Source organism: Sciurus carolinensis, unplaced genomic scaffold (genome assembly GCF_902686445.1).
Source record: "Sciurus carolinensis unplaced genomic scaffold, mSciCar1.2, whole genome shotgun sequence".
Classification (NCBI taxonomy): Eukaryota; Metazoa; Chordata; class Mammalia; order Rodentia; family Sciuridae; genus Sciurus; species Sciurus carolinensis.
This window is the reverse complement of record NW_025920150.1, coordinates 370382-514560: the sequence shown is the minus strand read 5'-3', so window position 1 is coordinate 514560 and position 144179 is coordinate 370382. Positions and strand designations below refer to the sequence as shown.

Here is a 144179-nt window from a genome sequence, read left to right as displayed (position 1 = left end):
TGACTTTGGGTGCTAATTTCAGAAAAAGTAGTATCAGTACCAGTTGCAAATTTGGGAGAAAAAAACAAACAAGAACAAACTGAAATCAAACCTTTTCAGTTGTGCAAAGGGATCTGTCAGTAGTAGATAGTATTCAAGTTAAGGGAAATATTGTTAGAGGAGTGCTGGAATTTTGAGCCATACCCCTGATGTGCAGTCCTGCTCCTGTTTCCAAACATGTGAATGGTTAAGTAAGGGTTAAATCTAAAGAATGCACATGAAAGCAGTCACTGGTATGGCCATGAGTAAATGTCAGCCACATAGAGCTAGAGACTTGGGGTACCAGCTGTGGATGGCAGCAGAGTTCCTGGGAGTGTCGGAGGGAGCTCTACCAGTGAGGTGGCCAGCAGGACAGACCAGGTCAGGAAGCATCCTGCAAGAGGGAGGTGCCTCTTTCAGCTTCTTGGCCCAGTGCTCCTTGAAGGCTCCCATCATCTGCTTGTGAAAGCCTTCTTTAGGCCAAGTCTAACCCTAACCACCCCAACCTGATTTTTTCCTCCAGACTCACTAGGACAGGATAAGCCTCTGGCCTACCCAGACCTCACTAGTTTTACCCACACTGCTCACAATGCATCCTATTCTTTTTCTCTGATCACTCTCTTAACCTCCCTCACTTACAAGGATAAAAGGCAGAAGCCCTGTTCACCAGCTTGTTCCCTTAACAGGTGCTGGAAAATTTCTGAACCATGCAGATTCATATGGCAGTAGGGTGATTGTTGATGTCCTTGATACCTGATGGAGTCAAACTCTTCACCAGACAAGCTCATGGGTTCTTTCTTCCTTGGAATATGCTCATCTTTTCTTTCTCCTCCCTGATTCTGGCCCAACTGGGTCTCCCTCTGCTTTAGAGGCATAAAAGGAGACTGAAATTTGTCTCCAGTTTCTGGGGAGTTGAAAGTAGCATCCATGGCTCAGGTGTCAGCCAGTTCTGGCTTCTGAAAGTTGAAACTACCATAGCCCACCAACAGTGGCTCCAGTTTCTGGAGAAGTGAAAGAAATTTCTATAGTTGGGTCACCAACAACTGCTTCATGTGTGAGAGCTCTCATCTCATCAGCAGCTATCCAGGGATGCCTGACCCTGGTTCTGGCTTCTGGGGAGTTGAGAGAAACTCCCATAGCCCACTAGCAGCAATTTCCAGTAGCTCTACTGCTGTGATTCCAGCATCTGGGAAATTGAGAGAATTCCTATAGCCGAACCACTGGATCAGGAGTACTTATGCTGTAACTGGTGTTTTTCATCTTTTCCTTGCACTTGGCATGTGCCATCCAGGCTCTTTATTCCAATATGCTCATCCATTTCATCTTATATACTCTCCTGGCCCTGCATATGTAAGTTGATATTTTCTTGTTTGGCATATTTAATTCAGCATTTCTCATAAACAGTTTCTGAATAACTCTTAGGTATAATCATAGGGTTAATTGTGGAGGCTGTTAGCAGCTCTTCACTTCTTTCCCCCTGCCCCCTGCTACTTTTAATACAGTAATGCAGGGTCACTTAATAGATCCATTATCTCAAACCATCCTAGGTAGTTGTAATACTTACAAGTTAACTCATAGATTGATTTGAAACAAAATATAATTTATAAAGTTGCCTCTAAAAATAAGCCACTGTAAAACCACTGTTTTAATGTCCAGAGGGGAAACTCGGTTGATTTCTTTCAAATCTGACACCCTGAATAGATCCCTCTGAGCCCAGCCTCTGGTATGGCAGGCTGCTCTTGTCCATAATCAGAGTCCATAGAATGAATGTTACCACTCTCTTTATATGGACACTTGTTCCAGGGATTGACACCCCTCCTCAGCACCACTCATTATGGGACACCAAATTTACAGTGGTCTTAGATACAGGGAACCCTGACAGCAAATCAAAAGAGTCCCTCTTGGGGTATGTATTGTATATTTGGAAAAAATTCAAACTAGATGATCTAAAGAAAGATTTTTTTTTCCTGCAACACTGCTTGGCCTCTATATGTGCTTGATGGTCAAGAAGGGATGATTTCCTTGTTTCAACACCATTCACAATTAGATCTGTACTGCAAAAACAAAGAAAATGGACAAAAGGCCCTTATGTGGAGGTCTTCATGGCCCTTAGTCAGGATACATAGAAGATTACAAAAATATGCCAGACTCCTATGACCACACTGGCAATGGAAGACTGATTGTTCCTACTTGAGAAGACCTAGGTCCCTCTTGTACTACCTGGAATATAATTCCTCCATGAAGTGACAGGGTACAGATGTCCACAGGAGTCCAGGAACCCAGATTGTTTTCACACTGGAGGAGTCATACATCATATGTGGCATGGCGGGTGACTGACATGCCTACTTTAAAGCATTTCTTATAAAGAATTTTAAAATAATCCTCCACTTGCAATTACAGAGAGCAACTACATGTTTTGGTGATTTTCTCTCTTCTGAATCTCCACTTGTACTAAAAATAAAGGTGTTTTCAAAATTGTTAGCGCACATTTTTGCCTGGGTGACTGGCCAACCAAGGCTGTATTTTTCTTTGCTGGGTGTTTGAGGGATGCAATGTCTATTGTTTTCTGTATTTCAGGTATGCTGACTATTACTGTATTCTCTGACAATGAAGCAACTGAAAATGACTGATATCTTGATTTCCATGGGTAATCTACAATCAACTACATTAAATGTAAGTAATCAACTTACATTAAATGTAAGTAAGATAAATATTTGTGAAAGTACTTATCATATAGTTCAAAATCTGAAAACTATATGAGAGGTAAAACAACTGAGTCATTTGTAAGTTAAAATATGTTTTCAAAATTCCTTGAATATATTCAACTAGAATGATAAGGCATTTTCCTACATACAACATTATGTTTTTCCTACTATTCCAAAGGAATTGAAAAAAAGATTTTACATGGAAGAGCTCAGGTCAAAGTAGCAGTGAACACATGGTACCTAACGAACACAAGTTTAAGGTCCCTGTGTGGGTGCCAAGGCTGAATCTCCCAGGGACAACAACACCACTCCCAGATCAGCCTGCAGTTCTTTCCTGCCTGGGCTCAGTCAGAGGTTCCAGTCCACTTTATAGAAGAGCTCCACAAGTTGCAGCCCAGGTGGTGGTGAAGCCAGTGGACAGCACGGAAGTGGTCACAGTCAAAGTGTCCCCACACCACCTTTTCCAGGACTGGTCTGGCCCCTTAAGTCTGGTTCCAGGTAGTGCATCCTCTGGCAGTGTCTCAGTGCTCAGGCTGCAGCAGGCCATCACATGGGGAAGAGCTTGGGTGGGCTCTCTCTCTAGCAGTACTTGGCTATGAGGTCCCATTAGGTGTTCTCATGCTGCACACTCTGGGAAGAGTTCCTGCACCTAGCCAAGCACAATTGGAAGTGATCTTCCACAGTCATGAAGAGGTTCTGGAATGCCACAACTGCCCTGTTGAGGAGTGCTTCAGGAAGAGTTCTTGTTGGGCTGCTGGCCCAGGACATGCAGTACTCATAGGTGCTGCAGCAGCCATTGGCCAGGCAGCCATTGCAGCAGTACTGCTTTGGGCTGGGGATGCTTGCCATCACAGCAGCCATTGGTAAGTAGATTCTTCCTTTCAAAGATAAACCCTAGATAATCCAGATGAGGTTCTTCCCTTGAAAAGAGTTCTGGCACTGAATGCTTGGTTGGCTGCTATTGCCCAAGTTAAATTGTACTTTCCATGGAATGGATTGATTGTGGTCCTGAGACTGGAGGAGATTTCTATCTCTCACTGTTCTCTCCTCCTGCTTCAAGGTGCTGCTGAGGATGTAGACCAGCCAGAGCCTGAAGACCAGGACCAGCATGGACCTCTTCTCCAGGAGTCAGCACCTCACCATGGCAGCCAGGTTTACCATCCTAGTTGAGATGGGGTTGCTACAGCCAGAGAGTGGAGCAAAACCAGAGCCTGAGACCCAGTAGCATGGCCCCTTCATTCCCAGCAGCCCCACCACTTGCTGCAACACTGGCCATGCAGTCCTCAGCCTAGCTTGTAAGTTAAAATATTGGAACATTCATTACTCATTATAAATTCAAGTATTCTTGGCTTCTTACTGTCTATAAAAGACAATATATTTGGGCCTCTTAAATTTTTTTTATAAATTGTTGTATGTAAAAAGCAGTAAAAAATTTATATGTGAAAAAGTAAAAAAGATAGTCTCCTTCCTGGGTGTTCATGCAAATATAAGATTACTAAGAATTAAAATCTAATTCACTTGTAATTGAAAACCCTAAAAAGTAACCCCTGAGGAGCCTTGACTGACCTTCATGGTAGAAACGCACCATCTGCTGAGTTTTGAATGTCCAAAAGGAAAGTATAAATGTGCCATTATATGGTTAAATGAAAAGTCATATGCAAAAGACTGGGCTTAATTTTAGGGGTCTAAACGCAAAAGTGGGAGTCATCTCAAGACTAGTAACTCATTTCTCCAAACAGCAAGATACTGAGTCAGGGATTACCAAACTATTTAAAAACAATGGCCATGACTCCTTTGGTAGATAATAAGACCTCCCAATTAACCTTGGGACAGCATGTGGAGGTCCAGGTCCTCTCACCAAGTCCACACAGTTTTAGAAGTCAAGAATCATCATTGGTTCATAATCATCACTGCTGGACACTCCTGGCATCAAACATTTGCAGGGATGTCAAACTTTAAATCTAGATACTTTATTCCTGTACTGAGCCCCTCTAAAATACAATGTGTGGACATTATTGAGCAAACTATAGCCAGCTAATACTAAAGGATGTGCCTATAGATAGCCCTGTTGCTAAATGATTCACAGGTGGAAGCAGTTTTATAAAAATAATTCCATAAAAGCAGGGAATACAATAGTTACTGTGATAATATCATAAAAGCAAATGTTCTTCCCACTCACACTTGTGTCCCATAGCAAACTCATCATTTGTATTCAGACCTTACAGTTAAAACAAGAAAAAACATCCATACAGATTCCTCATATGGATTTTTATACTTCCTGCTGCTATTCAGAAGGAAAGAAAGATATTAAAAGCTAAACATACCCTCTTGGTCTTCTATCACCAAATTGCTCTATGCTTCCCAGCATTTTGCAGGGCTTTAGCTTCTTTCCAAGGAACAAATGTGTGTGGTTCGTCCCAGATACATAGACAGGGCTTTAGATGGTGTATTAAATTGGGAGTGTATTTATAACCAAAACACTTTGGAGGGGACTTTTTTCTCTTTTGGCATGTTGTCCCTGCACAAATAACAGTCTATTAGAAAAACAATAACCTCAGGACACACTGGCATAAGCATGCTAGAGAATGAATTCCCATAGGAGTAATAGGGGCAGTCACAACTCTTGTTCCATGCATTAGTGTTTTAGTAAAATTATCCATCACTATGACAAAAAGAACTGAAAAGAACAATTTTAGAGTAGGATCATCAAGTATACATGATGCTGATGGTTTTAGAGGTCTCAGTTCATAGACAGCCTCCTAAATTACCTCAGGGTCTAAGGAGAGGCAGAACATCAGGGTGGAAAGATGTGATGGAGGAAGGCAGCTCAGACCATGACAACCAGGAAGCAGAAAGAGCTCCACTTGTCAAGGCACACCCCCAATGAACCACCACCTCAAGCCATAACCTACCTGCCTATAGTTAGCCAAGTTCATCCCCAGCAAGGGAATAAATCCTTGATTATCTTATAACCAAATCATGTCTCCTGTAAATTTTCTTGCATTGTCTCACATATGAACTTTTGGGGAATACCTAATATCTAAACCATCATAACAAACAGCTTTACTTACCTTGAGGTAACACTAATACTGTAAAATAGAAGGGCATTCAATTTCTTATGATCTGAGCAGGGAGGAGTTTGTGCAGACTTAAACTCCACCAGTTGCACTGGGGTAAACTCCTCAAGATAAGTAGTGGTTAATATTAGCCCAGTATGTCAGTTGTCCTATGTATTAGTTTTTAGAGGTGTCTTATACATTAAATTGAGCAACTAATTGACCACTTATGATTACTTTTGAAATAAATATTATATTTGTAGAGTTATTCTTTTGAGAAAGGTAATTGGTGATGAGATCATTTGAAATATTGAAAAATTTATTGTGAAAATGACAAACTACTGCAAAAGTCACTTTTACTAAATGTTCAGTGGAACACCAGTATGTACATAAGAGGGATGTAATATAAGAAATGCATTCATGAAAGTATTTTCTTTAAAAAGTAATTTGTCATTTTATATCTAGGAATGTGTTATGTTTTAAATTATTGATGTTTGAATATAAGTGTCCTCTAAACAGGACACTGGGACTATGTATATTGCTTAGAAATTTGAAGTGTGTCACACTGCTGCCTGGCAATATCTAACTTGTTGCCCTGTTGTGTTGGATTGTGGCAAAAGCACCCAAGAAATTTCAAACAATAATCTTTAGCATGGTAAGGTAGTACTCCAAATGCTTTAAGTGGTAGAGAATCCACTGTTCACTGGTTATGACTTGTTTACATACCTTCCAGATAGTACTTTTGGGGAGGATTTTGTACATAAGCAACAAAAGAGGCCACACAGGTATTATCTGAAATGAGAATAATGATAATACAAAGGCATATGATTAGATTTGATGCAAATAATGAAATTGTCTTTGTAAAATGGTAAGATTATAAACACTTTCTTGGTGCATAAAACTATGAAAGAGTGGAACAACCTGGCAACATCTCAGCATGAAAAGGAGTGGAACAAACATGCTTCAACCAGAAGTAATGAGTACTAGGAATAATCTCAATGGTGCTATGGATAAACATGATTGGTGGGTTTCCAAAGGGTATTAACCTTTGTTCACTCATATAACTGGCATGGGTATTGTAAATGCAGAGATTGTTCACGAACTTGGGAACAAAAACGAATATCTCATAAATTGGTAGAATTTCAAAAGAGACATCTACTTAACCTACCTAGAACAATGCAATGAGAAACAAGTGGGAGGAGGAAAGTGTAATACTCCTGAACCTACTACTGTGTCAGATGATATCAGATTTTATATGAGAAATTCTACTGTTGTCAAACAGCAAGAAAGATTAAGGTGTCACAATGAGCCATTTCATGTAAAACAGGCAACATGTGGCTTCCTTGTATGTCTCCTTAACCCATTAAGTCTCAGGTTTTCCCCTTACTATTGATAAGGATAAAATCTCTCAGGGGGAATGAGAGTGTAAGAGACAAGAATGGGGAACAAAATGGCAGATAAACTCTAAAGCCTTAATTTATAATGTTACTATGAATCTTTTCCTACTCTTCCACCTTAACAATGCATGGAATATGTCATTTTATACCCTTCCATTCTTTATCAGATCAACCATAAATAGGTGTTGATCAACTGGTCTTACGATGGCCCAGGAGATATCACAGAGACTTCCACATGAAGGAAACTCCTTTAAAGAATTGAAATGAAAATGCCAGCCCTTCCAACCAGCCACTCACTGGAAGCCTGGCTCATTCTGTTTCTCTCAATCAGGGCTGTTCCCTTTCTCCTCAATGTAAATCCCCCCCCCCCTGGTCCATTAAAGCCTTGCTTCTGTGTTCATGGTCTTCTGAGTTAGCACATTTAGCCTGAATGAGGTAAAATTTCTGGTGAATCAGAAATTCTCATCTTCACTATCACCACAACAAAGGCCCCTAAGCCAACCAGGTCCTTCCTGCTTACCCTGAGGTCATAGTTGAAAAATACCCCTTGTTGTTAGCTGATGTGTCTCTGTTTTTATTACCAACAAGAACATACAGATCAGTAAAACAGAGCTTCCCTGTGTATCCAAGGCCAAGTACTAAGCAGAAAAATACCCATGAGTCAAGCAGGGAAGTGGGAACAGTAAAGAACAGAGCTGAGGATGCCCTGGAGGGCCTCTCACACAGATCAGGGGGCCAGGGACAGCTTCTCAGTCTAGGTGACATCGAAGTAAAGCTTCCTGCTTGGGGATCATCACATGCTGAATTATTACTTCCAAATCACTGCAAAAAACAATATTTCCCCCTTTTTGGGCACCCACAATGTACCAGGCCTCAAGCTAAGTGTCTCATCCTTCCAAATATTGCCATGCACTACCTAGTAGTGATAGCAGCAGTTCCACTGATGGAACATGAGTGGCATAGAATAGTTAGAGTCTGCCATAATCCTGCAGCTACAGTGGCTGGACTGGAGTTGAAGGCAACACCAATGGTTCCGGGTAGAAGAGTCTCAATGGCAGAGCTCAGACTCTTAGCTTTATTAGGAGAGGCATAAGCTCTGACTACTTGTTTGCACCATGAAGGAGAAATTAGCTCATCTTAATGATAAACAATAAAAGGATAATTGAGAAAGTGTTAATGGTTAATGGTTGAAAATTTTCCTTTGACTGATGTGAAAGTGTCCAAGGCAGTGGACACTGGAGCACACACAGGAAGTGGGTCATAAAAGGGATCTATCATATTCTCTTTGTCCTCTGTCTTCAAACCCTCAGCCAACCTCTTGTCAATAATGACTTTTCTAACAGTCTCTACCCAACTGATCATCTGGAATTTTCTATATAGAGCCAGCTGGACTCTCCTAGAGATCAGATGGACTTGCCCTTGTTTTTGCATAAAAGGGCAAAGTTCTCTTGGTGGCATGGACTGTGACACACCTGAGTCTCTCTTACCCTGAGATGAGTCAGCCAGGTGAGGAGGAGTACTGTGCGTGGAGGTCTGACAAGAAGGCAAAGATAGCAGCAGTGACACCTTGAAAAGGGACAGACACACAGGCTCTGCAGAAGAAGGGCAAGGAACAAGAGGGTCACACAGCACGAAAGAGCTATCCCTGAGGACACATTTCTGGATAAACCTTGAAGACACCCTCCTGAGGGATCCAGAATCTAGCTGAACATCCACAAACCTCTGAAGATAATTGGCCTGGAAGCCTTTTCCAAAGTCTGGTGATTTCCAGTTGCTTACTAAAGTGTGGGACAGCTCTGGGACCCTGTCAGCAGTTATTTCCTTCACAGACCCACTCCAACCCACCTGTGGCCCAGCAGGGACTCCTCAGCAAGGCTGGCAGTTCAGCAGTTCATCAGAACACAGGTGCTTAGCCTGAGCTCTAACTCTGTTCTTCAGCAGCTTTCTTTTGAAAGCCAAAGTCAGCATATTTTCAACCCAGTGAAGGTAACATCATGTGCTCACTTCTATCAATGTATATGCACACATATTATTACATCAAACATTAAGGATATCTATTGAGAATGAAACACCTTGGACATCTGAGAGACTGAATACTGTCCCCCAGTTGACATTGTCTAAAACTGACAAAGGACCCATATCTGGAATCTTTCAGTATGCCCTATGTATCTTCAGGAGAAAAACAGGACTTGCAGGAGGCTTGGCAAAGTATATTAACTTGCAATTTTAGGACTTAGGTAGCTCTTTGTCCCTAGAGACTGCCAAACCCTGGAGAGTGGGAAATGCTTAATGTGGGTTACAGGAGAACAGGTAGGCCTCACTGTAAACATAGGTGGAAACAGGAGACAGTCTTCCTACCAGCAACCAGATGGCAGTTACTTCAGTAAGCCCACATGAACCCTATGACTATGTAACTATTTTGCTGCTGACTTCTATCCCTACAGAAATATTATCTTGTGTTCCAGGGAAGGCAGGGGACTATGACCTGGGTAAAGCACATTTCAGTTTGAGGCCCAGCACTACAGTGGTACAAGGAAGCTCAGAACTGGGTGGACACATTGCAAGGTGTACAGAATCAGGATGGCATGGGATGTGACATCATGTAGATTAAATAGGGATGCCAATTACAAGGACAGGTGCCAATAAAATATAAAATATTAGAAGAGAGAAGGGTAGTATTTATGAATGGGAAAAACAGAATGGGGATGAGGGACTTGCCTCTGCCAAGTTCTCTCTTCCAGAATTTGGAGGCCAGCCGATTGTCTCTCTTTCGGGGAATGTTGTACCCATTCATACCAGACCACCAAGAGTATTCCCCTTCAAGTGGATTGGTAGGCAGGCAGAACTTCTCCACACCCCACATGAGCTCCTCCTCACACTCCATTTTGGGGACCACTTCGGTCCGTCCAAAACAAGCTCCCATAGTCAAAGCTTCCTTTGAAGCTAAATCAAACCCTCCACACCGTAGTCCTCACTTAGACTAAAAGACTTTTGGCAACAGGTGCCACACAGTGTGTCATCATAAGCCGCATCATAATAGAGTATTGCTGAGTTTTGCCAGGCAGGCTATGTACAGCTTTACCTGTATCATATTATGACAATATCTACCCCATATCATATTATGACAATCCCAGCCAGTGCATAACATGAGTGCATCTATTGTGCAAAAGAGGAAACAGGTTTGAAAATATACAGTCACCAATGACTCTTCAGCCAGAAAGAGGCAGAACCCTCCTGTTGTGGCCCCATCAGACCAATATCAGAGACAATGTAAAGCTAAATCACAGTGCCTAGTCTCATTTCTCATTCTGCTGTATGCTGACCAGGTCCATCCCAGGAACCCTAGTCCTGTACGCTTCTGGGACCACTTGTCATGATGCCCTTCAGAATGGATGGGTCCTGACCCTTGACCCTGAAAACAAAGGTGACCTTCTATACCCTCCTGAGAAAAGTTTAATGTGAGCCAGTCATGACACACCAGCCAGCAGAAGGAATGGTTCCTGACAGTGTCCTTTCTAACAAGCCCATGCACTTATTCTAAGGTTTTATCCAAAGCTAACAAAGGATGCCAAGAAGCTCCAACACCTTCCCCATCAACTTGGAAAATAAGATGAAGGATAACTCTTTTGAGATTTCTTAATTACAGTCCTGCAGATGCATTGAAATGGGCTAAATGACATTCTGATATTTCATTAAGTCCATGGGGCATCCCAGACCTCTTTAATGAGGATGGACACCACAACTCCCACAAGAGGAGTTGCACAGAAATGACTCTGAACCAAATATGTGGGAACTCATACAAGTCTCTTGTCTGGACATTTCAGTCCCTTCAGCTGTAATGTGGGGACCAAAGTCGAGCGTTTAAAAGCCACATACACTGAGTATGGTGGACTTGCACTGCAGGCCAGGTGCCTTCCCCATCAGCAATCTCTTGGCCATCACTTGACAAGATCCTACATCTTTCTGGCTATTTCTTCATCTTTTCTGTGCAAGGAGGGAAGGAGAGAGGCTTATATGAATCTTCAAAGGTCCTTCACAGTTCCAGGATCTGAAACTGAGATGCCTCTGTTAGCACTGCCAACTGGCCTGTACCCCACTGAAACTTCCCTAACTCTCAACCTCTGAGGGTCCAGAAACACCTTCCAACCACTTATGAATACTCAATAAACACCTGCTGTGTACCACGGGTATGTGAGGCAGAGGGAGGTAATGCTGAACAAACTGATACTCCCCTCCTGGGACTTATGGCCAGGTCAGTAACACACTTATCTGGAGCTGAGAAGCCTGAGCTCCATACAATGCCTTCCCTCTGTGGAGCCTTCCCCTGCAGTCCATTTTACCCTGGTCACGTTGAGTGGACTCTGTTGTCACACAATAAAATTTTCCATTATAATAATAGATTTTGGGACTGAGAACTGTACCTTTATTCTTTGCCATTCTCCATCCTAGAACACACAGGGACTTCATAGCATCCACCCAGATCCCAAATGTGCTGGGAGCTGGGATTCCTATTCCACATGAAGAGGAGGGGACTGAGGAGTTGCTGAGAGTCCAGTGGCACAGACAACACAGACCACAGACTTGTGGTCTTTATTTTCCAAGATCTTTATCCAGTGAGTCACACGAACTCTTCCCACAAATAGTTCCAAAGAACCAACTCTCAGTATATCCTCACATAGTGACTTCATGGCAGGCAGATGATCAACTTCATCCCCTTCTATCACATGGCTGGTGCATAGACTAAGCACAGACCAGTGGAACCTCTTTGTCCCCTATCTCCCCTATCTGCAGCCTACAAAATTTCTGAAACTCAGGCCTGAGTTAGTTTATCCCCAAGTCTACCCATGTCCCAGACAGGCCAAGAAGACACAGGACTGAGTCTCTTCTCCCCAGAATGTGCCCTGCAGCACAACTACCTCTCACAATGGTATCCTCTGTACCCTTGGAGAGTGTCCCCTGCTGTAAGCACAGGGTCCCAATCTCAGGCAACTTTCTCACCACCCACCCCCACCCCTATTCTAAATATTCCTTTCCAAACGGGTGATCACTTATCTTGGGTTGTGAAGTCTGCCATGTGTGTGTAATGAAAGAAAAGCATAATGGGCCCCTGGAGGGTCAGAGGCTGGCATTCCTCACCTGCTGCTACTGCCATTGTTTTACCTACAGCCTCAGTTTGCAGCCCACTGGAGTTCATCTGCAAGCTCTGGGCTAGCCTAACCCAGCACGACATCTGCCATTTCTCAGGGTCTCACTCAGCTTCCAGTTCCATTTGTTCAGTTCCGGCAACACTGACTATCCCCATTCTGTCCTGGATCTGATGTTAACCAAGTAGGAAGGGGGAAGAAAATGAGACTGTCTACCCTGCAAAGGCATCCCTTGTTCTTTGATAGTGTAATAACATAAATCTCAGTTTCAACAGCTTCAAAGATAATTCAGTTATCCCTCTTCAATCAAAATGTTCAAAGTGTCAAGCAAAAATGGATGAAAGGGAAACTCAGTTTTATAGTTTGGATGTGAGGTGTCCTCCAAAACTTTATGTGTGAGAGAACGCAAGGAGGTTCAGAAGAAAAATCGTGGGTTTGTGAGGGTCTTAAACCAAGCAGTGAATTAATCCCCTGATAGGAATAACTGAGTGGTAACTGAAGTGGTAGGGTGTGGCAGGAGGAGGTGGGAACTGGGATATATACTTCTATCTGGCAAGTGGAGACCTCTCTCTCTGCTTCCTGATCATCACATGAGCGGCTTCCTTCTGCCATACTCTTCTGTCATGATATTTAACCTCCCTTTGAGCCCCAAGCAATGTAGCCAGCCTTCTATGGCCAATGACCAATGACCTCTGAAACTGAGCCCTCAAATAACTTTTTCTCCTTTGTAATTTTTCTGGTTGGGTTCTTAAGTCACAGCAGCAAAAAAAAAAAAAAAAAAAAAAAAAAAAAAAAAAGGTTCTAAATCACCCAGAAACTTCAATTATTGAATTCTAGTCAAAAGAAAACACATGAAATAAAATAAATGGCATTCAGAAGAAGGATGTGTTTAAAAAGTTATTTTGATCTGAACTCTCCTTGAGGCTATAGGCCAGGTTTGTTGTGGCCAAGGCCCTCAGTGAATGTTTGTGTGCTATAAGCTGAGAAAGGCCCAGCAATGCCCCACATGGATACTCAAAGGCCAGGTCAGCATGGCACTGTCCCCAAGATCCCTCTAGGAGCTTCAGGTCAGAAGTGCACACCTCGCACATTCTTCAGGCAACTGCCCAGCACCTGGCAGGAGCTTGGCACAGAGCTGCTGCAGGCCCTGCCCTGCCCTCACTGTGTTGCTGTACTGCAGGGAGGCACCTGATGAACACCAGGCTCCTTGCTGAAAGTGGGTTGGTGAGATCCTCTTCCCAAGGTTCATAAATGCTCACTGAAGATCAGCAGCTCTCAGTAACAGCCCATAGGCTCTCCCCTGACTAACAGAAAAACGAGGCAGGGAAATGTCAAGGGATATCCTAAATCACTACAACCCCTCAGGTACCAAACCAAAATGACCTGGTGGGGAATCACCTGCTAGGAGTAGGGGGAGTTGCAGTTCCTCCAGGAACTCCAGTCCCTGAACCTTCCCAGGAATTTCCCCCTGACCTTGGTCCACCTCCACCCTGTCCCGGATCGCTGCATTAGAATTCCTGTTTGCTTCCTGACTTCCATTGCCATTTCCCAGCCCTGCTGAACCATACACAGCCCCTCAGTCCACCCCCACCTTTTGGTCCAAGCCAACATAGTATTATGGAGCCAGGTTGCTAGTCTCCTTATATTCTTTACTGAGCAGAAAGGAAATTGTGTCTCCAAAAGCATAAAAATTTACTTCCACATCACTGAAATCCAAAAGGAAAAAAACATTCATCTTCAGAGGATAGGTTTCTTCACAACCCAAACCCTGAAGGGATAAATTCTTTCCAGGCAACAGCTGAGCTCTCTGTATCTGGCATTTAGAACCATGACCTCCAGACATTGAAGAGACATGCTTGAACTGAGAGGGTCTACTTCCTCCACCTTTTCTGTCCCCATGTGTGTGAGGCTCACACATGCTCCTGAGGAACTGGATAAGCGAAGAGTTGACTCTACAGAGATCACTTGGGCTTGGGACTCAACTTGGGTCCTGGCCCTGCCCTGCATTGTCCCATGACCTTGGGGACACATGTCAGTGCACTCACTCATCAGTGTCGCTGACCTAACACCAGTATGTGTGATGCCTGGGCAGCGTGCCTGACTTGTAATGATGCACGCTAAATTCTGCTTTTCCTTCCCCCCTAAAGAACATGACTTGACTGTTCCCAGCATCAGCAAAGAGTGAGGGCACAGATTTTGGCTTACTGAGGCAGTGACCCACTTGGGGAACAGCTTCAGCCTAACCCTAACCATCGTCATCTGTCAGGACTTCCAGTTTCTTTCCCTAATAGTTCCTTCTGGCTTCAGAGGTCAAGATCCTCTGTCCTCTGCAAGATCACATTCACTCCAGCCTTCAGATTTTGCTCCAGCCTGGAATGCCCTCCCTTCTCCCTGCTCCCTGTTCAAGGCCAAGGCCCACCTCCTCCCACTCACAGGCCTTCTCTGCTAACTGGCCAGCAGTCCGTCTTCCCCTAAAGGACCATTCACCAAGAGGCAGAGCTGTGGTTTGGCTCCCCTACTCACTAATCCATGTGGGCCACTGTCCTTCCTCCTCCAAGGTTCACCAAGGCACCTTCATAGCAGGAATCACAACCCTCCTTGTCCCATTTCTCTTGCCTTTTCTAAACTCCTTAATACAGGATTGAGCAATATAGGAAGACCCCTCTGAACACCCATGAAGTGCTTCCACTCAGTACACTCCCTGTGTCAGTGTTTGTTCATTCATCTGGCAAATACCTGCCCCTCATCCTCATCCTGCCCCTTATCCCAGGATAAGGAAGGCCACTTTGCCCATGAGCTGAGGTATTCCTTCAGCACCCTTGCACATACATCTCCCCAGAGTCTGTCTTTTCCATCTAAGTGGCACAGCCAATGGCTTCTGGAGGACAGGGTCACATCCTTCCTATGCAGGCAAACAACCAGCAAGCAGAAGACTGTTTAGAGACAACCTTCTCCATTTAGTATGTTTTTTGGGAAAGAATAAAGTTAAGCACAGAAATTTTCCCACCTGAAAAGCACCAGTATCTTTTTGGGTAGAGTAGCCTCTTGTGGGGAACTGGAACCTACTGGGGACCTGAAGAGAAGCACAGCTGGCAGTCTCTACTTAAGTCAGTCAGAATCTAGTAGGCCTGGTTCCTGACTGGTCACTCCTTTATCAAAGAACACCTGTATTGAGGGAGGACAAAGACACTGCTGGTGTCATACATGCTCAAGTTGGACAGTGTCACTGCTGAGCCGAGCCCATCTCAGCATTCCCTCTTCAGGGAAAGTAGGTGCTCCCATCCACTGACATGATCACAGCTAAGAATTTAACATGGAGCCCAGGTGTTTCAATCAATGACTGGACTTGGTAGATGCACTTCATTTGCTGTGTGCCAAAAAATATATTCTGACAATGTTCATCTAAAATTTTTTCACCTAATTTTTTTAATAGCAAGCTCCCCAATGCTTGTATGATAGCATTCTCTTTGACTACTAAAATTTCCCAGTGGTTTTTGCAACCAAGGGATAGCCAAAGCAACAGTACCAGATGCACTGCAGGAGTGTTGTAACTGTGGTGTGCTGGTCCCTCTGGTTCTCATGTCTCAAGGATGAAGCACCTGTCCAGGCCTGTGCTGACCCCCATACCACTCCAATCTTTCAACCCTCACAGCAACCCCAGATGTGGGTACATTATTATCTCCATTTTTCAGACTGGGAATTGAAACAAAGATAAATTGGGAGCTTGCTCAAAGCCAAATCCAGGCAAAGAGTGACAAGTCCAGGCCCCTGGGCTGCAAAGCAATGTCTGCAGCTGTCATCCATTCCTCCCACCTCTATCACTCACAAAGCCCTCTGAAGTGGGCTCACCCTTTGATCCTGGCTGTGCTGGAGGTGCATACTGACTGCTACTACTGGCAACCTAAGTAACAGACTACACAGAGTTTCCCTGTGGCTCTGGAAGTTCCTTCCTCTAGTTTTGGTCAGTGTCAAGAAGAGCAAGCATTGCATTTCTAAAGGTCGGTACACAGGAAGGCTCTGACCAACCATCTCTGCCCTTGGACTAGTGCTGTGGTGCTGGCAAGGCCATGCTTCCCCAAGGCCAGCATGCCTGCCTGTGCACCTGAGCCAGCAGGTGGGGCTGAGGAGAGATCCTGAATCCTAGCCTTGTCCCAGTGCAATGCCAGAAGACGTTTTTGACTGCTGCTTCTAATGCATCTTTGGCAAGTTTTGCATCAAGTCTTCTACCACACTGGACAGAAGATAGAAAATCAGGTTCTATCTTATACATATTATGAATACAATATTACAAAAATATCAAGAGAACAAAAGTCCTTTTCTCCATAGGGCACAGGGAAAGCTGGACAGGGGCTTATCATGGGATCTGTTGGAGTGCACAGGAAGAAGAGATTTTGTCTATATAGTCAAATTGGTTAAGGGAGACCAGAAAAATCTCATCTGCCCCTGGAAATGCATGAGTATGATTTCAGGTAAATTACCAAATTATCAACTTACACATGCTTTTCTTTTGTTCTTATTTCTTTTTCTTTTTAATTTTCTTTTGATACTGAGAATTGAACCCAGCAGCTCTTTACCACTGAGCAATATCCCCAATCCTTTTTATTTTTTATTTTAAGATGGTCTTGCTAAGTTTCCTAGGACCTCTTTAACTTGTTGAGGATAGCCTCAAACTTTTGATCATCCTGCCTGAGCCTCCTGAGTTGCTGCGATTACCAGCATGCACCACCACATCTGGCATTTTTTTCTTTCTTAATAGACTTAGTGGCTAAACAAGAGTAACCAGTATTTCCAATGGAGAACTCAGAGAAGTGTGGCACAGAAAGGAGGGAAGGGACAAAGGATTATCCATAGCTCCATCACCCCAAATGGTCTTCCCTCACAGTTTGGTTCCCCACATCACTGTACTCCATCCTTAGTGAGCAGAGTGTAGATGTGGATAAACACATGGTGCCTCTTTGCAGACAGATAGCTCTAAGGTAAGAGGAGGACACAGTACATAGCTCATGCTCCAAGAGAAAAATGAGATTCTGGACAAAAACTCTCCTCATGACCAGACACTGGCCTCTGTTCTAGTGTATACACTCTCATGATGCCTGTCCATCATGCTCTTCCCCTTAACTCATAGGGCTTCCCAAACATCTAAGTGCTCAACTTCTTTACTAGCCTAACAAGTATTTAAACAAGAAGGAAAAGCACAAGTCTGAGATGAATTTATGACATTGGCATTTCCTTAGTCCAACTCCATAGATCCAAAAGGAAAGAATATTCCTAAATATTAATAATTTTCCTTCCAAGAATCAAACTGCTGAGCTTTTGAAAACAAAGTTTCCTTGGGCTTTATGATCCTAAGGAATTCTGTGTTTACTGAGACATGTTTCCAGGATGCTAGGGCTTTGGGTAAGTGACAGTTGACAAGAGTAAGCCCTGGCCCCTCTCATCCTTCCTTCCGCCAAGGCCTTGATGGCCCCAGTTGCCTGCTCCCCTGTGGGCTGCCTATGAGCCTGCCATGCCTGGCCAGCAGCATGTGTGCCACACTGACTCCAGTCAGCTATATCCTCAAGGGCACAGGATTGCATCAGGTTTCAAGAGGTTGCTGGATCTACCTAACAGCTCTGCCAAATTTGGTAACATTTCTCTACTCAAATAGATAAGCTGTTTGGATTTTTACTGGTCAGCAATCTACTTGCCCAGTATGACTCCTACCAGTACCTGAAGGATGCCCATCCTGTGATCATCAGTTGTGGGGGTGGGAACTGCCCAACACCTGCAGGGAGGGGAGGAATCACAGGATTCCATGCTACTGAAGGCTAGTGCTCCTGTCCTCACCACACCTTAAGCCCCACTATGTCCTGTGTAAGAACAAATATGAGAAAGACAAGGCAGCAAAGGAGACCCAATAACAGTGTCACCACAGGATCAACTGCCATGCAATATCTAACCAGTGCACCAATGCAATGTCTTTTTCAAATTCATTTTTATAATAAACAAATGGTATACATCTTGTTTCTCTGTTTGTACATGAAATAGAGGCATACAATTTGTGTAATCATACATTTACATAGGGTAATGACATTTTATTTATTCTGTTATTTTTTCTTTCTCCACCCCTCCCACCCCTCTTATCCCACTATGCAGTCCCTCCTTCCTACATTCTTGCACCATGCCCCCCCATTATGTGTCATCATCTGCTTATCAGCGAGATCATTAATACTTTAGATTTGGAGATTGCATTATCTCTTTAGTATGATATTCTGCAATTTCATCCATTTGCCTGCAAATGCCATAATTTTATTTTTTTAATGGATGAGTAATATTCCATGGTATGTATATATATATATATATATATATATATATATATATATATATATATATATACCACAGTTTCTTTATCCATTCATCCATTGAAGGGCATCTAGGTTGTTTCTACAATCTGGCTATTGTGAATTGAGCAGCTATGAACATTGATGTGGCTGTATCTCTGTAGTATGCTGATTTAAAGTCCTTTAGGTATAGGCCAAGGAGTGGGATAGCTGGGTCAAATGGTGGTTCCATTCCAAGATTTCTAAGGAATCTTCACACTGCTTTCCAGAGGAGCTGTATTAATTTGCAACCCCACCAGCAATGTACCAGCAGTGTACCTTTTTCCCCACATCCTTGCCAACACATATTGTTGCTAGTATTCTTGATAATCGCCATTCTAATTGAGGGTGAGATGAAATCTTAGGGTAGTTTTGATTTTCATTTCTCTTATTACTAGAGATGTTGAACATTTTTTCATGTATCTGTTGATTGCTTGTAGATCTGTGAAGTGTCTGTTCATTTCCTTAGTCCATTTGTTGATTGGGTTATTTGTATTCTTGGTGTAGAGTTTTTTGAGTTCTTTATACATTCTGGAAATTAATGCTCTATCTGAAGTATGAGTGGCAAAGATTTTCTCCCACTCTGTAGGCTCTCTCTTCACTTCACATTGCTGATAGTTTGCTTTGCTGAGAGAAAGCTATTTAGTTTGAATCTATCCCAGTTGTTGATTCTTGCTTTTATTTCTTGTGCTATGGGAGTCCTCTTAAGGAAGTCTGATCCTAAGCCAACAAGTTGAAGATGTGGACCTACTTTTTCTTCAATAAGATGAAGGATCTCTGGTCTGATTTCAAGTTCCTTGATCCATTGTGAGTTGGGTTTTGTGCAGTTTGAGAGATAGGGGTTTAGTTTCATTCTGTTGCATATGGATTTCCAGTTTTCCCAGCACCATTTGTTGAAGAGACAATCTTTTCTCCATTGCATATATTTGGCACCTTTGTCTAGTATGAGAAAATTGTATTTATTTGGGTTTGTGTCTGTGTCCTCTATTCTATACCATTGATCTACCTGTCTATTTTGGTGCCAATACCATGCCGATTTTGTTACTATTGCTGTGTCGTATAGGTGAAGGTCTGGTATTGCAATACTCCCTGATTCGCTCTTCCTTCTAAAGATTGCTTTAGCTATTCTGGGTTTCTTATTCTTCCAGATGAATTTCATGATTTCTTGTTCCATTTCAAGGTACGTCATTGGGATTTTAATTGGAATTGCATTGAATCTGTATAGCACTTTTAGTAGTATGGCCATTTTGACAATACTAATTATGCCTATCCAAGATCATTGGAGATTTTTCCATCTTCTAAGGTTTTCTTTAATTTCTTTCTTTAGTGTTCTGTAGTTCTTATTGTAGAGTTCTTTCACCTCTTTTGTTAGATTGATTCCAAAGTATTTTATTTTATTTTTTGAGGCTGTTGTGAATGAGGTAGTTTTCCTAACTTCTCTTTATGAAGATTCATCACTTATGTATAGTATGCATTGGATTTATGAGCATTGATATTATATCCTGCCACTTTACTGAATTCACTTGTAAGTTCTAAAAGTTTTCTGGTGGAATTTTCTGGTTCCTCTAAATATATAATCATGTCATCAGCAAATAGGGATAGTTTGAGTTCTTCTTTTCCTATTCATATCCTTTTAATTTCTTTGGTCTGTCTAATTGCTCTGGCTAGAGTTTCAAGGTCAATGTTGAATAGAAGTGGTGAAAGAGGACATCCCTGCCTTATTCAGGTTTTTAGGGGGAATGCTTTCAGTTTTTCACCCTTTAGAATGATATTGGCCATGGGCTTAGCATATATGGCCTTTACAATGTTAAGGAATGTTCCCACGATCCCTATTTCTTCTAGTGTTTTGAGCATGAATGGGTGCTGTATTTTATTAAATGCTTCTTCTGGGTCTGTTTAAATAGTCATGTGATTCTTGACTTTAAGTCTGTTGCTATGGTGAATTACATTTACTGATTTCTTTATGTTGAACCAACCTTGCATCCCTGGGATAAAACCCACTTGATCATGGTGCACTATCTTTTTAATATATTTTTGTATGCAATTTGCTAAGATTTTGTTGAGAATTTTTGCATCGATGTCCATTAAGGATATTGGTCTGAAATTTTCTTTCCTCGATGTGTCTCTGTCTGGTTTAGGTATTCGGGTGATATTGGCTTCATAGAATGAGTTTGGGAGGGTTTTCTCCTCTTCTATTTCATAAAACACTTTGAGAACTATTGGAATGAGCTCATCTTTCAAAGTTTTGTAGAACTCGACTGAGAACCCATCTGGTCCCAGACTTTTCTTTTTTGGTAAGCTTTTGATGACTTCTTCTATTCCATTACTTGAAATTGATCTATTTAAATTGTAAATGTCCTCCAGTTCAGTTTAGTTAATTCATGTCTGTATACACCTTCAAGACTTTCTATTTTGTTGGAGTATAAATTTTCAAAATAGCTTCTAATCATGTTTTGTATTTCACTCACGTCTGTTGTGATATTTTCTTCTTCATTCCAAATTTTAGTAATTTGAGTTTTTTCTCTTCTTCTCTTTGTTGGTGTGGTTAAGGGTTTATCAATTTTGTTTATTTTTTCAAAGAACCAACTATTTATTTTGTCAATTTTTCTATTGTTTCCTTTGTTTCAATTTCATTGATTTCATCTCTGATTTTAACTATTTCCTGTCTTCTACTACTTTTTGTGTTGCTCTGTTCTTCTTTTTCTAGGACTTTGAGCTGTAGTGTTAGGTCATTTATTTGTTGATTTTTTTCTTCTTTTTTTGAATACACTCCGTGAAATAAATTTTCCTCTAAGTACTGTTTTCATAGTGTCCCAGAGATTTTGATATGATGTTTCTTTGTTCTCATTTACCTCTAAGAATTTTTAAATTTCCTTCCTGATGTCTTCTGTTATCCATTTGTCATATTATAGCATATCACTTAATCTCCAGGTGTTGGAGTAGTTTCTGCTATTTTCTCTGTCATATATTTCTAATTTCAATCCATTATGTTGTGATAGAATGCAAGGTAGTATCTCTGTCTTCTTCTACTTGCTAACTTTAGCTTTGTGGCATAAAATATGGTCTGTTTTAGATAAGGATTCTTGTGTTGCTGAGAAGAAAGTGTATTCACTCTTTGTTGGATGGTATATTGTATAAATGTCCGTTAAGTCTAAATTATTGATTGTGTTATTAAGATCTATGGTTTCTTTGTTCAATTTTTGTTTGAAGGATCTGTCTAGTGGTTAGAGAGTTGTGTTATAATCACTTAGTATTATTGTGTTGTGGTCTATTTGATTTCTGGAATTGAGATGGATTTTTTTTACGTATATGGATGAGCCACCATTAGGGGCATAGATATTTATGATTGTTATGTCTTGCTGATTGATGCTTCCCTTAAGAAGTATGAAATGTCCTCCTTTATCCATTCTGACAAACTTTGGCTTGAAGTCCACGTTATCTGATATGAGGATGGATACTCTGGCTTTTTTTCTGTGTCCATGTGCATGGTATGTTTTTTCCCATCCTTTCACCTTTAGTTTGTGGGTATCACTTTCTATGAGATGAGTCTCTTGCAGGCAGAATATTGTTGGATCTTTCTTTTTAATCCAATCTGCCAGTCTATGTCTTTTGATTGATGAGTAAGGCCGTTAACATTCAGAATTATTATTGAGATATGATTTGTATTCCTGGTCATTTGGCTTTTTTATTTTTTTTGACATGACTTGTCTTCTTCATTTTGCTGTTCCTTTAGGGTAGTTCCTCCCTTTGCTGATTTACATCATTGTTTTTCATCTCTTCCTCATGGAATATTTTGCTGAGAATGTTCTGTAATGCTGGCTTTCTTTTGCTAATTCTTTCAGCTTTTGTTTATCATGGAAGTATTTTATTTTATTGTCAATCCTGAAGGTAACTTTTGGTGGGTATAAGATACTTGGTTGGCATCCATTTTCTTTCAGAACTAGAAAAATGTTATTCCAGTCCCTTCTAGCTTTTAGGGTCTGGTCAAAAAATCTGTTGATATCTGTATTGGTTTCCCCCTGAATGTAATTTGATTTTTTTTCTCTTGCAGCTTTAAAATTCTGTCTTTATTTTGTATGTTGGGTATCTTCATTATAATGTGCCTTGGTGTGTGTATGTTGTAATTTTGTGTATTTGGAGTAGTATAAGCCTCTTGTACTTGATTTTTCATTACATTCTTCAGATGAGGGAAAATTTCTGATATTTTTTCATTGAATAGATTATTCATTCCTTTGGTTTGTTTCTCTAAGCCTTCCTCAATCCCAATAATTCTTAACATTGTCCTTTTCATGATATCCCATAATCTGTTCATGATTTCTTACCATCTTCTCTGTTTGGTCACCTTTGCTTTCAAGATTAAATATTTTGACTTCAATATCTGAGGTTCTGTCTTCCAGGTGTTCTATCCTATTGGTTATGCTTTCTATGGAGTTTTTAATTTACTTTATTGTTTCCTTCATTTCAAGGATTTCTGTTTGGTTTTTTTTTTAATGTCTCTAATTCTTCATTTAAATAATCTTTTTTTTGTATTGTAAACAAATGGGATACATGTTGTTTCTCTGTCTGTACATGGCGTAAAGGCATACCATTTGTGTAATCATAAATTTACATAGGGTAATGTTGTTTGATTCATTCTGCCATTTTTTCCCTTCCCCCCTCCCCTCCCACCCTTCCCCTCCATCTATACAGTCCTTCCTTCCTCCATTCCTGACCCCTCCCTAAACCCAACTCCAACCCCAACACTAACCCTTCCCACCCCCCATTATGTGTCATCATCCACTTATTAGCGATATCATTCTTCCTTTGGTTTTTTGAGATTGGCTTATCTCACTTAGCATGATATTCTCCAGTTTCATCCATTTGCCTGCAAATGCCATAATTTTATCGTTCTTTATGGCTGAGTAATATTCCATTGTATATATATACCACATTTTCTTTATCCATTCATCAATTGAAGGACATCTAGGTTGGTTCCACAATCTGGCTATTGTGAACTGAGCAGCTATGAACATTGATGTGGTTGTATCTCTGTAATATGCTGATTTTAAGTCCTTTGGGTATAGGCCAAGGAGTGGGATAGCTGGGTCAAATGGTGGTTCCATTCCAAGTTTTCTAAGGAGTCTCCACACTGCTTTCCAGAGTGGCTGCACTAATTTGCAGCCCCACCAGCAATGTATGAGTGTACCTTTCTCCCCACATCCTCGCCAACACCTGTTGTTGCTTGTATTCTTGATAATTGCCATTCTAATTGGGGTGAGATGGAATCTTAGGGTAGTTTTGATTTGCATTTCTCTTATTACTAGAGATGTTGAACATTTTTCCATATGTTTGTTGATTGCTTGTATATCTTCTTCTGTGAAGTGTCTATTCATTTCCTTAGCCCATTTGTCAGTTGGATTATTTACATTCTTGGTGTAGAGTTTTTTGAGTTCTTTATAGATTCTGGAGATTAGCGCTCTATCTGAAGTATGATTGGCAAAGATTTTCTCCCACTCTGTAGGCTCTTTCTTTGCATTTGCTGATAGTTTCCTTTGCTGAGAGAAAGCTTTTTAGTTTGAATCTATCCCAGTTATTAATTCTTGCTTTTATTTCTTGTGCTATGGGAGTCCTGTTGAGGAAGTCTGGTCCTAAGCCGACATGTTGAAGCTCTGGACCTACTTTTTCTTCTATAAGATGCAATCTTTTGCTTCCCCCATTTGCTATTTTAACTGTTGATTGGTGCGATCATTCAATGCCTGCATTTGCCTTTCATCGCATCCTTCAATGCCTGCATTTGCTTTTTCATCTCCTTGTTTGCTTCCATGATCATTTTAATTATGTACGTTCTGAGCTCCCTTTCTGACCTTTCTTCTGCCATGCTGTCATTGGATTTTATTGCTGTACCATCTAGGTTTGTTTGGGGCATTTTTTCCCCTTGTTTTCCCATATTGCTCACGTATCTACCCCTGTAGTAGTGAAATTCTTTAAGATATTGCAAATTTCCTCTATTGACTAATATTTTCTCTGTAAATTTCCAATAACTCACCTCTTAGCCTTCAGTAGCCTGAAATCTTAGAGGAATATGATAATTCGGTGCTCCACAAGGAAGCTGCCCCTTTAGGGTTGGTGGCCTTCAGATGGGGTATATTTCTTGTCAGTGGACAGAGGTGCCTCCACTTGTTGACTGATGGTCAGTGAATGGGGGACTGGACTTCATACTGGGGCATGTCTGATCTGGGTCTGTGTCTCTGGTTCTACTGTCCTGGTGGGAAAGCCTCACCTAGTAGGAAAGACTTACCCAGTGGGGAAGTTTCACTGGTCACCTCTCCTCCAAGAAGTTCCCTTCAGTGCAGAACTTACCACCTGGAATGGGAAGCCCTCCTCTGTGATGTTCCCAGGGGTTCTGACCTACCACCTGGGCTCAGGAGCCTGGCCCTGTGAGGGATTCCCTCACTGAGCAGCCCTCCTCAGCTATGTTTCCTGGGGACTTGAGCTTCCACCTGAGCCCTCAGATCCTTACTCTGTGTCAAAGCCTCTTGCTGTGTGGCCCTCCTCTGCAATGCTCCTGATTGACTGGTTACCTGGCTCCAGCAGGGGAGTCTCACTGGGCTACTCTACTCCACGATGTACCCTGTGTTTCTGGACTACTTGCCCCATCCAGGGACCCTGACCAGTGGGAAAGACTCACGCGGTGGCTCTGATTTGGTCCCAAGTCTCAAAATACCTCCTCTTCTTGACTCCTGGGTCTTGTTAAAGGTCCTCTAGCCTCCTGTAGGTGTCTCAGGAAGGGAGCTGCCCTTCCAATGATGATGGGCATGCTCTCAGGAGTCATTCAAAATGCCTGCACAGCCTATAAAGAAGCCTCTGGCTAGTTCTGCATTGCAGGTGGGCTGGCTTATCTGCCGGCTTGCTTTGCAATGGCAACAGACATCGGCCTGGTGGTCGTGCAGGGTCACTCAGTGATAGCATCTGTCTTTGGCCTGGTGTTTGGATGGGTTTGCAATGTTTTTATACTGAGTCCACAGAGTAGAGCAAAGAGCAAAGCCATCCCAGTATTTCACAGTAGCCCACCCACACCAACCGTAACATTTTAGAAGGGTGTAGTAGAAAACACTTTACAAAATGTACAGTGGAAAGGAAAGAAAAGAGGCTTCTGATACACTGGAAAGGCCCTGTTGTGCTGCCCTTCCAGTAACTAATTGATATGCCTGTTGATATTGATTAACCTTCTTAAATGTTAAAAAGTTATTTTGAAGCTGAAGGCTAACAAGATTAATATTGAGGCTAATACATAATGAAAAATTCACTTCCTGGTCATGTAGAAAAAGTACAGATACATTATAAGACATAGATTCCCAACAGATGGCAAGAAAACAAAACAAAATCCACCTCCATTTTAAATCTCTGCTCACTAAGCAAGATGACCACATGCTATATTCTCTTCTTTTTTATTTATTTATATATTTGTATTTTTTAGATGTAAATAAACCTCTATTTTATTCATTTATTTTTATGTAGTGCTGAGAATCAAACCCAGTGCCTCATACATGCCAGGCAAGTGCCTTACTGATGAGCCACAACCACAGCTTCTCTGTTTTCTTCTTAGTAAGCAATTAGTTTTTCTGAAACCCTCTCTGCAAAATCTTTCTTAGGCACCACCTTTTCAGGAATACCTCTGCTTATGTGCCATCTTCACCTTCTCTGAGACAGGGTAGCAGCTGAGCATGCAGGCTCTGGAGATTAAGACAGTGATTGAGGGAGTGCAAACCTCAGCTCTGCCACTACTAGTTCTGTGACCTTGGAGAAGAGATTTTACCTCTCAGTGCCTTCCTTTCCTCATATGTGAAGTATGGATAATTATAGTATTGCTTATTTTTCTGTTACAGAAACTCCATAAGCTAATATCTGAAAAGTGCATTGAACGTTGCCTAGTTCATGTAAACATAAGCAGGTGGTCTCATCCACACCATCATCATGTAATCCTGACATGCAGGGTTGTACTAAAATTGCTCACACAACTAAGCAGCAATCTCCAGGGAGCAGGGGTGCCTCATATTTCCCCTCAGCTCCTTAACACACATAATAGTTATCTAAATATGAGCTGTCTTCAAATATGTCCTAAATTTAAATCCTAAGTACTCAGACTTGCTCATCTGCCTTACAACTTTTAGTTCTGAACTACCTTTACAAATATTCAAAGATTTCTCTAAGCATGTCTTAGGAATGAAGGTAAAAACCAAGGATAAATTGTTTTTTTTTTTTGTTTGTTTGTTTTTTGTTTTTTTGCGGTGCTGGGGATCGAACCCAGGGCCTTGTGCTTGCAAGGCAAGCACTCTACCAACTGAGCTATCTCCCCAGCCCAAGGATAAATTGTTTTTGAACTGAGCTGAGGGAATTCCTTGGATGGGAACCTTGGAATTGCATATCAAAGGCTATCATGAGGAGAACTCTGAACACAGTCACAGGAGCCTTGAGAGTAAATGTGAGCTAATCAGCAACTGCTCATTCCCAAGTGAGGTGATGACACCCTGTACGATCTTATCTTTAACTTAGATTAAGAGAGATGTAAAAGATGAGAGTGATAAGAGAAAAGGAGAGCAGAGAAGGTAGGAAAAACTGTTGAATTAGCATCACTTTAGGAAACAGCTTCCATGAACCAAAAAGTAAACTGAGGTGACAGGTTTCTCACAACCTGAGCAATTCTTCTATAAGTCAAAACATAACTTCTCTAAAAATTGCATGCGTTAGCTCCAATAATGGTTGCCTAAATCAGAGATTTTTTTGTAGGTAGAGGATATTTCTAAATAGATTTCAGAAATTAAGAAATCATAATGAGTCTTCTAAAGTCAACAAAGTTTTCATGTAACCAAAATTTAAAATGAAGTAAGCCCTTAGCACAATTACTATAGACTTCTAATCATAGACAAACTCAGGAACAACTTCTGGACTGCTTCATACAAGGTCTCAGAGAGTGTCTACACTAAAATCATAAGAAGGGTCACCTCTCATTTCCACTAAGTAGACACCCAGTCAACTCTTACCTAGTCATCACCAATGTGTTCTAGGGAACTGCCTGATGTTGGGCTTTACATGAACCCAGAAGTGAGGAGGAGCCCAGGGCTAGTGAGGGATGGCCCTCCAGCAGCCAGTTCCAGCAGCCTTACCATTAACCTTTCTGGAGGCTGCCTCCTGTTCTGCCCAGGTCACCAGCCTGCCCACATGCATCACCCAAGAGGGCCTCAGGAGCTCAGTATAAGGTCCCAGCCTGGCAGTTAATGAAACCCTCCACAACTTCACCCAGAAATTCCTCCTTTGACCCTTATTTCTCCTCATTTCCCTCAGCATATAAAAAGTAGCTTGAAAGTATCTCACTTTTCCTATCTCCCCATCTTTACTGAAAGTCTCAGTTCTGACCACCATGTTCCCTGCCTTGTCTCCATCTCCCAATCTCTCCAAACCTTTGAAGTCCATTGCAAATGTCACCTCCTTTTTTAAATGTTGACTTTCCAACCACAAATGGGTACAATGCTTAGTTTCCATCTCTTTTGCAGAATCTTACAATCTATCTTCTTATGTATGGCATATTTAAGCCTGACCCTAGCTCCAGCACAAGATGATCAGTGTGGAGATGTCTTTCACTTGACAAAGCTCATAAAATACTTAAAAGTGAACCTGAGCAGAAACAGCTAGAAGGTGAGTCTCAACTTCAGCATCCTTTAGCATTTTCTCTTGGCAAGGGCTCCCATAATTGGAATCCCAGGAAAGGTCAGCTTGGCTGTGAAGTGCACCTGGGCAAGTGGTCCACCTTCTTTTATCCCTAACACAGTACTGCCCTTTGCCCTGATTGGAGGACATTGGGGTTACAATCTATGCCATTTGCTAATTTTTAAATTGGTGAGCAAAGGGAAGGAATGTAATTAAAATGGGTACAATTGGATCCAATGAAAGGCAAATGCTATATTCTGGAAAATGGTCCACCTAACTTTCTATTTCTCACATATGCTCAGTCTCTTTTTAGTACTACACCCCTGAGTTCAGATCTTCCTAGTGTCTGCAAGTCCAGATTTCCTCTCGTTCCATTTGTCTGCAAGGTTTCCACTGAGGTTGGAGAGAGGGGGTTCACCAGAGGGGTGCAGGTGTGTGAGGCTGGGCTCATTTCCTGCAGAGTTTCAAACAGTCCTGCTGTTTCCCATTTGCACCTGTTTCCCAAGGTCCTGGTACTAACAATGTCTGAGAACTCCCTGCTGCTTCTGCACACCCCTGATGATAGCAGAGTTCTCTGTTTCCTCTGGCCTGCTATGTCTGTTACCCCATTTCCATCTATTTTATAGCTTCTAAAATTTTTTTGTCATCTTCACTTCTGATTTCTTTTTCCTTGTAGATTTCTGGTGAGGAATACTCTGTTGTTTGATTGTTAGTTGTTCTCTTATCCACCCATACACTGGAGAGTCAGTCTTATACTTTGTCATGCCAAGAAGTCAGAGTTTTAATGGTGGCAAGAGGAGAGGAGACACTGATATTAGTTCTTTTCCACAGAAGTTGTGGGGAGGATATCATGGGTCCCTGATATCCAAGAAGCATCCTGAACACTCCAGTTTTACTGAGGATAAGGACTGTCAAGAGGGAAGAAACAGGTAGAGGAGGAAGGTGAGAGAGTGTAAAGAGAAACTGTTACTTCAACAGACTGTGTTAGACCAACCAGGGCCTCAGTAATGCAAGCCATTAATTCACAGATGCTGTAGCCACCAGAAATTGCTCTGGTTTTGAAGTGCACCAAAATACAGTCAGAGTCTTGTCTAGAGTCACAAAATTACAGAGTGACAGAGCTTGAGAGGACACTGGTGGCCATCCATACCATCCTTTCATTCCTTTGTACAGGGCTTCAGGGTTATCTGTGTTCTCAGAACTAATGAACAACCCAGTGCTGGCTGTGACCTAGATAAGCATAACACCTCATAATACCACAGTATTTATGTCATTTGCAGAGGGACATCACCTCCTGACCATCACTCTGGCACAAGATAGCTGGTGACTTACTTGGAAGTAACTGCATCCCATCAGCTCCTTGTTGTCCATTCTCCACCACGCTAGGGTCACTTTGTTCTGCAACTCACCATCACTTATGCTATTCTGAGTCTTAAAGGTGGTTAGGTCTGGTAGGACTTGCTGAGGAATTTACTAATGAAACTGATAAATCAAGTCTGATTTCCTACTTTCTGGCTTAAAAATAGCAGGGAAACCATGGTGCCATTTAATGTCAAAGGACAAGCTGGGGAAGAGCAAACTAGCTGGGGAGAAATTGAAGAGATTTTTTTTGGGATATGTTAATTTTGCAGTGTTTCTGACAAATGTAACCAACCAGTGGTGGTCTGAAAATGCCAAGCACACTTATCCCTGAACCATTATAGGTCTCAGATTCCTCCTCTGTGAAATGAAAAGAATTGGGCAAAAAATCTCAGTGACACCTGTCATTGACCACATCAGCCTTCCTTCCAACAGTTATGGTTTGAATGTGAGGTATTCCCCAAAAGCTCATGTGTGAAGAAGGCTCAGAGGAGAAATGACTGGGCTCATAAGAGCCAGTGAATTAATTCCTTGATGAGATTAATTGATTAGTTGAGTGGCTGGTAGGGTGTGGTAAAGGAGATGGGTCATTGGGGGCATGACTTTGGGGTACATATTTGGTATCTGGTGATTAGGGTCTCTCTCTTTGCTTCCCTCCAGCACACTCTTCTGCCATTATGTTCTGCCTCACCTTGAGCCCTGAGGAATAGAGTTGGCTGTCTATGTTATCAACCTCTGAAACAGTGAATCCCCAAATAAACTTCTCCTCCTTTAAAATTATTCTTGTTAGTTTTTTTAATCATAGCAGAAAAATACTGACAAAACACCAACACACTGGTCTAGGATGATGTATCTATAGAAGTTGGACCTGTTGATTTATTTCTCAGTGGAAAGATCTCAGTGAAGACATGCATTTGGGAGACAGCAGCATAAAGATAATCCTGTAGGGGAACTTAGGCAATCATCTGGGAAGAAGATATGAGAAGGAAAGAGAAGATGGTTTGAGACTGCCTGATCCTTGAAGAGTCCCAACATAAAGCATTTGGGGAGAGAAGAAAGACCTTGATCCTTCTGTCTTTTTAGTACTTCCCAGGGATGATGGGAAAAGCAACAGAAAACCTGTTAAGGGTTAAATGACTCAAGTTTTCCCTCTAGTTGTGAAGCATATCTGCTAGGAGAAAAAGACAACAAATATTAGCTAAAATCCACTGTAATGAAGTTGATCTAGGAGCTGGAGTTTTGCCAAATGAATGCTCACTTCATGAAGTTATTTCAGCCTCTGGAAATGGCCCACAAAAGTAATCTGTGGAACAAAGTATACAGAGAGTGGTATCCTGTCTATTTCATCCAGAGAACAGACTGAGAAACACTCTTGCTACTCAAGATGACTACTTGAAGGATTAAAGCGTGAATCACTTTAGTAGGTGGTCGGGGCCTAAATCTCTTTCATCTTATCTGTTAACTTTCTAGTCTCAGGGGAAGTTGCTGGTTTTGAATATTCAGAAGAGAATGAAAGTTGTTCACTACTATGGAAATTTAATTCTATATTTTGATATTACACTCAGACTTTCTATATAAGTTACATTAGATTATTTAGCTTTTCTCTACATTGAAACTGTTCTTTATGTTTATTTAGAAATAGGTTTCTTGTTCAATATATAGTTAAAAGTAAAAGATAAGTAAGTAAGTATAAAAAACAATTTTCAAATAATTGAAAACTAGTTGGAATAACTCAAGATTTATCTGTAGGGTTTTTTTTTGAAATTTGCATTTTAAGAGCTTAGAAGCAAATACTAATATTCAAACAACAGCTAATATTAAAACATACTTATTTTGAAAGGTCAGAATTTTGATAGTTTGAATACAAGCATTTCATTTCCCCAACAAGTACCTTAGAACAGTACCATATTTACATTATTGTGCTTTGCATTTATTATTTGCCTAAAAATTTACCAAAAAATAGCATTTTTAAAATCTCATTTTGCATCAGTGAAACTCATTGTGAAGTTAGTTTTATGCAAGTTTTCTTATCTAAGCCCCATCAAACAGAGTCTAAACAAGAAGTCCAATCAAAAAATAAATAAATAAAGACAAGTTAAAAATTACCGAAGACTCGTGTATGGAAGTGTCTGTCTCTGAATTCTTGTAACATTAAGAATTTTAAGAAAGAAATCCATGCCTATTTGATACCTGAAGGATGATATCACATTTTGATTTTTTAGTGAGTTTTAGTGAGCCATACAGTTTTTGGTTATTTGCATCCTAGTTAATGCTTACTTAAGCCCTTTGCCTATTTTTAAACAGTATTGATCTTTATCTTTTTGACTTATATGAACCATTTATCATCTGTTTTCAGGTAGATTACAAACATTTTCCCCCAGTTTAGAGATGGCATTTTGTCTTTTTGTATTTAATGGTAGTATTTTCTTAGGTTTTTTTTTTTTTTTTTTTTTTTTTTTTTACGTGCATGCAGAGTTTAATCAAATGTTTACAGAACCATGAATTATTAATTCATGAAAAAACTTTAAATTTTAAAGCATCTGAGTCTACATTTTAAAAGCATGAAATTTTAGTTCTGTGTACTTACATCAACTTGAAGAGTACATAATTTAATCCCCAAGATCACTGGTATTTATGGGCACATTCTGATCAGAACTATGGTTTCCTGTCTTTTAAGATTCTAAAGCATTAGATATAAAGTTGGATGCATCTCAAATCGATTTCCATGCATTACCAACTTCCCTCCTGAGTTCTTAAATACAGACAATGCATTTGTACAACAATGAAAAGTCCTCCAGCTTTACACCAACGCCATCTTTGGGGGTAGAGTTCTGGCAAGGAACAGAAGGGTGAGTGCCAGAGAAGTTCCCAGCACAACTTCTCAAGCAAGCACAATATTACAAAGCCACCATAAATCACTCTTAGTGGCTTTGTCACATTTTCCAAAAGAAACTAGCTGGGCTGCATTTGCAGCAACTCAGAGTGCAGCACAAATTTCAATGATATATCTGTTCAGTTCACTGATGAGAAGCTAATATTACGTTCGTGTATTTTCTTCCCATTGAGTGCTATGTACAAGCTGGGCATGGCAGTGCATGCCTGTAGTCCTGGCTACTTGTGAGGCTGAGGCAGATGGATTCCAACTTCAAGGCCAGCCTGACCAACTTAGATTTCATTTCAAAATTAAAGAAAAAGATATTTACATATGTACAGTATCTCAGTTAAAAATAAAATATAACACCATAAACTGTATTTTATAGAAAAGCTAAAGGGAAACAAACACGCAAGTCTGTTAAAGATTCCAAAGCCTGTGCCAGGTGAATGGGAGGGAAGACTTGAATACAGCCCCGCGCGGGGCAAACTAACTGTGGGCAGGCAACCTGGCTGCAAAGCCTGACACCTCCCAGCCATCTGGGACTGTGCCCTGTCCATGAACTGTCCTGGGTCAGGAGCCCAGCCACCTGCCCTAAGTCCCCTCCAAGATTCAGTCATTGGGAGCCACAGGAAAGGTCAGTCATCTGACTGTACGACATTCACATTTCAGACATCTCTTCTTCTTCAGCAGGTAAAACATGACCAGTTCCCCTTCAGGTCACAAGCTGAAGGTGTCAGACATGAAAAAATGGTGGCAGGGGGTTCACTCTATTCCTCTAGTACAGGGTGTCCATGCTGCTCTGTCACTTGGTTCTAAGGTGACAGAAAAGGAAAGACTGTGGTCCTGGTTAGACTGCAAAGCCAAGATGGTCCCTTCAGCAACTTCAAAATGAAGGTTACTGGCATTTCTTAAGTACCCTAATATTTCTGACATGTGCTGTCAGGCAATTCGGCCTCATTGCCTAGAAGAAGTCCAGTTGCCACCTCTCACATTGAGGGTTTACTGCAGTGTGTACGTTCAGAAAGGAGCGGTGTGTGCCCTTGGCCAGCAGCGTGGGAGCTGAAGGGAGGCTCAGAGGCTGGGAATCTCCTCAGGCTGGTCCTTCCTCGGGCACCACCACCTGCAGAAGCCAGTGTTTGTACATGTCTTTCAGGCAGTGCCAGGTCCGCCTCCTCAGGGTCCCAGCCATCACGGGGAGGCTGTACCTCACAGTGTCTGGCTATGTCAGTATTGACAGTCTTGGCCTACACTGGATCAGCCATTGACACAAACTGATTTAGCAGAGGCTAAGGAATTATATCTTGGAACCAGAAACCAATTCATAAGACAGAATGAAACGGAACATGATTCAACCAAAGAAGCTGTCAAAGGACAGTCCCAATGGGTGCTGGCAGTCACTCCTTGTCAGACTCAGCTCACAGCTTCTGCTCTATTCATGATCACTGTCTGGGGCAGACAGCTCCAGCAGAGCTAGACACACGTTGTTTTCAATATCATGATGGAAAAGTAGGTCTTGTTCCAGAAGAATCGAGAGCACTTCCTGACCAGATCTGCTAACCAGTTAAAGATTCCAGGTGCACCAGAGGGGTCAGGTTGTCCTGGCCTAGAAGGTCCAAGAAGGTTGGTATCCTCCTGCTGTCACGGTCCTACTGTAATCTTCAAATCCATAGGTGGCAAGTCATCCAGCAAGGCCACGGAGCGCGGACACCGAGAAGGAGGAGACAACCGCCTGGACCTGGGTGGGAGGCGGGGCGCCAACCGCCAGCACCCAGCAATCAGCCAGCTCCTTCTCCATCTTGGGCCCGCCCATTTTCTTAGTTTTTGACATATAGATGTTTTACATCTTATATAGCTAAATCCATAGAAAATTAGTTGGTTTTGATTATTAGAAACTAGAATTTCTAAACAGTGATTTTTAAAAGTTAATTAAAATCATCAACACACATCAAAAATTCATACCTTCACAACCAAGGAAATAAAATACAAAACAATAATATGCCATTTTAATCTATTATGTTTAGTAAACATTAAAAGGTACAATATGACTTATTGATAAAAATAGTACTCTTACACATTGTTTTAGAGGTGTAGACTCAACAACTTCTTTGAAGAACAATTTCTTGATACCCATTTTAATATAAAATGCACATACCTTTAGAGCCAGCAATTCTTCTGCTAGTCATGTAACCTGTAATTATTCTTGCAGAAATTCCCAATGATTTATGGTGAGAAGTTTATGACAGCATTACTTGTAACAGAAAAAAGGTTGAAACCAATCTGTATTTTATTTATTTATTTGATATAGTTGACTTAGTGCTTAGTATGTGTTAAGCATCATCCTAAGCACTCCATAACTATAAATGGATTAAATTCTAACAACATATGTCTATTAGTATAAGGAAGTTTCAGAAATTGTAATTCCAACCAACTTTAAAAAGAAAGAAAGTCTTTCATGAAATTGAAATTCCAGAGGGCGGAAACCAAGTTGTGGTGTGAGAAACAAGTCAAAGGTGTCATCAATGATCTGTCTTTCCTCACTCAGCTCTGTCATTTCTTGGACCAGCTGAGCCTTGCAAGATGACAATGTTTCCTTGAGCCTGTCCAGAGGGAAAATTAAGACAGAAGGCAGAATTTAGCTTTTCTCCACTGAGTATGAACTCCATGCCCCAACCTCCAATCTGATGGATCAGCTTAGGTTATGTGTATACTCCTGACCAACAATCATCACCAGGATAAAGTCAAGTTCTGATGGGCTTATGTGAATCAGTATTCCCTTCTAGAACCAGGGTAGAGGGCATAAATTATTGAACAGACTTGTGATTTTGTTAAGGTGAAGAGGGGAGAAATGATGTTAAGAAGGCTACCAATAGTGCCCACCAGACAAACTGAATATCCACTAATAAGATATTGGCTTAATACATTCATGGTGCATCCTTGAAATGAAAATATGTATATCAACAAAAGGAACAAAATAATCTATATGCAGTGACATTACATTTTTTCAAGTAAAAGAGTAGATATCATATCATATCTACTTGGTAGAAATAGATAAATTGTTTATCGTTGGATATACACTGGAAGAAAACTTTTAAGGAGTGAGATTAAATGGAAAAGGAAAAGGAAGATAATGATATGTAAATGCTGATTTGAGAACACATTTGAGGGTTCTTCGGTTTTGTTTTTGTGGTGCTGGGGTTTTACCTCAGGGTCTCACACATGCTAAGCATGCACTCTACCACTCAACTACATTCCCAATCCCTAAGAAAGCATTTTGGATTTCATAAAAGGTTTTCATCATAGCTGTGGTAGGCAGAATAATGACTAAGATATCCAGTCCTAATCCCTGGAACCTGTGAATATATTAACTTTAATGGCAAGAGGGATTTTATGAATGTGATTAAATTAAGAATCTTGAGATAGTGAGAGTATCCTGGATAACACTGGTGGATTCAATATAATCATAGGGGATTCTTATAAAAAGTCAGGAAGACTAGGGTGAAAGAAGAGGTGACAAGGGAAACAGGGATCAGAGTCAGAAAGAGAGCCTAGAAGATGCTACACTGTTGACTTTGAAGATGGAGGAAGAGGCCTCAAGTCCCAGAATGTTGATGTTCTCTAAAAGCTGGAAGAAAAAGGAAATGAATACTTCACCTTGATTTTATCCCAGGAAAACTCATTCTAGACTTCTGACCTCAAAACTGTAGTTATTCTATACAACTGGGTTTGTGGTAATTTGTTATAGCAGCAATAAGAAACTGATACAGAAGGGAATATTCATTTTTACTCTATTGAATTAACTTTAAATTGAAGATAAAGGACTTGAGAGAATACATTACTTGCCTCTGAATTCCTGCTATCAAATACACATAAACACTTTTAATACTCACATAGAGCACATTAACCCAGTATTGCCTTGTCTTCTGTGTGTACAAGAATGGTTGTTGAAAAGTATGGGCATTGTAGTTAGACAAGTTTCCCATTTTAAGTTCAGACATAGTGTTCCTGTGACCTTTTGAGAGATCCTTATTCTCATTTAGGATGATGGGCAGAATAATGCTTCCTTTGCAAGACTGCTGTGAGAGTTTAATGAATTTTTGTTTTATTCAGGTATGATAAGACCAGCAGATCAGAAGACAGTCACTGAAAAGATGATTTTATTAGATTTCTAAGAGGAAGGGGCACAGCACACAATTAAGGAACACATGGGGAAACAAGGGTCAGTTGGAGGCAGGGACAAAGAACAAGGGAACTGCTAGGAATACTTGATTGGGTTTTTTGGGGGGAAGGTATGGCTCGGGGGCATGGAAAGGGGGTTGCCTGTGTTAGGACTGGCTAATTTGACTAATCTTAGTATGTTCTGGGGTCTAGGGATTTGCCCTGCTTATCTGATACAGAAGGGAATTTCTCATGTCTTAGCCTTGGGATGATTAGGGTAGAATGTAAGGGTGGACTAGTGTGTCTCAAAAGTAAGATCCAGATAAGCAGGTGGGCAGGGAATATGGACTCTGGATTAGCTGGTTTGTATATAAAGACATGCTCTTTGGCACAATTTTTGATTGTCTCTTGAAATTGGGAGGGACAGCCTCTCCCATCACCAGGTCCCCAGATGTCAAAACATTAGATACAAACTAGACGTGATGGTGCATGCCTGTCATCTGAGCAGGTGAGGAGGCTGAGGCAGGAGAATTTCAAATTCAAAGCCAGTCTCAACAACTTGGAAAGCTGTATGCAAATTAGTGAGACCCTGTCTCAAAATTAAAAATGGCTGCAGGGGTGGGTCAGTGGTTAAGCACCTCTGGGTTCAATCACAGGTATCAAAAAAAAAAAAAAACTGGGTACAGAAGTTACAAAACATGACTAATACACATATAAAAAAAATCTAGTACTTTTTTGGCACAGAGCAAATGTGTTTTCCCTGCCCTGTGTCCCATCAACCAATTACAGTTTTAGCATATGTAAAATAATATTTACAATCTACCAGTAAAACTTGAGTCATGTAGTGTATATTTAACATATAATAATAAAGCCCTATGTATCAACTACTTGCCATATATAAAACACTATATAGTCATTCCTTCATATCTCTAAATTTCAAACCTAAAGATTCAGTCAACCAAGGATTTAAAATATGTGGAAGGAAAATTGCATCTGTTCTGATCATGTTGCAGACTTTTTTTCCTACATTATTTCTAGGGGATTCAAGATTCTTCATTTATTCAAGATAATCAGATATTAAGATTATTAGATTATTCAAACTAGAAATGATTTCCCAGGGACTTTGAGAACACCCATGCTTTGAAAGGAAAAGAAGGAAGAGGTGTCATCTTAGGCTCATTTTCTAAGAAGCAGAGCCTGAGTTACATAGAGAGCATTCTCAGGAGCAAATTGATAAGGGCAGGACAGGGAATGATCCACATAAGAATGTGATTTCAAAAGAATACTGGTTTCATCTTGATCCTGAGGGATCTCTGGAGAGTAAGTCCCAAGAGAAGCTTGAGGCAAGTGAGTGGATCTTTTAGTTCTGAACTATGGACTGCTTGGGGGCAGAAGTGTTTGCACCAAGAGAGGTGCCTTTGATTGCTGAGGGGCAAGTCTTGGCAAAGGTCACAGGTGGGAGGAGACACCAATTCACTGGTCAAAGAACCCCAGAGCATCTGACAGAGCACACTACCTGGTACAAGCCTTGTCCCACCCAGACCCTCTTACTTTTCATCTTAGTTTCCTTCCATCCAGCTACAACTCCAGGATGGTGATTGCACCCAGACTCAGGAAACTTAAAAGATGTGAGATAAGGAGCAAGTTAGGATCTCCCATGGTGCAATTGGTCCCAGGCTATCATTGACAGTCATCATGGCTAACTTCTACTGCCCATTCTGAACTTCCCTTGCCTCTTGCCCTCATGACCACTTGTGACTCACTTTCTCTAATATCTTTTTACCATCATTAACCTTGACTTTCAGCAGAAAGACCTCACTGAACTTCTCAACAGCAACAGCTGTCTCATCCCCAGCACTGTCAGTATTGAATTTCTCCAAAGTGATCACAAACTTAAGAGCTTGCAATATACAGAGTCTTTCTGAGGAAGTCAATTCCTAAGTGGACATGATGAAGAATTGGGTCTACTTTTTCTTCTATTTGGTGCAGGATCTCTGGTCTAATACCTAGGTCCTTGATCCACTTCAAGTTGAATTTTGTGCAGGGTGAAAAGCATTTGTTGAAGAGGCTATCATCTCTCCAATGTATGTTGATATGAATATTCTTAAGTTTAATTCAATTATTCCACTGCCAAAATTATATCCTATGGTAACAATAGGAAATTAAGGCAAAATGTTCAATTCAGTGGTTATTAATTATGAAAAATTTAGGATAACTAAAATGTTTATAATCAAATGTTCAGTGGTCAAATATTTGATACCTTATTTTATTCCAAAAAGTACATGACTAAGTTCTAGTAATTTATTGGTATATTACATGTTAATAGTAATACATGATCTTATTATATTACTGAGGAGTATACTGTCTTATTTGCTTTCCATTACTGTAACAAACATCTGAGACAATCAACTTATAAAGAGGAAAGTTTATTTTGGCTCACAGTTTCAGAGATTCAGTCTGTGACTGATTCACTCATTGCTTTGGAGCCTATTGTAAGGTAGCATGTCATGGCAGGGAGCATGTGGTGCAATTGTTTCTCTTGTGTTCTGGAAAAGAAAGAGAAATAAGGGATTGGGATCTCAATATCCCCTTTAAGGGCACTCCTGATGACCATAATATCTCCCACTATCCCCTACCACCTCCCAGTGGCACCATGGACTTTGGACCAAGTCTTCAGCACATAGGCTTTCAAAGACACTTATCCAAACCATAGTAAGAACTCAACCATAAACCGTGGGGGGCAAGGAGGTTAGAGATCTCCATTTCCTATATCCTTAAGTGAAATTAAATCCAAATCCAGTCTTCATCTCCCAGGATTAGTAGGAAGTTTCATCCCATTTTCAATTTCTCCCTCAACTTTTCTCAGATCTGTAAATAATATGCCCACCCACATAGTTGCTTAAATCTATGCCCAAGCTATATTGCTTGATATCTGTCTCTTCTTCACCCTCCCACATTATATCCAAGATCATCCAGGGTCGGCCCCAAAACCCACCACAAAGCTGTTCAGGCCCCATATCCCCACCTGACCTGTAGTCATCACCCTTGACCACTGGCCTCCTTGCTCCGTTTATTGTCTTTCAACCCCTGCAAAGCCCTCAGAGCATTTTTAAAGGATAAGAGTGGTTATGCCCCATTTCTGTGATAATCCCTCCCATGATTTCCCGTACCCTTGGGATGACATCTCATCTCTTACCCCCAGTTTATCTGACTCTGGCTCTGCCACCTCTTAGCTGACCCTCTTACTGCCCTCTCCTTGGCAGCCTCCTTTTTATCCCTCAAGTTTGGGCACATCCAATTTGGCCATCCTAAGGCATGGTCCTAGGTATTCCTCTGTCTGGGATAACCTGCCTCCGGGTCATCCCCTGGTCAGCACTTGAGCATGGGAGTCATTTCTTCCAAGGTCATGCCTGTCACTTTATCTGATTTTTATTCTTGGCAGATGAAAGTCTGTCTGAGTACTTGATTATAAGCTTGATGCATGAAGGGACTTTGTCCATCTTATTGATCCCTGAATTTCCCACATGCAGTACTGTCTCTTGAATAAATGTTTAATGTTTCCCTCCAGTGTTCTCAGGATCCCAGCCTGCTTGATTCCTTCTGATCCAGCCTCTACGCCACTTCTGGGGCTCTGAAGACTCAGAGGAATCAGGGAGGCTTCTTACCATCCCCTAGTCTCCCTAAGTGCCCTGGGTGGAAAGACTCCCTGCAGTACCATCATCTCCCCAGGAATTGCCACTGAGCAGGATGGAGTCCTCCTCTTCCCTACCCCAGCAGGATGGGACTCTCCTCACTTCTAGCTGAGCTTGACCCTTCAGACTGAGCAGTGTTCAGGCCAATCAGGCTAATTCGGTTCACAATATTGAAGAAGAAAAAACAAACTAAACATAAAGTAACCGAGGATATTATTGATAATGATGAATTATCGACAGACCTTAAAAATCATGGTTTTCAAGAGTACCTTGTATTATAAGCAAAGGTTCACTATGTAGATGTCTTGAAAAAATTTAAAACAAAATGTGAGCACATTTATTCAACTATATAAAAGTTAAAAAAAAAGAGAGAGAGAGAATAAAGCCAAAGTTAGCCTTAATTATTTCTCAGGTGTAATAGGTAACATTATTTTTTTCTTTGTATGTAACTTTAAAAATAGACATTATGTATTAAACTGCAAGGAAAATTCACTATGGAAACTGAGCGAGAGTTGTGCCAGGTGCCAAGTGCTGTGTGTAGGTTTTAGACAGACAAGACACTGAAGAAGAGGCCCAACCCACAGGACATTGAGAGCCAGGGAGGGGTGGCAGGGCAAGCAGTCCTGTGTTAAGGTGTAGGCCAGCACAGCAGGAGAAATTCAGGTAGACAGGTCTCAAGACAGGGAGAACTAACTTCTCATCTCCATACTTGGATCTTGTGCCAACATGAGGATGAAGTAAAGCTCATGTACTGTCCCACCCTGTCTGGGTGGAGGTCAGAGTCCAGGGAGGTCACAGTCAGCTGCACACAGCTCTGAGGCTTGGCCATGTTGCTTGATCTCTGTGCATTCTCAGTTTCTAGGGAACCGGGACATCCACTTCAGAGCTATTTCTGTTAACTGAGTAGCTACTGGGATGCGTTGGTGGCTCTATTATTTATGGTGGGTCACAAGAGAGTGATAATAGCATGATCCTCTGGGGACATTCCCAGGGACCCTGTCCCAGCACAAGTCCATGACTGCATAGGAGTCACAACAGTTCTCAGCCCAGTCACCTCCACCAGCTGGAAACAGAAAGGACAATTTCCCCTCAGGTCTCTAAGGTCACCTTGAATATGATCTCCTGGGAAGTCAGCAGATAGTACCTCAATAGAGCTGCAGAGCAGCCAGACTGTCCAGGGGACAGAGCAGGAAGTCTCACCCTACCCAGGACTGGTTGAAGCACTGATAGCATGGGTACATGACATGCTGACATCAGTCTGTGCTGACTTCCATTCAGGCATTCTGAACTCTTCTGTGAATTATAGCTTTCTGAGTTGCTGAGCCCTAGAGATAAGGCTAGCAGTTGCCTCAGTCACTTCCCAGCTTACTGTGGAGATTTGCCCTGGCTCAGATGCATCCCTGACTCACAGGTCACCAGCTGCAGTCTTGTATGCTCTGATCTTGCCCTTACCTTTGGTCTCAGGCAACTGACCCCTGGTCACAGTGTGTGAATTGTGGGCATCAAGTTAATTTGTGTATCATTACCTGGGATGTTTGCCAAATGGTGGTCTATGAATACCACCTTCAGCACCCCATTTTTCACTAGCTGTAATTTCTCGGGCTGCACTTCACCAGATTTTCAATGTGTGGTGTCATACAATGTAGGCTTTGGGAAGGCCAAACCCAGATTTGAATTTGCACTTTGCTGTGTGACCCAAGGTGACTCACACATTGCTTACATCACCCCAGGGTTTCACATTCCCCAACTTCAAAGAAGCAAAATATTTTACAAGAGAGAATTAAACGAGATGATAGGAACACACCTAGGGTGGTGACTGGCATTCAGTGGGTGTTTGAAAATGCTTTTTACATCCCAGTGAGCTTTGCAAGACCCACTAGAAGTTGTTATCTAGAATTTTACCTTGGACCAACCAGTCTGGAAGAAAAGTTGCCTTTTACTAATAACTTTGATGCCCTTAGAAAGATGAATGGATAAAGAACCTGTGGTATAATACACAATGGAATATTATTCAGCCATAAAGAAAAATAAAATTATGGTATTTGCAGGTAACTTGATGAAGTTGAGAATATCATGCTAAGTGAAATCAGCCAATCACAAAAACACAAAGGCTGAATGATTTCTCTGATGATGAATGGATGATGATACATAACTGGGAGGAAGAGGGTGTAAGGGAAGAATGGAGGAAAGATGGATTGTGTAGAGGAAAATGAGGGTGGGGAGGGGGCGGGGGAAGGAACAATAATAGAATGTACATGTACCCTATGTACATGTACAATTATATAAATGGTGTGACTCTACTTCTTGTACAATCCCAAAAATGAAAGTTGTATCCCATTTGTATATAATGAATCAAAAAGTAATAATAAAAATATAAGATAAAAGTTTTAATGTAACTGAAAAAGAAATGAGTGGTGGAGCCAGGCTATGTCAATGTCCAACTTTCCACACCTCCCTTTGGAGAGAGGGTTCATAGTGATTCTCCATGTCCCAGATAATCCTAGCTTTTATACTGTAGACAAACACCATATGGTGTGGCATTCCAGCTTTCTTCACACTTCCTGAGATGATTTATCCCCTCTGGTGACATGAAGGCAATGGCAAGTAAACAACTTCAGGGATCCAGACAGAATGACTCACACACATGATCCTATGCAGCTGCCTGCCCATTGAAGTGATTCCTACCAAACTTCCAATTAGCATTCACTAAAGTGTGTTCTACAGAACCTGAGTTCAGAGGGATCTAAGGCACAACTTTGTGGAAGAGGGAAGGATGCCTGTTAATGCACTGGGGAAACAGGTGGAAGGTAAGAATGAGCACCTTTCTTGACCCTGTCTTTTCAGACCTAGATGTTCTCGTGTGGCTGGTCAATCTCCCTGAAGAAGATGGACAGTGTTTCCCAAACACACTGGACCACACAAACACACTGGACCACACAGCTCCTCTATTGAGGAACTCCTATTAGCACATTATAGAAGTAGGATTATTCTGAGAAATATTTTTAGATAAACTGTTGGGTTTATTTTTTACAACTTTATTGAAGCATATTTTCCATATCATATCCAGCTGTGTGATCATTAACATAATTCAGTTTTAGGACTTTTCATCCAATCCATGAAATAGATCCTCCTGCCCATTAACTGTTAATCCCTGTTTCCACACATCTAGGCAAACACTAATTTACTTTCTGTTTCTATAGATTCCCCTGAGAAAAATAGAAACTTTCTGTTTCTATAGATTCCCTTGTTATTTGGGGGAGGGTGGTAAAAATATATAACATTAAATTTACCATTTTAGACATTTCTAATGTACAATTCAGTGGTATTAAGTACATTCACACTGTTATACAAACACCACCATCATCCATTTCCAGAACATTTTCAACACCCCAAACTAAAACTATATCCACTAAAAAAAAAAAAAAAAAAATCCCCCTCCCTGAGGCCCTGGTAACCTCTGTTCTACCTTTTGTCTCCATAAATTGGACTATTCTGTTTACCTCACATAAGTGCAATCATGTAGTATTTTTCTATTTGTTCTCTGGTTTATTCTGCTTAGCCCTTAAGGTTCATTTATATTGTAGCATGTATTAGAATTTCATTCTTTTTTAAGACTGAATAGCATACCATTGTATATATACATTATATTTTGTTGATCTATTCTTCTGTAGATGGATATTCAGATTGCTTCCACTTCTTAGCTATTGTGAATAATGGTGTCATGAAGAGTGATGTGCAAATATCTTTTTGCATCCCTGCATTCAACTCCTTGGGGTATATCCTAGCAGTAGAATTTCTGGGTCACATGGTAATTTCATGTTTTTCACTTTTTGAGGAACCACTATATTGTTTCCATAGTGCCTGCATTGTTTTACATCCTCAGAAGTAAAACACAGGGTTCTAACTCCTCATCAATACTTGGTATTTACTATTTGGTTTTTGGTTTTGTGTCTTTTTTTATGATTGCCAATCTAACGAGTATGAAGTAGTATCTGACTGTGGCTTGGATTTGCATTTACCTAATGACTAATGATTTGGAGCATCTTTTCATGTTCTTATTGGCCATCTGCTTATCTGCTTAGATAGCTATCTGAATCCTTTGCCTGTTTTTTTATCACGCAGTTTTGTTGTCATTATTAAACTATGGGTATTCCTTTATACAGTCTAAATATTCATCCCTTATCACATGATTTGCAAATATTTCCTTCTGTTCTATTGGTTTACATTTTCTATATTGTGTTATTTGATTCACAAATATTTTTAATTTTGGTGAAGTTCAATATACCTATTTTTTCTTTTGTGATCTGTGCTTTTGGTGGGAGAAGCATTGCTTTTTTCTCTTAAAAGATCAAAGAGAAAAAAAGAGCCTGCCCATGAAAATTAAAAAGAAAAACAAACTTGAATGCTATCCTAACAGGTATTATTATTCCTCTAGAAATACTTCATTCTTTCTACATTAAAAACCCCTAAATATTCAAGTCTCAACTGTTTCTTGGCATATGTTTAAACAGTAGTTGTTGTTCCTACTGAATATTCATTATGCACATCAGAAAATCAGAGACTCAAATATCAGCTGTTGTCAGTTCCAGAGCTGCCTTTCTGAGTTGAGCAGCATATTTATTATTAAAGACCAAGTTGCTAGTGACAGGAAACTGATTTGAAATGGCTTAGATGGAAAGGGAAATTTACTGATTCATGTAGCCTAAATGTCAAGGAGTATAGTGGTTTTTATCTGAGTCTAGAAGCTCTATCTTAACTGTTTCTCTTTTATTCTTCCCTCCTTCCTTTTCTCTCTCCCTGCCTGATGTGGCAAGGGAGTACGTGAATATGTCTAGTCTCTTTGTTCGACATCACCTTAGTGATCATTTAGTTTTACAACCCTACCTCTCAGTGATGGTCTTCTTGCCATCTTGAGAAAGGCAAAATAGTTTGGAGAGTATATTAGTCTTTTATCTGTTGCTATAACAAAATACCTGAGGCTGGAAAACTTTTAAAAAAGAGGCTTATTTAGCTCAGGCTTAGAGTCTGAAAGTCCACATAGCATGGCATCAGTTCTGGTAAGGACTATGTGGGAGATAACATCATGGCAGGGTTCATGCATGAAAGATAACATGGTAATTCAGGAAGCTAGTGCAGGGAGTAGCCTTGCTATTTTATTACACCCTCAAAATAATTGTCATTCAAGGAGAATGATTTGAATCCCTTCTGAGGTCAGCAACCCCAGGGACCTAAAGACCTGCCCCTAGATTCTACTACCTATTAATGTCAACACACTAGGGAACTGGCTTCCAGTGCATGAAACCAGGGGGGCCAATGTCAAACTGTATTCAAATCACAGGCAGTGCTGGAAAGACAGATAAGACTGAGCAAACCAGGTTCACCAGCATGTAGCCATGCTGAGGGCTCAGCCTAATTGTCCACATCTATTATGAAGTTTCCATCCAGAATCCTTACTCTGGACCCAACCAAATGTGTTCAGATTTCTTTTCAGGGATTCATGCCTTACCTCTTCAGGATACAAACAGCCTCTCTAGGGCATAGAGGTTCCTTAGTCAGGAACTGGAACTAGTGAAACTGTTGTAGCCACTAATATGTCATCTCCAATCTGGTCATAAATGGACAGTAAGTCGCCACTTATTATCAATTTAAGAACTATGTGTTTGATGCCGAAAACATATTCCTGAGCCACATGTGATTGCAGGAAACCTTTCATGCACCCTTGGAACTGCACCAAATTCTGTAAGCACTCAGGTAATTAGGAATTTCAGATTTGCAATGTATATTTCTACACCTCCTCAGGAAAATGTTTTGAGTTGTGAAAAATAATATCTTATTTTTGTAAACCTAAACAATTTGCATATAACACTCTCACATTCATGACTTCATTTGACATTCACAACTACTAATGAACAACAACAAAAATGAAAATATTCTCATTTCATTGATCAGAACAAACTGGGTTAATCAAATGTCTTGCCTGAGACTTACAGATAGGATGTGGCAGGTCAGATCTTTAGAACTCACCACCTTATTCTCCCACCCTGGAGATTTTGTTCTCCTTAGGCTGGTCTTCACTTCCCAGTGTATCCCTTCAACCTTGACTTTTATATTTTTGTTTCAATGGCTCAATCATGAGATCATGTATCTGAATTATAGTAAGTAAAGTTGCATTTCTCAAGCAAGAAAATCTGTTTTTCCTAAATTAGAAAACTATTTACACCTCATTTATGGTGTGGAAAGGGATCTCACAAAGCAAAGCAATTTTCTACTAAATATCTATCATTTTCTGTGAAAATTCTGACATGCTGAGATAAACACAATTTTATTCAGAGGTCCCATCTTAACACTAAGAAAATTGAAAATGTGTGCAAAGATCTTTCGAATGTTTCTCTCTTCTACCAACATTTTTGACCTGGAATATTAGCCATTTATACTTCATTTTGTGTAACTGCCAAGTTCAAAGCACACTGGGGATTATGATCTGCTTTTTCTATCTGTACGATCTTCAGCACAGAATAGTCAGGATTCTCTCCACATCTGCACTCAGTATTTGTTAGCTGCAAACAGCATTCATGCATGGTAGGAGAACATGGTTTTGAAAGAATTTTAATAATTACATTCCATTTTAAAAATACAAAACACTGGGTAAAACTAGTAAATGAATTCAGCAAAACTGCAGAATATAAAATCAACATGCAAAAATGAGTTATGTCTATACATACTAATAATGTCCTGCCAAAATTAAGAAAGCAATCCCATTTACAATAGCATTGAGGAAATTTAAATGGTTAGCAATAAATTTAACCAAGGACATGAAAAACTTGTACACAGAAAACTATATAATGTTACTGAGATAAGGCACTAGTAAGTGGAAAGACAGCCTTGCTGATGGTCTGGAAGACATAATATTTGTATTAAGTCTTAATATTCTTATGATGTCAATACAGTCCCAAGTTGTCTACAGATATATTTCAATCTATAATAAAATCCCAATGACATTTATTTTTTGCAGAAAAAACATAAATTCATCCCAAAATTCAGATGAAATATCAAGGGACCTTGAAAATTACCAAAACAAACTTGAAAAAGAAGGACCAACTCAGAGGTCTCATACTTCCTGATTTCAAAACCTACTACAAAGTTAGAGTAATCAAAACAATACAGTTTTGCTGACTTAAAAATGACATATGAACCAGTGAAACACCAATAAAGGATCCAGAAATAAATTCACACAGAGTCAAATGATTTTCTAAAAAGGTGCTAAGATGTTTCAATGGGGGAAGGAAATTTTTTTCAACAAATATTCATATGCAAAAGAATGATGTTGGAACTTTACCTTTTACCATAATTGATTAACAATTAATTAGTAATTAATAATTAATCAAAATTGATCAATCACATAAACTTCATTGCACTGAATTTTGCAATTTACCTCCATAGCACTGTTGAACAATTTAACAACTATTTTTTTAAATGACACAGAAAACACAGGCATCACAGAAAAAATAGGTGAACTGTGTTACATCAAAATTTAAAACTTCTGTACATCAAAGGACACAATAAACAGAATGAAAAGGCAGCCCACAGAATGAGTGAAAATATTTGCAAATCACAGATCTGATAAGGGATTAATGTCTAGAATATTTAAAGACCTTCAGCAGCAACAACAAAAACTTAACCCAGTTAGGCAAAGGACTTGAGTAAGCATTTCTGCAAAGAATATACATGAACCACCTACAAGCACATAAAGAGATGGTCAACATCTCTAATCATTAAGAAATTCCAATCAAAATGATAGTGAGATTCTACCTCAAATAAATTAGGATGAATCCTAAAAAAAAGCAAAAACATAACCAGTGCTGGTGAAGATATGGAAAAATTGGGAGTCCAATGCACTGTGAATCGGAATGTAAAATGGCACAGTCCCTATGGAAACAGTATGGTGGTTCCTCAAAAAATTAAAATTGTAATTATCACACAATCCAGAAATTCTACCTCTGGATAAATACCCAAAATAATTGAAAGTAGGGTCTGAAAGAGATATTTGAACCCCTATGCTCATAACAGCATTATTTACAATAGGTAAAATGTGGAAGCAACACAAACGTCCATCAACAGATGATTGGATGAGCAAAAATGTGGCCTATGTATACAGTGGAATATTATTCAGTCTTCAAAAAGAAGGAAATTCTGATATGCTGCCATATTGATAGGCCTTGAGGACATTATGTTAAGTAAAAAAAGCCAGATTCATATGGACAAGTACTAGATGGTTTTCCTCCTATGAGATGAGGTATCTAGAATAGTTGAATTCGTGGAGACAGAAAGTGGGGAAGGGAGAGTTATTGTTTAATGGACACATTAGGTTGAGTTTGGGATCATGAAAAAGTTCTAAAATTGAATAGAAGTTATGGTTGTACCATGTCAAAGTTCTTAATGCCACTGAACTATAAACATAAAAATGATTAAAACAGTAAATTTTATGTTTTGTGTATTTGGCCACATTAAAAATTAAAATAAAATTACATTCCTTTTAAGCGAGGTTTCCTTAACATGGGTTTATCAGAGGTTGGTGTGAATAACAAAACTAATCAACAGTAATGTGACACACAATACTCCCATTGTAACCCTTGAATTGAGGAGACTAAGGCAGAACATCTCTTATTTTTAAATATCTGCACATTTGAAGCAGATTTTGACTCAATGGAATTATTAACATACCAAAACCAAAGTCTAAATCAACACACAAAGATTAATGGAACCCAGGATAAGATATGTCATAAAAAGCAAACAAAGGGAAGATACTTAAGAAATCCAACAATGAAGAAAGTTAAATGGTAGGTAGGTAGAAGAGGATGAAGCAGGCTTGGAATTTTCCTGGGTTTGTATAGTACTTGGCTTCAGTCTCCAGGGGTGATAGAGACCTCCCAGATGAATCCCTGCCTTGGGAGAAGGTTTGTTTGTAGCTCTTGCAAATAAGGCCCATCAGGCCAAAACACCAACTGACTAATAATAAAGGTATAGCATGGTCATCAATTCTCAAACTTTACTGTCGGTTAGGGGCACCTGGATTCCCAGAGACTGCTTAGTCCTCAATACAATTCAGCACAGAGTGGCACAGAACAGATCCTCAAAGTAGTTGTGAAGTTAACCCACAATGTGATGAATTATGTATGTTTGCATGTATGTATGTATGGTTCCTGTCACCAATTTATGGACAAGAACACTGAGACTCAGAAAGGTTAAGATACATGCCAAGGTCAGCCAGTGGTGCAGCATCCATCTTTCCAGGGCTCCCTCAAAGTCTTCTGTTCCTCTACAATAGGCAGAAGATCCCTTATAAATGAAAATCATATCAAGTGACTTCCATGCCCTCCATCTTTACAAGTTGCCCAGGCAACTCAACAACCCAAATGAGAGGTCTTTCCTTGACCTATGAGGTCCAGCATACAATATGCAGGTTTCCAACCTCCTCCCCAGCTCCAGCCCTCAATGGACCTCATCACATCCTGATTGCATCTCCACCCAGCATTGTGACCCCAGGGCCTGTGCACTTCCTGTCTACTCTGCCTGGAATAGTTTCCTCCAGAAGTCACAACTCCCTTCCCTCACGAATTCAGGATTCTATTCAAACATCACCTCTTCAACAAGGCCTTTGCTGAACACTTTATCTCAGGACATCACATCTCACCATCTTGATGCATCCAAAATTATGTTATATAACAAATTGTTCACTTGGCATTTTCCCCTCTGAAGAGAAGCTCCACGAATTCACATACTCTTCATATTTTAGTTACTGTATCCTCAGACTGAGTATTTGGAAAGCATTTGATGAATGAATGAATGAGAAACCTCTTGATTTGATTTCAAGAACAGTAATGGACTCTACCAGGTCAACTCCTTGTTACCACAAAACTTGTGCAAATTGTCCCTTAAACATAGAAAATCATGTCATAACAGTTTCACTGAGAATGGTATCCCTCCTCTGTACCCAACATTGTATACCACTCTATCCCATATACCTAACACATACATCCCATCTTGTACACCCAGCACAATGTCTGTTCCCTTCTTTGCCCTGTGTCACACCTTCAACCTTTCTTTCTTGGCCCCCTGGACTTCCTAACAACCCAGATTTCCAGGCTTTACACCCTTTGATAGGTGCTAGATGAATCACCCCAACCAGGTAAATAGGTCATCCCACAGGAATGGACTGTAACATATTAGAACCTAGCAGATGCCTTCAGGGAGAAGTACAGGGGAAGCAGAGAGAGGAGTGCAAGGGACTATTGATTTCTCTCCTTCACCTCTCAACATTGATCTCTCTCCTTCACCTCTCATCTTCCCTGGACCCAAGATTTCTCTAAAAATAAAATACCATTCTCAATTGCAAAGCTGCTGCCTTTGGCTAAATATAAGACAGAACATGTCACTAACCCAAACTCTCTGAGTGAGATGGACCACTCTGAGAGCTGGGGGATTCTCTGCCCCAGGAAGCCAGGTGGCAGAGTGGTGTCCCGGGATTTCTGCATCATGCAGGTGGCAAAACATGAACTCCAGAGGCACTCACATTGCTAAAATGCACCAGCATTAACTCTCTGGGAAACTGGCTGCAGCTGCTATTTTATAGGCTACTAATTGTTGAGCACTAACAAAGCCCCATCATCACATAATAACAAACTCTTTCCTGCCTCTATTGGCTATCTTTTGCTGCACAACTACCCAGCCCAGAATTTAGTAGCTTAGAACAACAACCATGCTGGGGACTACCAGTGGCACATGCCTATAATCCCAGTGGCTCAGGAGTCTGAGGCAGGTGGATGCAAGTTCAAACCTGCCTCAGCATCTTAGTGAGGCCCTAAGCAACTTAGCACTGTCTCAAAGTTTAAGATCTGGAGATGAACCTAGTGGTTAAGTGATTCTGAGTTCAATTTACAATACAAAAGAAAAAAATATATTTCTTTACCAGTCTGTGGATTCCTATTTTGAGCTAAGCTCACAGAGGCAGCTGGTCTCTATTCCATGTGATGATAGGGGCACTTGCTTGTATACTTGCAATCAGCAGTCAGTGGCCTCATTCATGTCTGGTAAGTAGCAGATTCAATGGGGAAAACCAGGTCATGTCACTCTCATCTAGTAGGTAGGTGGGCTCCTTCATGGTGATGGTACAAGAGATTTTATGAGCAGCAGAAAGAGGGCCAGTGCCAATGTCCACTAACTTCCCAAGCCTCTTTTTGCCTCACATGTACCATCACCAAACTGGCCAAGTTCCATCACCATGTCCAGACTCAAGAGAGGAAAAAAGCATAGATTTCATTTCTTGACAGGGAAGTTGCAAAACTTATGTTGCAAGGGGTTTCAAAATGAATGCAAAGAGTCTGTTATAAAGTTTGCAATCTACAAAAGTGCCTATCTCTGCACAATGTCACGTCCAAAAGAAACATAAGCCTAACCCCAGAAAAAAGACTTTAAACTACAAAATATGGCAGGAACATTTCCTAGAAACCCTATTACCCATTCATATCCCTGAAGTCCCAAAGTTCAAGGCAACTGCCAGAGTCTTCATTCCATTTTATCCCCAAATTCACAGTCCCTACTGACTCCCTTATTCCATGTCCCCTCCCACTTCCCACCTGCCTTCTGCATTTCACATCTCTTTCTGATTTTACCCTTCCTCCCCACTGATAACTCCCTTCCATTCACAAATTTAATCAGAATCACAAATAGCCAGCAGCAGAGAAATGCAGACAAAATCCTTCAGAGGGCTCGGGAGGACTGGATGTCTGACCATACTGCTTTGTGTATAGTCAGTGAGTCCACATATTCTAAATGATAAATCAACTCCTCCTTTTCTCCCTCTCTACATCTTTTCTTGTCCCTGTCTGTATTTTCCCCTCTGTCTCACTCTCCTCCTCACTCTACATTTCTCCCTTTTTATATATCTCTCCCTCATTCTTCCTCCCTTCTTCTCATTTTGACCATTGTCTCTTTAAGTATTTGTTACATTAATAAAAAATATAAAACTATATTTTGAGTATTTGCAATTTTGAGTGCGTGTTACAAAAAGATGTTTACATTGATTAACAAGAATGAAAGTACCTAAAGGAAAAAGGAAATAAGGGGGAGCAGAAATCATTCAACTACCCAGCCCCACCTAAAGATGAGATTGCCTGAGGTCTTGGAGGTTGGTGGAATCCTTGAGGCCACTGGACCAGCAAATTTCCCTCCCATTCCCAAAGGTTCTGCTGGTTTATTTTCTTACTCATTTGTTTGTTGATGTAGCCCAAATTCATGCTCTCTAGAGAAAATATGCTTTTGTCCCCTTTCATCTCTCTTTTTCTAATTTATTCAGGACCTGTTCACTGTAGTCCTGGGCATTTAGGCACAGTGCAGGCTTTGTAGGGGGTTTGTAGGGTCTCCAACTTCCTTAACTTCATTCTTCCTTAGATTGTGATGAGACAAGAGCTCTGCAAATTGCCTAGGTAATCATAAGTCTTCATGTGTGTATGTGCATGCATACACATGTGTGTCAGTGTGATTGTGTGTGCTGAGAATTGAACCCAGGTCCTTACACACATAAGGCAGCTCTCTACCACTGAGTTATGACCCCAGCCCCAACCACATGTCCCTATAATCTAGGAGGACCTAAAGTTCCCTTCAAATCTTAGGAAGCTTCCTTAGCTAAAGCATTATGGCTACCTCAAAACTTCTGCAGAAACAGTAGGATACCTGTAGGTCTAAATCAACCAACACAAGCCACCTGATTAGATAGAGGATAGATACAAGGATAGGTACACAGAGACAGATACCTATTTTTTTTCCTGTGAACAAGTACTATTTATTTATTTATTTATTTATTGTAAACAAATGTGATACATGTTGTTTCTCTGTTTGTACATGGAGTAAAGACATACCATTTTTTAAAAGAGAATCGTCCTTTTAGTTTGGCAACAGTTCTGGAAATATGAGACCTCATTTCTATATCCTGGCCTTTAAATATGTTTTTTAAAAAAGAAAACCTTCAGGTCACACTGTGAGTTTTTTGAAAAATTTCCCCCTGCACTGTGCAGATCCCTGCTCAGGTGATAGGGACGCTGGCTCCCAAGGTGGGTACTAACAGCTTAATTATGTCTCAGGCAGGAGTCGTAATTAGTTTCTCATCATTGTTTTTGCTTTCCAAGAGCTGGGCTTCCCCTGGCCTAATTTCTTCTGGGCCTTCCACCCATTGCCCTCTGCTAATTAGCTTGGTCATCCAAAGGCCTTTGATGTCAGTGTTTCAATATGTGCTACAGTCTGCTGTTTCATGTATTGGTCTTCAAACTAGTTGATACAGTTAACAGATTTTTCTATATTTCAATATTGACAAGGATACTTCCACAAGTTCTTTTCATTATATTTCCAAAACATATTCTGGGATACCAAGGACACCCTTACTACAGAAATTGTTGGAAGCTAGAGGCCTTTGTTCACAAGCTGTAAAATGATAAAAATGTAGTTGTCTGTGAGTATTCACAGAAACATAAAGATACCAAAATCCATGGATGTTCAGATCTCGTATAATATAAAATTGTGCATAACCAGTTCACATTTGTGTATAACCAGTTCACATCATTCTGTATACTTTAAACCATCTCCAGATTACCTCATATTACCAAACCAGACCTGTTGTTCCCTCCACATGATATGCCAATCACTGAAATGAGTTCTGCAGAAGAGTTTATTTCAAAGGTGGCCAAGCAGAGAAAGAGACCCAAGTCTCAAAATTACCTCACTGTGGAGAAAGTTTCGTTTGGGCATATTTATGGGGTAATGAAGAAGAGTAGTCCATGGCATGGGGAAATGTAATCAGAGGTAAATAAATCAGTGTTCTGTGCATGCACAATCAATCTTCATGGCTCTTCATGTAACACCTGTTCAGATAACAGCAGTATTGACATGATCTGAGAGAGGATATTTTGACCCTCTGGCATGTAAAGGTCACCCATGGTGACACAGTTAGGGACCCCCATGAAAAACATACCCCATATTAAGAGCTAAAAAGTGCATCTGTCCTAAAAGCTCTAAACGAACTTTACATGCCAGGAGATGGAAAGGTGGATAGTCAGTGTGACCTTCAAAGACCAACAGCAGAAATACCAAGAGGCCAGAGTCAAGGAAAACAAGATAATTAAGTCACACCTACTGAGGCAGGACAATGATTTGTCTGGCTCCAAAGTTCAACTATGAACTTTCCCAATGGTAAGAAACAAATTTCAGATGGTGAGGAGCAAAGGCATGGGTAGGACAATCACTGAAGTGACCCACACTTGCCTCGACCTTCTCAGCATAGTGAAATGCACAGTCCTAGGTGAGGAATTAAGATAGTAATGAGCCATGGGACACAGGAAGCAGCATGATGGAGAAGAGCTCAGGCACAACTAAACCCCCCCCACAGATGATGACATCAAGAGACCAGGTCCCTGCCTACCCCAAAGATGCCTTAAAAGCTGTACACCTTTGTCCTCTTTTTGAGCCAGCCTGACACTGTCCTGGTCAATGCTTTATCTCCCTTTTGCCCAAGCAGGACATCCCAGTAAAAAGTCTTATTTCTCTCACAGTTGCACCTTTATTTTATTCTTCTGATAGAGATTAGAATCTACCATGTCATTAAGAATAGAACACCTGCAGAGGCCCAAGTGAAGAGGTGATAGTTTCAACAAAGGTGGCCTTCAAATCCTTGAAAAATAACCTAGACAACAGTTATGATCACAACCCACATGTCACCTGCAGCAAAGCTAGTGGGAGACCCATAGTGTATAACTCAGTTGCAAGACCTCCAGAACTAGTGATTTTTAAAAAGTCGACTGAAAGCAAATAACAAAGCAAGTGAAGCTTGAGGCTGTATTTGGATTTTGCCTTGATCTCATTATGATCCCTAGTACAATGTAAATGCTATGTAAATAGTTATTCGGTATTATTTAGTGAATAGGAGAAGAAAACATTCCAGGTTCAGTACAGATAAGATATTTTCTGGCTATTTAAGATAGATCCCTGGTTGGTTAAATCCATGACTGCAGAACCTGCTGGTATGAAGAGCTGACTACTTTTATTTCTAACAGTGGGAAAACCACTTAAGAATTTAGATAACTTTATATCCATGCTTAGAAAGTAAAAGGCTTGGAGTCATGGGGCAGGAGAAAGGGAGAAGAGTTTTCCAGGCAAAGGAATTAGCACGTGAAAAGGCTCAGAGGTAAGAATGGGAAGAAGAAAGAAAAGGCTGAAGAACCAAACAAAGACCAGATCCTGAAGGTCCAAGGACAGGCAGGACATTAGCCTGCAAAGCCACAGCAGAGATTAGATAAGCCAATGTGCATACAGAGCAAACCAGGATCCAAGTCTGGTTGAGCAGCCATGTTAGCCCAGGGGAAGTGGCAGCAAACCTGTACAAACCTCCCCTCCTAGGACAGGTGCTGGCTGCAGAGCCTACAGAGAGGAAGAACTGACTCTGCTTTGATTTTATTTCTATATAGGAAAAAGATACTTAATAATTTAGATTAACTTATGTCTGTACTGATTCTGATTCTATGCAGCATCAGAAGCCTGACTTTGTGGATGAGCTCCTAAGAGAAAGCTCAGATGAACCATGGATAAAACCAAATCCTTGGTGCTTACCAGAGACTGGGAGAGGACAGGAAAAGGGGTGATACTGATAAAAGGATACAAAATTACAGTCAGAGAAATAAGTCTAAGTGATCTCTTGCATGGCAAGGTAACTATAATGAACAATGTAGTACATATTTCAAAATTGCTAAAAGAATAAATTTTAAACATTTTCACCACAGAAAAATCTATGAGAGATGAAGAATTTGTTAATTAGCCTGATTTAATCATTCTATAGTAAACATTCATCAAAAGATCACATGATAACCCATAAACATATATAATTATTATTAATCAGTTTAATAACTTTTTAATTTAAAAAATGAAACTGATATATAAAACCAATATGCTGTTTACTCACTATCATGGAAATAGTGGCAGGGACCTATACCTGAATCTGTCATGATCAGGCCAGCCTCTTATTCTCTTCTGGGGCACACCTGAAAAGGAAATTCATTGGGAATGGGAAGGTTGCTAGGAGCAGGGACCCTAGGAGCACTGTACATCCCAGTGGGATGTGAAGAGCCAGGGAGGCCAGTGAACAAGGCATACTCCCATTCAGGCAGCACTCAGGGAGGCACCTGGAAGCCCTTCTTGCCTCCCTAAATTTAATGCACTCTCTTCTAATTAGCATAATCAGGCTTTTGAGCTGCACTGTTCCATATAGTAGCCACAAGTCCTGTGTGGCTGCTGAACACTTGACATGTGGTTAGTTTGAAGTGAGATGTGCTGTGAGTACAAAAACACACTGGATTTCAAAGACTTTGTAGGAGAAAAATCAAACATGAAATCTTCATCTTGAACCAATGCATTTTGAATATATGATATTAGAGGAAATATATTGCTAAAATAAGTTTCACCTGCTTCTTTCTGAATTTCTTAAAGCTTTTATTAGGATAGTGGAAATGACACATGAGACTTGCCTTCTGCTCTCCTGGACAGCCTTCCTCTGGTTACATGATTATGTACCATTCATTAGACAATAGTCAAGTTTGCTGGCCTGAGCACCACTCTGTCTCTCTGAGACACATGTGTCTGTATCTGTTCTGACCTGTTGTGTTGTCTTTAAGGTTTCACTCGGCAGACTCTGAGAGAATGCTTCATGTGCAAGTGAGGTACCAGGGACAGACTTGCAGACAGAAACAGAGGCAAACCCTGCATTAGCCCAGACCCAGAGACTCAGGTTCTGCTCAGGTGGTTGAGCTGGGTTTCACATCCATCTGTCTCTTGGCCAGGAATCAAAGGATGTCCAGAGGGTGTGCAAATCTCCAGGCTCTCTGTGGTCTGTCCCAAGGCAGCCTGTAGAAGTAGGGCCAATTGCTGGTTATTAGGAGCCAAATATTCTAGAGGTAGTGTGTGGGGTCTGAGGGTGTACCCTGATAATACTATACGCGTTTAGCAATAGTAGGCCCTGGGTTCAATCTCTAGTGTCTGAGAGAAAGGAAGGGAAGGGAATGGAAGGGAGGGGAGGGATTGGAAGGGAAGTAAAAGTAGATTCCATGTAAAAATAAATTCACAAAAGAGATAGTTGGGCAGTTGGGGTTTACAGGGAGGGCTGCCTTCATCTCCAGGGTGGCAGGAATCACCAGGTCCCTACTGTTTCTTGAGGAAGTACCCATATGCAGCTTGACTGTGGACAACAGACACACAGAGCAGGAGCCCAGCTGCTTGGAGTGGGTTACTGGTTTCTATTCTTGGACTTCCTTCCCTCAGGGTCTATTGGGCCCCTGCAGTCATTGGAACTTCAAGGAGCTAAAGTCAACATACCCTGAAAAGCTCTGCCACCATTTTATTGCCAATTCAGCTTCTGTGGACAAACTTAGGCTTCCCTAATGCACCAATTTTATTTAAATGTGAGGGGACCATTGAATGTGAAAGCAAGAGCGTGATAGAATCACAGTCCCCGAATTGTCCATGTCATAATCCTTAGAAACTACAGGGACTCTGTAATCCTACATATCAAAGAGGACTTGGCAGATGTAGTTCAGTAAAGGATCCTGAGATGGGGAAATAGTCCCTGAAATATCTGGGTAAATGTCCTTATCACAGGGATTCTTATGTAGAGGCAAAAAGCTCAATATTAGAGAGGGGAGGTGTAATGACAGACACAGAGGTGAGAGTGACATGGTGTGAGGGTGGAGGCAGCAGCCACAGGCCAAGGAAGGAGGCCAAGAAAGAAGGCAGCCTTTAGAAGGTGGAAAATAAGGAAATGGATTGTCCCCTGGAGACTCCAGAGGGAACACAACTCTGCCAACACTTTTAGCCCTGTAAATCCATTTTGGAGTTCTCACATTCATGACAGTGTGATAATAAATTTGTGTTGTCTCAAGTTACTAAGTTCATGGTAATTTGTTTACAGTAGCAGTAGAAAACTAATACAATAGTCAAGTATATAAAAATGGTTTATTATTATCCTATGCTATATAATAAAATAATGGTATCTATGTTTCCAGATTTGATGAGCACCCTGTGGTTCAAAACTTCCCATGGTTTTCTGGTGAACAAATAAATGAGAGAGGGCCATAAGTTCAACAGTTTTCCATTACTGTAACAAAACGGCTCTCCAAGTAGCAACCTGACCATTCCTTCTTTTTAACTTTTTTAAATGTTTCATTTCTCTGAGTATTATTTAAGAGAAGCCCCAGATTATCTCCAAAATCACTATATTGTATTTGTTCTAATTAGTTATACATGACCGTAGAATCCACTTTGATACATCATACACAGAAGGAGTAAAATTTCTCATTCTTCTGGTTGTACGTGATATAGAGTCCCAGCGTTCATACAGTTACATAGGCAGATATGGTAATAATGTCTGATTCATCTATTCTTCGTATCTATTCTTCCTATTCACTGCAGAGAAAACACTTTTGATGAAACTGAACTTTTTGTTCATATCCTAGAATGATACAGTTACATTGCTGCTTCAATAAATATTAAAGTGTATTAAGAACATATCTGTCAAGCATTCATTTAAAATTGTGGTTGCATCTCATTGGGAAGGTACGGTTAGTGCCATCAGGCCTCAAATTAACCTATTTGGAAAATATAGATTAAGGCATTCTGGAATTCAGGCCAAAGATATCATTTTTGGATATCTACTTTGAACTGTATGTCCTCAGTAATAATTTGGAATCAGGTTTTAAGTAGAAAATAATGCACTAACAATTTTTTCTTTCTTAATTTTTTTTTGGTACCCACTGAGCCATATTCCCAGTCCTTTTTATTTTTTACTTTGAGACAGGTTCTTGCTCAGCTGCTGAGGGCCTCACTAAATTGCACATGGTGACTTTGAACTTGCAATTCTCCTGCCTCTGCCTTGCCAGCTACTGGGATTTCAGGAGTGCACCTATGATCAGTAACAAAAATTGAATGTACTAAAATGCACATGAAAGCCCCAAAGGGATTAAAAAATTATTTGAAGAAAAATGAAGCAATGATATTCTTATTATAGTATTTAGGTGAAAAAAATTGCAGTTTCCTGACACTGAAACCAACTTCTCAAATGTAAAAATACTAGAAACTAGAAAAAGAAGGAAGAAGACTCATTTTGATTACACATCTCAGAATATATGGCCAAATATCAAACTTCAAAATTAATTTTTCTTTTTTCCCTTTTTAGATATATTTTTTCAAAGCTTTAAATATTGAAAAAAATCATAGCCTTTTATTATTTATAAAGCATCCATAATTTAAAGATTATAGTAAGCACTCATTCCCGCTAGTAAGTTAAATTTACAGTTGAAGTTGGCTCATAAACATGGCATGTTTCATGAAATTAATGGGATAGCAACATGAAGAAGTAATGAACTTGGGTGACTTTTAAACACTAATATAACTCCTATAGAAGAATTGCAGCATATTTGCAACAACAACTTACCAGGTGCATTTCTAAATATTTTTGTAGCCCTCAAATTATATTTAACTATGCCATTTACAGCCACCTATAGCTTCTTAAAATTAAATTTTTAAAAGATTTATTCAAGATCTACAATGTCACTGCAAAGTATAATCTCCATTTTTATAGAAAATGGTGCTCTGGAGTAATTTTGCATTGGGTCTGCTGCAGAAACTTTCAAACAAAACTAACACCTTGGTGTTCCTAATTATTGATGTTGACAATTTAAATTGTATGCTATTTTATGTTCATTTATTTGATTTGTATAACTTTATTTTATATTCTTATTAAAATTATATATATTTAAGCATGCAATGTGATGTTTTGGTTATATCACACATAGTGTACTCATAACTCAGTCTAGCTAATTGAAGCATCAATCTCTTCACATAGTTACCTTTCCTGTGTGGATGTGGTGAGACATTAGGATCTACTTTTAGGAGACTCATGATGATGGGTTAGAGGAAGGCTGCATTCCTAGCTGTTCTGTGGCTCAGGATTCAGGAAGCAGGTGTACTACTTCTCAGTGATGTGGGTGAAAGAGGGATTTTATTAAAATTCAATATTGGACAGTCAGAGTGTCTTAGAGACTCAGAAATTTGGGTGCATTGAACAAAGAACAAAGAGTACATTGGAGACACGCTGGTTGTGACAGCAGCAGTGCTGGTTCACCACATAGAGAGGGAGAACACAGAGAGAAATACAATGGACAGGCTTGGTACAGAAAAACTGAGATCAGAAAACCAGCCTGAACAATTATCAAGAATACAGGTAACCACAAGTGTTGGCGAGGATGTGGGGAAAAAGGTACACACATACATTGCTGGTGGGATTGCAAATTGGTGTGACCACTATGAAAAGCAGTATGAGGATTCCTAGGAAAACTTGGTATGGAACCACCATTTGACCCAGTTATTTCACTCTTCAGTCTATACTTAAAATCAGCATACTATAGTGACATGACCACATCAATGTTTATAACAGTTCAATTCACAATAGCTAAGCTATGGAACCAGGTGTGTAGAGACATGTTTAAGCAGCTCTAAGATGGTGACTGGCATTGGGCCAAGAGGTGGCACACAATTAGTGTTAACACAGTGTGATGTCTCATGACCTTTTGCATGATTGGTTGATGTCTCTTCCGCCCTCGTGGTCAACGCATGTTCCTCATTCTTTCTTAATTGGTATGGTGGCGCGTGCTCCAATCGTGCTACTTAATCCTAAGCTGATTGGCTCCCTTAGTGTATATAAGATAGTCTCTTCCTGTGAGAAAAAAGCAAAGCAGCAATGAAAAAGAGCACCCCTGAGAAGAAGCACCTCTAAAAAGCAAGCACCTAAGAGAAAAATAAAGAAGTAGTTCATTCCCAGTCCGCCTCTGATTCTTTCCCGTGGTCTCGTTGCTGCAGGCAGCAAAAAGTGGTGGCCCCTACAGGGAAGACTTTTTATTGGCATGGCGGGGAAACAGTGAGGAACCTTGAGGGAGTCACTGGCCATAGCAGTTTAAGGGCAAGGGAAAGTAAGAAGAAATGGGGTCGGTCAAAGATCCAAATGACTAAGGTCAAAAAAATGTATTAAAAAGTAAATGACATGGCAGTGAAGGAAACCACTGCATGAAAAGTAAGCCCATGGTTTATAGAGGAAAGGCTGCTCAAGGTGCCACAATGGGATCTTCATAAACAGGATCTAATAGCGACAGAAAAACAGGAGGCTCCTCTTCCTAAAAGAATGTTTCCTATGTGGCAATTAATTAGGGAATGTTTAACTTCATCTAAACCTAGCATCCAGGAAAGTGTCACTGAAAGTGCAGAAGCCTTAGGAGAAGTACAAGAGAGAGAATCTGTTAAACAAGGAGAACAAGGGGAGGAAGAATTGAGTGGTAGTGACTTAGAAAGTAATTACTCGGATAATTTAAGAAAAACAAGGGAAAAAGGTAGGGAAGAGCTAAACCTTTCTAAGTGCTTAGACGCCCTTGAATACAAAGAACTCCAAAATTCATGGGACCTTCCCATATTTGAGGACTGAAACAGACAGAGATACCATCAACCATTAGATTTTAAAACCATTAAAAACTTTAAAGAGGCAGTTATGACATATGGATCTCAGGCACCAATTACCATAAGTATGCTTGAGTCTTTGAGTAATTTAAATTTGACTCCTACTGATTGGAAACAGCTATGCAGAGCAGTGTTATCTGGAGGACAATATCTGATTTGGAGAGCTCAGTGGTAAGAAATATCTGTTGAAACTGCTTGCAGAAATGCAGCAGCAGGGTTTCCTGGTAGAAATGTTGATATGCTAACAGGAGAAGGCCAATACACTCCAATAGATACACAAAATCAATATGATTCTGGAGTGTATGCTCAGATATATATAGCGGCAACCAAGGCCTGGAAAACTTTACAGAGAACCAGTGATCTCCAAGGCAGTCTGTCCAAGGATATACAGGGACCCAATGAACCATTCGCAGAATTTATGGATCATCTCCTACAGACAGCAAGTGGTTTTTGGAGAGGTAGAGACAGCTATGCCTTTGGTTGTCCAGCTAGCTTATGAAAATGCTAACAAATTTTGCCAAGAGGCTATCAGGCCCTGGAAAAATAAAAGGGAACTTTCTATCTATATAAAACTTTGTAAAGATATCAATGAGGCAGTGATTACAGGAAACATAATTGCGGCAGCCATGAGAGGTGTCTCTCCTCTAAATAACTCTGGAGGAGTTCGCCCTAAAGGTTGTTTCCTGTGTGGACAACCAGGCCACATGAAGAGACAATGCCCTAACAAGGGTCATGGAGCAGCTATCGACAAACCTAAGGCCCCACAACCCCCAAGTAGTTAAAAAACAACCTATTCCTAAGGCCCTGAATGTTTTTACCGAGGGATCTTCTAATGGTACTGCTGTAGTATTTACTTAACAAGATACTATCATTTAGATTACATGTCAAAAATCGGCTCAATTGGTGGAAATGGAAGCAGCTGTGATAGCCCTTGTAAAGTTTAAGGAGCAACAAATGAATTTCTTTACTGATAGTAATTACATTGCACAGGTTATTCCCAAATTAGAATTGGCTGGACCTATAGCCCCTCATACTCCTGTATTCAAATTATTTTTACAAATACAAAAACTTTTATGGGAACGTAAGGAACCCTTGTTCATTGGACATATTAGAGCTCACACCAACTCACCTGGTCCTTTACATGAGGGTAATCATAAAGCTGATTTAGCCACTCAGACGGTTTTCATCTCTTTCTCAGTAAAACAAGCTACTCGTTTTCATGATCAATTTCATGCTAATAGTGCTACCTTACAACACAGATTTAAAATAACTAAAGAACAAGCCAGAACAATTGTTAAAGGATGCCAGTCCTGTGTAACTCACTCTCCAGTCCCTCATGTTGGTATCAACCCTAGAGACCAAAAAAGCCCCTAGAGGGCTTTTGTCTAATCATTTATGGCAAATTATGTTACACATGACCCCAGTTTTGGTAAACTTATATTTATTCATGTGTCTTTTTGTGTTAGCATTTTATTGCATGTGTAAGATGCGCCTATGCCACAAGGGATATGATCATTGTAAAAAATGAACTTGCAACCTTAGAAGCCAGAACTGCTTGGTTGTCTCAAATGGATGGCTGGTAGTCAAAGATGGGAAAGTCTCCTGTGGCTGACACATCAACCTAAGACAGGTGCCAAGATGATAATATCAAGCATCTTGGTTATCCGATAATGGGTAAGAATGTCAGTAAGACATGTGGATGCCTAAGACAGGCACAGTCAATCCAGATGTAGTGATAGCTGTCATGCATCCATTAAAGTTTTCTTCACCTTTTAAAACAAAAAGGGGGATATGTAGGGACATGTTCACAGCTGTTTGAGGAAGAAGCTCTAAGATGGTGGCTGGCCTTGGATCAAGAGGTGGCGCATAATTAGTGTTAACATGGTGTGATCTCTCATGACTTTTTGCCTGATTGGTAGATGTCTCTTCCACGCTCATGGTCAACGCATGTTCCTCATTCTTTCTTAATTGGTATGGTGGCGCATGCTCCAATCATGCTACTTAATCCTAAGCTGATTGGCTGCCTTAGTGTATATAAGACATTCTCTTCCTCTGGGGGGAAAAAAGCAAAGCACCCGTGAGAAGAAGCACCACTGAAAAGCAAGCACCTCTGAAAAGCAAGCACCTAAGAGAAAAATAAGGAAGTAGTTCCTTCCCAGTCCGCCTCCGATTCTTTCCCGCGGTCTCGTTGCTGCAGGCGACAACACAACATCATAAAGGCTGTATATGAAAAACCTAAAACCAGCCTCATAGTAAATGGGGAAAAGTTGAAAGCATTTTCTTTAAAATCTGGAACAAGAAAAATATGCCTAGTCTCATCACTCTTAATATAGTTTTGGATATTCTAGCCAGAGCAATTAGTCAAGGGAATGAAATAAAAGGATAAAAATAGAAAAGGAAAAAGTAAAGTTAGAAGATCCAAAGAACTCCACCAAAAAACTGCTAAAGCTAATAAACAAATCTGATGAAGTAGCAGGTTTCAAAATCAACATTAAAAAATCAATAGCTTTCCTATGAACCAGAAATGATTCTGCTGATAAAGAAATCAGGAAAACAATTCCATTCACAATTGCTTTAAAAAAATACCTAGGAATAAATCAAACAAAGGAAGTGAAAGACCTCTACAATGAAAAGTATAGGACACTGAAGAAAGAAATTGAAGAAGACCACAAAAGATGGAAAGACTGCCCATGTTCATAGATAGGCAGAATTAATATTGTTAAAACGGTCATACTATCACAATATACAGATTTAATACAATCCCCATCCAAATAACAATGACCTTCCTGTCAAAACTAGAAAACATAGTCCTAAAATTCATTTGGAAGAATAAAAGACCCAGAATAGTAAAACACTCCTAAGCCAAAAAAGTAAAGGTGGAGGCACCACAATACCTGACTTCAAATTATATTACAGGGCTATAATAACATAAATGCATGACATAAAAACAGATATAAAGATCAATGGTACAGAATAAAAGACAAACTTGCACATCTACAGCCATCTGATCCTTGACAAAGTCACCAAAAACATACACTGGAGAAAAGAGAGCCTTCTTAACAAATGATGCTGGGACAACTGGTTATCCACATGTAGAAGACTGAAACTAGAACATTATCTTTTACCTTGTACAAAACTCAACTCAAAATGGATCAAATACCTAGGAATTAGAACAAAAACTATGCAACTCCTAGAAGAAAATAAGGGGTCAAGACTCCTAGGCACGAGATCATGTAGGCACAAGCATTGGCTTTCTCAATAGGATTCCTAATGCTCAGGCAATAATGCTAAGATTTAAGAAGCTTCTTCACAGCAAAAGGAAACAATTAGGAAAATGAATAGAGAACCTACAGAATGGAAGAAAATCTTTGCTAGCTTCTCTTGTGACAGACGATTAATATCTAGAATATGTAAAGAATTAAAAAAACACCAAATAACCCAATTAATAAATGGGCAAATGAATTAAACAGAGCTTTCTCAAAGAAATACAAATGACCAACAAATATAAGAAAAAATGTTCAACATCATTAGCAATGAGGGAAATGCAAATCAAAACTACATTGAGATCTTATCTTGCACCTATCAGAATGGCAGTGATCAAGAACACAAGCAATAAAACTCTAAAGAATGTGGAGAAAAAAACACTTTTATGCTGTTAGTAGGATTTCAAATTAATACAATCATTATGGAAATTAGTATGGAAGTTCCTCAAAAAACTAGGAATGGATCCAACATAGACCCAGCTATGCCACTCCTCAGTATTAATCCTAAAGAATTAAAGTCATCATACTATAGTGATACATGCATACCTATATTTATAACAGCACAATTCAAAATAATCAAAATATAGAACCAGCCTAGGTGTCCACCAACAGATGGATGGATAAAGAAAATGTGGTATATCTATATAAAATGGAATTTTATTGCCTCATAAAGAAAAATGAAATTAGGCAATTTGAAGGAAAATGGATGGAGCTCACCATTATGTTCAGTAAAATAAGCCAAACTCAGAAGGTCAAGGGGTGTATGTTTTCCCTCATGTATGGAAGGGGAGACGAAAAAGAATGGAGGGCCTGGTGGGGATCTCATGAAAAATAAAGGAAGATCAGTAGAAGAAAAAGTCTGGGGGGACAGGAGGAGGAAAGAGAGAGGTGGAAAGTGCTGGGGAGTGATATTGGCCAAAATATATTAGTTTTAAAAATCTTCTTAGTTATACATAACAGTAAAATGTATTTTGGCGAATTATACATACCAAAATATATCGTTATATTGTGTGCATGCACAAATATGTAACAACAAATCCCCCCATGTATAACTATAATGCACTATTGAAAAATGTGGAAAGAAAAAAAAACATTTTTCAAATTTCAAATATATGATGTGGTATTATTCACTATTGTCTGCATAGTGTACATTAGACATGTAGAACTTATTCTTCCTATGTTACTGAAACTTTGAACAACACCACCCCATCCCCTGACAAGTGGTCACCATTCTACTCTATTTCTATGAATTCTGCTTTTTCAGTTTCCACATGCAAGTGATAACACACCGTCTGTCTTTCTGTGTCTGTTTCATTTCACTTAGTCCACTGATGTTCTCCAGGTTCACACATGTTTTTGCAAATGGCAAAATTTACTTTTTTAAGGTTAGATCATATTCCATTGTGTATATTTACCACAATTTCTGTATCCATTCATCAGTGGGTGGATATTTAAATTGATTCCATATCTTGTCTATTGTGAATAATGCTGCAATGAACATGGGAGGGAGGTAGATGTTTCTTCAAGATACCGATTTAATTTCCTTTGAATATATATTCAGAAATGGGATTGTTGGATTGACTGGTAGATCTATTTTCAACTTTTTGAGAAACCTCCACATGGTTTTCCATAATGACTGTACCAATTTTGGTATAACTCTTCCACAACAACCTATTTCCAATGTATACTAACCTACACCAAGGTGCCATGAGATCAAAGGAAGAGGCAGACAAATCCAGGAAAGCACAGTATGCAATTCATTGAGGACTTGCAGGCAGAAGCATGGTCCTCTGAGCAGCAGTTCCAGGTGCATCACTGTGATTTGGATCAGAAGAGAGGGGCTTATAAAGTGATCAGGACAAAAGTGACTTCTTTCAATTGGAAAATGTTTCTGGTTTATGGTAAGCTAATATTAAGGACATGAGACACATTCCTGGTGCTGAGAACACCAGGGCCCAGTTGTCCAGCTTCACACACTACTCTAAAGGCTTCATTTATGTTATGCAGGGAAAGCAGATTGGGGCTATGGAGGACAGTCATGGTAGTTATGAATCAAGATGTCTGCAATCATGTCAAGCCAAAGACCTACAATAACTTTTAAATAATTGCTTGTTGTATTTTATTTAGAATGTAATACTAACATGTAATACTAACAAGATTTTACTTATGGAAGGGATAGATTTTCCTAGCGCGCCATGTGGATTTGCAAGGCTCTAGCTGGGAAAACTGCTTGAATACTATATGAATTAGTCCAGTTACAACACAGACTATGCAGACCTGATAGCCCATTTAGAGTTTACCCAGATTTTTCCAACCAGTGGGAGCCAAGGTGGGAACCAGACAGCAAGAAGAGGTTGTTATGATTTGGGGAAGTATCACTGATGCCATAAGAATGAACCAGAGCTCCTTAACATAGATTTCAGCATCAAGGACCTTAAGAGACCCAAGATCCCCAACTGCAAAAAAGATATGGGAAGAACCTCTCCTAAACCAGACTGAAAAGGAGAAACTATAATTGTGTAATGTCCCCAAAATCTAAATATGTATGTCTCCAAAATCTAAGGAGTCTTGCTAAACACATGGTCTTTTTTTTTTTTCTGGTAAGACTGCAAACTACATCTATTCCTCCTTGCCTATTAGAGAGGGTCCATCTTTTCCCAGACCATTAACTCCTCAAATCCTTACAAAGTGGCAGAACCTTGGAGTTTCATTACGTGTCTCTCACCCTTGTCCACCCTTGTAGTTTGCTAGGGCATCTGTAGTTCTTGCCAGTTCATACTCAGCAACTCCACTTAGATGATATTATCAGTGAAATGGACCAACGTGGCTGTGCAATGTCCAGATAAACAATATTCCTATAGATTCTATGATGAGAGAGAATCAAACAGTTAACAACATAGCCCAGTTCAAGAAAGCCTGGGTGTACTTACCTATAAAAGCAAGCTTTTTAAAAATTCTTTTCATTGAAAAGCACTGGAAAAAAGGCATTGCCAGATCCAAAGCTACATACCAAGTACCAAAAGGGGAGCATAATCTATGTCAAAAAAATCATACCCAGAAGGGCCGTGCAACTTCTTCTCTTTTCTTTACATTTTCATATTCAATTTGGCATCTACCATGATCTATCTGGACCATGTAGGAGCTATACTAGGAATTGAATGCATTATGATGGGCCCATGCTCCCTATATCCTTTGCCATGATGGTAGTGCTAATCATTACCAGCTCTTCCAGAATGTAGAATTGCTTCTGATTTGCTCTCTCAGTCAAGCAATGAAAATGGGAAGATCTTATCACACTCTGGTACAAGTATCCCACAGTAGTTACTTCTGAATATCAGGTTACATACACCTACATGCTAAGCAGACACCCTGGAGAGATCCAGGCCACAGCATCTGAGAAGCCCTGGGATAGGAAGTGAGAGGTTCTTAACATGAGCCTGTGGAGATGTAAGGCACCATAAGGCCTCACTTCCCAAAGTCATTCAGAGGCTGCACCATGTGGGTGGTTGCAGTTGAAGTTGGGGCTGAGAGGATTTGAAGCAGCCCAGAGGCACTGAATACCCCAAATTCTTAGCATGAGGGGCAGCACATACAGAAAGAAACACAAACTTTCTACTGAATTGTCAGTTCTTTAAAGATAGAAATCCTTCCATGGACCTCCTTGATCAAAGGGCATGGGAGTTGTCATGTAGAAGTGATGTCAGGAGTGAGAGATAAGGCTGGGCAGATAGGGTAACTTCCTGGACAGTAGAGCACAAACAGCACCTGCAGACATTTGCTTAAAAAACTTATTAAAAGGCTATTTTTAAATCAGGACCTACGCGATTGGAGTCCATAATGCTCCAAAGAAGAAAAATGCCTGATTGATATTTTGATTGGACTAAAGGCTGCATGAATACCTCATGCATTCTGAATGCCTTACCCAGGAGTAGGCAGGGGGTTGACTTCCTAAAACCTATAGATCTATGTAAACCCCTAGAAAATAGCCACTCTTTGTATTTCTCTCTTGGGACCCCTCCCTCTTTGGGAGCTCTGCTTTTTTTCTATTCCTCTAGCAAATCCTGTGACTTTGGTACCACCCTGTGTCCTTGGATTTTATTCTTCAAATATATGAGACAAAGAAACCAACTGCACTCTCTGTGCTACAGAAGCATCAGTAAACATTTGTTAGAGGCATAACCTTGAAAAGTAATTAAAAGACTAATCAACATTGTATTGAGTGATCCAGGTCATACCAAAAGGTGTGGCAAGCCTGGATTTCACCATGCCTCACCTCATGTAGGGGAAGGAAAGTGCCCCTGTTAAATCATGAGAGCCCAAGCATGCCTGGACATGGGTTGGAGAAGGTGATGGATGGTAATGCCAGCCTGACCCTGACTTTAGGAAGATGCACAGAGAAAGAGAGGAAGAAGGAGGAAAAGAAGGATGCAGTACACATTTTTCTTAAATAGTCTTTGTGTGTGTGTGTGTGTGTGTGTGTGTGTGTGTGTGGCAGAAAAACCAAGGTTCCATCATTAATAAATCTTTATTCCAAATAAAAGGACCAGTCCAGTGGGGGACGACAAGGGAGACAGTCCAGGCAGAGGGGGGTTTGATAGGCCCTATCACTCACTGTGAAATGCTTTTTCTCCTGTCAGATTTCTTAAATTATATTCAGAGCTAAGAAATTGAAGAAGTCATCAGAAGCTAGAGACTAAGACTAGCTCACTTCCTCAGAAAGGTTGGTGACTCCCTGTGGGCAGAAACCACTGAGACTGGAGTGCTGGGCAGCCTGCAGGGAACCCTGCATGTCTCTTGGAGGCATGAAGAGGAAGGGCAGTTGGTAAAATGGACAACCTTCACCTGTGTCCATTCTTTTAGTCCCCTCCTTTACTGTAGGGGGAGCATAGAGGTTCAGTCATCAGGCAAATGGTTAGATGTTGCTGGGCTTCTCTAAAGTCTGATTGGGTCTTTTATGCAGAGAATAAAATAGAAAGAGAGAGAGGAAGGAAGAGGAAAAGGAGGACGCAGTACAGATTTTTCTTAAATAGCCCTTGTGTGTGTGTGTGTGTGTGTGTGTGTGTGTGTGTGTGTGTGTGTGTGTGTGTGTGTGTGGCAGAAAAACCAAGGTTCCATCATTAATAAATCTCTATTCCAAATAAAAGGACCAGTCCGGTGGGGGATGGTAAACACATATTGTCCAGGTAATGGATGGCATCATCTGTAACACTGCTCTGAAGACTGCTTAGAGTGACCTTACCCGACTTACCTGCCTCCCTCTCTCTCTCTCTTACTTGCCTATATATTTGAGGTAGACACAAAGATATACCTTACTTATAGCTTCCTTATTTTTCTGATGTTATTTTTCTTTTGTGTCACCTTATTTTGAAAAATTGAGTATAGGTATAAGCAATGTGAAAGCACTCCATTTTAAACTCTAAAGTGATATATAAATGAAAAGTATTATTGTTTTCAGTTTTAACTCTAAAATAGATTTTTCAAACCTCTCCCACGTCTATTTAAAAAAAAAAGATTGACCAAGAACAAAGTATAATTAAAATTTTTAATTGTTTTCAAGAAAACACCATTCTCAAGGGTGAAGTAATACTCTTTTTATAAAAAAATAAAATGAAAATAAAAATAGGATGTTATTCAGTATATAAGGGGATATAAAAAATGGAAATTTGGGAGAAAGATCAAGTGAGTGCCAACTGAAGTCCCAAGTAAGCATGCTGGATGAATCAGTGGTGAAAAACTTCCATCTTCATCTACATCAAAGGTCAGAGTGTAGGGTGACTGCAATCTTTTTATACAGGGCTTTTGAGAGCCATTGATGCATTCCAGGTGTCCACTTTTCTCAAGGGAAAGGAGAACAGTTCTTGTCCTCAAGTCAAGCTTCTGGGAAGCTGGTATAAGTTCCTTGCAGCAGGGGCCCAGGAAACTGGTATCTGATTCTCAGTTGAGCTATATGAAGGGTGAACAAGGTCGTGGTTGAGCAGAGGAGGCCTGCAGGCCCAGAATACCAGAGCAAAGGACCATGAATGCTTCCTGTGGACCAGTTCGGGTCCACACCTATGAGAAAGCCGTTGTGGGTCCCTTTATATCTTGTCCAACAGGGCCATCTGGAGGGATATAAAGGTGCAGTTTTGCTGTATTCCCAGGGCTGCGGGCAAATCACAGACAAGGAGCCAGAAGAAATCATCATTTCCAATGAGGAACTTGCAGAGAAGATGCCCGCTTGCATGGGTGACTGGAGAAGGTTTTCAAGGAACCCACAAAAATCTTCCTGGGAGAGAAGTTCTGTCTTGAACATCTGCCAGAAAAGGATGCCAGAAGGCAACTCATGATAGTATCAGGTGAAACCTGATGGTTGGTCCCTTTCTTTTTGTCAATGACCCACCATGCAACTGCCAAGCATGCAGGTGCCAGGAATCATGTCAGTAAATCGAAGAGGTTCTATTCCCACTTCCTCAACTACGGGCATCCCAGCTGCACCCGCATTCATGGATGGAGAGACCCTCTGCTTCCACCCATCAAGTTTGAGTTCAGAATATTGCAGGAGACTGGAAGTTCCCATATCTGTATCTTTTGTATTAAGAAAGACCTGAAAAATTATAGGACTGCCCAAGGATTAATACAAGGAGAGGGAAAAACAAGCCCCACTGATTAAATTTAAAAGAACAATGATGGATAAAACTAAATGACTTCATGATGGCACCCCATGCATCATGTCTATTCAATGCACAAGTTATGAGAGATCAGAAAACAAAAATAAAACTCTGGAAAAACTTGAAGTCTCCTGAATTACCTCCATTATCATTTTTAAATACATGGTTATAGCAAATGATAAAATCAGATTCATTTTAGAGAAGTTAGGAAATACGTAAATATATAAAAAGCAAACTTCAAAATACATCATTCTATCATGATTCCTTACTTAAAGTGTAAATCAATATACCACTCCTCCATGGTGGTGGATATTCAAATGGTCCCAAGTATTATCTTTAATGATGTAATTATGGCTTTTTTTTCTCTGTTTTGCCTACACAATCAACCCTCTGCATCTGAGGCTCTGATATGTCAGATTCAACCAATTGTAGATAGTAAATATTCAGGGAAAAAATCACATCTGTACTGAATAGGTAAAGACTTTTCTTGATATTATATCCCAAATGCTACAGAATAATAACTATTTACATAGCCCTTGAACTGTGTTAAGTATTCAAAATAATCTACAGATGATTTGAAGTATACAGGTGAATGTGCATAGTTCCGTGCAAATACTGTCATTTAATATAAGAGGTTTGTCATTTCATATGAGGGATTTAAAGGCACCACTGTATGTGGAAACAGGCACCTATAATTTTTCTCCCCAGCTCACAACGTATGCTTCTCAACTACTCCTCTCCACTTTTCTGGAAGTGACTTCCACTAATTTGGCTACATAAGAGCTGCCATGGTCTTACAAGGTGCTGCTTCTTTGCCACTCTTCATTGTTCTAAAGAAGGACCGACAAGCCAGGTCAATCAGATGGTTGCCCTGTGAATTTGCAAATGGAACAAAGAGATGTGCATTTATGTTCTTTTTTCCTGAGAGCTGTCAATGACCTTTTCCTCTTCTTGAAACTGGGAAACAGTGAAAGTGGTGCCTAGAAATTTTAAACATTGAATACACAGATTATAGGAAAAAGATCTATAATCAATCATGTAAGCTTCCATCTTTGGGAATAAAGTAAATTCAAAGTAAGCAGAAGGAAATAAGTAATAAAATTGGATTAGAAATCAAGAAAGTGAAGCAGTAAATCGATGGAGAAAATGAATGAAACCTAGAGCTGGTTTTTTAAAAATACCACTAAAATTGATAAGCAGCTAAGAAAAAAAGAGCATACAAATTACTACTTTTAGAAATGAAAGAGGTGAAATCACTACCAATTCTGTAGATATTAGTAGGATAATCAAGGATACGATGAAGAACTTTAGACCCATAAATTTGATAAACTGATAAAATGGACCAATTCATTTATAGACACAATTTGCCAAAACCCACAAAAGAAATAATCAAAATAGGCACATAATATTAAATATTTGAGTCAATAATTAATAATCTTCCAAAACAGAAAGCACCAGACCCAGATGTGTTGACCAATGGATTCTACCAACATTGAAGGACATATATGAATTCTGTACAATCTTTTACAGAAGATAAAAACTGAGGGTATTCTTCCTAGCTCATTCTATGATATTGGCATTATACTAGGATCAAAACCAGAAAAATTCATAACAACAACAACAAAAAACCCTCTGGGCCATATCTTACATAGATGTAAAAATTCTCAACAAAATATTAGTAAATTAAATCCAACAATGTTAAAAAGGAACTATATATCACAACTAAGTAGAATTTATTCCAAGTATGTTTGGCTCTTTCAAAATTAAAAAATCAATTAATGACACATGACTGATGTGATCCTACAACATGTACACTCAGAAAAATGAGAAATTATATTCCATTTATGTATGATTTATCAAAATGCATAAATGTATTCTACTATCATGTAAAATATTAATTAAAAATTAATTAATACAATCCATTACATCAACAAGCTAAAGAAGAAAATTACATGATAACATCAAGAGATACAGAAAAACATTTGACAAAATCCAACATTCATTCATGATAAACTATCAGTGAATTATATACACTGGTGATTATGAAGACCAGTGGAATAAAATAGAAGACATAGAAACAAATCCACACAGACAGTCATCTGATACTTGATAAAGGAAGCAAAAACATACATTGGAGAAGAGATAGCCTATTTAACAAATGGTGCTGGAAAAACAGAATATCCATATGTAGAAGAATGTAACAAGATCCCTGTCTCTCACCCTGAACAACTGTATTCTTGAAAATTGCATAGAGTAGATTTTAAGGATTCTCACTACAAAACAAAACAAATGTATGAGAGGTGATACATGTGTTCATTATCTTCATTTAGCAATTACACATGTATACACGTTTCAAAACATGTAGTACACTATAAAAACATAGTTTTTATCAATATAAGCAATAAATAATTCTCAGTAAACTAGGAATAGAACTTTCCTCAACTTGATAAAGTATGTTTGCAAAAATAACCCTATATCTAACATTATACTTAATGGTGGTGATAAGCTCAAAATGATTCCATCAGGATTAGAGAAAAGGTAAGGATCTTGTAAGTCACCACTGCTTTTTAACATTGTGCTGGAAGTCTTATTTGGAAAAAAAGATGTAAATAAAAGGTACACCAATTGGAAAATAAGATATAAAATTTGCTCACAAATGATATGTGATCATCTATGTGGAATATCTGAAAGAACACACACACACACACACACACTCACTCACACACACACAATCTCAGAATGAATAAGCAATGAGAAAAATATTGTGCAGAATATGAGGTTAATATACAAAACTGGGTCACCTTCCTATATACTAACAATGAAAAAGTAGAATTTGAGGTTTAAAACAGTACCATTTTACATTAGCACTCTTCCCCCTACCCAAATGAAAATCTAACAAAATATGAATGAGATCTATATGAGGAAAACTACTAAGGGTATGCAAGAAATCAAAGAACTAAATAAACAAGAGATATTTCATGATCATGGAAACAAAGTGCTGTGGTTTAGATGTATTTTGTCCTCTGGGGGTTAGTGCTTTGATTCCAAGTGGAGATGTTAAGAGTGCTGGGACCTTTAAGAAGTGGGGCCTACTGGGAGGTTGTTACTGGCTCTGTTTTCCTGTCATGTGATCTCTTCCTCTAGCACACACTCTTGTGATTGTGATGCTATCTAACATAGGGTTAACATCAATGGTGAGCTTTTGCCAGTGCCATGAGCTGGAATGTACTGAACCATGAGTTAAATAAACTGCTCTCTATGTCTTACCCAGCCTGGGTATTTCATTATGGTAATGGAAACTGGCCTAACACAAGAAGACTCAATATTGTCAAGATGTCAGTTCTTTCCAATTTCTTCTACAGAGTCAATGCAATCTCAATCAAAATTCCAACAAGTCACTTTGTGGATATTGACAAAGTGGATTCCAAAGTTGACCTGGAGAGGTAAAAGACCCAGAAGACCCAACATGATTATTGAGGGAGAAGAACAAAGTTGGGAGGACTGCCACACATGACTTCAAGATGTATTGAAAACTATATTGATCAAGATATATCATATTGACAAAAGAATTGATATTAAAAGTAGTCCCATGTAAATATAATAGGTGATCTCTGAAAAAGGAGCAACTTCCACACAGTAGCAAAAGATGTTCTTTTAAACAAGTGGTATTGGAAAAACTAGACTATGTGTCTCCAGAGCAAGACTACATGCAAAAAAATAATGAATATAGGCACAGTTTTCACATCCTTCATGAAAATTAACACAAAGCTGACATGGTGGTGCAAGCTTGTCATTCCAGTGACGTGGATGGCTAATATGGGAAGAGCACAAGTTCAAGACCAGCCTGGCAACTTAGCAAGATCCTGTCACAATAAAAAAAATAAAAATAAAAAGATTGGAAATTTTGCTCAGTGGGAAAGCACACCTGCATTCAATTCCCAGCACGAGAAAAGAAAATCAACACAAAATGAATCACAGAACCAAACATACAATGCCAAATTATGAAACTTCTAAAAGATATCATAGAAGGAAAATCTAAATGACCTTGGGTTTGCTTTTTTAGCTACAACATCAAAGGCATGGTTCACGAAAGGAAGAATTGATAAGCTGGACTTCATTAAAATTTTATGTTCTGTAGCATCTTAGAGAATTCAAATAATGAGTAATTATATATGGATTATTAGTGAATGATTGCTAAAACTCATTATGAAATAAAAATAAGATATCATTCTTCAGCTACCAAATTGGCAAAGATTTTTAAAAATAATTTTTAGTAGTACAAGAATCCAGGTGCACAGAAACTTTCATACACACAATGGAAGAGAAAATGAATTGATTCACTGTTAGGTAGCTTTTAACTTGCTCTAAAATGTGTATGAATAAAGATATTTAGGGCAGTAAGATTACTCTAAATGATAATAAATGGAGGTTCATGTCACTATACATTTGTCCAAACCCAGAAGGTACAACACCAAGGGTGAGTCCTAATGTGGTGATGTTTTGCCACTGTAATAGATGTACCACTCAGGTACGTGACACTAATAATAAGGGATGCGATGAAGAGTGCATTTAGAAGTCTGTCCTCTGGTCAGTTTTGCAGTGAACCTAAAACTTCTCTATCCAAAATCAAAACTATTTTCTAAAAGATTGCATGGAGATCATGAGTTATTGATGGAGATTATAAGGGCAGGAGGAGGGGACCGAAAATGTTGACCCTCACAAGTCACCTTTGAGTGCTCCTATAGCTCTTCTGTTTCACTGTGTGGCTTCCTTCCCTGGAAGGAACCCTGCAAGACTTTGAGTTTAGCTCAGGGATTCAAGAGACTATCCAGTAGAGAGAGGGAGAGCGCTAATAATACACAGTGTTTGGGGACTGTGCAGAGTGAAAGTACGGAAAGGAGTGAAAAGAGAATGGAAGAAACATAAAAGCCAAAATAGCCAACAGAAAGAATAGGGAAGCGAAATCTGGCGACCAACAGGAAGTAGGAAAAGAGCAGAAAGGGTGGATAAAAGGCCAGAAGTCTTCAGAGCGGTCCGCAGCGGTAGGACTTCAGTCCTCGGGCCGGCAGGGGGCGCGCGCTCCTCCCCACGGGCCCCGCCCCCTCCCCACAGGCCCCGCCCCGCCGCGCATGCGCTTCCTGCCTCTCCTCTTCTGAGACGCTGTTGCTGTCTCTGCCCATTAGCTGCTTCCCTTCCTCCTCTACTGGCGGTGGCCGGCGGCTGGGGCGGCTTCTTTCTGCTCTCCTGGAGGCGGAGAGAGCTGGACGCGAGGATCAGCCGGCCGCGCGGCAGCATCGCGGAGGCCGCAGTACGCCGGGCCGCGGTCAGGGTGGACTCCCAGGTTGGGCGAGTTCCCGCGCGCGCGCGCGGTGGAGGCCATGTAAGCTCCTGGGCTGGCGGCACGCCACCGGGGTCAGCGCGGGTGGGCAATTTGCTGAGTGCCAGCCGTTTGCTTGCTTGGATCCGGAGCGGTGGTGGCGGTAGCGATTAGTCGCAGGCCCCCGGCGGTGTAGATGGCCAGGAGCGTCGGAGGAAGCAGCTGTCCCAGACCTGGACTTCAAGCTGCAGGTCTTCATCATGGGCTTCCGCGGGGTGGGAAGACCAGCCTGAGGAGTCATTTCACAGAGGACACCTTCTGGAGGCCTGCAAGTCCACCGTGAGTAAGGCATACTTAAACAAGCTCCACAGTGCAGTATTCCTTGCCTATTTTTTGTCAAGTAGCTCGTAGTGTGTGCTTACTTTATTCATTAACTTACTGTGTTACCCTTACGAGACTGGTGTTGATTTTAGGCTTGAAGAAGTTGCACTGGATTAAGACTCTTACAACTCAATCATTTTTCTTCTGAATCCTCTTGCATTTTTTTCACACATGAGCTTTTGGGGGACACTTCATATCCAAACCATAACAGTGTCCAAAAGAGTTTCATGTTTTAGCAATACACCTAGAAACAAACTACAAAACCATTTATGTAGAGAGAAACAGTAAATTTGCGCAGTAAATGTTGGTATCCTTTTTATTTTAGTCTAAAAGGAGTATTTTGCCAAAGGGTGTAAATGAAATGTAAACATCATTTGGTCTAGAGGAAAGGGTGCTCCTGGGGACTGCAGGAATACTATGCCTAATTTTAGTGTAAAAAGAGTTATAAAAACTATGAAGGAGTAAAGTCAATCTAGAAGATATATGGCAAGTACCTGCGAACCAGAGTGAGCCAGGTAAAGGACACTGATTTGTGCAGCAGGAAAACCTATGCCAGCCGGAGAAGGGATTTGTCATCATATAGGAGCCACTGAAATTTATTAACAGTAAACACTACTTGATGTCGTCATTTAAGTCATCACTTTTGCCACCCTTTATAAAAAGGTGTCTTTTGTTGTACCTCTAATGCCAGTTTTCTCTTCTTTAAAAGAAAGAAAGAAATTTTATTCCCCAACTAAAATTCCAGTTGACTGGGAACTTTCACAACCCTGTAATTCTGCCAGAGCCCTTCTCCTGAAAACTATCCTTAGAAAATGCTCTTTTAACAGGCTACCAGTTGTATTTTTGAATATAGGCAAAATAAAATATTCCCAAGTTTTTACCATTATGGAACAATTCTTAGTGTGTTTACTTCTCATTCATTAGTTGATTTGATTGTTTCTTTTAAATGGTAATTTTCCTGGGATATTCTTAGGATTTGAGAAAAATGAGCAGATCACATCCCAAGTACCTGGCCATCTCAATTTTGTTTTTCTTTATAGCTGAAAGTAAAATTATTCATAAAAATTCTATAGTTCTAACATAAGTAGTCTCAGGGGAGAGCAAATGCATCTATCAAATAAGCGAGATTAAGGATTATTAATGCAGAAGCCACCATTTTCAGTGTCACCATTATAACTTCAGTTAGTAAAATGCAGTGACAGATCTTACCTTTTACATTTCAGTTCTGCAAAAATGAAAATATACTAAATGTGAAATTATGGATGTGTGTGTTATGGCAGTATCACATTGGAAAATCACATAAAGTTTTGTAATAAAAACTTATGTTGTAACCGCTGAAGGGGTGTCCAATTCTCTCACTGTGGAATAACTGATTTTATAGTGCTTATTATACATTGTCGCCAGGAGCAACAGTAGCGATAATGGATCAACAATTTAGGGCCACTTTTATGTGTGTAGCAGAAGCTCTAAAATTAATGCATAAATCTCAGACTTGTCTTTTTTCACATTCACGTTTAATATACTGCAGTTCATTAGTAACATTGTCTTTAGAGACAATCTAACATTTTTAATCGTCCTTTTCTCTGAAACAATACTATTATTTTAAATGTTAAATCATAGTTGAAACCAAATCAAACCTTTTCATCTGTCTTGGAAGATAATCTTTTCAAATCAAAGATAATTTAGCAACAGCACAAAACATTCAGAAATGAGCAAAAGGGAAACTCCTAGTCCTAATTCTTCCGCTTTTAAAAAACTACCATTCATTTTGGTATGTGGGTATAGATTTTCACGTCTTTTAAAGAAATATATTGTTGAGGTACACATACAGTTTTGAATCCTACCTTTTTTACTTAATGTTATATCATAAGCATTTTTCCAAGTTATTGTAGTCATCATAACCATTGCTTTTAATTGCATTATATTCTCTCAAAAAACTTAGTGATGGGAACAGACTGTGGAGGCAGACTCCCTGAGTTTGTGTCCCAGCTCTGCCATTTATTGGCCCTGTTATTTTGAACAAGTTATTTGACTTGTTTGTGTCTTGGTTTTTCCATTCTATTAAATGAAGATAATATGATTTTTCTCATAGGGTTATTAGAATTAAATGTGTTAGTATATTTAAAACTCTTAGTGTGCCTGACATATAGTAAATTGTGTACCTGTTATTTAAAAATTACCATATCACCTTTATTATTGAGTGCACATATGAAAAATTACTTAAGTATATCTGTTTTGGACTTTAAGTTGCTTCTGTTTCTTGTCCCTGTAAAACTTTGATGTGAGTGACAAAGTGTACCTTTTAAGATATACTTCAGAATTATTTTTCATAGGTTATTTTACTCTAAAGTTTTTGAAACTTTTTAATTGGTTTGTGCTCCTCTTGAAGGTATTTGTACTGCATGTACACATTTTGTATTGCTGGGAAACGTTTTGGATTGTCTTCCTTTGGATCAATGTGACACAATATTCACTTAGGGAAAATAATGTTGCTACACGGAAATCAGTAAGTGCGTTAGTTTGTTTTCCTCTTAACATTGTCTCTGAATAGATCCTGAGTTCTGAGATTAATTTTGTTTTTTTGATTATATTTCTAATATTGCTGATTGCCAAAATGTTTGTCCTCACGAAACAATTATATACTGTGCTGTCTTGGGAGAGCCAAATAAGAACCATGTGGAGAAAAATTTGAGTGCAAAGCTTGATTGAGTAGTAAAAAGTAACTTGAAGATGCATACTTTCAGATGTTTATAGCAGGTACTCAGTGTTGTGTTACATTATATTCCTGAACATATTTTTACTTTTTTGAAAATGTTATTAGTTTGACAAAAGTGAAAGCACAGTAGATTCTCAGTGCCCTTTAATATTTAATATTTTACTTCCTGTGACTTATTGTTGAAGGGGGTGTGACAGCTTCTGAAGAATATTAGTAATTTCTGTCTAAATTCCATAGTACATTCTATTCTGCGGGGATGAATTATTGTGGATGTGCAATGGTAAGTAATTCAGTGAAAAAATGATTATTTTTTAAAACGTATATGTGACCACAAAAATAGGTGGGTGAATTACATACCAGTGGTAACATGAGTTTTTTTTGTTGTTGTTGTTGCTGTTTTGCATTATAATTATATATAATAGTAGAATTTGTTGTTGCATATTCTTAATTTGGTCAGTTCTGTTCCCTAGTTCCCCTTCAATGATCACATTTTAAAGATAGAATTACTATCCTCATTTTTAGGAAACAGTCGATTTATTAAAACTGATCATTAACATTAAACTCTGTTCTAGGTACAAACTTTGTAAGTCAGAAAAATGTAGTAAATTTATCCATGCTGAATTTGTTTTGTTGCAGATAGTAATTCTTGTGACAATGGCTTCTTCCTCCATTGTGAGAACCATTTCTTTAAGAAAACACTCATACTGGTTAACAATGTTAGATATTGTTTTAAGACATTCTGTGTAACATTCAATTCTCTGTATTGTTAGATCTTCTAAGAAGATAATCTAAATCTCAGAGTACAGTCTTCTATGGACAGATTCAACTCTTTTTGACCAGACTTTTCCTTCTATCTGAAAAATCAGGTAAGTTTTCATACAGTAAATAATTTCTTTGCAGAAAATTTTCTAGTTTTTACTGGATTGAATTTTGCAATAATAATAATGAAAGTGGTTCTGAAAAGTTGAAAAATAGTATAGAAAATTGTTACTGTTTTATTTTACTTATAAACAGTTATACCAGTCCCAATAGGTAAGTTATCCTGAATCCATGCTATTTATTCTTTATTTTCAAAAATTATTGATAATAATGTGCAGTTGAGTCGCACTGAAATATGTATATATGTACCATTGTGTCTGTATTTCTTTTTTTCTTTTTTTTTTTTTTTTGGTATGAAGGAACCTCAGGGTGCTACATCCTCAGTCCTTTTTTTAACTTGGAGACAGGGTCTAGCTCAGTTACCAAAGCTGGCTTCAAACCTGTGATCCTCCTTCTCAGTCTCTGGAGTTGTTGGAATTATAGGCATGTACTACCACTCCTGGATCTCTTTAATTCTTGTAGGATAGTTCTAGTCAATTTCATATTCTAGGTTAGCACTATATGTAAGATTTCATCTCATGGGAAATAATCTTTATTTTATCTCCTGTCTTCCATTGTTCTATAGACAAATCCAGATATCTATTTTTTTATGGTAATTTAGTTTTTTATTCTGTCCTTAAGATTTTCTTTTTCTTTGATTTTCTTTAGTTTTACTATGATGTATCTATGTCTGAGTTTCTTCTCTATTTATCCTGCATGGGGATTTGTGGGCACCTTAAATCTGTAGATTATTGTCTTTTATCCCATTTATGAAAATTTTAGCCAGTGTTGCTTCAGAATTTGTGTATACCTTTTGTTCTGTGTCTCTTTTTGGATTTTCAGTTAAATATCCATTATGCTCTCACCAAATTCCCTGTGAACCCTAGAGGAATCTTGAAAATATGAATTTCAGACAGCCTGTTATGGTAGTACCTGCCTATATCCCCGGACTGAGATGGGAGGATTACTTTGGCTCAAAAGTTTAGGACTAGCCTGTGTGCCACAGTGAGACACTGTCTCAAAAAAATTTTTTTTTACAAAATATGTATGTGAAAATTAAATGTGGTTTTATTTCTGACTTGATCTTTTTGTCTAATTATGGATTTCGCATTTTATGTTTTGCTTATTTGAAATGAATTATATTCTTACACAGTTTGTCATTGGATTTGTTTTGAAAATCTTTTTAATAGGTCTTCACTTGCAGAGTCAGTTTAATCTGGAAAATGTCACTGTTTTCAATACTAAGGAACAAGAAAGCACCCAGGGTCAGAAGTTGAGACTGATATAAAACCTCACAGAACATCTCTATAAGTTTGTTGTTGAAATAATTCACATGAATGAGCCTCTTATGTCCTCAAAAATTTAAAAACCTTATTTCTAATTCATAGAAACAATATGTTTTTGTGTAAAAATGTTCAAACTATTTAAAATAGAAAGTATAGCTAATCTGTAATTTAAGGTAGATTATGGAATATGTGTTTTTCTATTGGAATTTATACAATAGTTATACTTAATAGTAATGTAAGGTAGATTGTGGAGTAGCTATACTTTGTGTTGTAAATATTTTTTGAAATTTTTTACACAAAATTCATATTATTTCTCTAACCATTCATAATGTTCTCCTCCTAACCTTATATGACTTTGCATATATTTGCAAACTTATGTTGCTTTTTCCCAAATTAGATTATATAATACATACTGCTCTTAAATTCATTATCTTCTTTTGATGTGTTTCTGCATCAGTACATTTAAATGGTTCATGATAAATCTTTAAAAGGATATGTCATAATCCCACATGATTAGACATTTAGGTAATCTCAAATACTACAAAAAGCTATTAACAGAAATGCAGTGAATAGTATTGTATAAATCATTGCTAAATTATGCAGGTGTTTCCTTAGGTAAGTAAAATTGCTGGGTCAAAGTATATACACATTTCAAATTTTTGTTTTGTTTTGTTTTGTTTTTGTTCTGGTCAAATATTTTTTTTAATTTATTTTTTTTATTGTAAACAAATGGGATACATGTTGTTTCTCTGTTTGTACATGGCGTAAAGGCATACCATTTGTGTAATCATTAATTTACATAGGGTAATGTTGTTTGATTCATTCTGTTATTTTTTTCCCTTCCCCCCACCGCTCCCACCTCTCTCTTCCCTCTATACAGTCCTTCCTTCCTCCATTCTTGCCCCCCTCCCTAACCCCAACTCTAACCCTAACACTAACCCCTTCCACCCCCCATTATGTGTCATCATCCACTTATTAACGATATCATTCGTCCTTTGGTTTTTTGGGATTGGCTTATCTCACTTAGCATGATATTCTCCAGTTTTATCCATTTGCCTGCAAATGCCATAATTTTATCATTCTTTATGGTTGAGTAATATTCCATTGTATATATATACCACAGTTTCTTTATCCATTCATCAATTGAAGGACATCTAGGTTGGTTCCACAATCTGGCTATTGTGAACTGAGCAGCTATGAACATTGATGTGGTTGTATCTCTGTAATATGCTGATTTTAAGTCCTTTAGGTATAGGCCAAGGAGTGGGATAGCTGGGGCAAATGGTGGTTCCATTCCAAGTTTTCTAAGGAGTCTCCACACTGCTTTCCAGAGTGGCTGCACTAATTTGTAGCCCCACCAGCAATGTATGAGTGTACCTTTCTCCCCACATCCTCGCCAACACCTGTTGTTGCTTGTATTCTTGATAATTGCCATTCTAATTGAGGTGAGATGGAATCTTAGGGTGGTTTTGATTTGCATTTCTCTTATTACTAGAGATGTTGAACATTTTTCCATATGTTTGTTGATTGCTTGTAGATCTTCTTCTGTGAAATGTCTTCATTTCCTTAGCCCATTTGTCGATTGGATTATTTGCCTTCTTGGTGTAGAGTTTTTTGAGTTCTTTATAGATTCTGGAGATTAGTACTCTATCTGAAGTATGATTGGCAAAGATTTTCTCCCACTCTGTAGGCTCTTTCTTTCCATTGCTGATAGTTTCCTTTGCTGAGAGAAAGCTTTTTAGTTTGAATCTATCCCAGTTATTAATTCTTGCTTTTATTTCTTGTGCTATGGGAGTCCTGTTGAGGAAGTCTGGTCCTAAGCCGACATGTTGAAGCTCTGGACCTACTTTTTCTTCTATAAGATGCAAGGTCTCTGGTCTGATTCCGAGATCCTTAATCCATTTTGAGTTTAGTTTCGTGCATGGTGAGAGATATGGGTTTAGTTTCATTCTGTTGCATATGGATTTCCAATTCTCCCAGCACCATTTGTTGAAGAGGCTATTGTAGCTATTGACCAGTTACTTCTCAAAAAGTTTATACCAATTTTATACTGTCATCAGTGGCAGGTGGAGAATGCCTTCCCATTTTTCCTGGCCACATAAACAATGGGAATTTTCAATTTTTCAAAATTTGCTTACTTGATATAAACATCTAAAAAAAGTCTTATTTGTATTAGTTTACATTTATTTGATTATTATTAGTGTTGAACTTACTGCATACTGATTCAAATTTATTTTTCTCCTAAAAATTACTTCTGCATGCAACTTGCCCTTTTCACTATTGTATTGTTTTTATCATTGCATATATTTTCAAAACATTTAGCCATAAACCATTTTTTTCAGAGAATCTGTTGTCCTGTTGAGAAAAAGCTGGTATGAATCTTTTCCCTATATCTTTATGCCTGTGTTATATCATTATCATAGTGATCCTTAGTTTCTGGATTCCTGTCATAGAATTCCCATCGTCTTAAAGATTATATGTCTGGATGTTACTGTAACCAGAATTCTCTAATAATGGTTGTCTGTCTGTATGTGCATGACCTATTCTAGCATTTATCTTCTGCCCATTAACTACATCATGACAGGCTGTTTTTTAAAATTTAGCACATTGAGGGGAGAGATGAGTGGACGGATATATAAGAATGTGAAATGGGAGATGATGAAGCTCCAACATGGTGAGTTATTAAGCTGAAGATTTCTTGATTTGCAGAAGATAATCCCTTAATGATTTACCAGGTACTGGAGTGAGGATATAAACAGGGAGGAAGGATATTATGCTTACAGATTTGTTTTATGTTTAACTTTCATATGTATGGCTTAAATCCTAAATCAGTAATGGACTGTATCAATGAGTTTTGGAACTGTGTGCACAGAGTCCATCATTTAAATAGCCTACTGTATTCATATTCCCAGCATTTGAAAAGCCAACCAATGGCAACCTTTGGAGCTTCTCCCCTTCCATTAAACTTGAAGACCTGGTACCTGTGCGTAACATACTGACATTTAATGAAATGGAAGAGACAATAACCTCTTCTCTTCCCTTCTATCTTTTATTACTATGTCTTTTCTCGTCCTCTACATCATTGAACCTTCCCAAATAATGTCTTCACTGTGCTAGTTAGAAGCAGTGAGGAAGAGAAAAAGAAAGTATGATGAAAACCACTTTCACCAGCACTTACTAGCACCGAGGCAATGAAAGTTATCTGTAGTTTTAATTGAAAGAATTTACGTTACTGTCACCCAGATGATGAAGAGGGAATTGCTGTATTTGCACAGGAAGTTGTATTCCTGGCAAGCCAAATTTCAAACATAAACACCCATTAGCAACATGTAGAAGTAGTGTAGTTCAAGCCTTAACTGCAATACTTCCCAACTTCCTTGGGCAAGTTACTTCACCTCCCTACAACCCAATTTCAGTATCTTTAAAATAAAGTAATGCCACCTACTCACTATAGTTGTTGAAAGGATTAAGTGAGCTGACGATCAGAAAAGACCTGCTAAGGCACTTGGTTGTTATTACTGTAGTAGTTGGTATTATATAGAGTGGAAAATATAAAGCACTTAAAACAGTTTCTATCCAGTGTTTGGTAGCTTATGGTTCACTACAGTTTCCGTTGTTGTTGTTGATGTTGTTTTGGGCGTGTGGGGCATGGGAATTGACTCCAGGGAAATTCTACTACTGATCTACATTCCCATCCTTTTTTGAGACAGAGTCTTCCTAAGTTGCCAAGGCTAGCCTCAAACTTGCAGTCATTCTGCCTCAATCTCCTTCATCATTGGGATTCACATGTACACCACGCACCCAGCAAGTGTAGTAGTTTTTTTAGAGACCCATTTGTTCATGGATAGAGTGGGCCAATTTGGTCAACTCTAATATAATGGGTCGCCTGAAGGTTAAACGGGGCCCCAAGACAGTTAGTTGGATGCTGCTTAGGCCTCTGGAGATGATTCAACTCTATCGTTAGTCATAAATTAGTCCCAACTGCAGAAGAATTCCTTGTAGAGTACCCAGCACTCAGCTTCCCACTTGTCACTATTTTTTGAACGTAGAAAGCATGTGGGGAATTACTTAATGAGTATATTAGCAAATGGTATTAAGCATTGTGATATACAAAGCAGAGCAATTACTTATATATCTACAGTGTGAGGTCCATTTCACAAATTGACTCAAACAGACATCAATAAAAATTTTTGTGATAAAATTCCAACATGTAAAGTTCTATAAAATCCCCAACAGATTTTTTTTTAAATCCAGTTTTATATTTTTTAAATCCAGTTTTATATTTTGGTAAAATAGCTATACCTTTTTGTTCTTTCTTTCTTTCCTTTTCTTTTTTTTTTCTTTTTCTTTTTTTTTTTTAAGGCAGGATTCTCCATGTGTTGTCCAGGCTACTCCTAGGCTCAAGTGATTCTCCTGCCTCTGCTTCCTCAGCAGTTGCAACTACAATTACAGTTGATTGTGCCAAGCTTGAGACATTCAATTTTAGATAGTGACTGTCACTTCTAATTTGTTACTCTTTGCACGTATAATAGCTACATATTCTTGCTGTGGATAAGAAAATTCAAGAGTTTCTGTGGAATGGTAAAGGTGAAAGATAAATTACAGTTGATTGAGGAATAAATGAAAAGTGATGAAGTGGTAGCATAGAGTGTAGACAACTCTTTCAAGAATTTATTTTTCCATGAAGGAAAGAGCAAAAGCCTCTAACAGGGATATCACCATCAAAGGAGGTTTATTTCAGTTTGTCTTTATGATTTTTCACCCAACAGAAATTCTGGACAATTATACCATTGTGTAGTTTGAGCCTCTGACCTCCCCTTTATTATAATTGAGTCACTGCCCAATCTACTGTGAAAACAATGAACTATTTCACCTCATGCTGATCCACATAATTAAGTAATTATATAAATAACACACTAGTAAATATGGAAACCTGGCAAGTTTGCCATTTCCACAATAAATTGAATTAGATGGTGTTTTGGATCATTTTCTTCTATTAGCTAGATTACATCAATATTGAAATTTGTTTTTCAGTTCACCAAAGGATGATTAGGCAGTCTGATGACTAATTGACTAAATATTCCCCACTTATATTTTTGAGTCATTTGTAAATATTACACAGCAACAAATTCTATCCAGATAATCTCTTTGGGGGAAATTGGGAAACATTTTAATGTTTACTGCCTAATATTGTCATTTCTGTTTCATAAAATCATAGAACAGTTGGAATCCTTGGGAGATAATCTCCCTCCAGGCAAAATAACACCATTTTGTGCTCTTTTATGAAGTTCTATATGTACAGATCCAGCATTTCCCCCTTTGCAGCACAGCATAATATTTCACCACCTTTATAATGAGAAATTTTTCCCTTGTTTATACTAAAAATTGTTTTTGCAGCACAGTCTAAACATTGAAATAGGTAGTTTAACAACTGTATTAATACTATGCAATACAAATGTTTGAAGTTTAAGAGTTCACACATCCTATCGCTGACAGCATGGCAACTTAATTGAGTTTTCAGATATTGAACTGCTTTCCTAAGCAGCGTCTTAAGTGCACAAAGATTTCAGTGTTCTCATGAAACAACTGTTGATAGGTATGTTTATAGAGAAAATATGGAGGTGGTTTTGTTTTCACAAAGAAATCGTTTATAATTTTAAGTAAGGGTCTATTGAAAATATATCTCATACCATTTATAATTTTAAAGATGTGATTATTTAGTCATATTCCAAAGATATATTTTGACACTCTTCATCTTAAATATAGTCTCATAGAAAAAATAAGGTTTGTTATTACATATCTTCATGGTTGGAAGACTGCCTATATTTTTCTGTATCCTCCTTTAATTTGTATGTCTTGATGAGATGCCCATAGATACATCTGACTGCAGTGTGTTGACTATAGACAAACTCATCACAGAACATTCTCTTGAAAGATGAAGACCCTATACAGTAAGGTATGAGTGATGTTTCATGTGATCCTCCCAATTTAATCAGTATCATGGAGTGAATGCAAAATCTTGTTAACTATTCTTAGATTCTCCAAAATTTTTAAAAATTAAATTCACATTTTTATAGCTGGATTCTTTTAATGACCATTTGATCCAACTTTTTCTTAGTAATTAGTATGTGTTTTCTTTAACTTTTATGTACATTATGGCTACCTTATAGTAACTGGTTGGGTGGAAACTTTTTATTTTAATTTTGGAAGGTTTTATGAATGATCAACTCTAAAGTGACAGGGTGTACTTAAAAATCAAAGAGTGTCTTAATAGTAAATTAGATCTTTTGTATCATGGGGTATATTCATTCTAATTATAATGACAGTTTAAACTGTATACATTAATGTTTTGTAATAGAATATTTTCCATATTATGATGTCACCTGTGTCTCTCCTTGACAGTGTAACACTGGTACTTTCCTCTTACTCAATTTCAAAATTATTTGAATGCCTACTATTTGTTAGGCATAGACTAATATGTAAGAATTCCAAGTACAGATTCATGAATATATTAAGTTTTGAAGATTTTGAGTTTTTTGTTTGCTTGTTTGTTGTTTTTGATCAGCAGAGGGCAGGGATTCTATCTTTAATTTGTTCTTTTCTTGCTATCATTTGGCTAACAGCAGTGTACCCAGAAGTCAGAAGAAACACATGTGAACACATGCTATATTCTTTTCAAAAAAGTATTAGAGATGTCATATTACAAACCTTACAATGAAAACAAGCTACTCTTTCCATGTTATATTTACTTCAAGGTGAATATTTTATGAAAAAAAAATCCTTCGCTCTGTTTAGTATTGTATTTAACTCAATTTTGTACTGAATGGCAAATATGCTTTTTTGGAAGACTTGAGGAAACTGTGAAGGATTTCTGTTGTTCTGATAAAATTTCTACCCATATCCAGAAACCTGAATGTTTCCTTTTTTAATCACTAGTCTCTTGGAGAAATTTCTCCAGAGTTTTCCTTTTCACAGTTTTGTTCCAAGAACATCATTTCTAGGCTGTAATGCTACAGAATGAAAGTGTTGGAAATGGGGATATAGCTCAGTTGGTAAAGTGCCCTGGGTTAAATCCCCAGCACGACAAAAAAAAAAAAAAAAAAACAGAATTAAAGTGTACTGATAAAAGAACTGAAAAGAATGTCAAGATGTAAAGTGAATTAAGATTTCTTTTAATTACTTGTATTAAATGCCCAAGAAAACAAATTATATAGTAAGTCCACTCCTATATGCTAATATGCTATTATTTATTCTATAAATTTAGAAATAGGAATGTGTACATGCAGTATTCAGAATTTCATAGAGAAAATTTTTTTCTTGTCTTAAATTAGTCTACATCCTGTACATTAGAAGTATATTAAGACCCCCAAGAGGTCCCTAAAAAAAGAAACCTGAAAAACTATATGCTGTCCACATTATTTGACCCAAACTTGTTTTTCAAAGAATACCGGAATCTTGCCAAACAGTTGGTAAACACCAGCTCAGTTAATTCCAAAAGATCCCCCTGCATGCAACTGAAATCCCACTTTGGATATGTGATGTGTTCAACACATTATTTACTCTTCCATTCCTAGCTCCATACATCAGGAGACTATAAATAATGTATCACCAACAGATATTGTCTTTGAAGTGTAGGATTGAAATTTCTGACTGTATTTTGCCAAATTTAGTGCTACTCTCTTATACAGTACATTTTATTGAAAAGGCAGAAATTAGCAAATTTTTATGTCAGATCAGGTAATATTTTGGACTAGGGATGTTTGAAGCCTTGGGTTCAACACCCAGCATAAATATACATACATATATACATAAATAAATTAATAAATTTGGACTTTGTGGACTATATGTCAGAACTACTGAGCTCTCCCTTGCTACACACAGCAGTCATCAGCAACACCTAAATAATTGATTCTGGTCATGTTTCAAAATATTTTCCTCCAGACTGGTGATTGAGCCCACGGTCACTGTACCACACAGCTACATCTGCAGCCCTTTCTGTTTTTATTTTGAGACAGAATCTTGCTAAATAACCTTAAACTTCAGATCTTTTGGCCTCAACTTTCTAAGTCACTTAGATTTACAGGCATTTATCACTGCAGCTGACTTAATAAGACTTTATTTGTAAAAGCAAGAGATGTGCCCACTGACTTATTTTAAAGTAATTTGTAATACAATCAAGCATTTTGGTTGAACTAAAAACAATATTCGCAAATACTTTACAAAGAGGAACTTAGAGACTGTAGAGGAATGTAGAGACTACATAAAGATCCTTCCTAACACACATTATACTGTTTAGCCTTGGTTTGTGGTTTGAGTTCTTTATGCTTCTTGAAGCCTGGCGGACCACCATAGTGATATTCAAATAACTTTTTGTCCATATCACTTACCTTTTGGATGATAGAAAAGAGACCTGTTTTTCAATAAAACATCATTTTTCTCAAAAGTACAGTGGATGAGATTGTCCTGTAAGTAATACATAATAATGCAGGAGGAATATGAGTTGAACAACTGTAATCTATGACCAAGAAAAATTATAATGTATATAGACCTTGGAATTGCTCCGAACTTTGTAACAAGTCTCAGAAATAACATTTTTCCATGTGCAAGGTATATCCATGTGCAAAATTGGATAATATGTCAACTCTAGAAAATTGTCTTGGTAATGCATTGGGAACTCTATTCTCTGACCATTTTGTTCATCTCACTTAGCAAAACTAGAATGGATACATTAATAACATGTGAAAAACTGTCTCTCCATTTTAAAACTCCATTATTGCAGTTGTGTAGTTACAAGAAGCAACAGTGTTTGAAGGATGCAGAGGGATATTTCAAAATAATATGCAAAAGCAGTTTGGGGTTTAATTGTCTGCAGATGGTTGATGATCTATTTTTTTTACTCACTGCCACTTTTCTAATAGTGCCCAGGCTGTTCCATGTAAATTAGTTATCGTTCATGTATGCCTATCCTTAGTTTCCAAATATTTTTTCTTTGCATCATTTTCCAACTGTACCATGTTAGAACTGATGTTTTAATTTCCTTCTTTGTTCAGTGTCTGTTTGTCATAAATGGTGACCACTTGCACACAACCGTAGAGGTGTGCAGTCAAATCAAGAAGCCATCCTAGTCCACTTGGAGAATCTTAATCATTTCTTCAGTCACATGTTAACCATGACAGATATAGCAAAGGCAATTAGTAGTTTCCATTCTGTTTTTAACATACTTTGAGACATATTTTTTATTCTCTTAATGTGGAAAAAAAAGGTTCATTTAAAGTTTAATTGGGGTCCAACTTTAATGGTTAAGGGGAGAGCTAACAAAGAGGCAAGCACACAGGATGGCAGAGAGAAAGAAGTGACTTCCATGGGAAAGCCAGTCTAGTTTATTATCTATTCCCGTGTCATATCAAATTACCTAGGTTACATAGTACAGTTAGCTTTGCGCATGTGCAGCTCACATAACTTGCTTGCCTCTCAGATTCCACTACTACCAAAGGTTATTATGACAAGATAATGTCTCCAGGACTCAAGGGCAAAGGAGTTGCAGAGCATCTCTTAATCATTCAAACAAGAGCACCTTTTATCCTGAGGAATATGCTAAACTCTAAGGATTTTCGCTCCTCTGAACATTGACTGACTTGAAATTCCTACAATTCCTAAATTGAAATCTTCATGCAATGTAGTTATCAGAGAAATTGCTCTACATAAATCATTTTTAGTGAAATAGGATAATATTCTTCAAGAAGGTAATTTTAGCAAGAAGAGAAAATATTGTGACTTAAGCACAGCATATTTTAAATAATCTCGTAAATTAAAAGCCTGATGTTTAGATCATGAGAATTAGCAACAGATCTCTACATCACACTGAATTGCAATTGGAAACAGTTTAGTCTTCAGCTTAATATAGGACTAACTTGTTTTGTTTTACCTTATTTTTTCTTCAGTTTATCTCTTCAAGATCTCATCCAAAATTTGAAACCATGTCAGAGTTAGAAATCCTACTGCCTGACTAGCACTTATTTAAGAAAAAAGAATTCAGAAGATTCAACACCTTGCTATGTGTTTTTTTTTCCTTGCCTCCCCCACCCCCTGCCTTTTCATTGTTGGACTAAAGTTGAGAGGATTTGATATAGTGATGGGGATTCCTCTTGCTAGCCTAGCTTCAGTCTGGCTTTGTTTTCCCTCATGCATGCTGACCTGGAAATCCTCCTTTTCCTTAGCTGCAATAATTGTGACTCAGCTTACAATACTTTACATTCACATCCTCCCTGCTGCAAACAGTGGCCAACCAACAGGTCAGATGTTCAAGAATAAATGAGTCATCTTTCCCCTCTACATTTCCTCCTTTACTTAAGGCCTGTGTATAATGTTTCAGACCTTTGATACAGACCTATGCTTGTTTTAAGTGATAAGCTTGGCCTTTTTCCTGTACACATTTATGTCTGTGCATTAAATACCACTCTACTGCATATTTTCATTGTGTGTTTGGTCTGTTGATATGTACACCTTTGTAGCCTAATGTGATATCCAGATGAAATTTGTTGGTCTTGCAATAACAATGGCATCAATTTTGACGTGATATCAAAATTCATAAAGATGTATTCTCAGTTTTCCAAAATAATTTATAAAAACATTGAGACCTGAGAGTGAGAGTTGTTTATTTTTCATACTACAGTGTCTACCTTGCACTTTATTAGCAATGCACAATGCTATCTTGCAGTATTATTAAATAAAGACACCCCAATACCTTTTAGAGTGACACTGTCCAAACTGCTTTTTGTATAAGTTTACATAGAGCAATAGTATCTATGCACATTAAATGTACTGATTAATTTAACAAAGTTTAGTAAAATTGAATGACTTACATTCATGGAGCTGAACTGTGTTCTTATATATTCCAAGAAATTAGCTCATTCACTCTTACTCCCTCTGAAGCTGTATGGACATCTCTAAATTCATCCAGTAAGTTGCTACAAATCCCAGGTGAGTAGGTAGTAGACTCCAGAAGACTTTTGTCCTGCAATCTAGCAAGTCATCACTAAGATTTCTAATCTAATCACATGACTAGGACTCAAAATTCTGGTTTCAGAATGAACTGTGATAGTGTCGGGTATTGCATGTAGTTAGACTGATTAAACCCAAGTAGGAAACACAACTGCTTTCCATATTATTTCCAATCCAGTTGTTTTTTTGCATAAGAAACTAGGCAAAGTCCCCTAACATTTAAGCAAATTGTAAAACTTAATTAGGATAAGAAATCATAAATGTTTAGATCATTCTGTGAGCTCATTATTTTGGAAAAGAAAACACCGAGACTGAGGAAAAGTATAGACTGATCTGATAAGGTAAAGAAATATAGAACAATTCTTCATCTCCACAGGAATTCTATACCTATTTTTACTTCTCTATTTCAGGCCTAAAATCTCTAAGTTTTCTGACATGTGTATTCCTTGTTTTCCAGTTTATGTTAAGCATATTTTTTTGTAATAAATGAAGTTCTCCTCATTATAGACTCTTTCTTATCCTGAACTTCTGATATGTATCTCCCACCAGGAATAGTACCTGAGGCATGGTTTCTGTCCTTAATGGAAATCCTTCTCTCTACCACTTGACATTTAAAGATTGACTCGTGGCACTGTGTGTAGGCTTTGGTGTCCATCTTGAGGGTTATTTGAGATCGTCTAGCAAGTCTGACCCTTCCTTTCCCATTATATCTGAGCTGGCACCAGTCTTGCCAGAAGTTCATTAAAACTGGTTGGCCCCACATCATAAAAGGTGTTCTTTATTAAATAATTCCCTTCTTCGACATTTCATATAATCTCATTGTCAAATGAAGCTTGGTGTTTACTAGGTATGAAGCAAGTGAAGCTTTGACTATTGTATGATGAGGCTACCTCAGAAAACAGACACACCCTCAAGTCTTTCAGACCTAGCGTATGTTGTTATTTGGAATTAGTCTGTGAAGTTACACACTGTCAGCACAGTGTACAGCTTACTTTGTTTTATTAGGGATTAAAATGATGAAGGGCCAAAAACAGGTGAAAAAACGACTCCTGTTCTTACTTCTATAAATGCTGCTGGTTTTCATGATGGCTTATCTTACAAGGAGAGATGTAATATATCTTTTGCACTTTCCATCTGTACCAGTCAACAACTTTGATAGCAGTAACACTGTCTTTAATAGATTTATTCCCTAGTCTAAAATGAAAGCCTGAGACTCAGTACATTCAATCATTTTTGATAGTTATTGAGCATCTTCTGTGTCGAGATATGGATCAACTGATGTCAGGTTTCTTAGCATCAGTAAACTTCTGTGTACACATACTGTTATGAATGAAAAAATCATATCCTACTTGTCATATAGCAAATCTAAGAAGTGACAGCAGTTTTAGAACTTTTGGGGGAAAATTCAGTGCATGTTTCAGAACCTTTTCCCTCATATTGAACAACCTAGGAAATGGCCAGTAAGTCAGCTCTGAACTTACACATCAGTGACACCTTAAAAAGTTGTAGTTTTGTTTACTAGATCAACCCTTCCCTTTCCAGAAGCCAGGTGGTGATATAGGAGGGATGTATTCTGAAGAAATCCTTTTCAGCAATGTTCTTCCACTCTGAAGCTTCTATGGGATTGCCAGTCCTTGACATCACTGTTCCTCTTGTACTAGCAGGCACTGCATGCTGGCTAGGCTTGCCTCACTGTGCTTGGAACATCCCTTGCTTGCCCACCACAATAAAGCACCATGTGATTTAATTTTTTGAGTGAGTGGCCCAGATGCCAGGAGGGTTCCAAAGAAGGAGTGCCAGGTGTAGAATGCAAGCGTGTTTCATAGGAGGTCCTGATGTTGAACTGGGGATTGTTTTTAAACTGTTGTTCTTTGTCAAAAGTTAGAAATACATCATGATGCAGCACGAACGCATAGACACATGTGGAGGTTTGACTGAAAGTGTACAGATCCTTCTATCAGGAGTACCCACCACCTAAAAGGTACTCTGATGTTTTCTATTCTATCATACTATTTCATTTTATGAACAAATTATCTTGCTAAACTAAATTGATTTTCTTCTTCACTAATGAGTTGTAACCCAGAGTTTTTAAAAATATATTGCCAAAGCAATAGACTTAGGATAGAGTGAAAAAGAACAGAATGTCCAATTGGAGTGACATTCTCTTTACTTCCACTGTGGGGCCTCTGTGTGTGTGTGGGCGCATGCACACACACTCAGAACTACTCTGGAGAGTGCACACTACATTGTAGAAGCAGAAAATGCATCTAGTCTCTATTTTGTTCCCTTTATGTTGTGATTCACTGTTGCATAATCTAGAATTGCCTTGGGAATAAAATGAAAAGTTTAAAAGACTAGAGAATTGTCTTTAAGAATTGTCTAATTAATGTTTAGGCCATTTATATTAAGATGTTTCTGTTTAATAACCCAGCCAATTCTGAGATGCTGTGGAGGGTGATTTCCTTAAACAGTTTTTTTATGATCCATTTGTTTAACTCATATATTTAATATTGAGATCTATAGACTAGAATATTTATAAATATTTACAAAAATACTCATAAAGTGATTCTGGGGTTCAGATACAAGTGTGATCTATCAGCATGAAGAGTTACTTGATAGATATAAAAATTTAGTACTTAAAGAAAGGGAGAACTAGCCAACTATTACTCACACAATTTCAAGTTTTAAGAAATATGCATGCCGCATATTATCTGTATTGTCAAAGATTAAATGCAGACAGGCATTAGAGGAGTGAAAGTAGATTTTATTCAACAACTGCTGACAGTAGGTGAAGGAGCTGAATTCCATTCTGATTTGTAAGGAGGTAACTGGGCCCTTTAAAGAGACAATGAGGGAGCAGGGAGAGGGGTGAGTGGAAGCTCAGTAAAGAAGTGAAACATTATAAAAAGCCAGAAAATTGGTCCAGGAGAAACCCATCTGGTTTGTGGACTGGTGCTTAAGGAAGTCAGGCTACTGCACTCACTCCAGAGGCTGGAAACAGAGGCCCCATCCTGAGGTGCTGACAGATCCTGCTGAATTTTTTGAGCTACTCTGAGATTTCTTAGGCAGGCATTTTAAGACAGGCTAGGGTCATTCTAGGGGTAGGACTAGAGCAGTTGGAAACCCTGTCAGTGCTTGTTCTACTCCATAGCTAAGGCCTTATAGAGAAGGAAGACCCACAGGGAGAGAAGTTAGGACAGAAGCAAATGTACTATGAAATAAATCCTAAGGGATTTACTTGTACCCCTATTGTGGCTTTTAAAAAATATGAGAGGTTCCTTAAAACTCTATAAATATGTATGTGTTTATGTATATGCATATAAAGTTCATAACAGGAAAGGAACAGTATAGAGAACATTCTACATTTTGAGCCTGTGCTGGAGCCTTCCACATGCATTTTTCTCCAAAGCCTCTCCACAGCCTCATGAGGGAGAACTATCCTTACATCTTACCATTGGGAAAAGGAAGCTCAATGGCATGACATTCAAGCCTGGGCCCCAGATGTCCCCTTTTCAGTCAAGACTGGGGAATTAGTTGTATCCCAGGCTTTCTGATTGGAGCCCTGCGTTCTTCCCACTGCAGCATATGTTTGATGCAAGCCTCAACATTCTCAGCTTCTCCTGGACCCTCCAGGCCTCACTTGGGTTTCCACCAATACCCCAGTCTACTCAGCTCCTGGCCACTTTGCTTTCTGCAATACCTCATGATTATCCCCAGCCCTGAGGAAATCCCTTTACCTGCTTTCTCTGCCGTTTTCCATCCTTCCACATGTGGCTGGAGAAATGACAGATGTGTGCTGTGTATCCTCTGCCATGAGTGTTTCCTTCTAATTTTCAAATGTCCTTTCCTCTGTAGGAGTACCCTGCTGCTCTCCACCCCACCCAGGCTCCCCTCTCAGACATGTGCCAGTGCCTTAAGGTGACTTGGTCAGGATTTTTCTTCCTTCCTTTTCTGTCCGGCACTCTCTCTGTGTTGTCCTGGGGCAGACTTAGAACAGTGACCTTTTTAATGCTTTTGTGGTAGAAGTCATTGGGTCACAGGGAAGGAATATTTTCCTAAGGAACAAAAATCATTAATGAAATTCAATAGCAGTAGTTTGAGGAAGTTTCTAGGCCTCTTGCCAATGCACATGTCCTTATTAAATATAAAATTTCACTGTGTCCTGAAGCCTATACACATTACAGTCTAAGTTTATCCTGCCATCTTTACAAAGGATGTAGTAGAGTACCAGGTCTGATATGTCTCCAAGTTCATGTATTAGTTCCTCCTAGGCAAGAACTATAACTAGGCAGGGAAGCTGAAGTATGACCTTTAAATTTGTTGATGACTTTAAATTTGTGATGTGAAGGGAGAGGGAGCTGGTATGTTGGGGAAAATAAGAATCTCAAACCTTCCTTTTCACTCGTGCCTTTATCAATTTCCAGATGAAAACCCTCCAGAGCCTTCAACCTATATACTGGTCCTGTAGTTCTCAAACTGTTCTGTGGAGTTCCATGGAAATACCTCAGGAATTGCCTTGCAACAGGGCTCTGATCTGAGCAGTGACTTCCCTAGTTTCTGAGGTGGGCAGAGCATGGGTTCTGGAACTGAGCCACCTGAGTTGAAATCACAGCTCTGCCACCAGCAGACTGACCTTGGGCAAGTTACTACCATACCTGAACCTTACCAGTTTGCTGAACTCTGAAGTGGGAATTATAGTGGTTTCTGTTCATAAAGTCATTGTCTGGTATCTTTCTACCTTAACACATTCTTTCTTTAATTATGGGAAAATGCAGACTCTTTCCATTACTTATTGAGCACCCATTTCCTGAGTGCCTAGTGCATATTAGATACTGTGTGAGGCTTTTGGGAAATTTCAGTGACCAAAGGATCTAAAACTCAGATACACTGAAAAAACTTACTTTCTGTCTACAACAAACTTATCCCCAGTCTTTGTATTATTTAATAACTTTGGAAATTTCCCACACCTTTCCATGTGTGAGAGCATACAAACACACACCACAATTTTTTTTACTACCATTTATAAATAGGACACTGTCACTTGGAGTTTGCACTTAGCATGTCCCACATTGATCTTTAAGCTACAACATACTAATCAAAGACACTCTTTTTAATATTTGTTATTTTTCCTCTGTCAGGATATATTTTGGTCTATTCACCCAGTCTATGGCTAATGGACAGTCAGAATGGTTTCTTTAACCCACTGACTGTGATGATCTGCTTGAATTGAGATTCACTTGTGTGTAAATCAAAACTAATTAAGGATAATAAAACTCAACTATATGTTTGAATGTACTGGTACAGAAATTATATTGCTTCTTCTTTACCTGCAGACAGTTATGTTCTGAATTCTTAAGGATTTGGCCAGTAGACCCATGAAGAGTCTCAAGAGATTATTGATTGCATTCATATTAATATTTGTACAAAGAAATATTTGTATCTGCTATTACAGGGGCCATATTCTGTCAATCAGTGTTTAGCACCTGAAAGACAAAGACTCACTATTAGTTTCTGATGGAATGAAGGCATTCATAAATGATAAAAGCCTTGAAGCCATGAACTCATTTCCAAGCTACTTTTTTAAAATAACATTCCTGTCACAGAATTGCTTTCAACTCTGATTGTAGTAAAAATGTGTTGTTTCAAAAAGTACAGTAGACCAAGGGTGTTATCTAGGCCACCTTTCCAAGTTTCCTCAGACAGATGTATGAAGTGCCTGCGATTCAGTTCTGACAAAGTCACAGTCGAACCTTTCAGTCCCTGAAATATTTAACTGTATTTAACTGTACTCTGAGTGCTGTTCTCTGTATTGTTAGGGAATTTTATTCATTTCTTCATCCTTTCATTGATGAGCTGCTCATCCCCATGAAGAACTTGCAGTATAACTTCCGGAGAACTGTAACATGTGCTCTTTGCTCTCAAGGAACTTTCTTGTGGCCTTTGTTAAGACCAACCTAAACAGTTCAATAAAGTAACTTCACCAGATTCACTAATATCTTGTAATAATGATTATTGGGTAATAAAATAAGCTAACATATATTCAGTTGTACTGGAAACCATAATAATATCTATACCTCAGTCATTTTTCACACCGGATGCTTCGAAGAAACTTTGGTTAAACAATGAGGGAAGAAAATATCTCCTTTAGGCTTCCTTTATAAATAATGGTCACACTCTTCATTACATTGGTAATCAACAGATAGGAAATAGTGACTGATTAAAACTACCATTTTCCAAGTAACTAGGTATCTTATTTTTTCTCCAATGCAATGCCATATAAATATGGTTGATTAATAATCCTTATACATCCTCCTGGGCATTTTGAATGAAATGACACAAGGGATATTTGTGCTGTGTATTTTGGTCATGGGAACCAGTGCAGGAAGAGAGTATGAGGAGAACTTGGTTGACATTTTAGCAGCTCAAGATTTGCTTGAGGAGTCTGAAATTTTCTTTCTAGCAACAAAGAATATAAAGTGTGGAGGAATTTTTATTTTTTTGCAATATCAGCTGACTGCATTTTAGTGGGCTATAGTGTCAACTGTTGATGTATTGCCTTTTTTTTAAATTTTATGTGTTACATTTGTCATTTTGTAGTTTCATCTATAAAACAGCATAATTACAAGAAATGGTGAGAGGATCTGGCAATACCATGGAAGGCTGTATTCCTTTTTTATTGTCATTTTTGGACGTGAAACACTGCGTCAAATATCAAGTATTTGATTTTAGAGATAATGTATTTTAAAGCTGTAAATTGAACTGAAAGAGAATGTTGTTTTCCATTTTTTTTATCCTTAGGTTTCTTTATATTTATATATATTTTTTATTATTGTATACAAATGAGATACATGTTGTTTCTCTATTTCTACATGGAGTCAAGGCGTACCATAATCATACGTTTACATAGGGCAATGATGATTGATTCATTATTTTTTCCCTTCCCCCCGCAACTCCCACCCCTCTTTTCCCTCTATACAGTCCTTCTTTCCTTCATTCTTACCACACTCCTTATCCCTAACCCTAAACCTAACCCTAAACATTATGCTAACCCCTCCCACCCCCCATTATATGTCCTCATCTGCTTATCACCGAGATCATTCGTCCTTTAGTTTTTAGAGATTGGCTTATCTCACTTAGCATGATATTCTCCAATTTCATCCATTTGCCTGCAAATGCCATAATTTTATCATTCTTCATTGCGGAGTAATATTCCATTGTATACATATGCCACAGTTTCTTTATCCATTCATCAACTGAAGGGCATCTCGGTTGGTTCCACAATCTGGCTATGGTGAATGGAGCAGCAATGAACATTGATGTGGCTGTATCTCTGTAGTATGCTGATTTTAAGTCCTTTGGGTATAGGCCAAGGAGTGGGATAGCTGGGTCAAATGGTGTTTCCATTCAAAGCTTTCTGAGGAATCTCCATACTGCTTTCCAGATTGGCTGCACTAATTTGCAACCCCACCAGCAATGTATGAGTGTTCCTTTTTCACCACATCCTCGCCAACACCTGTTGTTGCTTATGTTCTTGATAATCGCCATTCTAATTGGGGTGAGATGGAATATTAGGGTAGTTTTGATTTGCATTTCCCTTATTTCTAGGGATGTTGAACATTTTTTCATATATCTGTTGATTGCCTGTACATCTTCTTCTGTGAAGTGTCTGTTCATTTCCTTAGCCCATTTGTTGATTGGATTATTTGTATTCTTCGTGTAGAGTTTTTTGAGTTCTTTATAGATTCTGGAAATTAGTGCTCTATCTGAAGTATGGTTGTCAAAGATATTCTCCCACTCTGTAGGCTCTCTCTTCACATTGCTGATAGTTTCCTTTGCTGAGAGAAAGCTTTTTAGTTTGAATCTATCCCAGTTGTTGATTCTTGCTTTTATTTCTTGTGCTATGGGAGTCCTGCTAAGGAAGTCTGATCCTAAGCCAACAAGTTGAAGATTTGGACCTACTTTTTCTTCTATAAGATGTAGGGTCTCTGGTCTGATTCCAAGGTCCTTGATCCATTTTGAGTTCAGTTTTGTGTAGGGTAAGAGATAGGGTTTTTTTTTTTTTATTGTAAACAAATGGGATACATGTTGTTTGTCTGTACATGGCGTAAAGGCATACCATTTGTGTAATCATAAACTTACATAGGGTAATGTTGTTTGATTCATTCTGCCATTTTTTCCCCTCCCCTAACCCCTCCCACCCCTCCCCTCCATCTATACAGTCCTTCCTTCCTCCATTCCTGACCCCCTCCCTAAACCCAACCCCAACCCCAACACTAACCCTTCCCACCCCCAATTATGTGTCATCATCCACTTATTAGCGATATCATTCTTCCTTTGGTTTTTTGAGATTGGCTTATCTCACTTAGCACGATATTCTCCAGTTTCATCCATTTGCCTGCAAATGCCATCACTTTATCATTCTTTATGGCTGAGTAATATTCCATTGTATATATATACCACAGTTTCTTTATCCATTCATCAATTGAAGTACATCTAGGTTGGTTCCACAATCTGGCTATTGTGAACTGAGCAGCTATGAACATTGATGTGGCTGTATCTCTGTAATATGCTGATTTTAAGTCCTTTGGGTACAGGCCCAGGAGTGGGATAGCTGGGTCAAATGGTGGTTCCATTCCAAGTTTTCTAAGGAATCTCCACACTGCTTTCCAGAGTGACTGCACTCATTTGCAGCCCCACCAGCAATGTAAGAGTGTACCTTTCTCCCCACATCCTCGCCAACACCTGTTGTTGCTTGTATTCTTGATAATCGCCATTCTAATTGGGGTGAGATGGAATCTTAGGGTGGTTTTGATTTGCATTTCTCTTATTACTAGAGATGTTGAACATTTTTCCGTATGTTTGTTGATTGCTTATATATCTTCTTCTGTGAAGTGTCTATTCATTTCTTTAGCCCATTTGTCAATTGGATTATTTACATTCTTGGTGTAGAGTTTTTTGAGTTCTTTATAGATTCTGGAGATTAGCACTCTATCTGAAGTATGATTGGCAAAGATTTTCTCCCACTCTGTAGGCTCTTTCTTCGCATTGCTGATAGTTTCCTTTGCTGAGAGAAAGCTTTTTAGTTTGAATCTATCCCAGTTATTAATTCTTGCTTTTATTTCTTGTGCTATGGGAGTCCTGTTGAGGAAGTCTGGTCCTAAGCCGACATGTTGAAGTTCTGGACCTACTTTTTCTTCTAAAGATGCGACGTCTCTGGTCTGATTCCGAGATCCTTAATCCATTTTGAGTTAAGTTTCGTGCATGGTGAGAGATATGGGTTTAGTTTCATTCTGTTGCATATGGATTTCCAATTCTCCCAGCACCATTTGTTGAAGAGGCTATCTTTTCTCCATTGCATATTTTTGGCCCCTTTGTCTAGTATGAGAAAATTGTATTTATTTGGGTTTGTGTCCGTGTCCTCTATTCTGTACCATTGATCTACCTTTCTATTTTGGTACCAATACCATGCCGTTTTTGTTACTATTGCTTTGTAGTAGAGTTGAAGTTCTGGTATTGCGATACCCCCTGCTTCACTCTTGCTGCCATGGATTGCTTTAGCTATTCTGGGTTTTTTATTCTTCCAGATGAATTTCATAATTGCTTGCTCTATTTCTGTAAGGTACATCATTGGGATTTTCATTGGAATTGCATTGAATCTGTATAGCACTTTTGGTAGTATGGCCATTTTGACAATATTAATTCTTCCTATCCAAGAACATGGGAGATCTTTCCATCTTCTAAGGTTTTCTTGAATTTCTTTCTTTAGTGTTCTGTAGTTCTCATTGTAGAGGTCTTTCACGTTTTTTTTGTGAGATTGATTCCCAAATACTTTATTTTTTTCGAAGCTATTGTGAATGGGGTAGTTTTCCTAATTTCTCTTTCTGAAGATTCATCGCTTATGTATAAAAATGCCTTGGATTTATGTGCATTGATCTTATATCCCGCTACTTTACTGAATTCACTTATGAGATCTAAAAGTTTTCTGGTGGAATTTCCTGGTTCCTCTAAGTATACCATCATATCATCAGCAAATAGGGATAGTTTGAGTTCTTCTTTTCCTATTCGTATCCCTTTAATTTCTTTGGTCTGTCTAATTGCTCTGGCTAGAGTTTCAAGGACGATATTGAATAGAAGTGGTGAAAGAGGGCATCCCTCCCTTGTTCCAGTTTTTAGAGGGAATGCTTTCAGTTTTTCACCATTAAGAATGATATTAGCCATGGGTTTAGCGTAGATGGCCTTTACAATGTTAAGGAATGTTCCCACTATCCCTATTTTTTCTAGTGTTTTGAGCATGAAGGGGTGCTGTATTTTATCAAATGCTTTTTCTGCATCTATCGAAATAATCATGTGATTCTTGACTTTAAGTCTATTGATATGGTGAATTATATTTATTGATTTCCTGATGTTGAACCAACCTTGCATCCCTGGGATGAAGCCCACTTGATCATGGTGCACTATCTTTTTAATATGTTTTTGTATGCGATTTGCTAAAATTTTGTTTAGAATTTTTGCGTTGATGTTCATTAAGGATATTGGTCTGAAATTTTCTTTCCTTGATGTGTCTCTGTCTGGTTTAGGAATCAGGGTAATATTGGCTTCATAGAATGAGTTTGGGAGAGTTCCCTCCTCTTCTATTTTATGGAATACATTGAGAAGTATTGGAATGAGCTCTTCTTTAAAAGTTTTGTAGAACTCAGCTGAGAACTCATCTGGTCCTCGACTTTTCTTTGTTGGTAGGCTATTGATGACTTCTTCTATTTCATTACTTGAAATTGGTCTATTTAAATTGTGTATGTCCTCCTCGTTCAGTTTAGGCAATTCATATGTCTCTAGAAACCTGTTGATGTCTTCCAAATTTCTATTTTGTTGGAGTATAGATTTTCAAAATAGCTTCTAATTATGTTTTGTATTTCAGTCGTGTCTGTTGTGATATTTCCTTGTTCATTCCGAATTTTAGTGATTTGGGTTTTCTCTCATCTTCTCTTTGTTAGTGTGGCTAAAGGTTTATCAATTTTGTTTAATTTTCGAAGAACCAACTATTTATTTTGTCAATTTTTTGTATTGTTTCTTTCATTTCAATTTTGTTGATTTCAGCTCTCAGTTTAACTATTTCCTGTCTTCTACTACTTTTGGTGTTGGTCTGTTTTTCTTTTTCTAGGGCTTTGAGCTGTAGTGTTAGGTCATTTATTTTTTGAGTTTTACTTCTTTTATTAAATGCGCTCCATGAAATAAATCTTCCTCTAAGTACTGCTTTCATAGTGTCCCAGAGATTTTGATATGATGTTTCTTTGTTCTCGTTTACCTCTAAGAATTTTTTAATTTCCTTCCTAATATCTTCTGTTATCCATTCATCATATAGTAGCATATTGTTTAATCTCCAGGTGTTGGAGTAGTTTCTGTTTTTTACTCTTTCATTAATTTGTAACTTCAATCCAGTATGATCTGATAAAATACAAGGTAGTGTCTCTATCTTCTTGTATGTGCTGACATTAGCTTTGTGGCATAATATATGGTCTATTTTAGAGAAGGATCCATGTGCTGCTGAGAAGAAAGTGTATTCGCTCTTGGTTGGATGGTATATTCTATAAATGTCTGTTAAGTCTAAATTATTGATTGTGTTATTGAGATCTATGGTTTCTTTGTTCAATTTTTTTTGGAAGATCTGTCCAGTGGTGAAAGAGGTGTGTTAAAATCACCTAGTATTATTGTGTTATGGTCTATTTGGTTTCTAAAATTGAGAAGGATTTGACAGCCCAGCCCACGTGGTAGTTGTAGATTGAGGGGAACCTCTAGGATGGCAACTGACCAGCGAGTCATCCCCACCGAGTGAGTCTTCCCGGCCGGAGGAGGTTTTCCCACAGGGACGGTAAAACCAGAGACACAGGCACAAACAGGCCTTGCCTCAGCCCGCAGTCTAGTTCCCCGTTGGATGACCATTGGTCAACAAGTGGAGGCACCTCTGCCCACTAGCAGGGAATATACGCCACCTGAGGGTCACTACCCCTAGAGAGGCAGCTTCTTCATGGAGCTCTGCATTATCAACCTCCTCCAAGACTTCAGGGTACTGAAGGATAAGAGGGGATATACTAACAATCTTCAGGGACATTATAAGTTGATAGAGGAAATCTGCAATATCTTAATGACCCACTGATTCCTGAACAATATGAGAAAACAAGGGAAGAAAATGCCCCAAACAAATCTAGATGTTACATCAATAAAATCCAACGACAGCATGGCAAAAGAAATGACACAAAGGGAGTTCAGAATGTACATAATTAAAATGATTAGGGAAGCAAACGATGAGATGAAAGAGCAAATGCAGGCATTGAACGATCGCACCAATCGACAGTTAACAGAGCAAATTCAGGAAGCAAATGATCATTTCAATAAAGAGTTAGAGATATTGAAAAAAAATAAACAAACAGAAATCCTTGAAATGAAGGAAACAATAAACCAAATGAAGAACTCCATAGAAAGCATAACCAATAGGATAGAACAGCTGGAAGATAGAACTTCAGATATTGAAGACAAAATATTTAACCTCGAAAACAAAGTTGAACAAACAGAGAAGATGGTGAGAAATCATGAACAGAATCTCCAAGAACTATGGGATATCATGAAAAGGCCAAATTTGAGAATTATTGGGATTGAGGAAGGCTTAGAGAAACAAACCAAAGAAATGAACAATCTATTTGAAGAAATAATATCAGAAAATTTCCCAAATCTGAAGAATGAAATGGAAAATCAAGTCCAAGAGGCTTATAGGACTCCAAATACACAAAATTAAAACAGACCCATACCAAGGCACATTATAATGAAAATACCTAACATACAAAATAAAGACAGAATTTTAAAGGCTGTGAGAGAAAAGAACCAAATTACATTCAGGGGGAAGCCAATACCGATATCAGCAGATTTTTCAATCCAGACCCTAAAAGCTAGAAGGGCCTGGAACAACATTTTTCAAGCTCTGAAAGAAAATGGATGCCAACCAAGAATCTTATACCCAGCAAAACTTACCTTCAAATTTGATGATGAAATAAAAGCATTCCATGATAAACAAAAGCTAAAAGAATTTACAAAAAGAAAGCCAGCATTACAAACATTCTCAGCAAAATATTCATGAGGAAGAGATAAAAAACAAAGAAGCAAATCAGCAAAGGGAGGAATTATCCTAAAGGAACTGTCAAATAAAGGAGGAACCAAGATGTGTCAAAAATTTTAAATATGAACCAAATGACTGGGAATACAAATCATATCTCAATAATAACCCTGAATGTTAATGGCCTGAATTCATCAATCAAAAGACATAGACTGGCAGATTGGATTAAAAAGAAAGATCCAACAATATGTTACCTGCAAGAGACTCACCTCATAGAAAGAGATACCCATAGACTAAAGGTGAAAGGATGGGGAAAAACATACCATGCACATGGACTCAGCAAAAAAGCTGGAGTATCCATCCTCATTTCAGATAATGTGGACTTCAAGCCAATGTTAGTCAGAAGGGATAAAGAAGGACATTTCATACTGCTTAAGGGAAGCATAAATCAGCAAGATATAACAATCATAAACATCTATGCCCCAAACAGTGGCTCATGCATGTATGAGATAGGGGTTTGATTTCATTCTGTTGCACATGGTTTTCCAGTTTTCCCAGCACCATTTGTTGAAGAGGCTATCTTTTCTCCATTGCATACTTTTGGACCCTTTGTTTAGTATGAGAAAATTGTATTTATTTGGTTCTGTGTCCATGTCCTCTATTCTGTACCATTGATCTACCTATTTTGGTACCAATACCATGCCGTTTTTGTTACTATTGCTTTGTAGTAGAGTTGAAGATCTGGTATTGCAATACCCCCTGCTTCGCTCTTGCTACTGAGGATTGCTTTAGCTATTCTAGGTTTTTTATTCTTCCAGATGAATTTCATAATTGCTTGCTCTATTTCTGCAAGATACATCATTGGGATTTTCATTGGAATTGCATTGAATCTGTATAGCACTTTAGGTAGTATGGCCATTTTGACAATATTAATTCTGCCTATCCAGGAACATGGGAGATCTTTCCATCTTCTAAGGTTTTCTTGAATTTCTTTCTTTAGTGTTCTGTAGTTCTCATTGTAGAGGTCTTTCACTTCTTTTGTGAGATTGATTCCCAAGTATTTTATTTTTTTCGATGCTATTGTGAATGGGGTAGTTTTCCTAATTTCTCTTTCTGAAGATTCATCACTTATGTATAAAAATACATTGGATTTATGAGCACTGATCTTGTATCCTGCTACTTTACTGAATTCACTTATGAATTCTAAAAGTTTTCTGGTGGAATTTCCAGGTTCCTCTAAATATATAATCATGCCATCAGCGAACAGGGATAGTTTCAGTTCTCCTTTTCCAATTCGTATCCATTTAATTTCTTTGGCTTTGTCTAATTGCTCTGGCCAGAGTCTCAAGGACGATGTCGAATAGAAGTGGTGAAAGAGGGCATCCCTGCCTTGTTCCAGTTTTTAGGGGGAACGCTTTCAGTTTTTCACCATTTCGAATGATATTGGCCATGGGCTTAGTGGTGATGACCTTTATAATGTTAAGGAATGTTTCCACTACCCCAATTTTTACTAGAGTTTTGAGCATGAAGGGATGCTGTATTTTATCGAATGCTTTTTCTGCATCTATTGAAATAATCATGTGATTCTTAACTTTAAGTCTGTTGATATGGTGAATGACATTCATTGATTTCCGAATATTGAACCAACCTTGCATCCCTGGGATAAAACCCAATTGATCGTGGTGCACTATCTTTTTAATATATTTTTGTATGCAATTTGCTAAAATTTTGTTGAGAATTTTTGTGTTGATGTTCATTAAGGATATTGGTCTGAAATTTTCTTTCCTTGATGTGTCTCTGTCTGGTTTAGGTATCAGGGTGATATTGGCTTCATAGAATGAGTTTGGGAAGGTTCCCTCCTTTCTATTTCATGGAATACTTTGAGGAGTATTGGAATGAGCTCTTCTTTAAAGGTTTTGTAGAACTCGGCTGAGAACCCATCTGGTCCCGGACTTTCCTTTGTTGGTAGGCTTTTGATGACCTCTCCTAGTTCATTTCTTGAAATTGATTTATTTAAGTTGTGTATGTCCTCCTCATTCAGTTTAGGTAATTCATATGTCTCTAGAAATTTGTTGATGTCTTCGAGGTTTTCTGTTTTTTTTTGGAGTATAGATTTTCAAGATAACTTCTAATTATGTTTTGTATTTCACTCGTGTTTGTTGTGATGTTTCCTTGTTCATTCCGAATTTTAGTAATTTGAGTTTTCTCCCTCTTTCTCTTTGTTAGTGTGGCTAAGGGTTATCAATTTTGTTCATTTTTTCAAAGAACCAACTATTTATTTTGTTAGTTTTTCTGATTGTTTCTTTTGTTTCAATTTCATTGATTTCGGCTCTGATTTTAACTATTTCCTGTCTTCTACTACTTTTGGTATTGGTCTGCTCTTCTTTTTCTAGGGCTTTGTGCTGTAGTGTTAAATCGTTTATTTGTTGATTTCTACTTCTTTTTCTGAATGTGCCCCATGAAATAAATCTTCCTCTAAGTACTGCTTTCATAGTGTCCCAGAGATTTTGATATGATGTATCTTTGTTCTCATTTACTTCTAAGAATTTTTTTATTTCCCTCCTGATGTCTTCTGTTATCCATTCATCATATAATAGTGTATTATTTAATCTCCAGGTATTGGAGAAGTTTCTGTTTTTTATTCTGTCATTTATTTCTAATTTCAATCCATTATGATCTGATAGAGTACAAGGTAGTATCTCTATCTTCTTGTATTTGCTAACAGTAGCTTTGTGGCATAAAATATGGTCTATTTTAGAGAAGGATCCATGTGCTGCTGAGGAGAAAGTTTATTCCTTCTTTGTTGGATGGTATATTCTATATATGTCTGTTAAGTCTAAATTGTTGATTGTATTATTGAGATATTTGGTTTCTTTATTCAATTTTTGTTTGGACGATCTATCCAGTGGTGAGAGAGGTGTGTTAAAATCACCTAGTATTATTGTGTTGTGGTCTATTTGATTTCTGGAATTGAGAAGAATTTGTTTGACGTACGTGGATGAGCCAATGTTTGGGGCATAGATATTTATGATTGTTATGACTTGCTGATTTATGCTTCCCTTAAGCAGCATGTAATGTCCTTCTTTATCCCTTCTGACTAGTTTTGGCTTGAAGTCCACATTATCTGAAATGAGGATGGATACTCCAGCTTTTTTTCTGTGTCCATGTGCATGGTATGTTTTTCCCCATCCTTTCACCTTTAGTCTATGGGTATCTCTTTCTATGAGATGAATCTCTTGCAGGCAGCATATTGTTGGATTTTTCTTTTAATCCAATCTGCCAGTCTATGTCTTTTGATTGATGAGTTCAGGCCATTAACATTCAGGGTTATTATTGTGATATGATTTGTATTCCCAGTCATTTGACTGTTGTTTGTTTTTTGACATGATTTGGTTTCTTCTTTATTTGGCTATTCCTTTAGGCTAGTGCCTCCTGTTGCTGATTTACATCGTTGTTTTTCATCTCTTCCTCATGGAATATTTTGCTGAGAATGTTCTGTAATGCTGGCTTTCTTTTTGTAAATTCCTTTATCTTTTGTTTATCATGGAAGGATCTTATTTCACCGTCAAATTTGAAGGTAAGTTTTGCTGGGTGTAAGATTCTTGGTTGGCATCCAATTTCTTTCATGGCTTGGTAAATATTGTTCCAGGTCCTTCTAGATTTTAGGGTCTGGATTGAAAAATCTGCTGATATTCTTATTGGTTTCCCTCTGAATGTAATTTGATTCTTTTCTCTCACGGCCTTTAAAATTCTGTCTTTATTTTGTATGTTAGGTATTTTCATAATAATGTGCCTTGGTGTGGGTCTGTTGTAATTTTGTATATTTGGAGTTCTATAAGCCTCTTGTACTTGATTTTCCATTTCATTCTTCAGATTTGGGAAATTTTCTGATATTATTTCATTGAATATATTGTTCATTCCTTTGGTTTGTTTCTCTAAGCCTTCCTCAATCCCAACAATTCTTAAATTTGGCCTTTTCATGATATCCCATAGTTCTTGTAGATTCTGTTCATGATTTCTTACCATCTTCTCTGTTAGGCCAACTTTGTTTTCAAGATTAAATAATTTATCCTCAGTGTCTGAGTTTCTGTCTTCCAGGTGTTCTATCCTATTGTTTATGCTTTCTATGGAGTTTTTAACTTGGTTTATTGTTTCCTTCATTTCAAGTATTTCAGTTTGTTTTTTCTTTTCAGTATCACTAACTCTTTAATGAAATGATCTCTTCCTTCCTGTATTTGGTCTTTTAACTGTTGATTGGTTCGATCATTTTTATGCCTGCATTTGCTCTTTCATCTCCTCCTTCAATGCCTGCATTTGCTCTTTCATCTCCTCATTTGCTTCCCTGATTGTTTTAATTATGTACATTCTGAACTCCCTTTCTGACGTTTCTTCTGCTGTGCTGTCATTGGGTTTTATTGATGTAGTATCCAGGTTTGTTTGGGACATTTTCTTCCCTTGTTTTCTCATATTGGTCAGCTGTCAGTGGGACCCTGAGATATTGCAGATTTCCTCTATTGGCTTATAGTGTTCAATTTTTATTTTCAATTAAATACAGTCCTTTCAGCAGTGTTTCCAGAATGAAATCAAAAGTGGAGGGTGGAGCCTGGATGAATTTACTTACTTGCTTCAAATCTTTGATGGTCCTTTTCTAATCAAGAAGTCAATTTCCATGGCTTGAGCATGTAGTTAGATAGTTCAAATATGTCTCCATTACAGATCTCTCAGAAGAGTTTTAATATATCCTGTCTTCCTCAATAGCAGTCACTTGTATTCGGATTTATATTTGTGAATGGGGAGAAAGACACTAAAGAAGGAAATGGTCAATTATTTTTGAATTTATGATTCTGAAAAATACCATTTAAGGAAAATTGTAAAATGTTATTAGAAAATCAAATAACTTGAATAATACTGGAGAACATTGCTAAGTGCAAAAGACCAGGCACCAAAAAACAAACCCTGAACATTCTCACTCTTACATGGAAGCTAAAAATGTTGATCTCAATGCAGAAGATAGTGTGGTTAATGTAGGTTAGGGAGTGCAGGTGGGAGGAAGGACCCAGGGATGTTGGATGGCAAGTCCTGAAATACAACTAGTAGGAGTAAGTTCTAGCATTTTACATCAAAGTAAGTTTACAGCAATGTACTATATACTTAAAGGGAAATTGAAAGGAGAAGTTAGAAGGTTTCCAATATAAAGCGATGATAAATATTTAGAGGTGAAAATTCTAATTGCCTGAATTGCTTTTCATACATTGTATACATATGTTAAACTTTCACAGTGTATCCTGTGAATGCATACAATTATTATGTGCCAAAATATAAAAATAATTGAATAAGGAGAAAATTCAAAAAAAAAAAAAAAAAAAAGCCTGGCACCTGCCTTAGAGTTCATAAATTACATCTGCCCAGCACATGTATCAGTATCTCTGATGAATGTTCCTAGTGAGTCTAGTAAATAGGCAAGCAACACATCACTCAACCAATGTAATTGATATTCACTTTACTGTCTGTAATTTCCTTCTTAGTATTGCTAATGATGCAATTATTAATTATGTTTTTTTAATTATAGATTACTCAAGTTGGAGCTCTTGGTCCAAACACACTCGCACATCAAATTTTGTCTGTGATTTGGTGTAGGTGTTGTCCTTACATTGATGTGTCTTTTATTTTGCTTGACTATACATATATAGTTTCACAGTAAACATGATGAAAAAGAAAGTTATCTTGTTAAATTATCAATATGGGGGATTGCCCTTATATGTCTGAACAATTTCTTTAGCTATTGGTATATGTCCAGGTACAAATGTAACACATGCACACAGGGAAAACCTCATCAGAGTGATTTATATGTGTCCATTAGCCAGCAAATTTCCTAGTAAAGGGAATTATTAGTATTTACTTACTTCTTCCATGAATAATAAAGGAGTAAGAAAATGCTCCCTTGTTGGGATCATAGGAATGAGATAACCATTTAATGAAATAAAATTATTCTTACTAGTGTGAATCTTACTTCTGTATTTTTCTTTCTTTCCAGAGGACCCCATACCATTGTAATTACTCTTAGGCAGAAATTTTGGCTAGTTTAAAGAGCTCAAAAACAAATTTCTCATATAGCATGAAAAATGGTCTGTATCTACTTAATGATTAAGAGTATTGAGCTCATAGTGCTTTACTCTTGACAGCTGTTCCTTGTCTCTCTGATGTGTACCCAGCTAACTTTCTCCTCAATGTTGGATATATATTTCACTGCTTGGGGTCTGGTATTTTGCCATTGGTATTTATTTCCATGCTTTTTCTTTCTATTAACCTCATTTTATCATTGATGGAAGTTTGGTCAGTAAATTTCCTGGTAAGGACTTTCATCTGTCATCAGTGTACTGAGAAGACACCTCCTTCTCTGGCCACCCCCAGCATCCTCATTAGAGCCCTTGGTTGAAATTGTCCTCTGTCAGCATGTCATCTTGATGCCAGTGAAATGTGATTCCAAGCTGTCTGCACATGCCTCTCTTCTTGACCACTACTGGGGATCTGTGGAGGAACACAAGGAAATAGGACTCGTTATTGCCTTTACTTTCCACTTCTATATTTTCTTCTTTCGTATTCCCTTTCATGCCCATTGCCCAATATCTGAGGACTTTGATGTAGAAAAAAATAAGAGGTAGACTATGAAAAGAGCACAAATAAGGGAGACAGAAAGATTAGATCAGGCTTACTCTGAGAAAGTTTTGATTCAGCAAACACGTCCTTGATCAAGTCATAGGAGGGGCACAAAGATGTGTCACCAATTTTGTCCTGAGGATTTTATGGTTTCATATATGTTATAATAAATTTACCAAAATAACTGAATTGAAGCTTAAAATTAGGAAATTCTGTGCAGGAGAGTGGAGCAACATGCAACAGAAATTAATTCACAGGAGGATGGCTGCTTTTTACACAGCCACTGGGCCATGTGGCCTTTGAAGGATGGGTAGGATTTGGACCAAGAAAGAATTGAGTAGGGGAAATTTCCTAGAAAAAAAGAATAACAGGAATAAAGACCCCAAGAAGAGGAGATGTTAGGCACATAGGGAAAAATTTCTTTTTGTTGGTACATAGGTGGATAAAACAACAAAGAAAAAGGAGAGGCATAAAGTTAGGAAAAGAGGTTGGAAACAGCTCAGGGGAGGCCTCGATTGCCTTTTGAAAAAAGCATACTTCTTTTTTTTTTTTTTTTTTTTTTGTGGTACTGGGGATCGAACTCAGGGCCTTGTGCTTGCGAGGCAAGCACTCTACCAGCTGAGCTATCTCCCCAGCCCTGAAATAAGCATAATTCTTGATTTGGGTTTTGGTTTTCATTTTTAAATGAAATAGTGACTGATTAGAACAGTTACTTAGGAAGCCACGTAGGACTACAATCTATAAAAGAGACTACAAAGGGTGACTGCTTGGGAGTCATGGGTGAAAGTCCAGAAAGGAGATAAACCAGGCTTAGAGAGTAGAAAAGGGGAAACAGTGAAGAAAGAAAAATACAGCATTCTTAGGTTTGTTGAGATTGGGCATGATATTGGAAAATGACCTATGCCAAGTGACTGTTCTTCAACCCAAAGTTATAATATACCTCCTTTACAATTTGTTTCAGTTTTATGTGCTGAGGCTCAAAATATTTACATACAACTATAGTTCATGTATTTGCTCTGACTTTTATTGAGTACCTACTAAATTCTATGCAGAGAGAGGGAGAAGCTTCTCTCAATCTTTCTCTGTAATGAACTTGAACTCTTGCTTTTACGCTTATGTGTTCAAAAGCATTTTTCTGCATTAGGGGTGTAACTTGGTGGTAGAGTGCACTGGTTTCCATCCCTAGCACAGGAAAAAAAAATGTATTTCTCTACCACCATGCACCACAATTTATTTCATGATGTTTGTTCGGCAAGGACTTGTCAAGTGACCAGTACATTAAAGACACTGTGTGGATCTCTAGGAGTCAAAGGTGGTAAAAAGTGCCCGTACTCTTGGAAAACTCCAGTGGGAGATAGTGTCAACACACCTGCTTATTCTCTGCTTGGTTAGAGAAATGACCCTAACTGCTTTCTCCTTCTTGACAGTCCTACCTTTGACAGTCACTCCTATTTCTTTTCTTTGATTCCTTTTCAGGGTCTCTACTCTGGTCAGCAGATTATCCTCTGGAAGGATTCCATGCATTCCATTCCTCATGTACACACTGGAATCAAATCAAATTGACACTATTACCAGATCTTTCTTTTCTGTCCTTTGCCAGGAAAGCTCTCAGATATTCATCCTATTTTTATTTCAGGATATTATTTTCTTACTGTATTGTTCTGCCATTTTCATTTTTCATTCTTGTCTTTACACGTGATGAAGAAACTTTTAAATCTCAATCTTACAATGTTGTCAGTCATCTGCCAGGTCTTCTGTTGTATACTGGGGAACACTGTGATATGATGAACTAGAGTGGGCTTTGGTTTCATAGTCAGACCAGTGGAATGGAGAATGTAGCCGCATGGCCTTGTTTCTCAGCAATGTAGGAGGATGAGCTATTAGCCCTGATAGCTTCTAACTTTAGTTTCCCCTTTGTAAAGCAGTATTAACATACCTCATCATATATTAAATAAAAGTTCGGTAAGATTCCTAGCATATAATAGGTATTCAAAAAGCCTAGCTTCTTCCTTCCTACATAACCAGTTGGAAAACTGATCAGCATACTATAGATGCTGATCCACGTACATCAAACAAATCCTTCTCAATTCCAGAAATCAAATAGACCACAACACAATAATACTAGGTGATTTTAACACACCTCTCTCACCACTGGATAGATTGTCCAAACAAAAATTGAATAAAGAAACTATAGATCTCAACAACACAATCAACAATTTAGACTTAATGGACATATATAGAATATACCATCCAACAAAGAACGAATACACTTTCTTCTCAGCAGCACATGGATCCTTCTCTAAAATAGACCATATTTTATGCCACAAAGCTACTGTTAGCAAATACAAGAAGATAGAGATACTACCTTGTACTCTATCAGATCATAATGGATTGAAATTAGAAATAAATGACAGAATAAAAAACAGAAACTTCTCCAATACCTGGAGATTAAATAATATACTGTTATATGATGAATGGATAACAGAAGACATCAGGAGGGAAATAAAAAAAATTCATAGAAGTAAACGAGAACAAAGATACATCATATCAAAATCTCTGGGACACTATGAAAGCAGTACTTAGAGGAAGATTTATTTCATGGGGTGCATTCAAAAAAAGAAGTACAAATCAACAAATAAATGACTTAACACTACAGCTCAAAGCTCTAGAAAAAGAAGAGCAGACCAATACCAAAAGTAGTAGAAGACAGGAAATAGTTAAAATCAGAGCCGAAATCAATGAAATCGAAACAAAAGAAACAATTGGAAAAATTAACAAAATAAATAGTTGGTTCCTTGAAAAAATAAATAAAATTGATAAACCCTTAGCCACACTAACAAAGAGAAAGAGGGAGAAAACTCAAATTAATAAAATTCGGAATGAACAAGGAAACATCCCAACAGACACGAGTGAAATACAAAACATAATTAGAAGCTATTTTGAAAATCTATACTCCAACAAAACAGAAAACCTCGAAGACATCAACAAATTTCTAGAGACATATGAATTACCTAAACTGAACGAGGAGGACATACACAACTTAAATAAACCAATTTCAAGAAATGAAATAGAAGAGGTCATCAAAAGCCTACCAACAAAGAAAAGTCCAGGACCAGATGGGTTCTCAGCCGAGTTCTACAAAACCTATAAGGAAGAGCTCATTCCAATACTCCTCAAAGTATTCCATGAAATAGAAGAGGAGGGAACCTTCCCAAACTCGTTCTATGAAGCCAATATCACCCTGATACCTAAACCAGACAGAGACACATCGAGGAAAGAAAATTTCAGACCAATACCCTTAATGAACATCGATGCAAAAATTCTCAACAAAATTTTAGCAAATCGCATACAAATATATATTAAAAAGATAGTGCACCACGATCAAGTGGGTTTTATCCCAGGGATGCAAGTTTGGTTCAACATTCGGAAATCAATAAACGTCATTCACCATATCAACAGACTTAAAGTTAAGAATCACATGATTATTTCAATAGATGCAGAAAAAGCATTCGATAAAATACAGCATCCCTTCATGCTCAAAACACTAGAAAAAATTGGGGTAGTGAGAACATTCCTTAACATTATAAAGGCCATCTATGCTAAGCCCATGGCTAATATCATTCTAAATGGTGAAAAACTGAAAGCGTTCCCCCTAAAAACTGGAACAAGGCAGGGATGCACTCTTTCATCACTTCTATTCAACATCGTCCTTCAGAATCTAGCCAGAGCAATTAGACAAACCAAAGAAATTAAAGGGATACGAATAGGAAAAGAAGAACTCAAACTGTCCCTGTTCGCTGATGACATGATTATATATTTAGAAGAACCTGGAAATTCCACCAGAAAACTTTTAGAATTCATAAGTGAATTCAGTAAAGTAGCAGGTTACAAGATCAATGCTCATAAATCCAATGCATTTTTATACATAAGTGATGAATCTTCAGAAAGAGAAATTAGGAAAACTACCCCATTCACAATAGCATCGAACAAAATAAAGTACTTGGGAATCAATCTCACAAAACAGGTGAAAGACCTCTACAATGAGAACTACACAACACTAAAGAAAGAAATTAAAGAAAACCTTAGAAGATGGAAAGATCTCCCATGTTCCTGGATAGGCAGAATTAATATTGTCAAAATGACTATACTACCTAAAGTGCTATACAGATTCAATGCAATTCCAATTAAAATCCCAGTGATGTACCTTGCAGAAATAGAGCAAGCAATTATGAAATTCATCTGGAAGAATAAAAAACCTAGAATAGCTAAAGCAATCCTCAGTAGCAAGAGCGAAGCAGGGGGTATTGCAATACCAGATCTTCAACTCTACTACAAAGCAATATTAATGAAAACGGCATGGTATTGGTACCAAAATAGACAGGTAGATCAATGGTACAGAATAGAGGACATGGACACAAACCCAAATAAATACAATTTTCTCATACTAGACAAAGGGTCCAAAAATATGCAATGGAGAAAAGATAGCCTCTTCAACAAATGGTGCTGGGAAAACTGGAAAACCATATGCAACAGAATGAAATTAAACCCCTATCTCTCACCCTACACATAACTCAACTCAAAATGGATCAAGGACCTCGGAATCAAACCAGAGACCCTGCATCTTATAGAAGAAAAAGTAGGTCCAAATCTTCAACTTGTTGGCTTAGGATCAGACTTCCTTAGCAGGACTCCTATAGCACAAGAAATAAAAGCAAGAAGTCAACAACTGGGGTAGATTTAAACTAAAAATCTTTCTCTCAGCAAAGGAAACTATCAGCAATGTGAAGAGAGAGGCTACAGAGTGGGAGAATATCTTTGCCAACCATACTTCAGATAGAGCGCTAATTTCCAGAATCTATAAAGAACTCAAAAAACTCTACACCAAGAATACAAATAATCCAATCAACAAATGGGCTAAGGAAATGAACAGACACTTCACAGAAGAAGATGTACAAGTAATCAACAGATATATGAAAAAATGTTCAACATCCCTAGAAATAAGGGTAAATGCAAATCAAAACTACCCTAAGATTTCATCTCACCCCAATTAGAATGGCGATTATCAAGAATAGAAGCAAAGATAGGTGTTGGTGAGGATGTGGTGAAAAAGGAACACTCATACATTGCTGGTGGGGTTGCAAATTATTGTAGCCACTCTGGAAAGCAGTGTGGAGATTCCTCAGAAAGCTTGGAATGGAAACACCATTTGACCCAGCTATTCCACTCCTTGACCTATACCCAAAGGACTTAAAATCAGCATACTACAGAGATACAGCCACATCAATGTTCATTGCTGCTCAATTCACCATAGCCAGATTGTGGAACCAACCGAGATGCCCTTCAGTTGATGAATGGATAAAGAAACTGTGGCATATGTATACAATGGAATATTACTCCGCAATGAAGAATGATAAAATTATGGCATTTGCAGGCAAATGGATGAAATTGGAGAATATCATGCTAAGTGAGATAAGCCAATCTCAAAAAACTAAAGGACGAATGATCTCGGTGATAAGCGGATGAGGACATATAATGGGGGGTGGGAGGGGTTAGCATTATGTTTAGGGTTAGGTTTAGGGTTAGGGATAAGGAGAGCGGTAAGAATGAAGGAAAGAAGGACTGTATAGTGGGAAAAGAGGGGTGGGAGGGGTGGGGGGGAAGGAAAGAAAAATAAACATCATTGCCCTATGTAAACGTATGGTTACACAAATGGTATGCCTTGACTCTGTGTTCAAATAGAGAAACAACATGTATCCCATTTGTATACAATAAAAAAACCAAAAAACCAAAAAAAACCAAAAGCCTAGCTTCTTCCTTCCTACATAACCAGTTGGAAAAATGTTCAGCATACTATAGATGCCTTCATAATTGAGAGTATCATCCAATCAGTGCATACTTATTCTAATCATAAGTGAGGCTATGATTCCATTAGGTTCACCTCTTAAGTATGAAGAAGAGTCATTCCAAATAGTGCAATGGTAGAAATTACCTAACTGACAAAGCAAGATATTATATCAATAGGTGTTTTTAAAATAATAGCTGAGTAAATCCCCCCACTTTTTTGCCATAGTCTGAAAAACTTCATCAGAGTTATTTAGGAACAATGCCTCTTTGTTTGGATTTCTCCTCATGTTTCTTAAGGAATCACCTAAGATGTTAGATATGAATTCCTCAGATCTCACCCAGATCTTTGATCTGAAATTGGTAGGGAACCTAGCCATGTTCATATTTCAAAACCTCCCCTTCTTAAACTATATATCCCAGAATAGATTAAACAGAATGCCACAATTAATATGTTTTATATATTAAACCACTTCATGCAGGAAAAATTGTATGTTTACTAAATGAGAACCTGAGGATGTCAGGATCCCTGCTCTCTCTTAAGCCCCCTCCCCCAGTCCTCATTACATTTCAAGGGCCACATAAATATCACCTCTCATATCCACATACAGTTTATTGCACTCTTTGAAACCTTAGAAATATTGACACTTCTAGCAAACGTGAAATTTATTATATATTCTTACTTTTTGAGAAGACAGTGAATGGCAAATTTGAGGACATAGAAAATGCCCTAAGGAGGTTTTTAATCAGTTAGTACTTTCTTTAGGAAGTTGTCGTATCCTTTCTCACATACAGTTAGTTTTTAGAAGTTAAGCATGAGCTAAACTGTGACCAAAAGCACAAAGTCTAGAAGAAAATTTAAAGGACAAAGTAGGTAGTGATTTTAATGCTTCAAAGCAAATTGTTGGTAATGTTCTCTCTTAACTAAATCATTCTCAGAAGTCATTAATTTCAGAATCAGGTGCTCAGTCCCCTTGACTGATTATCACTTTATAGAAAAGGTACACACAGTTGATAGCTTAGTATTGACAAGTTGTTTGCTCATTTCATTTCTTGACCAAGATGTGAGAAATTCAAATGGAAAAGAAAGTGTTACATCAGAATAGTAATAACACTAATAATTCTCTTGGAACTTTTAATATCCAGATAGCAAGTGATAAGCCTTTGATAGGTCATCTTATTCACAGGGTGTCAGCCACATCAGTAAATGAAAATAATGACTCTCATGAAGTTAGAACAAAAAGATCAATTTTTAGAGAGGATATTTATATCAAACAATTCATCCTTTCAGTGTTATGTAAGAACGTGTATTTCTGATAATTACTTATAAGCCATGCTTGGCTCTGTATGCCCTACAGTGGAAATAAGGGAGAAAGGAAGAGTTATAAATTCAGAAATATAAACAGGTTACAATTAGTACATGATGTGTAAATATAGATTATTCCAGGAGTTGTGATTGACTTTACATTCTCAGGAAGAAAAACAGTGATGTGTAATTTAAATGAAAAATCTTGAACATCGTCTGTGATTATGTATAATGCTAAGGTACAGCAGAAAAAAAAAACTTTAAGGAATTACATTTCTCTGAGTAACATGACATGAATGAGGTGTTTCATAATGTCTAGAACCACAAGGCTGCTGTTTTTAAAATAAAGAAGGGAAACACCTCTGCAAAGAGAAAAGGTTAAAAAGTAAAATTATGAAAATTAAAATAGATGACCAACGGCATAAATTCATAAAAATACTGCCACATATTGGTGGAGGACTGCTCAGTTGAAATATTATCTATAGGGACCAGTGGTGTTTGAAACACTTGGAGAACCTGCATTCTTCCATGTGTCCACAATTCCATTTTATTTTGTTTTCTTCTCTTCTTCCTTCCTCTCATCAGGTTTCTCAATCTCAGTTTTTCTTTTCAGTAGTTTCCTTTGTTCCTGCCCCACCTCCTCTTTCTTTCTCTCCCAAACACCAAGAGTGGTATTGTGACCCCTGGTCTGTCATAGGCATGTAGTGAGAACCATGCAATTTGTTGCTTGGGTTCAATTCAAACACTGAACCCAAACATGCTTGTTCCCAGGAGGAAGTCAGTCACTTGGTCCCATAGACAGCACTACCCATCTCCCAGTCCCTGACACGGTGAGACCCAGGCACCATTTGTGGGTGTCCCCACCTGTGTGTATCTGGATGTGCACCCAAGTAGTCCCTTGTGTCCTTTTAGTCCCAGGCACCCTTTCACCTTAGAAGTTGTAAGCTTCTGGTCTGACCAGGGCAGTGACATTCCCACTACTTCCTGAATTCCCTTCTTACCCTTCCTCAATGAGCCCATGGATCCTGTGGATTCTCCTCAATCATAACCCCATTGAACCTCAAAAGGTTCCTCATTTATTAAATTTAATACAGACTGTTCTTTCCAGTGGGAAAAGCCTGTCTCACCATTAAACCCAAGTTCCAAGTCTACCCCTCCACTCCTTCCAGACCTGTACCCAGGCTTCACAAAGCAAAACTAGTGTATAACTACAGAGACTTCTCTGTCTGGTCTTATTGGGATTGGGCATCTTTTCCACCATTTTGTGGAAATCCTACAAACTCACTCATTATTGCAACGTCTGTCAAAAAGCCTTTCCAATTTCTCTTTCATGTTTCACCAGTCTTACTCTGTAGCTCACCTCTGACACTGTGATAACTTCTTCTGCTGCATTTGGTGGCCTGCTCCTTGCAGCATGAAAGTGCAAACTTCTTTCTCCCTAATGTCACCACAGAGCCTAGTTATGATACCTGAAGCATGTGAGGAATTTAATACAGGGTGTTCCTTTGAAGGCTGTGTCACATGAACAGCATTGCTGTATATAAGTCCAGTACTGTGACCATTGTATGTAGGTGGTAGTGGGTAACGTGGATGTTCTAGAATGTGTATCTACCACTGAAATGGCCACTGGTCATATCCCTCCCACCACTGGAATGCAACTCCAAGTAGGTCTCACACTCTGCCTCTTTTTCCCTTCTTGTCCTTCACTCTGTGAGGAATAAATACATATCAAAGAACTTCTGGACAAGCCATAGCTTCTGTCCCCAACTCATATCTGTCTGTCACTGTCAAATTTGAGGACATCAAGACAGACCTCACTGTGCCCTTTTCTCAAGAATCAACAGCCCACCTGTCATTGTACCCCATCTCTCTGTTCCCTTCCCACCTCTAAACCCTGACTGTTTTCTCTGTCCTCCCTAAACCCTTCTTCTGTGTCCTCTGAACTCAAGGTCACCACCTATAATTCCACACCTTTCAGCTTCCAGTCTTGCACATTCACCCCTGACTGTTCAGACCACTCTTTGAACATGTCTCCTAGCCTCTTGAATTTCCTCCACCACTTCACCTCCCATCTCCCCTCATCCTCTTGCTGCTTTTCCACTAGGACAGTGAAACCACCAGGGGATCATTGGAATGTTCTGTTCCTAGACAACTGTGTCAACTTGCTTTCAAGCCTTTGTGCCTATGAGTTGTCCTTGCTGCTGCTCATCTACATGAAGTGTCTGCCCTGGCCCAGGCCATTTCCTCTTACCTGCCTGGGGCCCACCTTCCTGCCTCTTCTCGGATCTTGCTTCTATAGGCATCTCCTTTTTCTTCCTGTATGGTCAACAATCCCCTGTATGTTGAATCATTAGCATTTACATTCAAAGGTGCTCTGACATCTCCCATTCTAATTAAAAAAAAAAATCTCTCCATGCCTGCATCCCTCCGGGCTGCTCTAAACAGAGGGCCCGTCTTTGTCTATGTTCACCTCATCCTCCTGGCCAGTTTCTCTCCTTCCTCTGCTGGCTGGCCCCTCCTCATGACTCACTCTCTCTTTCTGTGTTCACTTCCTGTCCTCATGCAGGCTCATGGCTTTATACACCATTTTCTTTTATTATGGCAACTCCAAAATTTGTCCCAAACTCAAATCTCTTCCCTAAATATCCAACTTCCTATTTAATATCTCCTTTGGATGTCAATATCTCAAACCTGAGTGGTCTAAAAACTAAATTCCTGTTTTCCCCACCAACCCTCCAAACCTGTTCCTCCAACACTCCTGACTCTCTTCAGTAAATGGTACCTTTGTGTGTCATGCAGCTTCTACTAAGTGCAAGTGGATGTTACTCTGAAGCCCTCTATATCTAGGTCACTGCCTGTGACCCCACCATCAAAAGATACCTCAAGTTGGACCTCATCTCCCTAACTCAACAGTCACCATTATGTTCCAGCCATCCTAGGTTTGTGCTTGAGTTACTGTGTTATCCTTAAAATTATTGTCCATGTTACCACACTGGACCCCCAAGAATCTGCCTTGCCACCTGGTGCCAGGGCGATCCTCTTAAATATGAGCCAGATCACCATCCTCCTCTACTGAGAATTCTCCTGTAGCTCCCATTTCAAGCAGAGGAAAAGTAGAATCCTTGCTCCAATCTGGAGAGGTCACACCCAGCATCATGTCTCATCACTTTCCCAGATCTCTTCACCTCTCTCAATATTTCAGCCTCATCTTGCACCTGTGCCATTTTGCAAATGATTACATCATAATCACATTGCAACTGTGTCACGCAAAGAGAGAACCCTTTATTTTCTTGGTCTGCAAAGGGAAGTGAGTTAAAAGTGAGTCCTAAAGAATGATAATATGGAACTTACAATGGCTGCATAAGGATGTTATCGACTTTTTCCAACAGGGAACAAAAAGATGAGGGTGATCACCTCTCTTTGTCCCAAAGTCTAGGAAAAATAGGCAGTTATTCATTCAAGAGAAGCAAATGTGACTATTAATGGAACATAATCATCTGTCACTGAGTATTTACGATGTATGGGTTGTTTCTTACTATTTTTTAATGTTTAAGTTTTTTTAACTAAAACTGAACATTTGGAAAAATAAAATCCATGTTATTTTAATAAAAATGTATGCTCTCAAATTGGACACAAAATCACCTTTGAAAATCATTTGACTTTTTCAGTTTCTGAATTCAAAATATTTTCCCCTTATTTTTAATTATTTTATTCTTTTTTTCTTAAAAGGAAAATTAATTTGCATTAAATAGTTCCAGTGCATGAACATACCACTTGTTTGTGTCCAGTCCTTCTGTTGCTGTCATGAGTAGTGATGCTTCAAGCCTTCTTTCCCTTGTTGCTTTGTATTCATACGGTTGTATTTCTGTTGGGTTTATTCCCAGGAGAGCAGCTGGTGGGTCACACAATATGTGAGTCCATAGAAGCAGTTACTGTGGGTTTTCCACAATGGCTGAGGGAGTTGTGAGACTCAGCAACTAGAGTACCTTGTACTCTATCAGATCATAATGGATTGAAATCAGAAATAAATGACAGAATAAAAACAGAAACTTCTCCAATACCTGGAGATTAAATAATACACTATTATATGATGAATGGATAACACAAGACATCAGGAGGAAAATAAAAAAATTCTTAGAAGTAAACGAGAACAAAGACGCATCATATCAAAATCTCTGGGACACTATGAAAGCAGTACTTAGAGGAAGACTTATTTCATGGGGCGCATTCAACAAAAGAAGTAGAAATCAACAAATAAATGACTTAACACTACAGCTCAAAGCCCTAGAAAAAGAAGAGCAGACCAACACCAAAAGTAGTAGAAGACAGGAAATAGTTAAAATCAGAGCCAAAATCAACGAAATTGAAACAAAAGAAACAATTGGAAAAATTAACAAAATAAATAGTTGGTTCTTTGAAAAAATAAATAAAATTGATAAACCCTTAGCCACACTAACAAAGAGAAAGAGGGAGAAAACTCAAATTACTAAAATTCAGAATGAACAAGGAAACATCACAACAGACCTGAGTGAAATACAAAACATAATTAGAAGCTATTTTGAAAATTGATACTCCAACAAAACAGAAAACCTCGAAGACATCAACAAATTTCTAGAGACATATGAATTACCTAAACTGAACGAGGAGGACATACACAACTTAAATAAATAAATTTCAAGCAATGAAATAGAAGAGGTCATCAAAAGCCTACCAACAAAGAAAAGTCCGGGACCAGATGGGTTCTCAGCCGAGTTCTACAAAACCTTTAAAGAAGAGCTCATTCCAATACTCCTCAAAGTATTCCATGAAATAGAAGAGGAGGGAACCCTCCCAAGCTCGTTCTGTGAAGCCAATATCACCCTGATACCTAAACCAGACAGAGACACATCGAGGAAAGAAAATTTCAGACCAATATCTTTAATGAACATCGACACAAATATTCTGAACAAAATTTTAGCAAATCGCATACAAATGTATATTAAAAAGATAGTGCACCATGATCAAGTGGGTTTTATCCCAGGGATGCAAGGTTGGTTCAACATTCGGAAATCAATAAATGTCATTCACCATATCAACAGACTTAAACTTAAGAATCACGTGGTTATTTCAATAGATGCAGAAAAAGCATTCGATAAAATACAGCATCCCTTCATGCTCAAAACACTAGAAAAAATTGGGGTAGTGGGAACATTCCTTAACATTATAAAGGCCATCTACGCTAAGCCCATGGCCAATATCATTCTAAATGGTGAAAAACTGAAAGCATTCCCCCTAAAAACTGGAACAAGACAGGGATGCCCTCTTTCACCACTTCTATTCAACATCGTCCTTGAGACTCTAGCCACAGCAATTAGACAAACCAAAGAAATTAAAGGGATGCGAATAGGAAAAGAAGAACTCAAACTATCCCTGTTCACTGATGACATGATTATATATTTAGAGGAACCTGGAAATTCCACCAGAAAACTTTTAGAACTCAGTGAATTCAGTAAAGTAGCAGGTTACAAGTTCAATGCTCATAAATCCAATGCATTTTTATACATAAGTGATGAATCTTCAGAAAGAGAAATTAGGAAAACTACCCCATTCACAATAGCCTCAAAAAAATAAAATACTTGGGAATCAATCTCACAAAAGAGGTAAAAGACCTCTACAATGAGAACTACAGAACACTAAAGAAAGAAATTAAAGAAAACCTTAGAAGATGGAAAGATCTCCCATGTTCCTGGATAGGCAGAATTAATATTGTCAAAATGGCCATACTACCAACAGTGCTATATGGATTCAATGCAATTCCAATTAAAATTCCAATGATGTACCTTGCAGAAATACAGCAAGCAATTATGATATTTATCTGGAAGAATAAGAAACCCAGAATAGCTAAAGCAATCCTCAGTAGCAAGAGCGTAGCAGGGGGTATCGCAATACCAGATCTTCAACTCTACTACAAAGCAATAGTAACAAAAATGGCATGGTATTGGTACCAAAATAGACAGGTAGATCAATGGTATAGAATAGAGGGCATGGACACAAACCCAAATAAATACAATTTTCTCGTACTATACAAAGGGGCCAAAAATATGCAATGGAGAAAAGATAGCCTCTTCAACAAATGGTGCTGGGTAAACTGGAAAACCATATGCAACAGAATGAAATTAAACCCCTATCTCTCACCCTACACAAACCTCAACTCAAAATGGATCAAGGACCTCAGAATCAGACCAGAGACCCTGCATCTTATAGAAGAAAAAGTAGGTCCAAATCTTCAACTTGTTGGCTTAGGATCAGACTTCCTTAACAGGACTCCCATAGCACAAGAAATAAAAGCAAGAATCAACAACTGGGATAGATTCAAACTAAAAAGCTTTCTCTCAGCAAAGGAAACTATCAGCAATGTGAAGAGAGAGCCTACAGAGTGGGAGAATATCTTTGCCAACCATACTTCAGATAGAGCGCTAATTTCCAGAATCTATAAAGAACTCAAAAAACTCTACACCAAGAATACAAATAATCCAATCAACAAATGGGCTAAGGAAATGAACAGACACTTCACAGAAGAATATGTACAAGCAATCAACAGATATATGAAAAAATTTTCAACATCTCTAGTATTAAGGGAAATGCAAATAAAACTACCCTACGATTTCATCTCACCCCAATTAGAATGGCGATTATCAAGAACACAAGCAACGATAGGTGTTGGCGAGGTAGTGGTGAAATAGGAGCACTCATACATTGCTGGTGGGGTTGCAAATTAGTGCAGTCACTCTGGAAAGCAGTATGGAGATTCCTCAGAAAGCTTGGAATGGAACCACCATTTTACTCAGCTATCCCACTCCTTGGCCTGTACCCAAAGGACTTAAAATCAGCATACTACGGAGATACAGCCACATCAATGTTTATTGCTGCTCAATTCACCATAGCCAGATTGTGGAACCAACCTAGATGCCCTTCAGTTGATGAATGGATAAAGAAACTGTGGCATATATATGCAATGGAATATTACTCTGCAATGAAGAATGATAAAATTATGACATTTGCAGGCAAATGGATGAAATTGGAGAATATAATGCTAAGTGAGATGAGCCAATCTCAAAAAACTAAAGAACAAATGATCTCACTGATAAGTGGATGAGGACATATAATGGGGTGTGGGCGGGGTTAGCATTAGGGTTAGGGTTAGGTTTAGTGTTAGAGATAAGGAGTGTGGTAAGAAAGAAGGAAAGAAGGACTGTATAGAGGGAAAAGAGGGGTGGGAGGGGTGGGGGGGAAGGGGAAAAATAATGAATCAAACTTCATTGCCCTATGTAAACATATGATTACACAAATGGTATGCCTTGATTCCATGTACAAATAGAGAAACAACATGTATCCCATTTGTATACAATAATAATAAAAAAATAATAATTATCAATCAATTAGTGTTAACTTACACACCACTAAATCCAAACAGATTGAGACTGTAAATACATGTGATATTAATATTTTCAGAAAATATTCTTTTAAAAATTTAACAACAATCCTTTGTAGAAATTTCTTCAGTTAAAAAGATAAGAAGTGCCACGATTTGATAAAGGATATTTACATGAAAACTAAAACTGTGTTTTCATAAAACCTCAAATAATTTTGAAATTATAATGAGATATTATTATCATTTTTTTCATATTGAATCACATAAATTTTAAGATGTATAGCTGGTAATACACACATACATTTAAACAAATGATAGGGAGGGAGATGCTATATAAATAGATAAATGTATCATCATCAGAAGACATGACTTTTTACACAAAAAAACACATAAAATGTACAGATTAATGTTATACAAATGTTTGAAGTGGAAAATACTGTAAATGCATGAATTTGTCCACTATGTTAAATACATGTGTATTGAAAAACACTACTACTCTACAAATTTGTAAAATTATAAACAATTAGACATAAAAATTTCAAAAATCTTTAATAAAATATGTACACTCACCTATGCATTTTATAATCTAATCACTAGAAATTAAATTGTAATCCATGGTTGACTAAAAATTAAAATTTGAGGTGATTTTTTTTAATATTGCAATATTCAATAAGTGTTGAATATACCTAAATGGTAAGTTGTATAAGGCATGTGTTTTGAAATAGTGTTATAGGAAGATTTTTTTCAAGTTTTATTTGGTAGAACAAAGAAATCTTAGGGAAAAACAGGTGTCTCCTAGTAGGGTAGAGTGAACCTATGATGTATGGGTATGTTCCCTGTTCTCTATGCTACATGGTGGTCAAGATACAAAGACAAGAGGAGTTCTTATATTTTATCTCAATGAGTCATTAAGTGAAGGCAATCAAGTGAACAAAAAATAGTAGAAAACTTCAGTAAATCAAGTTACATTCATGGGTTATCTTTTATACATACTAAATCATCTGGCACAGTTAAGAAAGAATATGTTGAGTTATACTAATTTTCATGAATTTGGAGATATTGAGTCTAATTCCTCACACCTACCAGTACCCTGACTGATGACATATAACTTTCTATTTCTATAAGAGGGAGATTACTTTCTCTCCACTTGCTTTTTGACTTAACCATGTTATTTGTTCAGACACATAAAATTTACACTGGAGAGTCAATCAGCAACTTATAGTATTTTATTATTGGCAAAGTCTATTGTAACTTTTACTATGAGCAAATACAAGTAGGCAAATGGTCAAGGGAAGATGACAGACAGACCTAAGTTGAAGGTGAGCTGAACAAGTCAGCTCCTTCTCAAGCCAAAACAGCTCAATTCATATCAACAGAACTACCTCAGTCATTGATCTAGTAGTTAAAGACTGCATATTACATTTTTCATCTAAAAGTAGCTGATGACTGAATAATGTGTGTGTGTTACCTCAACATTCTTGTTTCACTGGAAGATTATGAAATAAATGGGGTGAAATAATTGAGATTGCTACATTTTTTTTTCACAAATGAAAATGCATCTAAAATTATTCTAGTCAAATTTTCAAAAATGTTAGTGAGGATTTGAAAAAAGAGGAATGCTTATACATTTCTGGGTGAACTGAAAATTGGTGCAACCTCTCTAGAAAGCAGGATAAAGATTCCTCAAAATCTAGGAATAAAACCACCATCTGATCAAGTTATACCACTCCTTGGCATGTATATGCAAAGAAGTTAAAATCAGCAAACTACAGTGACAGCCACATCAATGTTCATAGCAGCTCAATTCACAATAGGTAAGCTACCAACCCAGGTGTCCAATAAATGAATGTATAAAGAAAATGTGGTGTATGTGTACACAATTGAATATTATTCATTCATAAAGAAAAATGCCTTTATGACATTTGCTAGTAAATGGATGAATCTGGAGACTGTCATGCTAAGTGAATTGAGCCAATCCCAAAACCAAAGATTGAATGTTCTCTCTGATATGTGTATGCAAACATACAAAAGGATGGGGAGGGGGGGAGAATAGAAGTTCAGTGGATTAGACAAAGGGGAATGAAGGGAAGGAAAGGGGGATAGAATTAGCAAAGACTATAGAATGAATCTGACATAACTTCCCTGTATTCATATGCCACAGTGAATGTCAACATCTTGTACATCCACAATACTGGAATACTAGTTAGAATAAAATATACTCTTTGTTTGTATAAATATGTCCATATAGACTTTACTGGCATGTATAACTAAACAGAACAAAAATAAATACATAAAATGCCAAATAAAATTTGACTACTTAAAAATCTGAAATTTTAAAGATAGGTAAGATTTTGTTTTGTTTCCTCCAAAAGGTTCAATGCCAACAACCCATGTGGAACTAAATGTGAATAATTTTAGAGGTTTCATCTTTTATGATAAGCAGCTCTTTGCTTACTAGTTTTACACTATGTGGTACATGTCTTATGCAAATTATAATTTTTGATGATATCCTCCAAAACTAATATTTCCCAAGATTTAAATTGAACTTAATATTGATCTGACAATGACATGGTATAGTAAAACAGAAACCTTTGATATGACATCTAAATAAAAGATTTGATATAAGTCTTCTGAGACTTTAAGCAAGAGAATTTTAGTTTTTGAAAGTTACTGTACTGAAGAATAGGGTGAACAGATATCAGGATCCTACTTGGAGATTCATCACAGATTCATGTGCTGATTTTTTGTTGAACAATAGCACTACTAGTCTGAGAAGTAATTGGTATCACTAAAGTTATGGTGTAACAATTGGGTTTTGGTAATTTTTGTGATGCCTCCATTCACATTTTGCTCCTGAGGCTATAGATGGTGGGCAGAGCATGGGATGGCCACTCTATGATAGACAGGTCGCTTTGGCAACAAGTGATTGCATTTTAGTGATTGCACCATGAACATAGCAATGACAGTATGATAAAGACTCATGTAGAGGAGGTTTGTAGCGCCCCCAGTTGAAGGTATTTTCATGATCAAAATGAAACATGGGGCAGACAATGATCAAAAGCCTGGATATTTCATTAGAAAAGGCAAATGGCAAAAGTACTATTCTGCATTAGGTAGGGGACAGAGCAGGAAAAGCATCAACAGGACTATGCTCACAAAGCTATATGTTAACATAGTTGTACCAAAGACAAAGCCAACCAAAAGTACATGGATACTAAGGAACTGATGAAATCCCTAGAGTATGTCACAGTCCATAGAAAGGTGAGAGCTTTAGAACATTGCAACTGTGTGGAAAGGAGGGTTAGAAACTGCTAAAAATCACTCCTAACACACCACTGCTAATATGAATATATCTGTCCCCAAAAGAATGCACACAAAGAATTGCTCAATGCATCCTGAGAAGGACATGATTTCTTCTTCTACAAACAAGTTTTCTAAAAATTTGGAAATAATTCAATTAGATTAATGGAAATCCACATAAGGCAGACCTTCAGAACAATGTTCTTAGAAGCACTTACAATAAGATACTAAAAAGGAAACAATGCCAAATAAAAAATAAACAGTAGTATGAATAAACTAATTATGGTAGATTCATTTAACAGAACACAATTCTGCAATAAAAAAATAAAGTGTGGTTACAATTTATGACTTAAACACAGTTGTGAACAAAATCCTGAAAAACAACACCAGATAAAATGGAATGTATATGTTAAGATTTAGTTTAAATGCATCTTGAATGCAGAAAAAAATAAAATGTACATGTTCAAAATCCATATGTACAGATTGTAACTGTAAAGAGAAAGATTATGGATGCCACAATCTCCAGGCAGAGCATGTAAAGGGAGTGGGAAGGTTATTATGTGCCAATTAAGTAGTGTTGCTTGTGTTTTGTCTTCACTTTGTTGGAGGAAAACACAGAGAATCATTATTAAAACGTTCTTGTGTGTAAGGTTGCCACACTGGGAGAGAGAATGACAGAACACTGAAAATGCAGAAAGGAAATGAAGGGTGAGGAGGGGAAGAGAGTGAAGAGAAAGGGAAGGTTGAAATAAAAGATAAATACTTAAGTTATAAAATATAGACTGCAGACATCATAGAGGACCATGGTTTAGCCTACTACATTTTAGTTGAGGCAAAAGCAGGATTACCTTTCTCTTTTTTCCCTTCACTCATAAGTGATTGTTAAAGTATAACTTGATTTGACAATCATATATATATATATATATATATATATATATATATATATATATCTCAATCTCACAAATTCTCTAAACAACGTCATAGCATTATTTGAAGAGACAATTGAAAACAATGCAATGTTGAATGCACGTTATTTTGAAGTTGGAAGAGAAACACATGTATACGTGTTTTTAACTATCATGAGTGAGAAAGCACTTTTAAGTGCACTAACTTTCTCAAGGTCTCCTTGACATCTTTATTTCTTAGGCTGTAGATAAGGGGGGTTAGCATGGGGATGACCATGCTGTAAAACACCATGGCAAATTTGACGAGGAGCAAGGAACTTTTAGATTTGAGCACACAGTAGAGAAGGAGAATGACCCCATAGCAGAAGCAGATGGCAGCCAGGTGGGAGCCACAGGTGGAGAAGGCCTTTCTGCAGGCCACCCTTAGAAGGGATCTTGATGACTGTAATGACTATGACGACATAGGAGGTAAGGATGATCAGCAGGCTGCAAACCTCATTGAACATACAGATGACTAAACATGCCAGCTGGCTGATGGAGGAATCCGAGCAGGATGCAGAGATGATGGCAGAGTACTCACAGCAAAAGTGATTGATGACTCCAGAGCCACAGTAAGATAGTGCCAGGAGAAAATATGTGAGCGTGGAGGAACAGATTCCGCCCCATATGTAACTTCCAGCCACCAGGAGAGCACACAGCCTTCGCAACATAGCAACTGTGTAGAGCAGGGGGTTACAAACAGCCACAAACCGGTCATAGGCCATCACTGCCAAAATAAATGTTTGCGTAATGACACACGTGCAGCCAAAGACAAACTGTGCTATGCATCCTTTGAAGGACATGCTTCTGTCCTCCACAATCAAGAGTCTAAAAGTTTGGGTGCAATTGTGGTGGTATAGCAAAAATTGACAAAGGATAAATGGTTGAGGAAAAAGTACATTGGAGTGTGAAGTTTGGGGTTGATCCTGATAATCAATATCATGCCAAGGTTTTCCAGTACAGAAATTGTGTAGATGGTCAAGAACACCAGGAACAGGGGCACCTGAAGTTTCGGATATTCTGAGAAGCCCAAGAAGACAAAGGTGAAGACTGCACTCTGGTTCCCCTCCTGCATCCGGCTCTTGTTGGAGGAAATCTGAGAGTTCATCCTGAGCAGTGAAAGAGCAGAGAGACTGGTGTCATGAAAGGAAAGCAGAGGAGCATGTCTCAGGACATCGCAGAGCCTAGGTGGCTAAGCACGCCTGCCAGTGGGGATCCTCGCAGCGGATTTCGCCAGATATTCCTTGTTTTTAATCCAGTCAGGGAAGAGGGCAGATAAGCACTCCTGCAGCTTCATTGGTACTGAGCAGTTCTCTATGGATATTTTAGTTTTACTATTCCTAGAAACATCCTGTAATCTAAGTTGCTTAGAATCTCCTTTGGTCATCAGAAACTGATCCCTGTTCTCTAATAACATTGACACACGTTTCTCAGTGCTGTTGTTACCCTTTGACCATCTGAAAAAGCTCTAGTATCTAAACAATTGCTGAGGAAAAATGTTAGGCAGTCTTTTAATTTTCAGAAAATTATCATCTTGTTTATGATGGTGTAGTACTTCATTTCACTCCATATGTCTATTTGTCTGTCTTTCTGCCAGTCTCTAACTCTCTCCTTCTCTATGTAAAATATATACATTTTATTATATATCATATATTTATTGAATATATATTTATTATATATTTTTAAAATGAAAATACCTTATTTCCCAGAAATTCAGACCAATAAAATGTGCATTAACAAAAACCATAGAAATTATATAATCTCTTATATACAGAGAAATTATATACATAAACTACATATAAAACATTGTATAGGTGAAGCACTGGGTTCAATCTGCAGTACCATATAAAAATAAATAAAAGTACTGTGTTCATTTACAATTAAAAATAGTTTTTAAAAATTCCAATTAACAAAAAGCAACTTTTGATGTTGGATATGAAATACTATGATATAAACACATGTAATAAGGATTGAAGACTGTACCAGAGTTTGGGTTCACAAGCAGAAATAATTCTAACATTTTTACACTGGAAGCTGGAGCAATATTTAGTCTGAACTTTAAAAAGCAACTTCCATGGGCTTTTCTTGGTTATACAAAATCTTGACGTTCTAGATATTTTATCATGGCTAATTCACCCTACAAACAGTGTACCCATATCAAGGGCATGGAGTCATTGGGTTGGTTCATTTTCAAATTCCTGTACTGTTCATGTGGTTGAACAAATAGTTCTTTTCAAATACAGAAATGATTTGCTTTGTTTGGGGAATCCTTGCAGATTTGGAAGGCTGAGATATAAATCGCTATTTCTATCAGAAATCCCAGAAATGTAGACCAATCTATGAGATCAACACTTGATGTAGAACTTGAGTTCCATTTTTATGGGTGTGATATAATTAAGCAAGTCTAGCAGTTGAAATCTGTGGAACAAGATCGGGAACCACTCCAAGGTAGGTGGAAACACAATGATCCTTCTGTGTTAACATCGTCAGTAATATTTTCCCTTTGTTTCTTAAAGTTCACATCTGCAGAGTTTGATTTGGGCTTCGTTCTGTCCATTGGGATGTTTTAGAAAAGGCCCACCCCTACACATGGTAAGTCCCCACGTATCTAATTCCAAGAGTGAGTATTTATTGCTCTCACCTTTTCCTGGCTAAGGGTGCCTAGATTACTCAGGGGCTCCTCACAAGTCCATGTCTCCAAACTCTTCCACACTAACTGTCTGGATTTCCTTTAAACTCTTAATATTGTACTGTGCTTTGACCTTTTGGAATAACAAAGCAACTCTCAAAACTAAAGATATTCTTCCTCAATAAAGCACACTTGAAATCAACTGCGAGTACTAGATAATGTAATAAGATAGCCCTAAGCCTGTTTCTTCAATTGTCTGTAAAGGGACAAATCCAGCACATATGCACCACTTTCATAAGATTTTAGAGCTGAACATTTATACCCACTGTGTATAAAGCACTGTCTGAATCTCCAAATCTACCTGAACTATGTCCCCTTTCTTTCTTCAAGTATGCTTCCTTTTAGTTGGTCATATAATGCTGGCATCCTTCTGACAGATTACCAGTATATGGTAATGATTTTGTTGATTAGTCAAACCTTGTTTAATAGGTCATTTACTGGATCATCTTGAAAATATGTACACCCTTGTAAAAATCTTAAACTTCAGATCAGATCCCCTACTTGGAAATTCTGCCTCAGCAGCCTATGTGTATCTGGCTCTGAGAAGCTGTTCATGTTCTCTGCACCTCTTCTCCTTATCTATACAAACATAGAATCTACAAGCATTAGATTACCATTATTATTATTACTACTACTGTCACTGCCTCATTTACATGATAAAATGATACATATAGGATATCATAAATTAGAAAATGAAGTTAAAGCACCCGAGGTGTATTTTACATTGTAGAGACTGTCCCCAGGACTCAGTTTCTTTTCTATTCTTTGTAAAGTTGTCTTTTTAAATTTACTCATAATTTTTAATGAATGAAGAAAAATTCTATAATATAAAGCCAGATATCAATTCAGAAATCAGTGTACACCAATAGGGAACAAGAAGTAGAAAAATTTTGGCAGAGATGTTGTAAAAGCAGTACTCTTTGCTGATTTCATTCTGAGTGCTCCTTTGGTCTTATTTACAAATTTAATCCAGGATCTCCAACCTTCAAAACTAGTTTCTTATTCAATTAATAAAAATAATGCTACAAAGAACAGAAAAAAATAAACTAAGTTCTGGGGACATTCCCTAAATGTGGAATAGACCTGGATGTTTTCACATCATTTTCTAATTTGAGATGCCCCATATACACTATGATATCATATAAATGTATTCATGGCAATAATATCAATAATAATTTAATGCCTGTGGGACTATTTTATTTGCATATTTAAGGAGAAGAGTTCAGAGAGCACTAATAACTTCCAGAGTCACATATGAAAAGGCAGCTGAGTCAGAATTTCCACTTAGGTTGACCTAATACAAAGTCTAATCATTATCTTCTCTTTTATTCCCCCCTCCCTGTCTTTCTCTGGTTCCCTTCAGCTCCCTTTTCATCTTGGTTTCAGGCTAAGAAAAACAACTTAGAGCCAAATGAAAGACCTCAAAATGTGCTCTCAAGGTAATGCCTAGCTCACATATAATCACCTAGATAACAAGGGATCCTCAGAGGACCTGACTACTCCCAGCCTGTATGATTAAATTTCAATTTTACATTACTGTGGTGCTCAAACCCTTATACATTTACAAAAAATCTTTTCACAAAACACCTGTAATCTAAGAATTTCTGTGTGATGACCTGTAATCTCTACAGTAGCTTCACACCCATAGGCTACTGCAGGTTCCTTCTTTTTACCCAGCATTTTTGATCCCTCATGCATGTACTTTTTTTATGATTCAATACCTTCATCAAAATATCTCTTCCAAATAGGACAACAAGTTTTCCCTCAAATCCTAAGAACCATCACCTCCTAATGTCTGATTCCAGGGTACACGCTTCCAGAAAACTTCCATGATAAATAGGAATTTCATAATTAAACTGTTCAGATTTGCTTCCACCCACATGGCTTCAAAGTAAAAAATTATATACAAAGAACAATATTTTTCTCTTCAGTGTTATAATCTCTTTAAAATATCCCTCTTAAACATTTTTAAAAATTGAGAATGGGTAATTAGCATTATATTAATATCTGTCAGAGTTATTAAACATTATTAAAGAACACAAAGTTTAAGACAAGATCATGCCTAAGTCTTAAAGATGTAGGAAAGAGAGTTCAATACTTTGTATTATTATTCTCAGTTGAGGGAGATAGATACAACTGTCACTAGGCTACAAACGTTTTCCACTGACCAAAAAAAATTTATACTGTTCATTTATAGAATTTCCCCCATGAAAATCATAATATAACACATAGACTAAATAATTCAATAGAATCCAGACTTATTTATTGAAGTCTTCTTTTATTTAACAAATTACTTAAAATTATTTCTCAAAAAAGTAGCTATTTTACAAATTGTTCTAGTTTGTAATTAGGCAATGAGAATTTAATTCAAAATATATACCATGGAAGGTACCAAGAATATAAAAAGTCTCTTATTATAAACAAACCTGGACATCATAGAGTCTCTATGTGGGTGAGTCAGACTCAGAAGTCAAATTCAGGCCTCATGTTAAGTATTTTAAGAGGAACTGCCTGGCCTTGGGGAATCACCCTAGAGAATCTTAACCAGGTGTTTGCCATGAGTATAAACAAGGCAATTTGGAGAAAATTCCTTATTACTAATTTAAACTATAATTAATTTAAATCACTAAATCAGATGGGAAAATTGAAGATGTTGACCTACTGGTCATTAGAAAAATACAACCAACCCATATTACTAAATCCATATTTTAGAAAATGTGTTATTCTTTATTGAAAATATGAGCCTTTGGAATTCACAAAAAAGAAAATCACATCCTGCTTTAGTACATACAAATTTTTGTTGGGTTTTGGGGGCTTGCATTTGTTTTTGTTTCATAAATATCAGTAATATCTGCATATTGATCTAATTTTGCCTCTTTGACATTTTCCCCCAGTGATTTTCTAATCTATTCAATCTCACATTGCATATGCATTTTCAATGAGGTTGCTGATAAATGTTTTGAATAAATAATTTTTTTGTTTTGGCAAAAAAATTTATCAGTCCCTTTAAACTGATATATCATTAAACATTTATGTTAATGTTAGCATATTTGGGGAACTCTACCAAATAAATGTTAATGAATGGGACAGAATATGTAGACAACGGTTATCTTGAATTCTGCAGAGAATATCTTCTTGATTTCAAAGAAATTCATGGTATTAAATAATATTTAAAACAGTAGAAAAAATATATTTGTCTAAGTCAGAATTCAAACTTGCTCTTTGTCAAAGGGTATTAGTAATGAGAAAAGTAAACCTCAATGTGAAAATATTTCACAGTACACAGCTGAGAAAGGAGTAATTTTCACAATGTACATGAAGTTTTTCAGATAAATAAATCACAAATAATTCAAAATGTTGGCAAAGCATCCTACATAGGTATTCAGAAGAAATAAAGCAATAAGCACATTAAATATACCTTATCTCAATAAGCATAAATATTCAAATTAAAGCCACAGTGAAATATCTACAACAAATTGATAAAAATAATGACTAATAATACTGAGTGCTGATGAGGAAGAAGATGACAACTCTTTAACTTTCAAACATCACTATTTAAACTGTAAATTGATAGGATCAATTTAAAATATTGAAATCTAAATACATGTGCAATTTCATTACAATGAGCATATTTATGTGCAGCACAACAGAATATATTTTCTAATTTGGAGCATGCCAAATGTCCTTTATTCTATATGGAGTTACAAAAATATGTGGAATATTCACTTGATGAAATATTAGATAAGAACAAAAATTTAAAAATAATAAGTTCATGCAACAAAATGAATGATTTGTAAAGTTATATTGATAATTTATAAAAGTAGGATACGTGGATTACACACTACGTGACTTCCCATAATGTTTGAAAATTTAAAATATTAATTTGAATTTTTAAAAGATAGTTAATACCAATAGAAAAAAGTAGTTCATCTTTATGATAAAAGTAATATTTTTGCTGTTGCTGGGAGTCAGGAGAAATGGCAAGTGATTAGCTTTACTTTGCTGGTAATATTCCATCTCTTCACTTACTTGAGGGCTCGATGGGCATTTAAACATTATTTTATAATAGATTTTTAAATTTTACTGACAATATCTGAGAGTCAATTACTACATTTTTACAAAAAGAGAACTTTTCACTATAAATGAAAAGTTCACTAGAAAAATATAAGATAATTCTAAGGAGCAGAGGGAAATAAATAGACATTATATGTTCAAGAAACATAATAGTTAATTTCTCATTAATAACTTTTTGTAAATAAAATAACCATATTAATGTTGCATTATTAATGTCCAAATTGATTAGAATGATGAATAAGAGAGAATGGAAATGAGTAAATAGATCTATTTTGGAGACATAGAAATGTAATTTACAGATGTTCAAGGAAGAAAAGGGAACATAATTAACATTGACTCCTTTGTTTAAGCAACTGAGTGAATATATAAGGCAATTTACTGTTAAAGACGTACTTGAGATATGAGTTTATTATGAGAATGTATGATCAAAGATACAGTTTCTTAACTACGGTGTCATGTCCCTTAAAATAGAGTACAAGTATTGATAGAATTTTTATTGCTATGGGCATTAACTCAGTACATTTTATTGAACTGTAATATATTGCATTGATTCTTAGAAAATGGGTGATACATATAAACAGTAGTTCATATTTTCAAGACCTACTTGCTAAAGTCAGTCAATATTTCTCATAAATAACCAAAGGTACTCATTGCACTTAAAGCATTAAAGTCAAACCAAAAGTTACGCTTCACAGAACTTTCTGAGTCATCACAGTGGGTTCCGAAGACTTCAGTATGAAACTGATACAGGCAGCTTTCATTTTTGTTTTCACCACTTACATATGAAAGACAAGGTAAAGACTGACTATAGCACAAGAAGTGAATTCTAAATACGGATTTCTAGCTCCTCATTCTGAATTCTGTAGTGTCCAGTGGGGAAGTTTAGAACCATATAATCTTCTGAAATTCTTCAGAAGAAATATACAAAAAAGCATGAAACAAGAAAATTAGAAAGCACTCTGAACATTTAGGAAGATTTTAATGGATGAATGTAAACATAACCATATATTCAGTTGAAACTTAAGTACCATGAAACACATTTTTTAAAATTGTTCATGGTTAAGATATATAAAAACATATATTTATCTGAATTTATGTGAAGAGAATGCAGTTTGGCATGGATTTGCCTCCTGACTGTCTCTTTCACATCTTTGTTCCTGAGACTATAGATCAGGGAATACAGTATGGGGATCATGACAGTGTAAAGGACAGTTTCCACTTTAACCAGGATCCAGGAGCTTTTGTCATGGGGGTACACAGTAGAGAAGGAGGATAATCCCATGGAAGATGCTGATGGCAGTCAGGTGAGAGGTACAGGTGGAGTAGGCTTTGTGGAGGCCACCCTCGGAAGGCATCCTGATGACAGTGGCAACAATGAAGACATAGGAGGCCATGATGATCAGGAGCCTACATGCTTCATTGAATGTAGAAATGATGAAACACGCCATCTGCTGAAGGAAGGGTCAGAGCAGGACAAAGAAGATGGCAGAGTACTCACAGTCAAAGTGATTTATGATGTTTGATCCACAATAGGACTGTTTTACCAGAGAATAGGTGAGTGTCACTGAGCAGAAGCCACCCCACATGTAAGTTCCAGCTACCAGGAGGGCACAGAGCTTGTGAGACATAGCAACTGTGTAGAGCAGGGGATTTCACATGGCCACAAACTGGTCATAGGCCATCACTGCCAACATGAACATTTCTGTAATCACAAACATACAAATAAAGAAAAACTGTGTCATGCATCCATTGAAGGAGATCGTTCTGTCTTCCACAACCAAGATCTCTAACAGCTTGGGCATAAATACACCGGAGTCGCAAATGTCCAGAAATGAGAGGTGGCTGAGGAAAAAGTACATGGGTTTTTGAAGTTTAGGATTGATCCTTATGATCACAATTATGCCCAGGTTCCCCACCAGAGTGACTGTGCAGATGCTGAGGAACAGCAGGAAGAGGGGTGCCTGGAGGTGTGGGAATTCTGAGAACCCTGATAGGATGAATGTGGACACAGAGCTCTGGTTTCTGACTTCATGTACCATAATTCTTCTTGAAAGAAAAAATATATAAGGAATGAAAATAAAATGGAGCAGCAGAATTTGACATGGTGGACTGGCAGTGAGTTGATGCTCAGTGTAACCCAATGAGGATGAGAGTGATCAGTTTACTGTGATGAGTCTTCTGCTTCCTGTGGGAATCTTACTTGATAACTTATTGACTGATGATTCAGAGCAAGTAGCTGTATTCCTCAGGACTGTAGTTTTCTTATCGAGAATAAAACAGTGGTCGTGTTCAACACTGTTATGTTATAAAAATTCTCTATAAATGTGTCTGATGCATGGAAGACTTCATATTAAAATATTATTTTATGATAAACAAGGAGACATGTACTAATGTCAGAATATTATTGAGATGACTGTATTATTTATATTATCATACCATGAAAGTCCTTGGGAATAGTAAAAACTTTTAATATGCAAATAAGAAGAAATAATAAACAACTTAACTCAAAGTGGATCAAAGACCTAGGTAGTACACCAGAGACTCTGAGCCTACTTGAAGAAAAAGTAGGACCAGCTGTCCACTTTGTCAGCTTAGGAACAAACTTGCTCAATAAGACTCCAAAAGGACAAGATATAAAATCAAAAATCTATATCTGCTTAGAATCCTGGACTGTTATTTCCCTTTCCACCAATCTTATTTATTTCTCTAAAGTTAGTTTATTTTTTAATTTTTTCTAATTAGTTATACATGACAGTAGAATGCATTTTGACACAGCATACATAAACGGAGTATAACTTCTCATTCTTCTGGTTGTACATGATGTAGAATCACACTGCTCATGTAATCAAATATGTACATAGGGTAATAATGTTCAATTCATTCTACTATCCTTCACTCCCTTCACTCCCCTAATGCAAAGTACTTCTATTTTTCCCTAGGTTCCCCCACTGAGAATTAGCATCCACATATCAGAGAAAATATTCAGCCTTTTTTTTTTGGGGGGGGGGATTGACTTATTTTGCTTACTGTAATATTCTCCAGCTCCACCATTTACCTGCAGATGCCATGATTTCATTCTTCTTTAAAACTGAGTCATACTCCATTGTGTATATATACCACAATTTCTTTATCCATTCATCTGTTGAAGGGCACCTAGGTTGGTTCTATAGTTTAGCTATTGTGAATTGATCTGCTACAAACATTGATATGACTGATTTTAAGTCCTTTGGGTATAAACTGAGAAGTGGGATATCTGAGTAAAATGTTGGTTCCATTCCAAGTTTTCTGAGATATCTCCATACTGCTTTCCATAATGGCTGCACCAATTTGCAGTCCCAGGAACAATGTACGAGTGTAACCTTTCCCCCACATCCTTCACAACATTTATTGTTACTTGTATTCCTGAAAATTGCCATTCTGACTGGAGTAAGATGAAATCTTGGAGTAGTTTTGATTTGCATTTCTCTAATTGTTAGAGATGTTTCTTGCCACCACTTAATGATATGAATTGAGCTGTTTTGGCTTGAGAAGGAGCTGACTTGTTCAGCTCACCTTCAACTTAGGTCTGTCTCTCATTTCCCTGGACCATTTGCCTACTTGTATTTTTTCATAGTAAAAGTTATTATTTCCTTTGAGATAATTTTTTTCTGTATTGTCAGAAATGGAATAATAAAAGTTTTTTCAGCCCTCATACTTTTTCCTTTTCTTTTAGAGACCATTCCAGTTTTCTACAGTCCATTATGATTTGAGCAATTAATTACTTAAGCAATTTTTGACTTTTCTTACATCCCAACTATATTGTCCACAGTGGGTCAACACTATGATTTTAGTATGCTACCACAGGGAGGCATGGGAACATGGAAGGGTTTAGGAGCACATAAAGATATTCCTTCCCTAGCCACCTCACTATCAATTTGAGGAGGTCTGGAGTGTGTAATGATTTATTTACAAATAAACAGGTATATTAAAATGCACAGAACACATTCATAGCTAGAATAACATTGTGTGATGATCCTGTGAAAGTCATGGCATTCCTTAGAAGTCATTAACTTAGATACCTGCAGGACTGCTGGGATCGCCTCACCAACACTCCTGTTTAGGGCATCACAAAACAAAACACAGCCTTAGAAATACACATGTGAACACCTTCTAGATGTCCATTCATATTCCCTTTTGAATTCCAGTGCCCATGGCCTGTTCCCCCAGTGCTTAGATAATCTTAACGTTGCTCCCTCACGTCTGCCTGGTGCTTTTTGCTTTTGCTGATCTTTTCAGAAGCTCAGGTTGGGGTTCTTGTAAAATCAGGCAGGGCTAATAAAAAATGAGGAAACATCAAGCTGTCCCTCATTCTACACTCCTACTGTTGCCAGCAGGCATTTTGACAGAACATACTTTTCTATCTAATAAAAACTACCATCCCACTAACCCTTGAATACAATCATTGAATTTGTTTTATTTATCTTTTAATTTTTTACAGACTGCATTTTGATTCATGGTACACAAATGGGGTACATCATTTCATTTCTATGTTTGTACACGATGTATATTCATACCATTCGTATAATTATACATGTACATCGGGTAATGATGTCTGTCTCATTCCACCATTTTTCGTACCTCCTCCCTCTCAATTCCTTCTACACAATCATTGAATTTTTAACTCCACTTTCTTCCAAAGTGCATGAGTAGAAGTTATGGATTTTGACACAATTTCTTTCATACATCAACAACCAACAATTCTGTCAGTTTTTATGGGGTGTTTAAAATTGCATTCTATGAAAATATTTATTTCTTCTAATCTACTGAATTGACTTCATTTCTCCACTCATGATTTCAACTGGATCTTGTTTAGTGACATATTTCCTACTTGGCTCTTCCAAGAAAACTTCTCTAGTTATCCAAATATTACTTTGCACATATATTATCAGAATATTTATGAAAAGCATAGCAGTTTTACTATTTTAAATGTGCATTCATGTGTGCTCTCTATTTTACTAAACTCAAAAAATGTAATGAGAAAAACAATTACCTTTAACACTTCATTTAAATCCTCTAGTATGACCTAGCAATTGAGAACAAAGTTTCAAACTCAGTAAAATTATCCTAGGAATCATGAAAATAGAGGTTAGCATCTTGAATATGCACCATTCACTGACCTAAGTGGATATTACTCTCCCTGACTCTCATAGGTTTTTGTTGTTGATTTTGTTGTTTTTCCTCTCAGAGCAATCTCTGGATTTCAACACACATCATAGAAAAAAGAAAAGATGCCCAAGATTAAAACTCCCACTAAAAGACAGATTCTCCTGATACACAGTTTTAATTGCTGGTTTCCTTGCTATTATGAACAA

At 38.1% G+C, this 144179-nt stretch overlaps 1 long non-coding RNA gene and 3 pseudogenes across 2 annotated transcripts; 1 reads left to right on the top strand and 3 right to left on the bottom strand.

Moving 5' to 3' along the window:
• Window positions 1-3269: 3269 nt before the first annotated feature.
• LOC124974474 (SREBP regulating gene protein-like) lies at window positions 3270-3884 on the bottom strand (annotated as a pseudogene).
• Window positions 3885-76846: 72962 nt separating this feature from the next.
• Window positions 76847-134657, top strand: LOC124974464 (uncharacterized). Of its 2 annotated transcripts, XR_007106779.1 has the most exons (5): window positions 76847-76987; window positions 77129-77601; window positions 80033-80149; window positions 81130-81225; window positions 134582-134657. It is a non-coding gene; the product is annotated as an uncharacterized LOC124974464 (long non-coding RNA). The 2 variants fall into 2 exon arrangements; XR_007106778.1 differs by having other exon boundaries at window positions 76867-77601.
• On the bottom strand, window positions 132199-133173 carry LOC124974463 (olfactory receptor 5D13-like; annotated as a pseudogene).
• A 4997-nt stretch (window positions 134658-139654) lies between the features above and the next one.
• Window positions 139655-140867, bottom strand: LOC124974473 (olfactory receptor 5D18-like; annotated as a pseudogene).
• Window positions 140868-144179: the final 3312 nt, after the last annotated feature.